Below are 144,179 nucleotides of genomic sequence, written 5' to 3'. Positions count from 1 at the left end.
ATCCAGCAAGCTTTATTGCATAATAATAGAACTGTTTGTTTTGTAACTAAAAGCATTTCCCAAAATATAAGAGAGCTGGAAACCTTTCATGGAGATGCTCCAAGCCCTGGGAATGGTCTACATTAGGAAGAGAAGGTGGGTGGAGCTGGGTGCCCTGTGCATCCCCTCCACTTTCCAGGGACAGTCCACCACCTGTCAGCCAAGAGGACTCAGTTTCACCGAATGCCAAGCATCCACTCTCCATTCACTAGTTCTGGGGGCGAGCATAGCTGGTGAGCCTCTAGGGAGTGGCTACAACCAGGGGAAGATGCTCTCCATCCCCTTTCAGGATCCAGTGCATGCAGGTGGCAAAGCGGTTCCAGAAGACCAGAGCTGGGACCCCTCCCATCACTCCTCTGGGACCCAAGCTAATACCACTCTGGTGGCAGTGCCAGGGAAGGTGACTCTTTTCTTCTATCTCACTTTGCTCCTGGCCCTACACCCTCATTCACCTGCCCTGGCCCTGGGTGCAGGCTTCCTGTGCTGGCTTTACCTCCCCCACCTTCTCTCCCATGCTCACCATCTCTGTCTGCCCAGCTCCCCCGACCCCCACCAGCCCCACTGGCCCATACACACACTGACCTTCCTCACTCACCCTGATGAGATGGAAAAAGCTCATCCTTTCAACAGCCTGACACTGAGGGTAGCTTTTCTTCTTTCTGCTAGTTTCCTCTGACTTTTTGTTTTGTTTTGTTTTCTGTTTTCTTAGATTTCTTCTCCCCTCCTGGGCTTTCTGCTGGTGTCCTTCTCTTTTGGTCACAGAGACACATCACTGTGTGTGTTTCTATTTTTTCCTCCCTTTTGCCCACACTTAAAGAAGGGAAGGGGGTATAAATCCTCTTCTGTAAATGAAAAGACTCTAAAGAACCAGCAGCCCCTCCCACCCCCACCTGCAAATGAGAAAAATAAAACCCACACTTGGACACTTACCATTTTGGGGGTGCAACTATAGTAAAGCTTTGTTGTCTGGGTCCACTTTAAATCTCTGAGGGATCTCCCAAGACTTTGCAGGGGAAGCACAGGCTTTGGCCTTGGACTGGGAAACCCAACTCATCTGGTATCTTGCACTAAGCTCCAAAAGCCATTGGAAATGAGCTCTTGTTGCAGCGGGTATAACCTGAGGGGATGAGCTCACCACCACCCCGTGGGGACCACGTTCTCCCAGCCAACCCACCCTTCATGACCTACACACACACCCCTGCCCCAATGAGTCAAAATGACAAGAAAATGCATTTTGTTTCATTTTGTTTTGTTTATAACATGGTACTCTCATTTCTAAGTTAGGCGTAAAATCTCTCCTATCTCTGGAGAGTGAGTTATCCTCCAGGCTGACGTGGGGAGAAGGAACCCACAGGCTCCCACCTGCAGTCAAATCTCAAGTGTTGAGAAGACAGGAAGCCTAGCATTTTTTGAGTGCATTCTCATCCATCTCCCTTGTGATCCTGCAACAGCACTAGAAATGGGAACCGGAAGCTGGGCCGCCTCAAGTCTCCCCAGAGAGGCCTCATATAGAGGGTTAAGTAGAGCAGAGATGGCCACCTTCTTCAGGGCCTGTGCTTGGCTTGAGGCTGCAGCCACCCACCAGCCCTAGAAGAGTGGCCAGTCCTGGAGGAAGCTGTGCTTTTACCCAGCAGGTGAAGCGCTCAAAGCTGTGCTGGCCATCCAGGGTCACAGATGTGGCGGAAGTTCCGCCATGGCCTGGTGCCACCCATTCCTTTGGCCCTTTTTTCTTCTCAAGTTCCTTTGCTCCTAATCAATCCCAAGGTGTTCTGATGGGGGAAAGATGCATTTACCTCTAAGAGAACAGATAACACAGAGAAAAGAAACATACATCTGATCCAGTGAGGTTGCCTTTTTGGAAAAACCTGACCTCTACCTAACTCTAGCAAAACCTCTGCCAAAATTCACAGCAGTAAGTAAAAATCATCTCCGCTTTACATAAGAGGAAACTGAGGCTCAGAGAGATAAAATGTCTTGCCCAAGGTCACACAGCTGCTGATAAGCACAGAGCCATGTTTAGAGCAGGTCAGCTCATTCCTCCTTAACCCTCCCCTCAGCTGACCCCACACCAACTGCTGTAATGACAGCATGATCCCACAGACACACGGCGCACAAATAAGTCCCTGGGATTGAACTTCGCGATTTAGGGCAGGGTTGATTCAGGAAATGATGATTTTCTTTCTTAATAAGGTTCAGTCTAGGCTTTTAGGGGGAAGGTTTTTTTTTTTTTTTTCCATGAATTTGGATGGAGGAACCGTGCTATAAAGGTAACACAGAAAATGATACTTAAATCTATGGAGCATCAACTAGACGCTGGTTACTAGAACATGCATTCACTGACGTTATCTTAGGAATCACAAGAACAATATAAAGGGCATGTATATCATAAGGAAATCATAAGGAAAACTAAGGTTCTGAGCATTTAATGCACTTGGCCAAGATCCAGCCACTCCGACCAATGCCCTGCCCAAGCCACAGCCACGCCCATCCACTACAGCACACAGCACACACAACACACACGTGTGAGGGCTTTTCACAGCTGCACATGGACTTTGGGTCCCCTGCAGAGCCACAGTGCAAACCAGGTGCTGGCAGGTCCCCAAGGACACACCTCCTCAGTCTGAATGAGCAGTTCCTGCCCTCACACTCCTACACACACAAAGCCCCCTCTGAGCTCACCAACACCAGAAAGCTCCACTGGCAGAAGCCACACAGGCAGGCCCTGTATATGTTTCAGTGCAATGCAGCCCACAACCAGCACAGGGCCTGCCCATAGGAGGCATTCAATGTGCATTTGATGGAGGAGTGAGCAGGATGTGGGCAGAATAGCAACCCTGCTCATCCCTTCTGTCTAGGCTTTGAGAGGTCAGGAGTTCTGGAAGGGGTAGACCAGTTGGCCAAATCTTAGTTCCATAAGTTCTTTCTTGGGATTGGTGAGAGAAGCCACCTAGGATTTTGGAACCTGATTTTAAAAACATTGTTTGCCCATCAAGAAGTGACTTCCTAGGACATTCTCCCTCAAGAGGTGAGCCAGGCTGAGCTGTCAGCAAACCCAGGAAAAGTCATGACCACCTGGTGAAGGGTTGAACTAAATGGTTGTTAATGGGAGCCGGAGAGTGTAGGGTTCACGACCCAGTTCGTGTCAACAGTGTCTTGTGTGACCTTGGTTGAGGCACCTATGTTGACTAGGAGGTTTGGGCTGCAAATAACAGAAAACTTATGATTCATGTGTCTGAAGAAGCCCAGAGTTAATTTGGACAGTTTGATCAGGGATACGGCCCTCTTCTCTGTGATTATCTGCTTCCTCTGGGTCAACTTTACTCCCAAGACCCCTTTGCTTATGAGAGCAAAGTGGCCGTAGCAATCCCTTTACTTACATATTGTCCATAGGAAGATAAAATAAATATATGTCCGAGAATTCATGGTTACAAATTGGGGATTCACTCTGATTGGACCACTGGGTCACATGTTCATGCCTGAACCAATCAGAGCAGCCCCTGAGATCCAATGTGCTGGTCAACCTTCCTGGGCCCTTGGTCCTGGGGAAGGGCCTGTTTTCACGGAAGCACAAGGAACTCCGATGGGAATTTGGAGCTCTTGGGATGGGAAAAAGGGAAAGATGATGGAGAAGCTACCCACAAGAGTCCAGAGTCCACCACGGTCCTGGGTCCCTAAGACCATTATTTCAACTGTCAAATGTGAATAATAATAATAACAGCTCAACTTATCAAGTGGGGCTCATGTGGGTTCAAGTGAGATAATGAGCAGTTACACTTTGTAAAGTCTAAAGCTCTACATTGATGGTTCTTTATCTTTTTCAGGTTACGGACTCTTCTGAGAGTCTGATAAATCTACGAAATCTTCATTCCACAAAAAGAGAACAAATACACTAACTCTTAAATGTAGTTTCAGAAGCCCACTTGTGGGCCCTGCCCATGGACCGTGAGCTGAGCCCCGCTTGTCCATGTGCTTTCTCTCCCACAGATTTACCATTTCCTAGGTGCTTCCTAGGTCCCAGGTCCTGGCTAGGATGCTTTATAAAGGCAATCTCATTTAATCCTAATGACAAGTGTGGCATTATCATGTCCATTGTACAGATAAAGAAACCAAGGCTCAGAGAGGTTAAGTGACTTGAGCAAGCTCACACAGCTAGTGAGCTGTGGAGCCAAGACTCGAACCAGATCTCCTGATTCCAAGTCCAGTGCATTTTCATGTCACTCACCTGGAATGCCTTTCCTCTTTGCTGCCTCCATAAAAATCCTACCTGTCCTTCGAGGCGAAGCTCAGGGCTTCCTCTTCTAAGAATCCCTAATTAGATATCATCTTATATGAATCCTCTTCACATGGCTGCATCCTGCTTCACCAGGATGATGGGAAGGCCTCTGGCCCAGCCCTCCACACACAGGTCTATGAGAGAATTGGTAGATCAGCACCAAGTAATGGGTGAGCTCCTCCCTGTCCAGGAAAGGCCAACCAAAGATTTATCTTCCTTTTGGCTTCACCATCACCAGCTGGGGGCACAAGGTCCATAGTTCCCAGAAATCCGTGGGAGCATAGCACCCACACCAACAAACACCCAAAGCTGGAGTGCAGAGCCTGCAACATGGTCTAGGGACTCACCTTGGCACTGGGTGCAGACCTTCTCCTCTTCCCCCGTGTCTCCCAGGGCCTTGAGCTGCATGCTCAGATGCACTGTGCATCTCTGTTGTCATGGTGACTGTGGCTATCCCACCCAAGATAACCGGCAATGACACATAGTCACTCTTGGGTGTGTTCAGCAAACCTCTACTGATGGCAACCACCATTACTGAGCACCTGCCCTGAGCCAGGCTCACACATGCTGTCACTGCTCTCAGAACAACTGGAGACAGAAGATGAGTTTCTCTCTGATAGTGAGGGCATGGAGAGCTGCCTAGGGTCATGGTCAGACCCCAGAGCCCATGCTGACCGTTACACCTCCTTGCTCCATTCACTGTCCCATGAGTATCCAGGTGCTCTCTTTAATCCATGACATCTGCCTTCATGAGTCTCCACTAGTATCATTGCTTATTGTTCTGGGCAGAGATCGGGGACCCCATGTGCACACCAGGGGCCTAGATGTGCTTCCCCACCCACAAGGCATGGGTGCACACCACAGCCTAACCGAGTCTTGCTCCTGGGGATGCCAATTATAACAGTGGTGCAGCCTCCCTCTCTGACCCCTTCCCACACAGCCCAGCCCTCTGGCAGGATGCGGCCTTGTCCTCTATTGACCACTCATAGATGGCCTGGCAGTGCTGCTTTACCCTTTCCTTGCAAATTTCTTGCAGACAAGGACTGTGCCATCCCCACCGTTTACCCCACAGCACCTATCTTGGAACATACAAAACACTTGAAAGTTCTTATTGTGAGGATCAAAGGAGAAAGTAACTGCAACATTGCAGCTCCAAACATGTTCCTGTGAGTGGGCACCTCCTCTGTCGGCATCCTCCTCCTCTGGCCAAGCTTCACTCCACACACAGGGCTGGGCAACGCTCACCAAGCAGGTGAGCTTGAGTCTGCCTTCCCCACTTGCTGCATGCAGGAAACTGCAGAGGCTCTTCCCAGTGAAGCATAGGAGTCCTGGCGCCCTGCAGCCCTTTCTAATCAGCTCCAAAGGCTTGAGGCTGATGAGCTGAGGGAGGGTGACACTGAGCCAGCTTAATTATCGTGGGCAGAGCAAACCCAGCAGGTCCTGGTTTCTCACTTCACAGAACCGGGGTGGAGGGAAGCCAGTCTGGGTTTGTTAATAAGAATGGAATCTCAGGCCCAGTGGGAGCTATACTGGCAGAGTTCAAAACTCTGGAGCATATTGTACAAAATGCCATTTTCCCTAGAAACTAAATTAGCATCTTCTTATTATTATTATTCTTTTTACTACTCTAAGGTTTTTATCCCCTCCCCTCAACTCTCCTTTCCCATCTAAACCACACAGGCACACTTGCTGATTCACAGCTGGCTTCTAGGTTTTATCCTAAAAAGACTTGTCTTCTTTAAGTTCATAAACATGTCATCAAGAAAGACCACGAAGCCAACTTGAGGGAGTTCCCACTAGCCAAAGATGGGGCAATCAGGGCCTCAAAAAGTGATGAACTCTGGAATGGATTAAAATACATGAAATACATAAAATCCAAGAGTTTTGAAACACCCATCACAGAATGTAAGGTGTATGAGAATTCTCTGTACTGTCTTTGCCACTTTTCTGTAAATTGAAAACTCTTCTCAAATAGTTTATTTAAAAAAGAAAAGTCAGACATGAAAGACCACATACTGTATGATTCTATATATGGGAACTGTCCAGAAAAGACAAATCACACAGACAGAAAACAGAGTTGTGGTCACTTGGGGCGGCAGGAGGGAGAGTAAAGAGTCATGGTTTAACCCGCATGGGGTTTCCATTTAAGACGACAAAAGAAACGCTGGAACTAAATAGTGACGATGGTTTCACAGCATCATGAGTGCACTAAATGTCACTGAATCGTATACTTTAAAATTGGAAATTTTATGTTATGCATATTTCCACACTTGTTTTTTGAAACTGCATTTGATGGCTCAGATCCCTGGAAGAGACCAATGCTGTAATGCTGGGTCTGTGCCAACTGTTTCCTTGTATCCTCTCCCTAATAATTAGTGAATTTTGGTGTTAAGATTTTTTTTAAATCTGAGTTCATCAGGATATTTACAAAAACAAAGATGCCTCATTGATCCCTGTAGGAGGTTGCTAGGAAATCAACTCATTTTTCTAAAAGTTGATAAAGGCTAAGAACCAAGAATTTTTCTGTCCTTACTGTACAAACTGCCTCTTTTTTTTCTTTTCTTTTTTTTTTTTTTTTTTTTTTTTGCGGTACACGGGCCTTTCACTGTTGTGGCCTCTCCCGTTGCAGAGCACAGGCTCTGGACGTGCAGGCTCAGTGGCCATGGCTCACGGGCCCAGCTGCTCCGCAGCATATGGGATCTTCCCGGACCGGGGCATGAACCCGTGTCCCCTGCATCGGCAGGTGGACTCTCAACCACTGCACCACCAGGGAAGCCCTAAACCGCATTTTAGAGTAACTAATATTTCATAAGGGAAATCTCTCTTTACTAAAGAACTCCAGCTAGTAAATGCAAAAGGCTTCAGAGAATTTTAAAAGCACCATTTTGCAACTCCTAATGATGTAATTGATCTCGGTAATGGCTATGAATGGAAGCTGAAATCATTAGGTAAAGATATGGTAGGGAACATTATAAAGGTGGTTCAGACTGATAACACAAATCCACCATCAGGAAAGACAGAACAACTGGACAGTATATGCCACCTGATGTGATACAATAGGAAGTCCCCCAAGACCCATCACCACCCTGCAAAGACAGAAACCCAAGCCCAGCGGAGCCCCTAGATCTGACTGCATGTTTACAAGAAATAAGAGAGATGGAGTAACATGTCAGAGAACATCAGGGCTGAAGCAGTGAGCCAAATCCTGAGTATGGACTTGCTCCAGGACAAATGATCAGGGTTCTTACACTCCACAGAGAGGAGGAGGTGCCCAGCTAAGCCAAACCAGTCCCCCACCCTACACCCCACACCCTCCCATGCACCAGGCATGTAAGTGAAGCTTTCCTGGGACCTTCAGCTGCTAGCTGAATCCCACCAGCCATGCCTCATGGAGCAGAAGAATCGCCCTGCTGAGCCCTTTCCAAGCTACTGACCCTCAGGTCAGAGTAAAATGCATGCTGCTTTAAGCCCCTAAGTTGGGATAGTTTCTATTACTATTACAGTAGTAGATCATTGGAACAGGGGGTGTTCTCTAAGCAGGTGACATAGAGATGGTGACTCCCCGCTCCCATCCTTGGGCAGTGGTGCTGTGTGCACAGAGCCTGCCTTGTTTCCCACCTGGCTCCACCGTGTGACCAGGTGGCTGGACCAGGTGAGGGGGAATCAGGGACAGGGCACAGAGCAAGGGCAACAGCCCACCTGGGCTACTGAACCACGGTCCTGATGTGAGAAGCCACAGGTGTCAGACAGGGTCTCTCTCACTTGCCTGCTTGCCAGGAGACTACAAGACAAAGGAAAACCCCAAAGAAAGGAAAACAGACAGATGAAAGGACACACATGCATCTCCCCCACACCCAGGGAGAAGGACAAGGAGCCCTGGGACTTTGGGGGCAGTGGGTGGGACATAGATACTATCCCTTATTCTGAAGACATCACATATTATTATCCCCACTTTACAGATGCAGAAAGAGAGGTTCAGAGACACTAAAGATTTCACGGGAGCCGGTATTGGCACACAGGCCTGTCTGACTCCAGAGCCCCTATCCTTTCTCTACGTTCAGAGGCTCAGTGCCCATCCGTACAACCACCACCATCATCATAACCATCCCCATCGCCCACATGGTCGTGATCACCAGCAATACCACCATCACCACCATCAAGAGCACCATCGCCATGGCCGTTACCACCAACGCCACTAACACTACCATGGTCACCACTAGTGACACCGTCATCACCGTTACTCCACCACCTGCGCCTGCACCAACACTGCTTCCCCCTCCACCACCACCACCGACAACGACACAAACATCAGCATTAATATCACTAGCAGCATCAGAGAGACGAGGACTCGCCTCACAGAGACACGCCACTTGGAAGCGTAGTGGAAAGGCTAAGGGAGCCTAAGAGAAAACTGAAAAGTGAGAGAAGAATGGGCAATTAAGCTGAAAAGGAGAGCATGATAACAAAATCCCAACCTCAAACCGAGGCCTCATTGTCAGGAGTATCCAAAGTGAGTCCAAGCCAAGTAGAGGTCAGGCGAAGGAATGCAATTCCCCTTGACCAGGAGGAGCCCCAGGTAGCCCTGGAGTGACCTGTGGGAAGGTCCTGAGCTTTCTTTCCCCTTCACTCACTCTTTTTGCTCTCCTAGCCCCTTCCCCATCTCTCCCTCCCAGGCCTGAACTCTCCCACCCCAGGCCCAGCTTAGCCCAGCCGGTTTGAAACCAAGTCGGTTTGGCACCACACCTGCCTCATGTCACACTGAGCCCCAGACAGGGACTCCAGAGACCCAGGTCCTAGCTACAAGGCTCTGCCATGAACCCAGGGGGACCCAAGTTTGATCCAACACTGTGCCGGACGATGATCACAGGTGAGACAGGTGAGACAGGTGAAGTGCAGCCCCACACACAGAGCCAGGAAGTGCCTGAGGACAGGCCAGAAAGTGAGTCCCAGGGGAGAGCGACCATGTCTCTTACCAGCTGAAGATAACTCATTGACCTAATGATGCTGCAGCAGAGGGAGGTTGACCAAGAAATATAAAGATGGTCTCAGAGAGGAACAGAACCGGTTTCTTCTTATTCCTTCACTGCTCCCTCAGGTGTTAGCTCAGGTGGGCCACTGACACCCAACGAGCCTCATTCAGCGTCTTCATCTGCAGTGAAGGATACAAGGAGAAGGCCCACCTGGAAGGGATATGAAACACACAGGAAGTCCAGCACCAGTGCGTGGTGTGGAATGAATGAATACGGGAACAAATGCATGACTCTGCCTTCAGGACGGGCTGTTCCCCACTCAAGTTGCCTGGGAACTGCTGAGGTGCCATTGCTCATGGCTGTCACAGCCCCGAGGCACACTTGGCTCCCCCCGCCTGCCTACAGAATCCATTGGACAGTATGGAAGCCAGATTTATGTCTCCAGCCACCCCAAGGATTCTCCTGAACATGGGAGCTTCTGTTCACTTCGGCCAGACACTGCCTTAAATTTATGCTGCCAGACTTCATTAAGGCCCAGGTCTGCCAGAACCATTAAAGGTGGGGAGCGAAAGAGAGGGTGCTTTGGAAATGGAGTGTGAAATAAGGTAAGAAAAAGCTTAATGGGGCCAGAATCAAGTCGGCAAAGCACCTTATTAATAGTTCTTTTATTCCTTATCACACCGTATATTAACTGCCTCCTGACTCCAATGTCTCTGAGTTGCTGCCTGCAGCCTAGTGGCTCCTATCCTGCAGCAGGGGCTCTGTTTGCAGATTGAGGCTGGTTCTGGGGTGCTCTCGTGCGTACTTCTACTTTGACCTGGGGCCTCTGATTCACCAGGAAGATATGGACGATGAGCTCTCGACCAGGTCCTCACCACAACGGGTAGAGGAGCCCCACTAAGCAGGCAGGACCTTGCGTGGAATATGGAGAGAAACTCAAAGAGCAAACTTCATCCCCAAAATAGCCAAACCTGGAGGTGAGGGTAAGGAATGGTGCATGAGCTGTCACTCAGGTGTCAGCAGAGGCGCTAGGATCCCAACAGAGTCTGTGAATTAAGGAGTACAAGAAGGAGATGCCTGGGTTTCCCTCCAGGAGGGAGGCATGGGGTGCCCAGCACACAACACATGTCTTTCTCAGCTGGCCAAGCCCATCTGGTGAGCGGGGTCATGGCCAGATGTGCTGCTGGGAGGAACACACCACTGGCCCATCCTCATGCAGCAAAGGCTTACTGAACCCTATCGTTCTGGGCTCCAGCTGGATTCAGACCCTCCCCAGCCCAGGGGGTGTTCACAGCCATCTATCCCAACTCTCCAGCCCACTTCCTGCTTATGATGCCAGTGTGAGGGTTGTGCTCCACAGTGGAGAGTTGGCAACTGGCTGAAATCTACAAACTGGGAAGATTGGTGAGTGGGGGTCAGCCTCCCTGAGTGCGGCCACTAAATGGAGGCTCAAAACCTGCAGGGTGAGGACCAGACAGGGCACCACTCACTCCAGGCTCTGTCCGCAGAGACAGCCAGTGGGGGTGGCAGCTCTCCTGGTTCTGGGCTGCACACACAAAAAACTGTCACAAGTAGACCGAGTTTCCAAAAAGCAGACCTGGGTGCATAGTCCTGGTTTATCACTCATCAACCAGTCGCCTCGGGCACTGAGGACTTTTGTGCCCTTCTGATGCCCACTATTAATGAATGTCCAGTTAGAGGGAGAGGGACCAGGCCCTATCACAGAATGGCGGGGCTGAAAGTCTCCTTAAAGATCCCAGGACCAGGAATGATGTTCTTCTAACAGCCTCATGCTACAGCGACAGTCATAATACCGAACACTTGCATATTGCTTCCCAGGTCACAGGCATCTTGCAACATTAACCCATGAGACAGGTGCTATTGCTGAGCCCACATTACAGGTAAGGAAACTGAGGCACAGCTATGAAGTGGCAGGCCTGTGATTTGAACCCAGCCTCAGAATCTAGTCTAGAACTTTGGCTGACAACTGGCTGCCCTTAGGCATTGCAAAACCGGCTACAGAGCAGCATTGAGATGGGTCAGATGTGGAGGGTGTGGGGATACCCAAGACAAATGCCCTTGAGGGTACTGCCTGCCTGGTGGCTTTGGCCTGATGCCTCTTAGCTCATAGGAGACTTTATGTGCCACCCTCCGCTGGAGGCGAGGTGGCTATTGGGGCACCACAGCATCCCTACATCCTCAGCCCACAGTCCTGACATTGACCCCCATGTGCTAAAGGGCACCCCAGGGTTCTCCATGTGACACACATTCCTTCTAAATGTAAGAGAGACTTAATATTGCTTCCAGCAGACCCATGTTCTTAGCCCAGTCTGATCCCTTGTTAGCTGTGTCATAAAACAGCAACAGTGTAGATGGAACACCCGCTGTATGAGGGGCTATGCTTGGCCTTTCCACACATCCCTCCTCTCTTTTATCTTCACAGCAGCCTGTAACTCAGCCTCACACTCTGGTTTTCACATGGGGTCCAGGAAACATCCATCATGTACCCAGTACAGGAGAAGCTGGGATTGACATTGAAGCCAGAATGACTCCAAAGCCTGTACCTTTTTGGCACCACAAAGCTGTATTAATAGTGAGTTATTTACTATTATACTTTGCTGATGAATTTCACCTTCCAGAATATTCTCGCATTCATATCCCACTTGGCTGTGTCACTCACTCTGAGTTCCTTGCCCTCTCCCAGTCACCATTCTCTCGAGAGTAAGACAGTGAGATCCAACCTCAGTGTCTGTTCATCTAAAACTTTATAATCAATAACCAGCCGAGAGGGAGGCAAGCCAGCAATAACAATCACCACTTCATGAAGGAAGAAGCTGAAGTGTGCAGAGCTCACTTGACTGATCAACCAACGTATTGTGGAGACCTACAAGGAACAGACAATAATAATAAAAATAACAGCAACAACAATAATAATAGCAACAGCTTGAATTATTGAACCGTTACCATTTGCCAAGCACGGTACCAAGCATATTATGTGTTATCTCATTTATTCCTCACAGCAGCTCTGTTTTTCAGAGAAGGAACCTAAGGTCAGGACTCAAACCAGATTCCTAATCACTATATATAAGATGGTATCTAGTTCATTCATTTATTCATTCACCCCCACACCTCTTTGAGGACCTATTATACCCTGAGCATGGCACTCAGCCCGGGGAATGTAGTGGAAAACAAGAGAGACAGCACCCTGCCCCAAAGCAGCTTTCAGACCAGCGTCTCAGGCAATAGCTGTAGCCCCTAAAATCCTGGCAATCCCTAGGTCAGGGGCTAGCCTGGGATGGGTGGAGACCCAAGTTCTCCAACACCTGGCTTTTTCCAGGTCTCCAGCAGGATGTGTTGCTTAGCAAGGCTCACCAAAGGATCCACTTGACCTTATAACAAGAACGTCTTGTTTCGTTGATATGTCATTCTTTTTTTTTAAACTCACAGCCAGCCTTATTTTAATCTATACCCCAAGGCACAAGGAAAATGGAACACTTTTAATGAAGAAGACAACGAGAAGGTGCAAAGTGGCTTACTAAATTTCAGGCTGGCATTTAAACTTACTCATGTGTTTCAAGCTCACTTACTTCTCTTGCAGTTGGGTGACAAGAACATATATTTCCCTAGAAATGTAGCACACTAAAGCCACTGTAAATAAGGGCCTGAAAAATTGCTCTTTTATCTACATGATGATTTCTAGGATTCCCCATTTTCTCTGGCTGACTGAATCCAAGGGTCTGGACAGGGCTAGTCATGTTGAAACTCCAAACTTTAACTGTATGATGTGAATTCCCAAATTCATCCCTCTGACATCCAGCCCAGTGAGTACATCTGTCCTCTGGGCTTCTTCAACTGGTTGGGCCCCAGCACCCAGTTCAACATGATGACAGTGGAAGCATCATTTCTTTCCTCCTAAACTTCTTACTTCTCCTGGATCTTAAAGAATGGCACTAAGATCCCCTGAGGCCCCACACAGAGGTCCAGGAATCTTCTGAGGCATCTTGTTCTCATGTACCTTTGTCCTCCTCTTGTCAGTCATGTGCTCCTTAAATTATACTTGCCCAGATTCCCTCAGATACATCCTTCTTTTCAGCCCAAGACCAGAGTCTCCCCACCCCAACATCCTCCTCACCTATCTCCCTGATTCCAGACTGGCCCCCACCAATTGTTTCTATTGTGTCTACATTGTTTCTTGAAAAAAACACAACCTGATTATAAAGGTCAGGTTTCTCTATACTCTTCTTCATCTCAAATGTCTCCACATTCCCCTCTCACACTTGTGCATGGTCCCCTAAACTCCTTTCTCCCTCTTGCTTCTATGCTATGCAGGTACCACTCTGTTTTTGTAGAACATACTTTCCCCATCTTCTCTGCCTAATAATACCTTGTTATGAGCTACACGTTTGTGTCTCCTCAAAATTCATATGTTGAAACACTAATCCCATAAGATGTGGGACATTTGGGAAGTAATTAGTTTTAGATGAGGTCATGAGGGTGGAGCCCCCATAATGGGATTAGTGCCCTTATAAGACTAGAAAGAGACTAGAGCTCACTGTCCTTAACATGTGAGGATACAACAAACCAGGAAGAGGGCCCTCACCAGACACAGGATCTGATGGCACCCTGATCTCAGACTTCAAAGCCTCCAGAACTGTGAGAAATAAATTCCTGTTGTTTAAGCCATCCACTCTATCGTATCTTGTTATAGCAGCCTAAATCGACTAAGACATACCAATTTAACCTTCAAGACTTACTGTAGGCACTACCACTTCCTGAAAGTCTTTCAAGACTCCCATCCAGGATTTCTTAGGCGCTTCTACAATGCCTGTACCATAGGATTCATCACACTATAATGCTAATGTCTCTCTACTTGGCTGTCTGCCATCTGAACTGTGAATCTCCTTAGGGAAGGTGTCATTTCTTCTTAGGGAATGTGGGGGAAGGAGATGCACATATACACACTACTATATATAAAATAGATAACTAATAAGGACCTACTGTATAGCATGGGGAACTATACTCAATACTCTGTAATGGCCTGTATGGAAAAAAAATCTAAAAAAGCGTGGATATATGTATATGTATAACTGATTCACTTTGCTGTACACCTGAAACTAACAGAACATTGTAAATCAACTATAGTCCAAAAAAATTAAAAAGAATAATAATAATAAAGTTTTTAAAAATAAAAATAAAAAAACATGAGAAATCATGTGCTTATTTATTGAGGAATGAAAAAAAGCAAGCCACACACCATGTACCATACAATCCCATGCTGGCAAAATATAACTTGTAAAAAAAACAAAGAAAAAGAAAAAAGAAACAAATGGAAATTTTAGAACAGAAATTTATTGGATGGACTTAAGAGATGATTGGAGACTGTCAATAAAGGAATAAGTAAATTTGAGGACAGATCAATAAAAATCATCCAATCTTAATAACAGAGAAAAATATCGAAAAATAATAATAAACATATCCTCAATGACCTGTGGGAAAATATCAAGCAATTTAACATATATGCAGTTAGAGAGATATGGGGCAGAAAAGAAGAATTTGAACATCAATCTGCGTATAGATACATCAGAGGTAAATTGAAAACTAAGAATTAGGAGAGAATGTTAAAAAGCTACCAAGGAAAATAAAATCCACATTACATACAAGGGAACAGTGATATGAATGACAACTGCCTTCTTTCCAGAAACAATGAAAAGAAACATAAGAAATGGGATGACATTTTAATAAAGTTGGGGGAAAAAAAGTGCAACCAGTGTTTTATACTCATTAAAATTATCCTTGTAAAGCTAAGAATTTTTTAACTTCAGATAAACAAAAGTTGAGAGACTACATTGCCATCAGAGAAATACTATAACTCTTTAGTATTTCATTTTTAGAAATACTTATACTCTTTAGGATGAAGGGAAAACAGATGGAAACTTGCATCTACAGGAAGAAATAAAGAGCACCAGAAGTGATGAGTGTTTTATTTTTTCTCTTTTTTCTTCAAAAGATTTATGACTATTTAAATAAAAAATAATATTTAGCTGTGGAGGTTAAAACCTGTAGAAATAAAATTCATAACAAAACTAGCACAAAAGATGGGGTAAGTAGAAATATATCATTGTAAATTTCATATTTTGGAAATAATATGTGATAAGTTAAGTAGATTGTGGTATATTAAAGATGCATATTATAATCACTAGGTTAACCACTAAAAAAATACAACATGGATATAGCAGAAATTCCAAAAGAGGAAATAAAGTGGAATGCTAAAATTATCTCCAGTTAATCCTTTAAAAGTTAGGGAAAAAGAAATATTGGTGAGGAAGAAAAAAATGAAAAACAAATAGAAAAATAGCAAACTAAAACTCAACCACACCAAAGACTGCATTAACCTTAAATGGCTGAATACTCCAATTAGATGGTAGAGATGATTAGACTGGATTAATAATATCAATACTCAACAACATTCTGTCTAAAGAAGGTGTAGTTTAACATAAGAAGCAGGTTAAAATAAGATGATGGAAAAATCGACTGTGCAAAGAATAAGAATAAGAAAACTGGTAAGGCTATAAAAATATCATACAAAATAGACCTCAAGATAAGTATCACTGCCAAAGATAAATAGTGACTTTTCATAAGTTCATTAAGGAGTTAATTAGACAGTTCATTAGGGAGACATGAAAATTTTAACTGTTGTAGGTTCCTAATAATAGAGTTTCAAAATACATAAAGCAAAATCTGACAGAACTAGTGAAAAAATAAAAAAATCTACAGTCATAGTTGTAAGTTGTAATACTGCTTTTCAGGAATTGATTTTTAAAAAACAGGAAAAAATAAGAATACAAAAAATTTAAACAACGTCGTCAACCAACTTCACCTAACTGACATTTAAAGAAGACTATACTCAATCACCATAGAGTCCACATTATTTTTCAGGGCACAAGAAACATTCACCAAGATGGACCACATCTTGGACAATAAAATGTATCTTAATAAATGTCAAAATATTCAAGTCTTACAGAATATGTCTTATGTCCACAGCCTGATTAATTTGGAAATCAATAGCAATAAAATACCTATAAATTCCAAAGATTTGAAAATAAACAGCCCATGTGTAAAAAAATCATGAGTGAAATTTAATTAAATGATAATAAAAACAACATATGAGCTAACATTTGTGGAATACAACTGAAGTGGTGCTTAGAGAGAAATTTATAGTTTTAAAAGCTTATATTAGAAAATAAGAAAAGTATCATTTCAGTGTTCTAAGTTTCAACCTTAAGAAACTCAAAACAGAGAAGCAAATTAAAAACAAAGTGAATAGAAAAAGATTTAAAGGTAAAAATGGAAATCAGTAAAATAGAAAATAGACAAAACAGAAAACTAATAATGAAACCAAAAGCTAGTTTTTAAAAAGATTAATAAAATTGAGAAAGGTCTAAATGCTATCAGAAAAAGAGAAAACACAAGTTTTTAAATGTCAAAAATGAAAGGAGGGATACCAATACAGATACTATAGACATTAAAAGGAAAACAACAAAATATTATGAACAATTTTTTGCCAAATTTGACAACTTTATGGAGATAGGCAAATTCCTTGAAAAACATGAATTATCAAAACTGACACAAAAAAATGAAAAAGCTGAATAGCTCTATTGTATTACTATCTATTTCTGCATAATAAAGGTTAACCCAAAATTTATGATATTAAAGCAAAAAACAAATTTATCTCACTAATTTCTGGGGGTGAAAAACTCACGTGTAACCTAACGGGGTGGTTCTCACTCAGGACCTCTCACAAGGTTACAGTCAAGTTGTCAAGCAGGGCTGCAGTCATCTGAAGGGTTGACTATGCTGGAGAATCTGCTTCTAAGCTCACTCACATGGTTGTTGGCAGGCCTGTTTTTCACTGGCTGTTGGCAAGAAACCTCTATTCCTTGCCACCTGGGCCTCTCCGCAACTGCTTGAGTGCCCTCACAACATAGTTCCTGGCTTTTCCCAGGGTGAATGATAGACAGAAACTATAGTGCTTTATAATCTCTTCATAAGTAACATACCATCAAATCTGCTGTATGCTATTGGTCACACAGACCCATTCTAGTAAAATGCTGGAGGGGACTACACAAAGCTTTATACACCAGGAGCTGAAGATCATTGATGACCATCTTGGAGGCTGGTAACCACACCTATATTTATTAAAGGAATTTAATTCATAATCAAAAAATTCCCAAAAGATAATTCCAAATCCATATAATTTTATGATGATTTTTCCAGTGCAATAAGGCAAGGAAAAGAAATTAAATACCATAAAAATTGAAAAGAAGAAACAAAACTCTGTATTTTCAGAAGGCATGATTGTTAGAAGGAAATCCTAAGCAATCTACAAAATACTTGAATAAGAAAACTTATCACTCACAAGGTATAAAGTCAATATCAGAATCAATGCATTTCTGTATATTGGCAGCAGACAATTGAAAAATAAAGTTTCAGAAAAATAACATTTATAAGAAAATCAAAAAATTAAAATATTTAGGAATAAATATAACAATGGACACCCAAGACCTCGACAATTAAAACTATAAAACATTGCTGGGAAAAATTAAAACTAAATATATGGTAAAATACATCATGTCATGATTTGGAAGAGTCAATATTGTTAAAATGTTAATTCCCCTTAACTGATCAATAGATTCAATGTAATTTAAATAAAAAATTCAACATGATTTTTTTGTAGAAATTGGCATCTTTATTTTAAAATTTATTTGGAAATGAAAAGGACCTGGAGTAACCAAATCAGTCTTGAAACAAAAGACCAAGATTGGATGACTCACATCACCTGATTTCAAGACTTACTCTAAAACTACAGTAATTAAGACAGTATAGTATTCATGTAAAGATAGATCGGTGGAACAGAATAGAGAGTATAGATACAGAATTACACGATGATAGTTGATTGACTTTTGACAGAGATGCCAAGAGAGCTTAATGGAAAATTCTTTTCAAAAGTTAGTGCTGGACAGGGAGATCAGCTCAGTGCTTTGTGACCACCTAGAGGGGTGGGATAGGGAGGGTGGGAGGCAGATACAAGAGGGAGGAGATATGGGGATATATGTATATGTATAGCTGACTCACTTTGTTATACAGCAGAAACTAACACACCATTGTAAAGCAATTATACTCTCATAAAGATGTTAAAAAATAAAAATAAATAAAAGTTAGTGCTGGAACTGGATAAATATATGGGAAAAATTAACCTCAGTCTCTACTTCACACCACACATACATACACCCACACACATTAATTCAAGATGGATTACAGACTTAACCAAATAGTTTAAACTACAACATGTTTAGGAAGAAAATAGGAAAATATCTTCCCAGCTTTGGGATATGCAAACATTTCTTAGAAAAGACACAAATTTTACTAAACAAAAAGAAGAAAAATAATAAGTTGAGACTTCATGAAAATTTTTAAATTCTTGTTTATCCAAAGACACTATTCAGAAAATGAAAAAGCAAGCCATAGACTGGGAAAAATATTCACAAGACATATATGACAAAGGGTTTGTGTTCAGAATACATTTTTAAAGCTCTACAAATCAATAATAAAAAGCTAACTAAAAAGGTAGCCAAAGACTTGAGCAGATAGTTCACAGAGGAAGATATTCAAATGGAAATAAACACATAAAAATATTAAGATCATTTATTCAAGGAAATGAAAGTTAAAGTCACAATGAGACACCACTTTATATCTATTACAATGGCTAAAATTAAAGAACTGACAACACTGTAAGTTGGTGAGATCGTAGACAATTGAAATTTTCACATGTTGTACGTGGGACTATACAGTGGTATAACCACTTTGTAGAACACGCTGGTTCCAAAATATCAGACTGTTGGAGTCTATGGACTACTACTTACTGCCTTCAGTGCTGTCTCCCCATGTCCTCCTCCACACGTACACAAACTTTGGTCCAGCTGGCCCATCTGAAGCAGAAAGGAAACGTCAGACAGCGTACTGAGAAGTCCTTTATGCTCACAGTAAATGATCCCAGATGGCTGAGAATCAGCTAATCATGTTCCTGGCAGGTTTGCAAAAGCCAGATCCTCCATCTAATTTAATGTTAGAAACACCAAAGGCAGGAGATAGAAAAGATCTGGGGATGAGGCTGGTTGAGACCAAGGAGAAGCCAGAGGACTGGGATAAGGCTGACTTCCGGGTCCCTTGCACCCACTTGAGCCTCTTCCCACTTCCCATCCTCACAATTTTTTTTTTAATTTTTGTTGGAGTATAGTTGATTTACAATTAATTTCAAGTGTACAGCAAAATGAATCAGTTATACGTATGCATATATCCACTCACTTTTTTTTAGATTCTGTTCCCATATAGACTGTTACAGAGTATTGAGTAGAGTTCTCTGTGCTATACAGCATGTTCTTATTAGCTATCTATTTTATATATAGTAGTGTGTATATGTCAATCCCAGTCTTCCAGTTTATCCTTCCCCCCACTCCCCCATATCCCCTGGTAACCATAAGTTTGTTTTCTACATCAGTGATTCTACTTCTATTTTGTAAATAAGTTAATTTGGACACTATTTTTTAGATTCCACATATAAGCGATATAATATGATATTTGTCTTTTTGTGTCTGACTTACTTCACTCAGTATGGTAATCTCTAGGTCCATCCATGTTGCTGCAAATAGCATTATCTTGTTCTTTTTATAGCTGAGTAATATTCCATTGTATATATGTACCACATCTTCTTTATCCATTCCTCAGACTGTACTCCCCATTTCTATTGACCCCTTTGTAGAGAACCAGCCAGAGGAGCAAGCCTAGGATCCAGAAGAGGGTCCATCTGGCACAGCATTGCCAAGATAGAAGCAATAATTTGGGGACCAAGGGGCTGGGCACGACAAAAGTACTAAGGCTGGATCCAGGATCAAGGACCATGGCTCAAGTTTCTCTGTGTTGATTACCAGGCCACTGTGCTTGCATAATGGCAGCCAATCAAAGTCATATAACAGGATCATATTGCCAAGGAGACCCCAGTTCCCTCAAACAGAAGCCTGTGATTACTCAAGCCTTGGGGCAAACTGGAGGTTGCTGGACACATAGCAGTGAGAATCAGGGGCCTAAGGCAATGCAGCACTTGACAGGGGAGTCCTCCCCAAGTCCTCTGCCCATGGGCTGAATGGTGACTCCCCAAAAGATATGTCCATGTTCTAATTCCCAGAACCTCTGAGTGTTACCTTATTTGGAGAAAAGCCTTTACAAATGCAGTTGAGTTAAGCATCTTGAGATAAAGACATATCTTGAATTATCTCGGAAAGCCCTAAATCCACTGACAAGTATCCTAATAAGAGACACACAAGGGAGACAGAAGAGGAGACAGACACAGAGGAGAAGGCAACAGGAAGACTGGTGCAGAGGCTGGAGTGATGCAGCCACAAACCAAGGAAGCTGAAGAATAGACAGCCACCAGGGGCCAGAGGATGCAAGGAAGGCTTCTGCCCTAGAGCTTCCAGAGGGAGTGAGGCCCTCCCACACCTTGAGTTTGGACTTCTGGGCTCCAATACTGTGAGAGACTAGATTTCTGTCCTTTTAAGCCTCTCATCTTATGGTCACTTTATTACAGCAGCCCTAGGAATCTAATCGGTTCTCCTGCAGAAATGGACAAGGAAGATTCTCCTACAGAGCAAGGTGAAGCAGCTAATGGCCAACGAAGGCACTCATTCCAGGGCCAAAGGCAGGAGGTCTTGCTGGGACTGTCCTGCTGGGACTGTCCTGCTGTGTTCTGTGTTCCCCTGCTGGGCCAAGAATGTCCAGGAATGCCAAGTGTGTCTCACTCCCAGCTCAGGCTCTTCCCTCCCTGGTGAGAGGCAAGCGCCACTCGGTGTGTCCATCTCCATCCCTCACCATCACCTGTAGCGCTTGCACAGAGCTTTGAAAGCAGAGCCATGGGCACTAGTGCCCTGTGATTAAGCACAGATTCCTGGGTAAATCATTTATTAAAATAATTTTTTAAGTCTACAAATAATAAATCCTGGAGAGAGTGTGGAGTAAAGGAACCCTCCTACACTATTTGTGGGAATATAAATTAGTACAACCACTATGGAAAACAGTATGGAGGTTCCTTACAAAACTTAAAACAGAGCTGCCATATGATCCAGCAATCCCACTCCTGGGCATATATCTAAAGAAAAGATACATGCACCCCTATGTTCATAGCAGCACTATTCACAATAGCCAAGACATGGAAACAACCTAAATGTCCACCAACAGATGAATGGATAAATAAATAAATAAATAAATATATATATATATATATACACACACACACACACATATATATATATACACACACATATCTATATACACACACATATATATATATATAATGGAATACTACTCAGCCATAAAAAGAATGAAATAATGTCACTTGCTGCAACATGGATGGGCCTAGAGATTATCACGCTAAGTGAAGTCAGAAAGAGAAAGACAAAAACCATATGATATCACTTATATGTGGAATCTAAAATATGACACAAATGAACTTATCTATGAAACAGAAACAGACTCAGAGACATGGAGAACAGACTTGTGGTTGCTAAGGGGGAGGGGGGGGAAAGATGGATTGGGAGTTTGGAACTAGCAGATACAAACTATTATATATAGAATGGATAAAGAATGTCCTATTGTATATAGCACAGGGAACTATATTCAACATCCAGTAATAAACCATAATGTAAAATAATATTAATAATAATAATAATAATAATTTTTTAAATGCAGAGAATATTCCAGAAATATATGCACCTAATCTTTGCAGACCCTGCCTTGATTCTGTTGTGAATACACTTTCTATGGCATCTGAGTTAAATTCTTCAGTCATAGAAAGAGCTCTGGAGAGAAAGCCAGGAGACCTGGGACTCAGTGCCCCTCTGCTGGCTCTCATTGTTCAACTACTGGCAATGCCCCTGCCCTCTGGGCCTCAGTCTCATCAAGTACAAAACGAAGGGTGCGGATTAGATGTTCTCCACGTGCTGGCTTCTGCTGCCTTCTGCAGTGGTGCATCTGGGTGATCTCTCCATGTCTCTGGACTCCAGCTCTGCATCTTCGCAAAAGTGGGAATGAAAACACAAGCTCCCAAGGGATGGAGGGAGAAGCTAGTAGAAAAATGCAAATAAAAAAGCTTGGGCAAACCGGAGGAGCTCTGATCAGAAGGCATCATTATTGCTAAGGAAAGGAGAAAGGAGGAGATAGTTTGGGGGTCTTCTCCCCTCTGTGTTTGAAAGTGGGGGAAGGGCTTCCCTGGTGGCGCAGTGGTTGCGAGTCCGCCTGCCGATGCAGGGGACACAGGTTCGTGCCCCGGTCTGGGAAGATCCCACATGCCGCGGAGTGACTGGGCCCGTGAGCCGTCGCCGCTGAGCCTGCGCGTCCGGAGCCTGTGCTCCTCAACGGGAGAGGCCACAACAGTGAGAGGCCCGCGTACTGCAAAAAAAAAAAAAAAAAAAAAAAAGAAAGTGGGGGAGAGAGAAGACAGGGAGGAAACCACCTTTGCTTTTGCTAGTCCCTGTAGAGGCACTGGGGACCGCAGCTGGCCTGGGGGCTGGTTACACTTAATAAGGGAGGAGGTACAGGTGAGGCTGTGTGTGTGGTCAGGTGATAGGTGGATAGGCTCTGGGTCTGCATCAGAGTTGCTTGAAGGGCTTTTAAACACACTTATGGCTGGCCTCACCCCTAGAGTTTCCGATCCACTAGGTCTGGGATGGGGCCCAAGAAACTGCATTTTCAACAGATTCCCAGGGGATGCCAATGTTGTTGGTCCAGTGACCACACGTTAAGAATCACTGCTCAGGATTGCCATTCAACCAACATCTATTAGGCACCAGTTAAACACGAGTTCTGTGAAAGTGAAGGGATCAGAGCTGAAGCATTTGTTCTGAGACCCAAGTCTGCTATTAATTCATTGTGGAAACTAGACTCCAGTTTTCTCATCTGTAAAATGGCTACATCTGAAGCTTTTATGAGAAAATCTCTGAAGAGACAAAGGCACCATGCAAGGGTAGTGTACAACTTTGTGTCCTTTCTACTCTTTCCCAATGAATTCTCCAGGACTGATATTTAAGAGAACATGTGAGGAAGACAGAGAATAAACATCTATGTGCCCCGTGCCAGGGATTTTACATACAGGTACCACCATACCGGGCATCGTCCACTGCGTCCTCCAACATTCTGTGAGCTCTGTACTATGGTCCCATCTAAGAGACAGGGAAATTGAGGCATGGAGAGGTTAATTTTCTTGCTTCCTAGCTAGGAAATGATAAGATTGTGGTTTCATTGGGCTCCAAACCCCAAATTCCTACAGCTTCTCCATACCCCATTTCATCTCTAAAATGTGGAGAGAGTGGTCATCAGATTTAAATAAAATATTGGTAGGATACAAAGTTCTCTGGGGCTTTGTGGGGGTTCTCTGGGAGCCCTCCCCACCCCATCTCCTCTCTCCAGCACTCTCTGGGCACTCAGGTGATCCCCACAGATGGCAACGCCACCATGGTGTCCAGAGCTGAGAGAGGCCCTTCTGCTCAACAGAAGATGACTCTGGGTCCTGAGTACCCAAGCCCAAGATGCATTCCAGTGTGGCGAGTGCCCAGTGGGCAGGGCAGACCATGAGGACGTGCTCCAGGCATTCATAAGGGACTGATTCCTGAAGAGTGAGTAGGGCTGGACCCTGCTGGAGAGGTAGAAGTTAAACAGTCCATCTTGCAGGGACCTGGGGAAAACAGAAAACAAAGGAAAGAACCAGAAGCTCATAAGCAGAGCCTGGGATGTAGGTGTGACAGGATGTAAAAAGTCACAACTTAGATGCAATATAGATTTCAGCTAACTTCTTCACAAATCTCAGGCTTAGACTTCATGACTGCCACTTCCTGATTTCTTTTGGTTTTGTCTGGTTTTTATTACCAGGGCAAGAGGTAGCAAAGCAGAGACCCCTCTGGCAGAGAAAGCCCCAGGGATACAGGAGCAGACGCTGGCCCCTGCAGACCCCAGGGTCAGACAGAGAGCAGCTTCCACCCCACAACCTCTCCGTAGGCTGAGTTAGTGTAATTGGTGATAGGGAATCAGGAACCATCTCTCGGTTGCACTCCACACCTTTAAAGATCCTCCCAAAGGGAGAAACCCTGTTTAGCATAAACAGAGTTCAAGTAACAGAAGCAAAGTAAGGCAGCAGCAGCACCGAGATGGGTGCACCAGGCTCAGACGGCACTGCACTGCAGTCTGCAGCCCTCCAGCCGGGTCCCTTGACGCTGATGCTGAGATAGAAGATATGCCCATGTCATGGTGGGAGGAGGGTGGGGAGATGTGTTCAAGCACTGGGCCCCTGCTGGAGCCCACAGGCAGGTCTAGCTGGTTCCCCTCTTTGCCTCATGAGCCCAAAGGACAGACCTGAGACGGATCCACCTCTGGGCCCCCTGAACCCCTCCCAAGTGCCTGTCTCAAGGTAGAGGAGAGAGAGATGGCAGAGGAAGATCAAGAAGAGGGGTGGTCTCTCAGTGACAAGAAAAAGATGGAACCATCTTCTCAGTTCTTGGCCTCATGCCATCTGTCTTGGTAGCTGAGCAGCTACAGCAAAAACACCACAGAATGGGTGGACTACACAACAAACATTGATTTCTCACAGTTCTGGAGGCTGGGAAGTCCAACATCAAGCCACCAGCAGATTCGGGGTCTGGTGAGGGCCCTCTTATCAGTTTACAGATGGCCGCCTTCTCACTGTGTCCCGACATGGTAGAAAGAGTGAGCTCTAAACTTTTTCTCTTCTTAAAAGGGCACTAATCTCCTCATGGGGGCTCCACCCTCATGGCCTCATCTATACGTAATTATCTGCCAAAGGACCCTCCTCCTAATAACCATCCCTCTGGGGGTTAGGGCTTCAACATATGAATTTGGGGGGGACACACATACATTCAGTCCATAGCACCATCTCCGACAGACTGTTCCCAAAGTAAGTGAGCCTGATTTCTGGAATCACTCACATCTCTCAGGAACTCCCAAACGAAAAGAGGATTTCCAGTTCAAAGGATCTATGCCATTTAATGCTGGTGCTCTGGAGCTTTGGAGACTGACCAGTCAGGGGATGCCAAGCCCGGGAATGGAAAGGTTACAGAGTCTGTTCTAGACATCAGTGGGCTTTGCAAAGCACTCTCAGAAGTGTTGGTCTCTCCCTGAAGTGGACAAGATGAAGCATGGGTCCCGCCCTCAAAGCAACCCATAGTCTGGTTGGAAGGACAAGTCCAGCTGGCCCGGAACTAAGAGAACCAGACAGGATGGTGACTCCAAGGAACTCAGAGGCCCAAGGGACCTCTTCCAAGAGCCAGAGCTCAGAAACCACAAGTAAGTGAAGGGAGAAGTTATTTTAATCTCCTGCCTTGCAGAGTATCAGACTCCAAAGTCAACACGTGTCACTCTATGACTCTCCCCCCCCGTCTCCACCAGCCACCAGAGCAACCCTCCCTCTCCCCCTACCTGCTGCCACTTCCCCATCTACTCCCCCCACCTCCAATATGGTTTTCACATAAATGAAGCCCACCAGCGTCCATGAGTCCACAGTTTGCTTATCTTCTCCCCATTCTCGTGACTCTGCATCACTGGAGCGAGAGTACATAACGGGGGAAGGGAAAGCCCTCCCCACAGGACAGGGGAGGGAGGGGCTGAGCAGGTGTCAGCCAAAGACCAGATTCTAAATTGTCCCCAAAGGGCGGGAAAGAGCTGTGAGCCTGGGAACAAGTGCGAGGCAATCAATTTTGTCCCAGCACAGATGGAGCTGTGGTTGTGCAGCTTGATGTCAAGGGCTCCAGACCTGGAACCACCTTGGAAGACAAGAAGGATGGAGTTTCAGACAGACAGAGAGAGAGAGAGAGAGAGAGAGAGAGAGAGAGAGAGAGAGAGAGAATTCCAGAATGGGGTGGTAAACGCAGCACACAGCCGTACACAGAACTGATGGAGCGTGACAGCCCATTTATACACCAAGGACAGGCAGCCTCCAGGGAAGGACTGTGTTTTGTGTGGTGATTGGTGCTTTGCTGAAGCAGCAGAGATCACGGCTGGCTCCCGGAGCAGTGTTGCTGGGGTCTCCCTGAGTGCAGAGCCGGCAGGTCTGCTGGGTGGGGCCGAGGTCACCTCAGGCCCTTCTGGGAGAATCAGCAGACGGCACAGGGCCCCCCGAGGCCTCATGTGCTGGGTCTTCTCACTGGACAGGAGGGAGTGGGTGGAGTTATTCAGAGCGAGCCCTGGGCATCTGGATCCTTCAGAGAGAGTCTCTTCTGCTTGGGAGTCTCTGAGGAAATGCACACGTTTGTCATGAACCCTGGTGAGAACATTACCCACTATGCAAGACAGGGCTCCACACACATGCTCCAAGCTGAAACATCAGCCCTCTGTTCCAGGCAGAAACACTACTGTCCCCATTTACAGGTCATCAGTGTTCTACTAAACAAGTACCATGACTCATTTCAAAATAGGTTACAGCACCTCTTTCTAATGACTTCCTTGAAGTTTGCTAATCCCAAGCCTGCAATTTTTCTTTGTTTAGGTTGGGGGCTGTGTTAGCCCTTGGGGTTAGGTGGTGGGCATCCTTTTCTCTTTCTTGCAATGCAGTTCTCATAATAGCATGAGTCTTAATTTTTTATAGGGCTCTTTTCCCCACAGTTCCCCATCTGGCTCTCAGATCCCATCTGGCCACCATGTCCATCCTCCAAGAAAGGATTCCTCCAGCTGGCTGCTCATGGTTTCACTGTAGGACCCTCTCATCATTCCCCGGCGATCCATTTCCCCATCCACCCTGATCTGTTGAACCCATCTTGCCCCTGAGCCTTAACCCAGCCAGCACATCCAGCCTTGCTGAGCTCCCATGCCATGAAGCAACACCCAGGAAGAAGAGCTCTCTGCCTACTTCCATCCTGCCCCAATCCTGACATGCCCTGAGCCTGTTCACATCCTCCATATTTGCTTTTGTGTTTTTCAAATGATCTTATTCTCCCAAGCTCTAGATCCTGGATTCAACTCCAGGCCATGGTCTGGCACTTGGTTCATCACTTGGCCCTTCCCCAAAGACAGCCAGGTCCTTGTCAACATTTATCCCTCTGGCTGCATCTGCTTGTGGCCACCCCAAGAAACACCCCAGACCCAGGTGCCCAGCCCAGCCCTGCTCTTGCAACACATGAGATCCCAGACACTGTGCCTTTTTGCTTGGAACTCCCTCCCTCACCCAGGTACCACCTGCACCCCCAGCCTTGGACCCCCGTTCCCAGAGTGGGAGGTGGGTAATATCAAAAGTCACATTTTGAGCATGTTAAGTTTGGAGCACCTATCAAACATTAAATGGAGAGAAAGTACAGATCCACATAGACTTATCTGCAATTCCGAAATTCAAAAAGCTCAAAAATCCAAAGGGTGCTTCATAATTCATTTACGAGCAAATTCTGATGTGATATGAAATGAGGAGATTTACAGATTTTTTATGCCACTTAGGATAAATATTCATGTTTCTCTGCAGAAATATCAATATGTTTGATTACAGGATGTTGCTATCGATCTTGCTGGAGACATTACCTTTCTACAATTTAGAGATTCTGGATTCTAAAATATACCCAGTGCCAAGTGAAGGATAAGGAATTATGAACCTGAATGTAGTTGGAAATATAAGTCTAAAGCTCGAGGACGAGGCCAGGGACTCAGGCTGAAGATACAAATTGGAGGACCATAAGTCAGAGCTTTGAGACCAGACTTCACCCTGGGAGAGACTATAAATAGAGAAATGGCCAAGGACGAGCTCTGGAATGCACCAACAGTTAGAGGTCATTCAGAAGAAGTACAGAGTTTTAACCCAAATTTACAGAAATGGACACTGAGACTCACAGAAGGCAAGTGGGTTGCAGAAGGCTGCATAGCTGTGATGCAACTAACAGGAAACAGCAAGCTGCAAGTTCCAGGCCCTCTCCCTGTATTATGAGATGTTAGGGGCTTGGCATGAGATACAGACTACGGCGCTGAAACGCAGCAGAGTCAGCCCCACCTCTGAGCTGAGCCCACTGTGTCTGAGCCCATCAGCTCTACATTCGCCCACTGTGTCTGAGCCCATCAGCTCTACATTCTAAATTCTGAAACACCCCAGACCCTGCATGACCCTGAGTGTGGTGGCCCCTGCTGCCCAAGCACTGTCACTCCCCCCGATGGACATTGTGCATCACATAGAATTGTAATTAGTTATTTGTGGTTTGTTACTCCTACCCGTTGTGAGGTCCTTGGTGGGATGACATTGTATCTTAATCATTGTTGCATTTCTTCATGCCAGGCACATAGTAGGAGCTTGGTAAATATGTGTTGAAGTGTCCTGAAATCCAACAAGTATTTTATGGTAACTTTAAATGGGGTAGAATCTATAAAAATATTGAATCACTGTGGGGTACCCCTGAAACTAATATAACGTGGTAAATCAACTATACTTCAATTAAAAAATAAATACATAGTAAATAAATGTAGGGATTCCCTGGACCACATCAAGGTAGCCTGCAGAACAATCAGGAACAGGAACAGAGGATGCAGACCCCCACTGAGCCCTTCCCTCCCCCAAGTGTTATCTAAATGAGCCAAAGATAGCTTCTGTATCTTGGCCCCTGTGTTATTTACTTCTTCGCAGCACTCTGAGACCCCTTAGCTCAAAAGCCCACCAGAGCCAAACTCCCATTTTTGTACATCCAACTGTTTTAAGCATGGTCCCAGTGAGCAGATTTTTAGCCATTTAGAGTCTGACTCCTTTGCACACTAGGTGAAACTGCACTCACCATCTGTTAGCCATGAATAAGATGAACCCCAAAGCTGTACCCACCCCCAAGATCCTGCCACCCTTTGGAGCACTCTGATTTCCAGACTGCTGAGCAACATCTCCTGGACATATAAACTCCCTCCCATCACCCTCTCAGGAATTCCCTTGCCCCCTTCCTCTTCTGGGTGGTGATCCCGAGCCATAGACACCAAGGGAGGGTAGGGAGTCTCCTGCTGTGAGAGACATCCTCAAGTGTCTTCCAAGTCAAGCTTGCGTGTGCCACTGCTACCTCGTGGTCATAACTGTTCCTTCGATCGGCCCTGAAATGTCTCGAACCCCCTACACTAAGGCTGCAGAAAGCCGTAGTGTAAACCCACCCTTCTTCCCTTTACAAAAGCTGTCAGCCAGGAACTCTGCTGGGACCAGAAACCAAGAGATTATTATACTCACTCTGTAGATGATCATTGTAAGGTCTGCCCAATACGCATGTTTTGAGTACCTACTACATGCCAAGCTCTGACTTAAGGCCTTGAGAAGCCCCAGCCCAACAGAGGAGACTGACATTGAAACAAATTCTTTGAGTGCATGATGCTTGAGTGAAATAGCCAGAAAATAAGATGTCTGAACAGAGTTTGGGAGTAGAAATAAGTATGTGACAGGCAGATATGAGAAGGAGGGACATCCCAATGCGTGCCCAGGTACAGCCTGGCAGGTTTGGGAAGCTCTGAGTGGTTTGGATAGAGTGGAGTCGGGCACAGCATGGGAGCATGTGGAGGTGAGGACACCAGGCATGAGAGCACCCAAGTCAAGGAGTGCATCACCAGCTGGCTCAGGATCTGGAGCTTCTGAAGTTTTCCAGCCCAGGAAATGAGGATCAGTTGTGTGCTTAAGTCTGGGGGATGGGGTGGCGCTCAGCTCCTCAGGAAGCTCACTCTGGGACCCCACTTACACAGTAACATCGCATTCACCATCTCTTCAAGGCCTGGGAGAGGGCCAGGCCAGACCCCTGCAGCTCTAGGGCACTCTGCACATGACCACCTTATGAGTCGGTTAAAAATAGTCCAGCCTTGGACACAGTCACTGCTGTTGAGGGGAGTTGGTGGGGGGGGGGGGCAGGACAGGGTAGATGAGCTTGGGGAGCCCTCAGGTCCCAACTGTGCAAGCATGACCCAATTTTCTAGGCATGTAATTTCTGTGGAAGGTGGCTTCCTGGCGTTTGGGGACCAACGCTTGACCTACTTCTCCTCCAACCCCTCCCACAAAATGGGGATGTTTCAGTTGGGAGAACTCCTCTTCCCACAATTTTATTAAAACAATTACTTGCACACCTTGCCACTGGTCTGTCTTCTCAGGTCTCTGGCCTTTGGGCCACACCTGTGCCCTGTCCTGGCCGAATACAGAGGCCAGGTCACCCAACCAATCATGGGTCACTTTTGTGGGCTGACCCTCCCCCGACTCTGTGTAAGGAGATAACTGCAGGAATGGAAGAAGGCAGTAGGGTATATTGTAGTAATCAAGATAAACAGGGGTCATGGAGGGACACAGTGCCCACAGCCACTGCCCACCTCCCCAGAAAAGATAAGAAGTGAAGGCGGGTTTCCAAGAGAACCCCTTCCAGACTGAAGTCACCCCTAGAGAGAGAGCCTGGCACCTGACTGCCTGGCTAGAAGCTGGGTGAGGCAGAAGCTTAGGGGCCCCTCTAGAGTGAGCCTTGAAAAGACAGGGTCCTAGGAAACAGTTCTGGGGGAGCTTGATGAGTGCCTTAGTGTTTGGGGTTGAATGTGGACATGGAAACTAAGGCTGACTTCTCACTTGAAGATTTTTTTTTTTTTTTTTTTTTTTTTTTTTGCGGTACGCGGGCCTCTCACTGCTGTGGCCTCTCCCATTGCAGAGCACAGGCTCCGGACGCGCAGGCTCAGCGGCCATGGCTCACGGGGCCCAGCCGCTCCGCAGCATGTGGGATCTTCCCGGACCGGGGCACGAACCCGTGTCCCCTGCATCAGCAGGCAGACTCTCAACCACTGCGCCACCAGGGAAGCCCTGAAGATTCTTTTATATATATGATTTAATTTAATTTTCTTTTTTGGCCGTGCCATATGGCTTACGGGACCTTAGTTCACCAACCAGCGATCAAACCCACGCCCCCTGCAGTGGAAGCACCTGAGTCTTAACCACTGGACCAACGGGGAGGTCCCCACTTGAAGATTTCTGAAGGGAAGATACTCACTGAAGCTTATAATGATGGGGGCTAAAGGGATCTGAAAAGAACACATTGGATCATTTGTATCATTTCTTTTTAGATTCTGCATATAAGCAATATCATAGGATATTTCTCTTTCTCTGACTTACTTCACTCAGTGTGAAAATCACTAGGTCCATCCATGTTGTTGCAAATGGCATTATTTCATTCTTTTTAGTGGCCGAGTATTATCCCATTGTATATATGTACCACATCTTCTTTATCCATTCCTCTGTTGATGGACATTTAGGCTGCTTCCATGTCTTGGCTATTGTAAACAGTGCTGCAGTGAACATTGGGATGCATGTATGATACAAATGAACTTATTTACAAAACAGAAACAGACTCATGGATTTAGAGAGTGAACTTACAGTTACCAGGTGGGAAGGGTGGGGGGAAGGGATAGTCAGGGAATTTGGGACTGACATGCTCACACTGTTATATTTTAAATGGATAACCAACAAGGACCTACTGTATAGTACCAGGAACTCTGCTCAATATTATGTAACAATCTAAATGGGAAAATGTATAACTGAATCACTTTGCTGTACACCTGAAACTATCACTACATTGTTAATCAACTATACTCCAATATAAAATCAAAAGTTTAAAAAAAAAAAAAGAACACGTTGAGAGTACAATTCCCGCCCACACCCCGTCCCAGGCCTCTGTGTTTCTTGGGAGGCAGAAAAGGAGATTCTGGCAGCTCCCAGACTTCATGCGGCGGGGAGCAGGGGTTAGAGGAGAGGAGGCCAGGGCTGTGCAGAATCCTAGGTGGACACTGGGCCAGGCAGGTGAAGCTCCATCCAGGGAGGGGTTGGGATGTGGACACTGGCTGTCCTCTCTCAGGGAGTCCCAGAGACGGAGAGGGCCAGGGCCAGGCAGATACATTCCCTAGGAAACCCCACACACCATGGATGTAAAGCCCACCGCAGCTGTGCAGCCCACAAGCAGAAGATGAAACCAGACCCAGCCAGAGCCAGGCGGCCCGTCCTGGGACATTTCTCTGGCCATCCCTCTGCTGCAATACAGGAGACCCACAGTGGATCATATTTCCACCTGTCTAGAAAGGGAATTGCTCTCTGGCTCTTTTGTTCTAGGCTATATTTTCAAGGATGTTTAGATGCAGAACAACCTTGAAAGATAAAGATAAAGATAGCAGTCCTCCAAAGCAAAGGCAGGCATTCTTATTGTCCAGTAAAATACAGAACGTCTCACTCTGGAGCAGGGGACAGGCATGCTTACTGCCCATTATAAGAGATTTAGGCGCCCTAAGCCCAGGGTTCCTCTCCTGTAATGCAACGCACTGTACACGCAGGGGCCACCTGGTCCTCTTCATCATGTCCTGTGAGAACTGGGGTTCAGGGAACAGGCACAAAAGTGCTGATTCTCTGGCTATTGCCATTGCTGTGAGTAATAACCTGTCCTTTATCTCTGACCCAGGAGTCTCATGTCTTTTACTGACATCCACTTAACTGACAAACTAACATGTTCGCTTGTGATCAGGACAAAAACTGAAATCCTTCACAATTCTTGACACTCTCCCCCTCCTCACCCCCAAAGGTGTTCCTGAGGGGAGGAACCATCCCAGAATCAGAATCCCGGTGCCTGATGGAGGGGGAAGATGAGCAAACAGACAGAACTGCCTGCCGCAGCGTCTCCCTCCGCCCGGGCACTCAGGCCTGGCTCCTGGGAGACGGCAGAGGAGGGGACCTCAGTCAGACTCAGACTGGAGCTTCAGCTGCTCTCACTGATTGTGAATCACTGAATTGACCAGAAATCTAAAGACCCACGTGAGATGTCATTAAGGGACAGAAAGGAGTCTGGGAGTGCACGGCTAAACGTGGTGATGGAAGGAGAAAGAAATCTTCTCTGAGCCGAAATGTTGCATCCACAGCCGGTCATCAGGCCCCAGTCCAAAGCTTTCACTTCTAAAGAGACCTCAGAGATCCAGGATGGCTCCATGGGCCCTTTCAGCCATGTTCTAGAAGAGCCCCTGCTGTTTTCTTTGCCCCTCTTCCTGCACCCCTTAAAACGCTCTGCGCTGTTTCTCCATGAAGCCCCCTGTGCAATGATGAAGCCCGCCCCCTCCCTCCCTCCTTCCAGGCCAGGGGTAGGCCCATCAGGTCAGGGTCGCCCCCCACAAGTGAAGAACAGTGACCCCACCCTGTGATGCTCACACAGCCTTCCCCTGCAGAACCTGCAGCCTGGCCCAAGCTGCCCACACCCAGCTCGCTTCCCCAGCCCTAGAGGGGGAACTAGCAGGAAGCCGACTCCTTTTCCTGCATTCTTCTCTCTGCTCCATCCTGGTCACAGGCCAGGCCTCAGGATGAGGTCACTGGGCTTCAATCTCCCAAAGTCACCACCATGTTCTTGAACGACAACAGGGAACACTTGAGGAAATTCTTCCCTATACCAAGCTCTCTTCTAAAGGCTTTACGGTTAACTCTTTTGTCCTCACAAAAACTCTCAAAAGTGCAGACTATCATTAGCCCCATATTGCAGATAAGGAAACAGAGACACCAGCAAGTGGAGTGATTTGACTGCGGCACACAACTTGGATGTGCCAGAGCACACTTAGGTATCTGAGGCATATCCTCTTAACCATAGCACCGCACTGGTTCCCCAGGATGCCTGAAATGCCTAGCTGTGGCTGGGCCGGTGATAGACTCCCACTCTTGACAATTTTTTCTGAGTCTAATTTCCCCAGTGAAGTGGACACACAAGTCATTGCTCACAGTATCTGGATTCCCTGCCATACACACTCTCATTCCTTACCAGTTGAACAGGAGGACATCATGGTCCCCAATCATGTGTCCTCTGGCCAGATAGCTACCCTGACCTCTGGGACAAATCTCTCAGGTGCCTGCCCTATGCCCACTCCGGTGTTGCAGACTCTACCAGTTCCCCCAACCCTGCCCGACACACACACATACACAGGTTCTCACTCTTGCCCCTTCAGGGCCTCCTGGCCAATCCCTGCTGCCAGCATCTGCATCCCTTTGTCTGGGGCCTTTCTCTCACTGCCAGAGCACAAGGGTGTTGGGGAATGAATGACCCCTGGAGGGCAGCTGTCAGCCTACTACCAACGACAGGAGTTGGTGTCTACACACTCCAGCTCCTTTGCCCCTGGCGCAGGGTAACTCTGAGGAGTGCATTCTGCACAGGGAACAGAGTTCTCCAGTAAGAACAAATCCAACCACCCACAGAGTTAACTTGTTTGATAACCAAGGCTCCCTCCCCTTCCTGGTCTCACTTCCCTACTTCCGACCAGTGTTGCTTGGACTCACCTCCCAAAGAAACAAAACTTTGTCTCAGGGTCTGCTTCTGTGGAACCCAAACAAAGGCAATCCGCCCTCCTGCTCCAGCCTGAACAGAAGACCTGTGGGTACCGCTTCCTCTGCCCTCTAGAGTTCCTTTCTCCCCTGCCTCCACCTCCATGGAGAGGTCCCACTGGCAGCCCATACTCGCCTTCCTTCCTGTCACACAGCCTTCGTTGGACAGATGAGAAAACTAAGACACAGAAAGATTTAACAGCCGTGTAAAGTCAGAACCAGGCTCTGTGTGTCAGCCAGAGCCATCCCTACTGCACGGTGATCCGCCCCTCTCCCCAGACCATGTAGGCAGAAAGATAAGTTGGGACTTCTGAAATCTGAATATATTTTCATTGCCTTGGACAAAACCTCCCCACCAGCACGCTTTAGTTCTTGGCTAACACGTGAAATCTTCCTCCCTGCCTGTTTCATCCGCCCAGGCTCAAGAGGGTACATGGGGGTCTCCAGGTGCCCATCCCTGAGAAAGCACAGAGCATGCCCAGGGCTGCCATGGGGTCTGTCCTTCCTGCCCACAATGTCACTCCATAATAATGCCTGGCTGGCATTTGTGGGCACAAATCAAGACTTGAATAAAATTCTCCCCCCGCTTCTATCACCTCTGGCACCTTGTAAGTCTCTCAACTCTTTGTTTTTAAGCTTGAATTTCACTTCATTGTTTTCAGCCCATTTTTATAACCTCTGAGAGTCCACTGAATTCTTTCCTTTATTCTCGCTGGTGTTTATGCTCCCTCCCAACTTAATATGCTCTCTGAATTTAATTAGCATGTTATTTATTCAAAGCATTAGAAAGATGGACAGCAAGAGCTCACAGTGGAGGCCACTCTCCCACAGTGGCTCCCACCTCTCCCCACCCACACCCCACACACATCACCCAGTGCCTCACTCACATCTCACTGCAGACACCTAAAGCCCAGGTAAGCAGAGTGTCTGCATTGTGTTCCTCTCCACCCCTGCACACACGGTTTAACCTTTGAACCTCCAGCTTCTCATCAGTGAAATAAGGGCAATGGTAGCTGCTTCTCAGCTGTGTGTGTGTGTGTGTGTGTGTGTGTGTGTGTGTGTGTGTGTGTAGGAAGAGGCAGGGATGGGATGAGAGAACAAGTAGCCTGGAGCCTGGTACAGAGTGGAGACTCAACAAAAGTTCACACTTTCTCTCTATTCCCCTGAATCAAGAGCAAAGAGGTCCTATGGGCTTGGGCATGTGTTTACACTTCTGCTATGGCAAATGCAGTGGAAGGGAGATTATTGGAAGGACATGATTTTGTCCCATCCTTTCCAAAACTGTAGCCTTGTGAATGTCCATTTCTGGGTACCAGGTAAGAAGCAGACGCTGACCAGGCCCACGTACAGGGACATGGAATTATTGGGGTAATTTGTAAAATGGATAGTTCTAATTGGTGCTCCAGGAAAGGACTCATCTGGTTTTGCTCAGTCAAGGATCTCCAGGAGCTGCACAAAGTCTGGCACATACTGAGTGTGGAACTGACTGGCATTAAATCAATATACATAATTCCCTTCTTCTTAAATAACAGAACCCCTACATTCTAGCTGGTCCCTTGCTTTTCTTGCAGTTAGCTGTGGTCATGTAAGCAAGGTCTAGCCAATGTAACAATGCAACTTTCAGGTTATGTCTTAAAAAGAAGGATATGTCCTACCCTTCCCCCTTCCCACCTTTCCCACTGGCCAGAATGTGGACCTGGGGGATGGAGCCGGACCAGTTATCTTGGACCATATGATGAAAGCTACAAGTTGAAGATATTAGAGCACAAAGAGAGGAGTCTAGATCCTGACATTGTTAAGCAGCGTACCAGCGCTGGACCATGGACATGAGACATATAGAATATAAAAAGTAAACTAGCAGACATAAATCCAACCACTTCAATAATAACTTCCATGTGCAATAATTAAATACTCTAATCAAAATTAAATACTCCATAACAAAATACCACAACTTCCTGGCTTAAACAATAGGCATTTATTCACAGTTCTGGAGGTTAGAAATCCATGATCAAGATGCTGACAGATTCAGTTTCTGGTCAGGGTGGGTTCTCTTCCTGGTTTCAGATGCCTGTCTTCTCACTGTGCCCTCACATGGCCTCTCCTCTGTGTGCAGAGAGAGAGAGAGACAGAGATCTTTGGTGTCCCTTTCTGTTCTTATAAGAACACCAATGCTGTTGGAGTATGGCCTTATTTAACTTTAATTACTTCCTTAAAGGCCCTATATCCAAATACAGTCACATGGCGGGGTGGGGTGGTGAGGACTTCAACACATGAATTGGGCAGAGGTGGAGGTGAGGACAATTCAGTTCATAACAATATTCATATGAAAATACCAACGGATCCACATTAAGCAAAACAATCTTGAAAAAGAAGAGCAAAGTTGAAATATTCACACTTCTTGATTTCAAAACTTACTAAAACGTTATAATAATCAAGACGGTGGGTTACTGACATAAGGACAGACATGTAGATCAATGGAATAGAAAGAGTTCATCAATAAACCCTCTGTTTATGGTATGGTGAAGTGATTTTCAACAAGGATGCCAAGACCGTTCAACTGGAAAAGTATAGTCTTTTCAACAGTGTACATGCAAAAGAATAAATTTGAACCCCTTCAGCATACATGAAAATTAAATCAAAATCTATCATAAACCTAAGTGTAAAAGTTAAAATTATAAAACCCTTTTAAAAAAACATATGTGCAAGTCTTCATAACCTTGGATTAGGCAATGGTTTTTTTCGATATGGCACAGGAAAACACAAGGGGCTAGTGCTGGGGTGCTGCTGGGCAGAGTCAGGGTCCCATAGACTCTGGGGCTATTGTCCACACACTGTTGCCAGATCCTGTGGTTAGTGCTGGACTACTGGCAGGCAGAGCTGGTTCCTGAGTGCGGCTGCAGGGCCCTGGGACCCCAGAACTCATTTCAGATTGTTTTGGGGGGGCTAGTTTCTGATACAGTTGAGTATGGGGTCTGAGGTGTCCTGAAGGTTGTTTGGCCTGCTACTGGTCAGGCCAGTGCCTACCTGGTCCCAGGGTAGGGTCTGGCCAGCATTGTGGGATCATAGTCTTCTTGCTTCTGGTGTCTGCTCCCTGGTGGGTGAGGCTGGTCTAGAGGCTTGTGCAGACTTCCTGGCAGGAGGGGCCTGGTGCTTGCCCACTGGTAGGTGGAGCTGGTTCTTGGCCCTCTGGTGGGCTTGGCCATGTCTAGGCATGTGTCCAGAGGAGGCTATGGGCTCTTCAGTCTTTAGGCAACCTGTCTACCAATGGGTGGGGCTGTGTCCCTGCCCAGTTAGTTGTTAGCTTGAGGCGTCCCAGCATTGGCACCTATAGTCTGCTGGGTTGTGCCATGTCTTGGCGTTAATGAGCCAAGACATCAGCCACCAGCAGCATCAGTGTTCACATGGCTGAATGTTCCCCAGTATGTCTGCCAACAGTGTCTATGCTCCCAGGGTGAGCCTCAGCCACCTCCAGCCTTCCTAGGAGACCCTCCAAGACCAGCAGGTCTGGCCCAGGCTCCTATCAAGTTACTACTTTTACCCTGGATCCTAGTGTGCATGAGATTTTGATGTGCCCTTTTAGAGCAAAGTCTCTATTTCCCCCAGTCCTGTGGGGCTCCTGCAATTAAGCCCCACTGCCCTTCAAAGCCAAATGCTCTGGGGGTTCATCTTCCCAGTGCTGGAGCCCCAGGCTGGGGATCCCGATATGGGGCTTAGAACTCTCACTCCTATGGGAGAAACTCTGCAATAGAATTATTCTACAGGTTGTGGAACACCCACCCGAGGGTTATGGGATTTGATTATATTGTGAGTCCGCCTCTCCTACCCATCTTGATGTGGTTCCTTCTTTATGTCTTTAGTAGTAGAAGATATTTTCTGGTAGGTTCCAGTCCTTTTCATCGATGGTTGTTCTGCAGACAGTTGTGATTTCGGTGTGCTCGTGAGAGGAGGTGAGCTCAGGGTCTCTCTACCCTGCCATCTTGGCTGCTCTGTCATGCAAACATCATGATAAATTTAAAAAGCCAGTCACCAAAAAGCACATATTGTGTAATTCCATTTATATGACAAGTTTAGAATAGAAAAATTTATGACAGTAAGTAGATTAGTGGCTGCCCAGGGCTGGGGAGGAGAGGGAAGAAAGAGGACTTCCTCCTACAGAGTGGCCCTGGAAAGATGATTCCCATGGCCTCCTTTGGTTGAACACATAGTATATTTCCAACTGTTTCCCATAACACTCTTACTGAAATCTTACAAAATCCCTGCCATGTAAGTATCATTACCACCCTCATTTATATATGGGAAATTGTTGCTTGGATATGTTAAGAAACCTGTCCTTGTCACACATCCCATAAGGGGTGCACCTTGGTTCAGACCCGCTTCTAAATCCACATTTTCCAACACAATTCCTCTCCATGGAACAAATCAGCCCTGCCTCTGGCCTCCCATGAGCCTTCACCTCCACAGCCAGAGCAAGGAACAGCATGCCCAGGGTCAGTGTGTGCCTCAAGTTTCAATAGGGTAGCCTTTGAGAAGAGTCTATAATTCTCACATATTCAAGATATGCTTGATGCTTTAAAAAACAACCATAATTAAGGTTGGAGGGGTTTCCTGGTGCTGATCTCAAGAGAACAAGGATATCAGTGCTCCCAGAAATTTCCCCACCCTCTCATTAAGGCAGGACAAAGATCACCTCTCTGCAAATCAGAACTCCATGGACACATCAGCCATGGGAAACTTTAAAAGAGGAAGCCAGGCTTGGTTGGATGAAATGGCCCAATGTTAAGCAGGAAAGCTCTCTGGTGGATGACATTCAGCCACCATCCCAATCATTATGTCGGCCTAGATATTTGTCAGGACCCCTGATACAACAGATCTTTCCATTCCACTGGTAATGCTAAGAAGGGGTTGCATTACCACCACCCTCAACCCCCTTGTGGGGGTGACAGAGAATAGGGCTTCGTTGGCAGAAAGAGGCATTTGGTGACTGTGCACTCTGGGCTAGTCTTGCGCTAGGTCCTAAGGGTACAGGGGGATAAAGGAAAAGTGATTTTGTCCTCAAGTAGTGCTCATTCTAAGGGAGGAAGCAGAGGATAAATCTACAGTGGTAGTTCATCGGGTTGAGTCTCACAACAGAAGTAGGAGCACAGGGGGTGAAAGCACTCACCTCAGCAGGTGTAGGGGGAAGAGGAGAACACCCAGAGGGCTTCCTGGAAGAGATGGTGCTGGAACAGAATTCAAGCACAAGGGTTAACCAGGTGGAGGGTGGAGTAAGGGAGGAGAGGTAAGGCCATTCCATAGAGAGGGACCAGCAGGAACAAGGGCACAGAGGTGATCACGGGATGAGCTGTGCAGAGAAGCATACCTGGCTCTCTGGATGTTGCCAGAGCATCCAGAGATGAGGACGGACAGGCAGTCAGGAGCTGGACCACCGTGCAGACACTTCACCTTGTGATCAAGCCAAGAGTTTGAAGCCAAGATCAGAATTGCCCAAAGAGGTTGGTGGGGGCAAGGGGGTGGGGCCAGGTCAGAAAACTAGTGTTTCAGGTAAAGTGAGAGACCCAAGACCGCTAGCTGGACAAGTGGGCACTGAGAGGAAAGAGAGATGTGCAGGAGTGTGGTTCAGAGGGCATCCAAGTCCAGTGGGCTGGGGGGAGAAGCACAGGAGAGAGGTGTGAGGTCATACCTCCACCTGGGGGGTCCTGGCACGTGATTCTGGGCCAGTCAGTAATTAACACTCATTCCAGGTGAGCACTCCATTGTGGCTGAAGCTGGTTCTCCTCCTGCCCTGCCATGGGGGCCACTTCACAGGGCAGGTCACAGGCGGGAGCCTCAGCACCAGCTGGCCCCCCTCCAGCAAAGAACGGAGCAAAGCAGGACTGGACTGAGCCTCCCGTGGGAGACTTGTCTCCACTACCATTGATGTGTTCCTTGGTGCATTCATCTGCTATACTTAACAAGACCCCTCCAACTCCTTCAACTGGCAAGGAATAGCTTGATCATATTAAGCATATAGGTTTTTGTCAGCAAGGCTCTGGAGCCCACCCAAGGTAGTAATCTCCTATGAGATGCCTGGGATCGGAAGACTCTACAAAGCCCTGGATCCACTGTGATTTTTCCACTGGGGTCATCACTGTGGAGAGTGGGCTTTTAATCTCCTTTCGGCTGTCCTTCCTTTCCTCCAGAACTTGATGCCAGAAGAAGGTCATTCCTCTGCTAAGAGCATCCAGACCAGCCAGTGCTGTGGAAATGCACAAATAGGACCCCCTGGTATGTGAATGGCTCTCTGCATTGGAGGAGGGGTGAGATCCGTACATCAGACTCTGCTGCCCTAAAGTGGAAGGAAACCTTCCATGATTCCAGCAGGCTTGCTCTCTCCCCAATGAGGTCTTGAGACCCTAGGCTGCAGCTCCCTTGATGACAGAGAGGTCAGGGATGCAGAGACAGGCACACGCCAATGGTCACTTCAGTCTTCAGCCATCAAACCAGCCTAAGAACTCTAGGTTCTGAAGGCATGAGCCCCACAATTTCCATGAGATGGCAGTGGGCTGTCCAGGTTGGTCACCATCCTCCAACAGGTGTCCTGAGGCAGCTTTGTCCAGGCCACACTAGCCACACGCTCTCCCAGGCTTCATCTTTCCTGCCCTCACACAGGACTCTGCACACTTGGGTTTGGATTCCATTCAGCTTGGAGATAGGGTAGGCATGGGGAGGGTAAGGGAGATAGAAAAGGAGAAGGTGTAGGCGAAGACAGAAATGGGGAGGGGGTGGAGCTGGGAGGTAGGGGAAGGCAGGCAGGTGTGGGAACGAGACAGTGAGGGAAGACCTGCCTGCTGGAATCATTTGGCAAAACTAGAGCCAGGACTACGGTGAGGTGAGTGAGCCACTTGTGCTGGGACCATAATTTAGGGGTGCCAAAAAACTCAGTAATCAAGATAAATGATATCTGAACACAATCATTTTTTATCTAAATTAATGCAAAAAAACCCCATGATGAACAAAATATCAAAATTTTGAACAAAGATGGGATCCATATTCCTAACCATACATGAGGCAAGTTTGGGCCTCCAGAAGATCATTTGATGTCCACTTACACAGTCCAAAGGAAACAAAGGAAGGTAGAAATGGCAACATTCTAATGAAGAACTCAGCCCCAGAAAGGACGAGGCCAGGATGTTTCCAAATACTCACATCCCCAGCTTATGCTCATAAGAGGGAAACTTCTTTGGGACACTGAGTCATCTCCATGTGGATCGGTGCGTGTAATCCTCATAACAACACCAGGCGTTTGGTGCTTTCAATGCTCCCATTTTACAGGTAAGAAAACTAAGGCCCTAAGAGTGAAGTAACATTCCCAGAGCCACACAGCCAGCAAGGGGTGGGCCAGGACTAAATCCTGACTCCTGCTATCAGCTTCCACACCACACAGCCCCCTCATCATGACCACAGTCCTGCATTCCATGGGACTACTCCATGGTCAGCCTCCACACCTGGGCACTGCCTGACATCATCAGCACCTGGGCCTCGGGTGCTGGGTTCCTTTCATCTACCTCCCAGACCTGGGCCTGATGCATGATCAGAACTGATTAGGATAGGGAGCAGTCATTGAAGGGATCTGAAAAGCAAGTGCCATCCCATTTGACCAAGGAACCAATGTTGGAATGAGATCTAATGGGTCTGAATAGCTACAGGGACACTGAAGATTAGGGAGTCCCCAAAACTCTTGAGCTGGATGCAGTTGTCTTCTGTGCTGAATAGTTCCTGGCCATCACTGGTACCCAATCAATGTTTGTTGACCCTTCAGTGAATTAATGCATTTTCCCAATCTCGACCCTGTTGACAATCTGGGCCAGATAATTCTTTGTTGGAGGGGCTGTTTGGATGTTTAGCAGCATCTCTGGCCTCTACTCATTAGATGTCAGTAGCACCTTCCAGCTGTGACAGTCAAAATTGTCTCCAGACATTGATAAATGTCCTCTGGAGGGCAAAATCACCCAGCTGGGAACCACTGTGCTAATAAATCAGACAATGAGATAATGACTGAACAGCTATTGGCCATCTTAAAAGAGAAGTGGGCCCACTGTGATGCTGATCTGACCCAGATGAGTCAGCTCTCAGCCAGAAGGCCCTGGGAACATCTTTGTTAGGAAGCCAAGATGAATGCACCATGACTGCTCTTCTCCACTTGTCAAATGGCCTGTCCATAGCATACTTGCAAAGTGTGACACTTTCAGCAGAAACAAATGACCAATGAGGGATCCAGCCCAGGGCTGCCTGCTCTGTCACTGTTCCAAGCGGCTGCCTAACTTAGATCCAGACCAGAAACGATTCACTACTTCTCCTTAAAAGAGCAATTTCCCCTCAGTGTGATGGATGGGCTGTCACTCAACAGCCACAAACCAACCCTACTTCTCACCCTTCACACAGCTGTGCCACTCCAGGGCTTTACAGTAAATTAAACAACAATCAAGAACAGATTGTGAAGGATGTAAGGTGCGGAGAACAAATATCCGAATTCAAAGAGACAAGGCCAATCAAATTTTGTTCCCAGCCTCTGCCCCCTCTCCCATGACCCAGTGCTTGCTGCTGTCCATTTAAGAAAGGTAGAGACAGAGGTGTAGCCAGATGGTAGAGTACGAAGACCCTGAGCTTGTTCTCCCATGGGCAGAGCAAATTTCAACTATTTGCAGAGCAACCATCCATACGAATGACGAGAAGACAAGCAGAAAAGATTTTCCACAATTAAAGATATAAAGAAGGAACCACAATGAGGCGGGAAGGAGGAGCAGACATTCAGTAGAGTCAAGAGCCACACCCCCAGGTGGACAACCCTCAAACTGGAGGATAATTACAATGGCAGAGATTCTCCCCAAGGAATGAGTGGTTTGAGCCCCACATTGGGCTCCCTAGCCAAAAGGTCCTGCACTGGGCAGATGAACCCCCAGAATATCTCCTTCGAAGGTCTTGGGGTTTGCATATGGGAGAGTGAGAGGGCTGTAGGAAACAGACTCTTAAATGCTGGACACAAAATCTCACATGCTCTGAGACCCAGCATAGAGGCAGTAGTTTGAAAGGAGCCTGTGTTAGACCCACTTGCTGATCTTAGAGAGTCTCCCATAGAGGCAGAATGTCACTGGGGCTCCCCCTGGGGACATGAAATCTGATGGCAAACATTTTGGGGAGTCCATTCTACCACAGGAAACTGGTACTTGCAAGCACCATTTTGGAGTCCTCCCTCTAGCCTATTAGGACCGAGGACTTACCTGCCCACCAGCAGGCCCCCACCAATCCCAGGAAACCCAGGATGTGCAGCCAACCAAGCAGGGACTTGGCCTCACCCACTAGTGAGCCAGTACCAGACCTGAACCTCCTGGCTGCCAAGGTCAGCTGTCCCAGGACTGGCCCTGCTGACCAAGAAGCCAGCAGACACCACATGACGCAGGGCATGAAAGCAAATGAGGCTAAGGACCAGCCCTCCCTACCAGTACACCCACAGTAGTTGGCCCTACCACAACAGAAGGACCAATGCAGCCCACACAGGGGGTGCCCCTAGAGTATATAGTGCTGTTGACCAGAGGAAGAGTGCTGCTATACCCCATAGGATGTCTTGTATGCAAGGACCTTCTCCAAGACCAGGAAATATAACCAACCTAATAATACATTCAAATAAATGCAGAGAATTAAGCAAAATGAGGAGACATAAGAGTATGTTCCAAACAAAGGACTAAGACATAACATCAAAAAAAAAAAAAAAGAGAGAGAGAACTCAATGAAGTGGAGATAAGCAATCTACCCAATAAAGACTTCAAGGAAATGATCATAAAGTTGTTCAGTGAACTCGGGAGAAGAATGGATGAACACAATTAGAATTTTAACAAAGAATTAAAAAATATAAAGAACGAAAAAGAGATAAAGAATACAATAACAAATAAAAAATACACTAGAAGGAATCAACAGTAAATGAGATGATTCAGAGGAATGGATTAGCAAACTGGAAGAGAGAGTATTGGAAATTACCCAAGCTGAGCAGAAATAAGAAATATCTGTACTTGGAAAACTATGAGACATTGATGAAAGAAACTGAAGATGACACAAAGAGATGGAAAAATACCCTGTTCTCATGGATTGGAAGAATTAATATTGTTAAAAATGACCATACGACCTAAGGCAATCTACAGATTCAACACAATCCCTATCAAAATACCAATGGCATTTTTTCACAAAACTAGAACAAATAATTCTAAAATTTATTGTCTAAAAACACAAAAGAGCCCAAATAGCAAAAACAATCTTGAGAAAGAACAAAGTTGGAGGTATCATGATTCCTGACTTCGAACTATACTACAGAATTACAGTAATCAAAACAGCATGGCACAGGAACAGATACATAGATCAATGGAACAGAATAGAGAGCCCAGAAATGAACCTACACTTATACAGTCAATTAATCTATGACAAAGGAGGCAAGAATATACAAGAGGAGGAAGACAGCTTCTTCAATAAGTGTTGTTGGGAAAACTGAACAGCTACGTGCAAAGAATCAAATTGGACTACTCCCTCAGACCCTATACAAAAATAAACTCAAAATGAATAAAAGACTTAAAAGACCTGAAATCATTAAACTTCTAGAAACCATAGGCCGTACTCTCTTTGACATCAGTCTTAGCAATTTATTTTGGATATGTCTCCTCTGGCAAAGGAAACAAAAGCAAAAATAAACAAATGCAACAGCACAGCAAAGGAAACTATCAACAAAACAAAAAGGCAGCCTACTGAAAAGGAGAAGATATTTGCAAACAATATATCCAATAAGAGTTAATATCCAAAATAAACAAAGAATTTATACCAAAAAAAACCCATACAACCCACTTAAAAATGGGCAGAGGACCTGAATAAACACTTTCCAAAGAAGACATATGGATGGCCAACAGACACATGAAAAGATGTGCACCATCATTAACCATTAGGGAAATGCAAATCAGAACCACAATGAGATACGACCTCACACCTGACAGAATGGCTATCATCCAAAAGAAAACAATAAGTGTTGGAAAGGATGTGGAGAAAAAAGGACCCCTGTGCACTGTTGGTGGAAATGTAAAATCATGCAGCCACTATGGAAAACAGTGTGGAGGCTCCAGCAATTTCACTTCTGGGTTTTTACCTGAAGAAAACAAAAGCATGAATTTGAAAAGATATAGACAATCCAATGTTCATTGCAGCATTATTTACAATAGCTAAGATAGGGAAGCAACCTAAGTGTCCATCAACAGATGAATGAATAAAGAAGATGTGGCATACACACACACACACACACACACACACACACACACAAACACGATGGTGTATTAGCCACAAAAAATGAAATCTTGCCATTTGCAACAACATGAATGGATCTAGAGAGTATTAGGCTATGTGAAATAAGTCAGAGAAAGACAAATATTGTATAATCTCACATGTGGAATTTAAAAAGAAAAATGAACAAACAAAGCAAAACAAAATCAGTCAGAGATACGGAGAAAAAATGGATGGTTGCCTGAAGGGAGGGGGTGGGAGATTAGCAAAACAGGTGAAGAGGATTAAGAGGTACAAACCTCCAGTTATATAATAAATAAGTACAGGGATGTAATATACAGCATAAAGAATATAGTCAATAACTTTGTATTGTAATAACTTTGTATGGGGACAGATGGTTACCAAACTTATGGTGATCATCTCATAATGTATACAAATGTCAAATCATTATGTAGTGCACCTCAAACTAACATAATATTGTAGATCAACTATACATTTGACCCTAGAACAACACCAGGGTTAGGGTACCTATCCCATGAAATTGAAAATCCACATATAACTTTACAGTCCACCCTTTATATCCATAGTTCCACATCCGTAGATTCAACCAAGCACAGATTGCATAGCACTATAGTATGAATTTATTGAAAAACATCCACATATAAGTGGACCCACGCAGTTCAAACCCATGCTGTTCAAGGGTAAACTGTATTTCAACAAAAAAATAAACAAATAATAAATTTAAAAGAAATGTAGAGACATACTGGCCTCATGAATTTAGGACTTGGAGTATTAGGGACATGTTCCCGAGTGGAGCTGGCCTTTATGCTGGTCCTTGAAGATTCCTGTAAGAAAAGAGTATGGAAATCCCAACAGGATATCAGATTGGCAATAATGAAGAAGTCTGACAATACAGAAGTTGAGAATATGGAGCAACATGAGTTTTTGTTCACTGTTGGGGGCTGGGGCAGGGAGAGGGGCAGATGTAGGCTGGTAGAAGGACTGTGGAAAACAGTTTGCTACTGTCCTGGACCTGAATGCCATGTGCTGTATGACACAGCCATTCCATTCCTAGATATGAAGTGTTAACCAACAGAAACATGTGCATAGGTGCACAGATCAGGAGACAAACAGAAAAATACAACAGCATTGTTCAAAAAGAGGAACAACCCAAATATACACCAAGGGTAGAATGAATAAGAAGAATATCATTTCAAATATAGATAAACTTCATAAAAGTAGTATTAAATGCAAAAAGCAGGCCAAAGGAAATATGTACAGAATCATTCCACTTAAGATAAAACTCAAAAACCTGCAAAACTAAATATCATAGTGTTTAGAGATATATTCACATGTGATAAAACTATTTTAAAAATGAGCAAAAGATAACATAATATTGTACATCAACTGTACTTTAATTTAAAAATAAAATAAAATAATAGTAAAAGAGTAAAGGATCAATAAACTCAATTTCAAAGTAGTAATTGCAGTTGAAAAAGAGGTACCCAGGAGGCTGCAGAGTTATTTGTAGTGTTCTATTTCTCAATAGATATACAGGTATCTATTGGTGAGTGATGGATACAAAGTTGTTCACTGTATTACTGGTACTACTTAAATTATATATGCAGATATTACCATATATTCACTCATAGGATTGAAATATATTTCCTAAGAAGAAAATTAATAGGTATGACTGAAGTGTCAGGAGGAATGTTTAACCTGTTCAGAGATGTCAGATGAGGTCAGAACCCCCCCAAAAGAGATGTGTCTTATAAAAGCCAGGCATGTCCTCCATACAACAAAGACACAATGACTGCTCTTGTACAGGATCATTGATTCAACCAGGGGAGCACCCTCAGAAGGCCAAAAAATATCTGAAGCTAAAGGAAATGAGCAGGGGGACACTTTGAGTCACTCTGCTGCTTCCAAACCTCCTTCATGGAGCGTTTAGGGCTTCATAGCCCCGTGGACCAGGAATTATGTGTCAAGCAGTTACCATGGGTTGTTTAATTCCTCACAACAACCATGCAAGAGAAGCTTAATTATTCCCATTTTACAGATGAGGAAACTGAGTCCTGAAAAGTTGAAGTTACTGGCTCAAGATTAGATACAACTACAAAGTGTAGACAAATTTCAAACTCAAGTCTGTCTGATGCCAGAGCTTGATTTCTCTTCAATATGCCAGGATGACTTGAGTGTCATCATTTATAAACTCTCTTCTCCATCCACCACAGATATGCCTTTGGAAAAACAAACAAAAATTCTTCTTCCCCTCAGGCTATTTCACATAAGCTCAAATTTAATAAGGAGAAATTTTAATTTGCCCAGCCCAGCTGCCAGGCCAATAACATAACTGGGCAGTAATCAGTGTTGTAATTAGCAAGAACTGATAACATAGGAAGGATGCAGGGGACTTGGACCCTGTTTCTACTCAGCAAAATGAAATGTTCTTTTTCCTTTTCAAGAAGAGGCATAAAAGGAGGAAAGCCTCCTAGGAGCTATGGCAACCACCCTGAGGCTGACACTATTGGGCACTTCTTATGGGACAGAGCACAGTCTCAACCACAATGTCGTAATCACAAGGTGACCTGAGAGCATCCAAATGAGATCCACCTCCAGAGACATTGCTCCAGTTGGCCTCCCTGACAATGCTCTCCACCTTTCCAACCATCACCAGTCCACATTGATAATCCCAGACACAGCCACTCACCACACTAGCCTTGCTAAATAGGAAACAAGGTCATGTTTGGCTCCCTAGGGTCTCCATTTGTGACTCCTTAATATGGCAGAGAAGGTCCTCCATGATCTCTCTCATCTCAGTTTCCGCCATATAGATGTCCAGGGGAAAGGATTGTAGGTAGAGGAAACAGTAGCTGCTCCCCAACACATGTGAGAAACAGAAAGAGGGGCACTGTGACTAGAGTGAGAGACCCGGAGAAGAGTAGTGGGAGCTGAGATCATGACAGGTAATACAGAGCCAGACTGTGGGGTTTTGCTTTTACTCTAAATAACATGGGAAAGCCATTGCATGGCTTAATCAGTAGAGTCCTATGGTCTGGTGTACATTTTATTTTTTTATATATTTTTTTAGATTGGGTTGTCATTTTATTTTTGGTTTATAGAAGTACGTTATATATTCTGGACATAAAACCCCTGTCAGATGTGTGTATTGTGTATTTCTCCCAACCTATGGCTTGCCTTTTCAATTTTATTTATTTATTTATTTATTTGTTTGTTTGTTTGTTTATTTTTGGCTGTGTTGAGTCTTCATTGCTTCATGCAAGCTTTCTCTAGTTGCAGCGAGTGGGGGCTACTCTTTGCTGCGGTGCACGGGCTTCTCCTTGTGGTGGCTTCTCTTGTTGCAGAACACGAGCTCTAGGTGCATGGGCTTCAGTAGTTGTGGCACGTAGGCTCAGTAGTTTTGGCTCGCAGGCCCTAGAGTGCAGGCTCAGTAGTTGTGGCGCACGGGCTTAGTTGTTCCAAGGCATGTGGGATCTTCCCAGACCAGGGATCTAACCTGTGTTCCCTGCATTGGCAGGCAGACTCTTAACCACTGTGTCACCAGGGAAGACCCTGGTGTATTTTAAAATATCACTCCGACTGCTGTGAGAAGATGGACTGCAGAGGGACAAAGGTGGAGGCAGAGACAAGTTGGAAGCTGTGCAGTAAGTGATATGAGAGCCATGGTGGGCAGGCCCAAGGGGTAACAGTGGATACTGGATTTATTTTGAAGGTAGAATCAATAAGACTTCTTCATAGATTTGAGGAGGAATGTAAAAGCAAGGATGGAGTCAAGGATGATTCCAAAATTCTGACCTAAGCAACTGGAAAAGGGGAGTTGCCACTGACTGAATGGGAGGGCTGTGAGTTAAGCAGGTCATCTGGAGTGTTGGGGGACAGGCGACAATTGGAGTTCAGTTTTAGACATATTGAATTTGAGATATCTATTAAACATCCAGGAAGAAATGTGGAGTACGCAGGGGTTGAAGATACAAAAATAGATCCAAGAGACAAGTCAAAGCTGAGTTATAAATTTGGGAGCTGTCAGCATGTGTATGGTATTTAAATTCATGAGACTGAATGCAATCACCAGGGAAGAATGCATAAATAGAGCAGAGAAGAGGTCCATGAGCTGAGCAGTGGGATCCTCTAACATTAAGAGTTCTGGAGCAAAGAGGAGGAAACAACACAGGATCAAGATGATCCAACAGTAATTCAATTATACATGCATACATCCATACATCCATACACATATATGTACACACATACATGCACACATGTGATACACATATGTGCATGTGAGCATGCATACACATATACACATATATCACACATACATAAAGTTCCACGACCTCTAGAGAAAGATAACATAATTCAGACTCTAAAGTATCATTCACGGTATTCATCACACAACAACAACAAAAAATACTACAGATTCGATGAAGCAGGAAAATGTACCCCAAATCAAGAGGAAACATGTCAATAATGTAGACCCACAGATGACCCAAATTTTGGAATTAGAAGACAATGATGTTTTTTGAAATTTATTTTAAGTATATTAAAGCATTGAGAGGAAAAAATGAATAGAATTGGTGAAGAGATGAAGAATTTCAGGAGATGAATTTAAACTATAAAAGGAGAATGAACTTGAAATTCTAGAACTGAAAAACAATATCTAAATGAAAAATGTATTAGATAAGTTAGGATCACACTAAAGAGAAAGAAAAACGGTCAGTGGGTTCAGGGCATGTTAAAAGAAATTATCCAAGCTAAAACCCCCAAAGATAATATTTTTAAAAAACACAGACTGGGACTTCCCTAATGGCAAAGTGGTTAAGGATCCACCTGCCAATGCAGGGGACATGGGTTCGAGCCCGGGTCCAGGAAGATCCCACATGCCACGGAGTAACTAAACCTGTGCGCTACAACTACAGAGCCTGCACTTTAGAGCCTGCAAGCCACAACTATTGAGCCCACATGCCACAACTACTGAAGCCCACATGCCTAGAGCCCGTGCTCTGCAACAAGAGAAGGCACCACAGTGAGAAGCCTGCACAGCACAACGAAGAGTAGCCCCCACTCACTGTAACTAGAGAAAGCCCGTGCACAGCAACGAAGACCCAATGCAGCCAAAAATAAATAAATAAATAATAAATAAATAAATTTATTTTTAAAAAAAACACAGAGTGTCTGACACACGTGAGAAAATATCAAATGGTCTAACATGGGGGTCCCAGAAAGAAAGAAGAAAGATAAATGGAGCAGAAAATATATTGAAGAGAAAATGGCTAAATTTTTTTCCAAAAATTGATTACAGACCTAAACCAGAGATCCAAGAATGCCAAATAGGAGAAATATAAAGAAGACCACAGCTGGACACATCATAGGCAAAGTGCTGAAAATAAAAACTAAAGAGAAAATCTTAAAAGACCCAGAGACAAACGAAATTTTACATTTAGGGGAACAACCACATTTCAAGAAGAAAAAAAAAATGGAAACAAGAAAACAAGAACATAATCTCTAAAGTGCCAAAAGGAAAAAAAAAGTAACAATGAAAAATACTTTTCTGTAACAATGAAAAAATGCTTTTAAAAATATCGAAGCTAAAATGATACAGTTTTCAGCCAAAAAAATAAAAGGAGAAAATGTTTTACTAGCAGACATAAACTACAAAAAATGCTAATGGAAGTCCATAAGACTAAATAGAAATGATGCCAGATGAAACCCAGATCTGCAGGAAAAATTAAAAAACACCAGAAATGGTAAATGTAAGTGTAAATATAAAATGATATCGTTCTTAATAAATTTTTTGAATTGTGAATGTTTATAGTAAAAATAATAGAAATAAATAATAAATATGTGGGACTTATATGTAGACATAAAATATAGGGCAGAAATAGCCAAAAAGACTGAAGGAAAGGAAAATTACTTTATACATTAAGTAGTATAATAATAATTTAAGGTAGATCATGATAGATCAAAAAAATTAATAGTAACACAAATAGGTATAGCTAAATAACCAAGAGGAAATAAAATGGAAAATTTTTAAATGCTTGATTACTCTAAAAGAAGGCAGGAAAATAGAAACAAAAGAAAAAACAAACAAAAAAGATGGAACCAATATAAAATAAAATAAAATAGCAAGATGATAGACTCAAACCTAAAAAATTCAAAAATTTCATTAAATATAAATTGACTAAGTACTCAACTTAAAAGGTAGAAATGATCAAACTGGATTTAAGAAAAAAAATTGTTTTTTTAGAGTAGAATTCTGTTCTATAAAAGACAAAGTTTACATCTAATAATCAATATAAGTTGAAAGCAAGAGGTTGGAGAAATATATACTTTGCAGACACTAATAACAAGAAAGCAGGTGTAGCTACAATGATAATAGAAAGAGTAAACTTCAAGACATTGCAGGAGATAGAGGGACATTTCAGAATGTTAAAAGGATTAATTGTCCAAGGGGACATAACAATCAGCTCCAAAATACATGAAGCAAAACTTAACAGATTACACAGAAGTAGACAAATTCGCACCTAGAGTTGGAGATCTAAGCATTCTTCTCTCAGTGATTTATAGAAAGAGCTGATTTTTAAAATCAACACAATATAAATGAACAGAACAACACAATTCACCAATTTGATCAAACTGGCATCTACAGAACACTATCCTCAGGAAGTTCAAATTCACATTCCTTTTAAGTGCACATTGAACATTCATCAAAATAGATCATGTGCTGGTATGTAAAATATGTCCCAAAGGACTGAAATTTTGGAGTATGTTCTTACACACTCTGGAATTAAATTATAAAGAAATAAATAAATAAGCAATTATTTCAAAAATTAACAAATCTCCCAAATCTCTTGGAACAAAGTAATTGATTTCTATATAACCCATGTTCCAAAGAAAAACTCAAAAGGAAATTATGAAATATTTTTACTTAAATGACAATGAAAATGCAACATTACAAAATGTGTGAAAAGTAGCTAAAGCAGTGCTTAGAGGGAAATTTATTATTTTAATTCTATATATTAGAAAACAAGAAAGTTTTAAATCAGCTACCACCTCAGAAGGTAGCAAAGAAAAGTAGTTTAAGTCCATAGCAAATAGAAAAATAAAGGAATAATAAAGATGAGAGTGTAAAAAAAAAAGTCAACAGATTAGAAAACAGACTAGCCATGAAGAAAATCAGCAAGGCAAAAAATTTAGTCTTTGAAAATATTAATAGAATGAATTATCAAGAAAACAAAGAAAATAAATCACAAATTATCAATATCAGGAATGAAATGAAATTGGATATGTCCTACAGATATTAAAAGGATACAAAAAGAATATTATGAACAACTTTATGTCAACAAATTCAATAACTTAGACGATGGAAAATTTCCTTTCAAAATACAACTTTCCAAAACTGTCACAAGAAGAAATAGAAAAAATTGAATAGCCTACTAATATTTAAATGGAAACCATCTTTAAAAATCTTCTCACTTAAAAAACAAAGAAACAAAACCAAAAGTGAGCAAACAAGACTCCAGACACAAATAGCTTTATTATTGAATTCTACCAAACATTTCAGAAAGAAATAATACAATATTTACACAAACTCTATAAAAGAAGCAAGAAGGAAACATCTTCAATTCATTTTATGAAACTAGCAAAACCCTAATACAAAACAATAGTATTACAAAAAAAAGAAAATAACAAACCAATACCCCTCACAGAGACATAAAAATCCTTAACAAGATATTAGTAAATTAAATCGAGCTATATTTAAAAAAATAAGATGCTGTGATCAAATGGTATATATCATAGTAATGCAAGGTTTGCTCAGCATTCAAAAATCAATCAATGTAATTCAACATATTAATAGAACAAAGGAGCAAAACCATGTGATATTCTCAATAGATTCAGAGAAAGGATTTGGTGAAATTTAACAGTTGTTCCTAATAAAAACTCTCAGCAAACAAGGAATAAAAGAAAATTTTCTCAGTCTAAAAAAGAGTACCCATAAAAAAAAACAGCTAACATCATACATATGATGAAATATTAAATATTTTGCTCCTTAATACTGTAACCAAGACAAAGCTATCCAGTCTCATCATTGCTATAAAATATTGTACTGAACATTTAATAGTCCTCTGAAGCAAGAAAAAGAAAAAAAATAAGGTTTGAAAGGAAGAAGTAAGGATATCTTTATTTGCAGATGACATGATTATAGAAAAATCCAAAGAAATCTACAAAATACTTGAATGTTTATTGGCTTTAACAAGGTTGTAGGATAAAAAGTCAATATAAAATAATCAACATTGTTTCTAAACACCAGCAACAAATGGAAAATAGTTTTTAAAAAATATACCATTTCAAATATCATTCTAAAAATCAAATACATGAGAATAAATTTAACCTAAAATTATGCATAACTTATATACAGAAAAGTATTTAGCATTTCTAAAAGAAATTAAAGATGACCTAAATAAATGGAAAGACATCTTGTGTTCATAAATTGAAAGACTACTGTACAGATGCCAATTGTCATACAAACTGATTGATAGATTCACTAAAATCCCAGTCAAAATCCCAGCAGGATTTGTTATAGAAACTGACAAGCTGATTCTAGAATTTACATGGAAATGCAAAGGACCCAGACTAGCCCAAGCAATCTAGAAGAAGAACAAAATTGGCAAACTTACAGTACCTGATTTCAAGACTTAATATAAAACTACAGTTATTAAGACTGTGCTTTTAGCTTAAGGATAGAAAGTAGATCAAAAGAACAGAATAAAGAATTCAGAAATAGACCTATACAAACTAACTGGAAAAAATTTACTGTGGCTTTTACTTCATACCATTCCCAAAACTTTATTCAAGATGAAACATAGACTAAAAAATAAAACTAAGAATATTCTAAAAGGAAAAATAGGATAATATTTTCTCAACCTTAGGATGTATAAGACAGGTCACAAAAGCATTCATCATAAAAGAAAAACAATGATAAATTGGATTTCATCAAAAGTTAAATATTTTGGGCTTCCCTGGTGGCGCAGTGGTTGAGAGTCCACCTGCCGATGCAGGGGACATGGGTTTGTGCCCCGGTCCAGGAAGATCCCACATGCCACAGAGCAGCTGGGCCCGTGAGCCATGGCCACTGAGCCTGCACGTCCGGAGTCTATCCTCTGCAAGGGGAGAGGCCACAACAGTGAGAGGCCCACATACCCCCCCCAAAAAAAAGTTAAATCTTCTAGCCATCAAAAGACACTAGTACAGAAAAAGAAAAGATAAGCCATAGACTGAGAGATACTAATTGGGCTACCTATATCAGACAAAAGTTTACCTCTAAAATGTATTTTAAAACTTATACAAATCAATAAGAAAAAGACAGACAAGCAATTATATTATTGCTATGAACGTCCCTCTAAGGACTGCTTTTGCTGCGTCCCATAGATTTCATATGGTTGTGTTTCCATTGTCTTTTCTCTCAAGGTATTTTTTAATTTCCTCTTTGATTTCATCGTTGACCCACTGGGTTTTTAGTAGCATGTTGTTTAGTCTCCATGTAATCAGTTTTTTCTTGTTTCTCTCAGACAAGCAGTTATTTTAAATGAGAAAAAGAACACATACAAACAGCCAATAAGCACATGAACAAGTGATCAACATCATCCTTAGGGAAATGCAATGATGCCTCCACACACCTGCCAAAAGGGCTAAAATTTAAAAGACTGACAAATCCAAGTGCCGATGAGGATGTGGAGCAACTGAAACTCTTTACTTTGTGATACGAGGATAAATGGCACCAAACACTTCGATAAGATTTTTGAACATAAACACATACCTACCTACACCTAAAAATTTAACCAAGAGAAATTAGGTTGTGGGTCCACAAGAAAACTTTCACAAGAATCTTCATAGCAGCTTTATTGATAATAGCCCAGAACTGAAAAGAAAAATGTTTGCCAACAGGAGAATGGATAAATAAATTGGATGTATTTAAAGAGGGAATTCCCAGGAAAATAAAAGGATCAACCACTAAAAGCATGAATCATATGGATGAATCCAGTCTCAAAAACATCATTTAAGCAAAAGAAACCAGACACATCTCTAAACAGGATGTTCAAGAGCATGCAAAACTAATCTACCCTAGCGATAGAAATCAAAACAGTTACCTTTGCTGATAAAGGTTAAAGGTAACTTTCAGGAATAATGGAAATAGTCTATATCCTGATTGGGTGGATGTTAGCAGGGGGACACATCTGTCAGAACTACTGAACTGTACACTGAAGATCTGTTTATTTTACTCCATGTGAAATCTGCCTCAATTTAAAGATAGACAGTAAAAACCATTTTAAAGAGAGAGAATGACAAGAAACACCAGAAGCAGGGTCTAGAGAAAAGTAAACCACCTCCTATGGCAGGAGTCAGTCAACAGTGGCCCTCAGGCCATAACCTGCCCACTGCCTGTGCTTATATGGCCCCAGGACTAAGAATGGCTTTTACACTTTTAAATGGTTAGGGATAAAAATCAAATGAAAAATAATATTTTGTAGTACATGAAAATTACATGAAACTTAAATTTCTGTTTCCTCCAATAAAGTTTTATTGGAATACAGCCACATTTGTTCATTCAGGCATTGTCTGTGGCTGCTTTCACAAGACTATGCAGAGTTGAGTGATTGCAGCAGAGCCCACACAGCCCACTAAACCTATAATAGTTACCATTTGAAACTTTATAGCAGAAAAAAATACGATTACTGGGCAGAAGTAAGCACTCCCCTGAGGACTGTGGTCCTGAATGTAAAATGAGACATATCCGTGTAGTTGTATGTTTTTCCATATCTGTAATGCAACAATTATCAGGCCCCTAATTAGGTCACAATTTGGTTGTTGGTTGAATTAAATGAGACCATATGTAGAGTGTCCAGCACAAAGTGAGTATTTGTCCAACATGAAAACCCCAGCCCCCCCCCCCACTAGCACTACCTCCTCCTGGGACTAAAAGGCATGGGTGATGTGAAGTACAGAAATTTAAAGTAGGATTCTGGGCAGAACAGGCTGCTTCCTGAACCACAGCTCTTGAAGAAATCTCTCTGCTATAAACTGGGTTTTTGCTTCACATACCCCAAGAGCAGTTCTGAACAAATGTTCCTACTCCGTGATGAGAGGCAAAGCTGTGATCCAGCATCTGTGGGCTCCAGAGCCAAAGGGTCACGACCCCACGCAGTAGGAGCATTTTGAAGGAACTCCCTCCACCCCACTGCTGCCCTAACCCCAACACAGATATTCTTTCACTAATACAGCTTCGTCAAACAAACATGAGAAAGAGCTTAGGGAGATTGTTGTATAACTGTGATTTCCCATAAATGAAGATTGCCATTGTCTTTTAAAGACATTTTAGAAATTTTAATCCAATGGCAAAAAATTCGTTATTTTCTTAAATTTAATTAATTTATTAAACTCCTCATGGTTCATTGACTTCAGTGCAGTATCTGTGATCTTTCTGGGTCCATTACACTCATGGGATTCAACTTCATCTCTTCTAACTCATAAAAATCTCATCAAAATGGAAATAAAATGCAATTTTGAACTTTCTAATGAAGGCGCCCGTCTTGGCTCCCCAGCACTCTAAAATTAATGCCCTCTCTCCCCCACCCTCTTTGGTGAGCACACTTCAGTTCTGTGCCTACGGGACAGAAAATGAAGATGGCTTTGTTGTGAGCCTTTGTTGTGAACAGTCGCTAGGTTGGCCCAGCAAAAGCATCACCCAGGAGGGACCCTGAGGAGAGAGGTGTGCCATCCACAAAGCTGCTGCCAGCACCAACCAGCTCCCCGATGGGATTTTGTTTTTAATGAAAGGAAAGGAAATTAAAGAATTAATTTCCAATTAAGAAAAAGTGTAAAACCGATTTTGCCTTGGCTCTGACACACCCCCAGGGCTGCCCCACACCCACCCCTTCTTGTGTTCCTCCCATACACCATGCACCTTCCCTGGACCACTGAGCATCTACCCACACAGGCCTTGTAAACCTACCACAACTCTGGAATGAAGGTATAATTCTCTCCATTTTTCAAATGAGAAAATTGAGGACTGAAAGAAGAATGTAGCAACTGTCCACACTGGCACAGCTGGCAAAAGACAGAGCAGGGCTATTTATGACCTAACATGGTGTGATGGTCGGAGCACAGTTTGATGCAGAGCAGCTAACGTCATGGTGAACATCTGTTTTGGCCAGGCCTGGTACTCAGGGCAGGCCAGGCACAATCTCATGCAGTCTTCACAGCTCCTCGAATGCTGGGGATGGTCATCAGCCCCAGTTAACAGATGGGCAAATAAGGTGGAGAGGTGACGTAGCTTCCCAAAGCCACAGGGCTAGACAGTGGCTGACCTGTCCAGGAGCCCCAAGAACTGTGGGATCTCAACCCTCGCAACCCACACTGCCCCCCCTTATCACACTTATGCCTGCCCTGTGCGGACATCCACAGAACTAAAGTGAAAAAGGGACTCTCTCCACTTAGAATATGCAAAAAAGATTGGTATTTTTCATATTGACATTTTTTTAATCCAGGTGCCTCAAAGCATATCTAAACTTCCATCCAGTGAACAGAGATAGACAGCATATGCAAGACTAGTGGGATATTCAGCCTTTCCAAACTGTGCTTCCCAACCTGATCCCTCGCTCATGGACCTGCCCCAGTTCCCAGAGGTTGAGAGGAAATGAGATCCCTCTAACTGTTCCAGTGACTCACATCCCCAGGGGTCGGTCATCCATCAGGCCATTCACAGTATTCGCTCCCCACTGCCTATGAAAGGACTGTGCTACCCAAACACTCTGAATTAGGTGAGGCTACCTCATTTGTTCTGAAGAATAAAAAGTGAGATAATATCATGGGTGTCCCTTCTGGGTAGAAGTGCATAATTTACCACATTTCTCTCCATGTCTCGATGATAAAGGAACTCATGCCAAGATGGGGCTTCCATTAGCCTGGGGTCCTGGGTGAATATGAAGAGTGGAGACCCTGTCAACCTTCATGAAATGAGCACTGAACTCCTGTGGAGTGAAGAAAGCCACTGATAGATGGGAGGTTGTTAATGCAGCATAACCTAGCCACACACATACAACACACACTCCTACTACCCCACACACACTCCTGTAACCCCACAGACACACGCTCTCACTCTCGCAAGCCCCACAGACATACACTCCTACAAGCCCCCCACGCACACTCCTATAACCACACACACTCCTATAACCATACACAGGTCCTGCACACACTCCTATAACCCCTCACCCACTCCTATAACCCACTCTACGATCTGTTTCTTTACTCACAACACTTCCTAACACCAAATATCTAGGTTTTCCACACCAATAAGTTCTCTAATTCTCTGCAGACACCAACTAGATGCCCTACGATTTAATTCACCTCTGACACTAACTCCCTGGAATTAGCACAGACCCTGCAGGTTAAGGGCTCAGTCTCACAAGACTACTCCCACTCCAGGCACCAATCACAAGCAGTGGGTCCCCAGTTTACTCACACATCTGACTTGGCTACATAGCATGGGTTTCCATGGCCCCCTCCTCAGGTTTGATAATTTCCTATAGCAGCTCATAGAACTCAAGGAAACATTTTCTTTACTATTAACTGTTTATTATAAAGGGTACAAATGAACTGCCAGATGAAGAGGTACATAGAATGAGGACCAGAAGGGTCCTAAGCACAGGAGCTTCTGCCCCTGTGGAGTTTGGGGTGGGCCACCCTCCCAGCATGTGGATTCATTCACCAACCTGGAAGTGCTCCAAACCCCATTGTTTTAGGGGTTTATGGAGGTTCCATTACACAGGTATGATTGATTAGGTCATTGGCCATTGGTGTCTATATTGATCCCCAGTCCCTCCCCTCTCCCTACAAGTCAGGGGGTAAGGCTGAAAATTCCAACCTTCTAATCACATGGTTGGTTCCTCTGGCCATCAGCTTCCACCCTCCAAGTGTCATCTTATTCGCATAAACTCAGGTAAGGTTGAAAGGGGCTTTTTTAAATTGAAGTATAATTGATTGATAATATTGTGTTAGTTTCAGCTATAAAGCAAAATAATTCAGTCATCTATTTTTCCAGATTATATTCCATTATAGGTTATTATAAGATATTGAATATAGTTCCCCATGCTATACAGTCAGTCTTGGTTATTTATATATTTTATATATAGTAGTTTGTATCTCTTAGTCCCATACTCCTAAATTGTCCCTCTTTTCCTCCCTCTCCCCTCTGATAAGCATAAGTTTGTTTTCTATGTCTATGAGTCTGTTTCTCTTTTGTATATAGGTTCATTTGTATTATTTTTTAGACTCCACATATAAGTGATATAATATTTGTCTTCTCTATCTGACTTACTTCACTAAGTATAATATTCTCTAGGTCCATCCATGTTGTTGCAAATGGCAATATTTCATTCTTTCCATGGCTGAGTAATATTCCATTGTGTGTGTGTGTGTGTGTGTGTGTGTGTGTATATCTTCTTAAGCCAAACATCGTTTGGGTTGTTTCCATGTCTTGGCTACTGTAAACAGTGCTGCTATGAACATTGGGGTGTATGTACCTTTTCAAATTAGATTTTTTGGGTTTTTTTGCATGTATACCCAGGAATGGGTTTGCTGGATCATATGGTAGCTCTATTTTTAGTTTTTTATGCAAACTCCATATTGTTTTCCACAGTGGCTCACCAATTTACATTCCTACCAAAAATGTAGAAGGGAACTTTTTCTCTAAGCCCTCTCCAGCATTTATTGTTTACAGACTTTTTGATGATGGCCATTCTGGCCAGTGTGAGGTGCTACCTAACTGTGGTTTTGATTTGCATTTCTCTAATAATTAGAGATGTTGCGAATCTTTTCATGTGCCTGTTGATACACTCAAAATAGTTTAAAGACCTAGTATAAGACATGATGTCATAATACTCCTAGAAGAGAACATGGCAAAACATTCTCTGACATAAATCGTAGCAATATTTTCTTAGCTCAGTCTCCCAAGGCAAAAGAAACAAAAGCAAAAATAAACAAATGGAACCTAATCAAACTTAAAAGCATTTGCCCAGCAAAGGAAACCATCAACAAAATGGAAAGACAACCTACGAAATGGGAGAATATATTTGCAAATGCTGCAACCGACAAGGGGTTAATATCCAAAATATACAAACAGATCATACACCTCAATATTGAAAAAACAAACAACCCCATCAAAACATGGACAGAAGATCTAAATAGACAGTTTTCCAAAGAAGACATACTGATGGCCAACAGGCATGTGAAAAGAGTTTTTTATGAATAACAAAAGAGCTCCTATCACCCCTGATAACCTCTACCACTCTGGAAATTACAAGGGTTTTAGGAGCTCTTATGCCAGGATACCACCTCACACCCATTAGAATGGCTACTGTTAAAAAAAGAGAGCGAGCAGAAGACTAGAAGATTAAATGGAACCCTACCTGTGCTCTCATGGAGTACACGTACTTAATGGATTACAGTAGACCATAGGGTAAGGACCAAAACAGACGTTAAAAATGCTCCTTGAACAGATGATGACACAATTAATTCTGGGTTTTGACATTTTTACTTATATAATTATAAAAAATATGAGTATTTCTTGGTGTCTAGAGATTATAAGGGCATGTGCATCAAAATCCACTGTGCAGGGCTTCCCTGGTGGCGCAGTGGTTGAGAGTCCGCCTGCCGATGCAGGGGACGCGGGTTCGTGCCCCAGTCCGGGAAGATCCCACATGCCGCGGAACGGCTAGGCCCATGAGCTGTGGCTGCTGAGCCTGCGCGTCTGGAGCCTGTGCTCCGCAACGGGAGAGGCCACAACAGTGAGAGGCCCGCGTACCGTGAAAAAAAAAAAATATCCACTGTGAAGTTTTAAGTAGTTTATTATGAAATACTACAGACATAAAGAAAGCTACAAATATAAAGAGCACCCATGTACCCCCTACTCAGCTTAAGAAATAAAATATTAAAACCCTCTGAGAGTTCTTCCCTATTCTTAATCCCTCTCACTCACTCTACCAAAGGCAGCCTCTATCCTGAAGTGAATGATTATCATTCCCATGTACATCTTTATATTTTTATAACATGCATATATGCCTCTAAAGAATAATTGCCATTGTTTTAAGTTGTAAATGATTTATATAAATAAAATAATTTTCTTGTATTTTTCTAAAAAAAAGAGAGAGAGAAAATAATAACTATTAGTGAGGATGTGGAGAAATTAGAACCCTCATGCACCATAACTGGGAATGTAAAATGGTACAGCCTCTATGGAAAACAGTGTGGAGGTTCCTCAAAAACTTAAAAATAGAATTACCATTTGACCCAGCAATTCCACTTCTGGGTATATATCCAAAAGAATTGAAAGCAGTCTTGAAGAGATATTTGCACACCCATGTTCATAGCAGCATTGTTGACAACAGCCAAAGGGAAGCAACGCAAGTGTTCACTGACAGATAAATAAACAAAATTTGATACATATATACAATGAAATATTATTCAGCCTTAAAAGGATGGAAATGCTGACACACAGTGCAACATGGGTGACCTTTGAGGACATTATGCCGAGTGAAATAAGCAAGTCACCACAGTTCAAACGAATGCCAGAATGGTCTGCATGCCACAGGCCAACCAGGGGAAACGTGAAGGCAAAGCATGCTGAGTGGACACCCAGGCCAGTGCAGAGCAGCCCGGATTCCTGACCAGTGACACATAGGATGGCATCGATTGGATTGATACCTACATCTGAGAAACAGAACTCATCAGGGCAGCTTTGCCTGCATTACCCCAAACCCTCCTCCAGGGGAGCCCCAGAGCCTCTCAATTCCCAGGGGAGACCCCTCTCTCGACACAGGAAGTTGGGATCCTGAAGAAGCCTTCAGTTGGCAGCAGGGCAGATATGGGAGCCTCCACCTCAGCAGGCTGCCCTCCTCCAGATCTCATGTGGAAGGAGACTGGTCTGGGAAGCTCTCCCCAGCCTGCGAGCCAGAGTCCAAATGCATGGCCTCCCTGGGTTTATTCCCCTGCGTTGTCTCCAGCTTCTTCCACTTTGAAGGTTTGAAAACCTTCCTCCCCTGGCATGGCTTTGCACTCACTGGAAGCCCCAGGACCCCAAGTTCTGTACTGCCCTGGCCCTGCCGTGGCACCAAGGTGTGGGGTGTGGAGCTCCCATTTTACTTGAAGGTAAATTGAGCACCACAGCAGGAAAGGGATCTGGCCCAAATTTCTCAGCATCTCCCACCCAGCCCAGATCTACCTGACTTTTACCTGACCTCTGCCTTTCTGAGATACAGAACAAAGGATCCCCAGTGCCAGACAAGCCCTAGAGGAGAGAGCCTACACCCCACAGGAGGAAAATTCCTCTGCAAAGCTCCCTCCACCCATACTGACGTGGTTCCCCTCCATCACTCTCCCTCCCATCCTCTCCCCACCCACTTGCCAGCTCATCCATCCATCTATCCCCCCACCCACTCTCCCATCCATCCATCATCCCATCTAATCAGTCAGCAAATGTTCCTTCCCATCTATCCTGTGCCAGGTTCTGTGCTGGGTGCCGGGGGCCCAGAGAAAAAGCAAGACCAACAGGTAGCACAGAGACTATGCCTTGAAGTAGATAAATACGGCACAGGATGTCCCAGAGCTGCCTACAAAACTGGCCTCTTGCTGCCTGTGGTTGGAATTGTGCTCTGTGCACGTGGACCTGTCCAGAGTTGCCTCCTATGTGCATGTCAGGACTGCCCAACCAGACTGTGCACTTGGAGACAGAAATGTGGCTTTTACAGGTATATGCCTCACCTGATGGGCGCACTGCGGTCTGGAGATGGCTGTGTGCACAAGAAGCCTCTTTTTTCAGGATGACAGAGTCCAGTACATTCCCTTGGACCCTGGAACTCATGTCATTCCTCTTGATGACACAGGGATACAGATGAAATCTGCTCCCAATTAGTTGTTTCTTTTGCTAATTTGACATCTGTTCCCCTCTGACAGCTTCATGTAGTGATTTTCTAATCACTTTAAATCTTGCCACGTAATTAAGGAGAGGCCCGGTGTTCTCCCACTTGATTTGGTTTGAGGAGCACATCAGGGCAGGAGATACAGGGCTAGCATCCCACAGTAATCACCCTCCCCTACAGCTCAGAAGCCTGTGAGCCAGACCCTGAGCCCAGCCTGAGACACATCAAAATAAAGGGGAGGGAAGCGCCTCCCAGCCCTCTCTCCATGAAGCAAATGTGGTGGTGTTTCAAGCCCTGCTTGTCACTCTCACTGGCTCCCCTGTCCTCTGGGGGATTGACACTGGCAGTCATGGTGACCTCACAGCATCCACAGAATCATGGCTCTGTGGTCCCACAGACACCAGCTAGGGGGGTGTGCAGTAACTGTGGCCAAGGAGAAGAGGGTGAGTGATTAAAAATATTAATCCTGGGCTTCCCTGGTGGCGCAGTGGTTGAGAGTCCGCCTGCCGATGCAGGGGACACAGGTTCGTGCCTCGGTCCAGGAAGATCCCACATGCTGCGGAGTGGCTGGGCCCGTGAGCCATGGCCGCTGGGCCTGTGCGTCCGGAGCCTGTGCTCCGCAACAGGAGAGGCCACAGCAGTGAGAGGCCCGTGTACCACAAAAAAAAAATTAATCCCACAACCCGTGTGGGTTCCTTCTGGGAGGACGGCTGAGACCAACCAGCATGAGTCTGAAAGGAGATGTCACAGGCTAAGCACCTCACAGGGGCTTCAGTGGCACCAATCTGTTAACTCCTCTCCTGCTCACAACACCCCCTTTACAGATGAGAAAACTGAGGCTCAGCAAGGCAGGGCTTCACGCCCAGGCACCTGCAGGGGTTATACAACCAACACCCCCTGTGATGGTTAATTTGATGTGTCAACTTGGCTGGCCCACAAGGTGCCTGGATAGTTGGTCAAACATTACTCTGGGTATTTCTTTCAGGGTGTTTCTGGATGAGATTAACCTTTAATCAATAGACTGAGTAAAACAGATTGCCCTCCCTGATGTGGGGGGGTCTCATCTGACCAGTTGAAGACATAAGTAAAACAAAAGGCTGACCTCCCCACAGGTAGGAGAGAAGTCTTCCCGCCTGAGGATTTTCAACTGCAACATCCACTCTTCATCAGCTCTTCAGCAGCTTCTGTAGAAGCTGCAGTTCTATAGCAGCTTTCAGCCTTCAGACCTGAACTGAGACTTCAGCTGCAGATTTTGGACTTGCCAGCCTCCATAATCACAGGAGCCAATTCTTTGCAGTAAAAATAAAACAAACAACAACAACAAAAAGGCATATGTGTATACATGTCCTATTGGTTCTGTTCCTCTAGAGAAAACCTTAATGGACCCTAATACACTGTCTCTCTCGGAAGCCTCCAGACCACACACCTCCAGCTTCCAAATTGGGAAGAGGCTGAAAAGAGGAGGCGGGAAGGGGCTGAGGAGACAGTGGGCACCGGCTAAAGGGCAGACCCGGGCTGGCAGGTCCATCCCACCTCCCCTGAGGGCTGTCATGGGTTTCCGCTGAGTCTCGGATTCCTGATTTGGGAGCCAGGATGTTAAAACCCAGAGCTGACGGGGGCTGAGTTCCAGATGCCTGGAGGGCCCTCTACGAATGATTGCAACTTCCCATGAAGCACAGGCTTGCCCAGCTGCTGATTTTCCAGCCAGCTCTGGGCTGGGACAGGGTTGGCTTGTAAGCGGCAGGCCCCTCCTGGGTCCTGTGCCAGGTGGGGTGTGGGGTTCAGGGCCTCCCTTATATCTGGTTCCTTAACCATGTCCCGTACTCTCAGTTTGGGCCGTGAGACTCACACGTTATTTTTCTACTCTTAGAAGAGTTTCTTCCCAGGCAGCTCTCCCTGTGCTGAGTCAGCAGGGAAGGGGCTGCCTGGGCTCCGAGCAGAAGCTCATTCATCAGCCCACAGTCCCCGGTGCTCTTCCAAGGGTGGTTGGGGGCTGGGAGAGGGAGTGAAGTTTCTCCTGCTGAGTGTCTGGATGCAGTGGGCAAGCAGGGACGTCAGGGTCTGTGCCAGAAGGGACGTCTGTGCCTTTGCCATTGGCGCACCCCTCACACTGGACCAAGGAGCCAGGCCAGGTCCAGAGAGGCTGAGTGACCTCCGATGCTGCAGAGTAGCCTGCCCTGCCTTAGCCCACTGACAACCAGGCTGCCCTGCCCCTGGCTCCACAGTAGGTGGCTGGGCACCAGCAAAAGGCCTGCACAGCCAGGCTCCACAGGCTGGGTCCTCCATGAGTCTCTGACCCTCCCAGGCCCCCATCCCATGAGCTGCCCGACCCATGACCCAGATTCCCTTGGGCCCCTCCCAACTCCTCAGCCTGATGGTCATGAGCTGGCAGACTGCGCCCAGCTCCCGCAGGCACCTGCCTGGATGGGTCTGGACCCCAGGGTGCAGCGGTCTCCAGCTGGCCCCATCACAGCAGAGACCGGGTCCTGCCCACGCCTCTCCCCTGAGCTCCCCTTTGGGGGACACTCTCACCGGCAGTAGATGGTGCCTGAGCTCCGATGTCTGACTGCGGCTGGCTTCTCCTCTCTCACCTCCTCCCCTGCCCCCCTTACCCTCAAGAACACCCAGCCCCTGCTGATCCCTGCAGGCAGGCCCCAATCCTCCTCCCTCCCCCGCCCTCCCTCCATTGCCTGAGTCCTCCAGGGCTCAGCACCCTGGGCACAGCTGGCGGACACCAAAAGGGTATTATTTCCTGACTCTTGGTATTTGGCCCTTGGCTTCTACTTTAGGTCCCTAGTAGTCCCAGGTCTGTAGGAGAGGTCCCCTCAGGCTGGAACACTCAGCAGCCATGTACCGCCCTCCAGACCTGAGCACCCACACGTGTGCTGGAGGAGGCCTCCAGCTCCTTCTCATGGGGGAGGCCCACCTCCAAAGCACATTTTCTTCCTGATTAGCACGCAGCCCAACTGAGTGTTATCTTCGGGGTCCCTGCCATGTGCACAAGGAGTGGGGGGCCCAGCTTTACCCTGCACGATGAGGCTCCAATGGAGAGAGCCAGGCCTGTACAAGATGGGGAGGGGCTACATGTGTGTGGTGTGTGCATATGCACGTGGGGTGTATGTGTGTGCACATATGCATGTGTGTACGTGGTGTATGTGCATATGCACGTGCGTTGGGTGTGTGTGCGCATATGCATGTGTGTATGTGGTGTGTGTGCATATGCACGTGGGGTGTATGTGTGTGCACATACGCACGTGTGTACATGGTGTATGTGCATATGCACGTGTGTTGGGGCGTGTGCACATACACATGTGCATACGTGGTGTATGTGCATATGCACGTGTGTTGGGTGTGTGTGCACATATGCATTGTGTACGTGATGTATGTGCATATGCATGTGTGTGTTGGGTGTGTGTATGCATATCCATGTGTGTGGTGGTGTGTGTGCATATGCACATGTAGGGGAGTGTATGTATGCGTATGCATGTGTGTGGTGGTGTGTGTGTGCATATGCACATGTAGGGGAGTGTGTGTGTGCATATGCGTGTGTGGGGTGTGTGCTGTGGGGGTGTGTGTATGTGTGTGTATGCTTTCTGGGGCTATATAGGGTGGGCTGCCTTAGATGAGGAGATAATTTCTTCTCATCACTGCTTCCTGGAAACCACAGAATCAAAACTGGGAAGGAGGGGTTAAAGGGGAGCAAGACGGCATCTGCAGACACACCTGTGAATGGCAGGAGGAGCTTTTCTTCTTGGAGCCACCATGTCTTAGCTGAGTTGCTTTGGGCAAGTTACCTAGCCTCTCAGAGCCTCTTCTCATCTGTAAAATGTGTTAAGCACACAGACCTCACAGGGTGATGCTGCGGACTAATAAGATACTGGGTGTGAATCATCTGGGAAGTGCCCTGAGCCTGTAACCCACTAGGAAAGGGGGAGTTAAAGAAACACCCCACCATCTTCCCACCCAGGGAGGGGGAACAAGAAATGTGACCTGAAGGAAACGCTCCACCAGAGAGTGAGAGGGCCTGCCAGGCTCTCCTCAGGACCTGGAAATTGTAAATGCAGTGTTATTATGTAAAGCACATAAGTGATTTTCAGCATAATTAAGATGGATGGCTCTAATAATCCTTCAGGGCCCAATTCCGGGCCACATTACCAGGCATTTACAGCGAGTTTTTGTGCACTTTGCTTAAGTGAGCACCGGGACCCATTAAAGGAATGCATGGAAGGCGGGGTTCTCAAGCCAACTGCCGTGCACTGAAGCCAGCAGAGGGGCCTTAGCGCAAAGCCCCAAAGGAAATCTGTCCCGCGAAGTCATCCTCACCCCTTACCTTTGCAGAAGCCATTTTTCATTCTCCTTCTCAGACTTGGTGCTTCATCACTGACATGACTTTTTGTTGGATTGAATGTCATCCTATCCCCCTGGTAAGAGAGGAAAGCTTACAGAAGAAGAAACTGAGGTCCCAAGAGGTCACATATCCTGTCCAAGGTCACCCAGCTCTCGTCAAAACCAGCATCAAAGTCAGGTAAAGGGACCTAAACACGATGAGGTTTAATCTTCTTCCAGTGCAGAAGTCTCTTGCACAGCACCCTGCCAGACCCCCAACCAATCACAGCTTGATGAGTGGTGACGCTAGGGTACTCACTGCAGTAATATTACTAATGCCAGCAGCTGGCTTTATTGTTATCCTCATTGTTGTTACATGCAGTGCTTACTATGTTCCAGGCACTGTGCTTAATTCTTTTTTTTTTTTTTTTTTTTTTTGCGGTACACGGGCCTCTCACTGTTGTGGCCTCTCCCGTTGCAGAGTACAGGCTCCGGACGTGCAGGCTCAGCGGCCATGGCTCACGGGCCCAGCCACTCCGCGGCATGTGGGATCTTCCCGGACCGGGGCACGAACCCGTGTCCCCTGCATTGGCAGGCAGGCTCTCAACCACTGTGCCACCAGGGAAGCCCTGTGCTTAATTCTTAATTAACTATTTTAAATAATTCCCACTACAACTCTATGAGCTAGGCATTATTACTATCCCCAGAGGTAAATGACTTGCCCAAGGCCACATGGCTGGTTAAGGACTGCACTGAGATCCTGTCTGACTCTCTCTGACCCTGGAGCCCACCCAGAGCAGGAGACTCCGGGCATCAGAAAGTCGTTCCTTGTAGAGCTGAGAGTGTTGTGAAATCCTATCAGAGAACCATGTTCCCTCAAGGCCAGGGACCGCCCCCTCCTCCCCACTGCAGCTCTCCTCACTGTCCACTTTGGGGGCCCCCACCCCCACTGCAGGGTCAAGTTCCCCCAAAAGGCAGGTTCACAGCTCTTCCAACCCTTCTCAAGAAGTCACTGGTCCCTCACTGAGCCTCTCTCTCCTCAAGGCTGCACAGCAGGAGGGCCATCCAGGATCTGGGCAGGAAGCTGCCCTGCACCGCACCAGCCCCCTTTCCTCCAGGCTTTCCCTCTTCTCCTAGCAGTGCAGGCAGAACTGACCTTGAGGTCAGAAACCTGGGTCAATGCCTTGCTCTGCCCATCACTAACAGGGCAACCTTGGACAAACCGTTCTATCTCCCTACACCTCAGTTTCTTCACACTTAAAATGCACATAGACCTGCCTGCCATGTGTGCACCTACCAGGAAGACCGAGAGCCACAGGGGCTAAAGCTTGATCACTGCCCACTGCCAACCTTCGCCTCCCCCTTGCAGGGTGTGCAAGAGGCTGGAGCGGGGGGAGTGCGTGAGGAAAGGTCCTTGCTCCAAGGAGCTGTGCTCTTTGCCCCTACAAAGCTCACCTGGGGCTCAAGATTTAGATGAAAGGCCAGAGGAGGGGAAAAACAGTAAGGAAAGAAAACGTAAGCTGCCGATGTTTCATTCCTTGGAGCCTGATTGGATTGATGGGGCCTCCTGGCTGCAGAAGGAGCCTTCCAAGATGGCTGCTGTGTCCCGAATGGGGTCTGGAGGTCGGAGCCCCCAGCTCCAGGGACGTGGCACAGCCCATGGGGTGGGACCAGGTTTCCATGCCACCTCTTACCCCCCGCCGGTGACCCCCACAGCGCCTCAGGGAACCTACAGAGTCTTCCTCCTGGTCCTGGCCTCTGCCCGACAGGACCCCAGTGATACCGAGCAGAGCCCTTTGGGCTCCTGGACACAAAGCCTTTCCGTGTCTCCCATTTCTTCAATTATAGGAAACAGCCTTCATTCAGCCTCCATGACCTTCCCTGAGTTCCAACGGTCAGATTCAAGCAATTGTTAACTAGGGAAGGGAGGGGATATGAGACAAGGGAGAAACAAAGTCAAGAGAAACAATAGTTCAGCCTTGGGTCAAGGCCCTGGTGTCCCATCAGTGGATACACACAACAATATCTTGGAGCTGTTTTTCAGATGCAAAACAGGTGGGAGAAATTAACGATTAATGATGGTATGCTGCCCACAAGCATGTAGACCCCAGACCAGTTGGAACCAGAAGGCTGATGATGTTGACTCCCAATTACCTCACCACCAACCAATCAGAAAAATGTCCACGAGCTGATCACTCCCTCTTTGAACACTTACTATAAAACTTCTCACTACCCTCTTGAAGAGGGGCACAGTTTTGGGGGCACTAGCCTGCTGTGTTCCCTCGTTGCCTGGCAAAGAAATAAAGCTACTTTCTCTCTTTCCTCCTAAATTCTCTCTGTATTTCTATTTGACACTGGTGTACAGAAGCCTAGATTTCAGCAACACCAGGACACACCAAGCTGCAGGCCAGCTGAACTCACCCCACGGTGCATGGACCAGAAACTTCCAGACACAGCCAGCAGTTCTTATATACCCTGAAATGTGCCCAGCCAAAGTCTCCTGCTCAGCCTAACACTCTGGGCAAGTAAGGTCTCTTAAAGGATAGTGCCGGGCTATGTGCAGAACCTGGCTCGGGGTGGGGCTCATACAGCCTCGCCTCATAGATGCTCACTGTGGCTCCAACAGGTCTCTCACCCTCTCTGAGCCCTGCCTTCTGCACATATGAAATCAGGACAGTCACAGCCCCTGGCACATCCTTGCCCGTGGAGCGGGCTCCGCGTATGGGGTACACACACAGACCCCCTTCTTCCTCCTGTCTCAGCTGCCCTCCACCTGAGCCAGAGACCCCTTCAGGATGGACGACAGGGGACAGGACAGTGACCAATGTCATTGGTTGCTCCCAAACGTTTCCTCTTTTGGTTTCCTGAGGACAGGACAATTTTCTTTCTTTTTTTTTTTAACATCTTTATTGCAGTATAATTGCTTTACAATGGTGTGTTAGGTTCTGCTTTATAACAAAGTGAATCAGTTATACATATACATACGTTCCCATATCTCTTCCCTCTTGCGTCTCCTTCCCTCCCACCCTCCCTATCCCACCCCTCTTGGTGGACACAAAGCACTGAGCTGATCTCCCTGTGCTACGTGGCTGCTTCCCACTAGCTATCTATTTTACTTTTGGTAGTGTGTATATGTCCATGCCACTCTCACTTCGTCCCAGCTTACCTTTCCCCCTCCCCATATCCTCAAGTCCATTCTCTAGTAGGTCTGTGTCTTTATTAGTCTGGAGCTTTGGGTGGGTTTAAAATCCTCTTTCAATCCTGTAAATCTCTTTGGATAATCAAGACTAACAAAATGGAAAGATAAAAGTGCTCCCCCAGAGCATGGATCTGGGAGTCAGAGAGAGCTGGGTTTTCATCTGCTGTTCCATCACACTGCCCACAGGTGTGACTCAGAGCCAGCGCTCGGCACCTGGGGACGCTCACGCCGCCTTGCCGGCCAGTGTGATGAGCATCCTCGCCCATCTCCAAGCATTGCCGCTCCTCCCCTGAGCCCGTCTTTGGCAGGAGCACTCTTTCCGGCCACTTTATAAAGTCACATCTTTGTAAGGTGACCACATGTTTGAGGTTGGGAGAGGCCATGTGACTAGATGTGCCCATGATTCATGAGTGGAGGTGATGTCGACTGCTTCCCTGCTGGAGCCTTTTTTTTTTTTTTGGCTGCTTTGGGTCTTCATTGCTACGTGCCGGCTTTCTCTAGTTGCGGCGAGCAGGGGCTACTCTTCCTTGCATTGTGAGGGCCTCTCATTGCGGTGGCTTCTCTTGTTGTGGAGCACAGGCTCTAGGCACGCAGGCTCAGTAGTTGTGGCGCACGGACTTAGTTGCTCCGTGACACCCGTGTCCCCTGCATTGGTAGGCAGATTCTTAACCACTGTGCCACCAGGGAATCCCCCTGCTGGGGCTAATAAGTGCCCACCAAAGACCCTGCCAACACTCTCCTCTCCCTTTGGTGCCCAGGTCCACAAAGTCCAGGAGAGCGGCTCCCCAGTTGCCCAGGCCTCTGAGTGGCTCTGAATAGCAGAGACTGTGGCCAGCCCATCTGGATATGTAACTTAAAGGACAAATAAGTCTTTGGGGCTTTTTTAGGCCACCAAGAAATGGGAGTATGTGACCAGGGCCTGACCTTGCCTACCTGGACTCATATAATTACTGTAAGAATTAAATGTGATCTTTTGCCTAAAGCACCTGGCTCACAGCAGATTCTGAAATGATAGTTGTGTCTCCTTGAAGTTTAAAATTCAAAAGACAAGGCCTCTCCTTCCATGGCAGGAAAGTCGGATGTCCCCAGCAGAAAGGACACACACTCATGCTACTGAGATAAAAACGAGGGGGAGCAGATTTTTCCCCAAAAAGCCTCTGTGGCTAGGAAGGCTGTGAGAACATACAGGCTGCAGGTGCAGCGCGGAGGAGGATGGGAAGAGTCAGAGAGATCGTGCAGTGTCACAGCGCCCACCATGGGACACCCAGAGCACTGCGGTCTTGCTCACCACTTCACAAGACTTTGCATCAGAAAACAGACCCCAGAGCTCTGCAGAATCCCGGGATGCAGCTGCAGAGAGAAGCTGAAGAGTGAGGAGTGAGAGTTGACCCAGAAGCATAGAGGGAGCACAGGACCTGGTAGGTATCCAACAGCATCCCCCAGCGCCCAGCGCCCAGCACCCAGCAAGGGCAGGACGAACCGTCCAGGCAGCCCCTAGTGTGCCCTCAGCCTGGCGGCCAAGCCAATGAACCAGACTTCACAAAAACGTCCTGTCCTATAGAGCATCCTCTAGAGGCTAGACCCCATGCTCCACATTCCACATCTGCTACTGTCCACTCTTTACCTCCCCAGCGAGGCAAAAAGTCCCACGGAACTGATCAGCCCCTCCCAGGCATGGAGGAAGGCTCTTGATTCTATCACCTCTGTGGAGGCACCTAGCAGGGCCCTGAGCAAGCCACAGGCACACAATAAATGACATTTTGCAGACTTGTGGGAAAGGTCACACGCTGCTCATGACACAGGAGGAGACTAGGAAAGCTGCTCACCCAGCAGCCAGGAGCTCAGGCTTCTCCTCTGTCGTGAGGCCTCCCCTTGGGCACCAGCGAAGTCTTCACCAGCCCCACCCACAGCAGCCCCACCACTCACGGCCTGCAGTGCTAAGTAGGTTGCCATTGGCTCTGACCCTGCTGGCATGAGTGCTTGAATGACTGATTCCCAGATGCACATGTCAACGGCAGTCAGCTATTGATCTGTGCTGGCTAGCCCTCGGGTAAGTAGTACAAGTAGACACAGTATGTACACACATTTGTATATAGGTGTGTGTGTTTGTGCCCTGGGTGCCAGCCACATGGCTATGCAGCTCCCAACAGAAGGAAGCCCAGAAGCCTTAATGTCTGGTAGCTCATGTTTTCTGGTGATGCTAAGAGGCTCCCTTGAGGAGCCATCTCCTGGGACCCTGGCACACCAGTCTCCAGCAAGAGGATTCCCATGGATCATAGTATCTAAAGGGATCTATGCCTTGAGCACCATGCCTCGTACACAGTACACACTTCACAACGCTTAGCTATCATTATTTGGCAACTGGGTCGCACTGCATCCAGGTCCTTCCAAAGAGAAGGGAAAGGACATAAGAGAAATCGAGTACCTATATTATGTTAAGCACTTGACACTTTTATATTCACAAAACTCCCAGGAAATGGCGCTCTAATTATCACCATTTTAAAGATGAGGAAACAGGCTCAAAGACAGGAGGAAACCGGCCTGAGACCATACAATAAAGAAATGTCGGAGCAAGATTGCAAACCCAGATCCAGCTCAGCAGAGACTGCATGCACATTTATTCCTCCGCTCCTCATTTCCACAAGGAGGGTGTGTCATAGTGAATCCAGGCTGCCCTCCACCTCATCTCCACCACTTCTCGCATGGTGGTGGTAGATGACAGTGGCCAAAGCGTCATGCACCTAGGGGTCTAAGTCTGTGACCCTTTGTGTGGCTGATGGGGGGGGGTGTAATCAGAGCCCACTTGGAGACCCAAAACTTCATGCACAAGTCCCCAGGACTGGGAGCTCACAGGCAGGAGCAGGCCACTACCGCCTGGGTTTCCTGCCCTGACTGAGGCTTCTAATCCCACTTTACAGAGCCCTCAACCATGTACACCGTTGGGCCATAGGGTGGAGTGCCTCCCGATTGATCAACAAGTCTGTGCTTTGTGTTCTTTGCATAGAGCCCATGTTCCCAGTATCTCAGTGCATAAAAGGGCACAGGCCAGGGGATGGCTTTCCTCTGCCCCAGGAGCCTTAACTGGGAAGGCTCAAGTGGCCAGAGTCCAGCATCATCCAGGGACATCTTCACTCACACGTTGGTAGCAGCTGGGACTTTCCACCAGAGCGCCCACAGGTGGCTTCTTCATATGGCGTGGGATTCTCCCAGTATGGTGGCTGAGTTCCAAGAAGGACCATCCCAAGAGTAAGAGTGAGCTTTCCAAAAGAACCACTGAATGCTGCATGGCCCTTTGTGAGGGAAGTCACAAAGAGCCACCTCTACTGCGTTCCATTCATGACAAGCAAGTCACTAAGTCCAGTCCAGATCAAAGGAAGGGGGAGCCTCACCAATGGTCTTGGTGAGGGGGTGGCCAGTTCCTGTTGCCCAAGAGTCTGTGGGTAGGAGATATGGTCCTACCTTCTTTGGAGAAGTACCCTGGAAAAGAAGAAGTGTGATAAGTAAGATTCAGGGACTGAACACATTATGGCAGAGAAGTGGGGGAGCCAATCTGGGCAGGGAGCCCCCTTTGTCCTTCAAAGATGTCCAAAGCTCCCAGCAGCAGCAAGTGCTCCCAACTTCAGGTGTACATCACAACAGCCCCAGTAGACAGCTCATCAGAGAAAAGATGCTCTAGTCCCCAGCCTAGCCAAGGGCCCTAGTCTGCCCCAAGAAAACACCAAAAACTGAGGGACATACCAGTATAGGGTGAATGCATCCCATGCCTGAAGGTCTTCCATCTCTTTTCCTGCTTCTCCAGGGAAAATAAACACCCCATTTGGGAGCTGGAGCCTTGTTTCATCAAGACAACCTTTGGTCTTCCCTGCTGGTCCAGGGTTAAGACTCTGCGCTTCCATTGCAGGGGGCACAGTTTCGATCCCTGGTTGGGGAACTAAGGTCCCGCATGCCACACCACACAGCCAAGAAAAAAAAAAAAACACAACCTTTGACCAGCGTAAATGCAGCCATTCTCTCTCTCTGTCACATGGAGCTCAGAGTTTAGACCTGTCTCCAAGAATTCTGGGAAGGCCCCATCCATTTGTACAAAGAACATCATGAGAAGGAAAGTAGTGTAAGGAGCCAAGAGGGGAGATGAGCAGACTTGCTTCAAGGGCTGCTGCACATCTCCATCAGGAGGGAGCGAGTGATCAGAACCACCCCAGAGCCTTAGAACATTGTGCTTTGGACTTGAGGCTGAATGAGAGGAGCCATTCTCCCTTCTTCTGCAGGGCAATGGCTGGGGTCCATGGTCTCATAAGGGCAATTAGAGCATCCAAAACAGGGAAGAAGAAGCTGAGACCATGGTGTGTGGGGAGTGGCAGAGGAGGGGCTGTCACCTCCACAGAGGGGAGCAGACATCCCCAGCCAGCTGCATGAACTGTGCTCACAGCCACGTGGGGGACATGCCTTGAGGACCGCCTGAACCTCTGACAGCAGGAGAGCGAAGAGAGCTGAGACCTTACAAAAAGGAGATGACCTGAAAAAATGTTATTATGATTACGACCCTATATTTCAAAGCAGGCTGGTAAGATCTAGGAGGAGCACAGGCTACAGTGGATTTAAAGGACATTTAAAATCAACAACAGAAAAATGTCACAATTTGGCATGCAACTACTTACCTAATGAAAAACACAAACATGGCCGTCAGAGGGATCAGAAGATGTGGAAATCACTGTGGGAGGGAGAAACCTGAGTAGGCTTCATGGATGCAGGGGCTGAGTTCAATGACTATTAAATGAAAACTTCAAGAGGTGGGGGTGTGCGGTGTGGGGTGGTGGACACTGGTCTGGAAGGCACAGGTCTAAACTTGAACCCTCACTGGGTCCCACTTGGGCTCATCTCACTCCTCCTGGGAGGAACAAACAGATTACACTGAGCCCTGTTTAGGGCCATGCCCATGCTAGCCCTGCATGATTCTCTAAGCACAATAAGGAGATGGCCAGGAGCTCTTTGTCCTGCAGACCTTCTGGCCATAGCCCCTGACTAATGGAGAATGTCTCTGCCCAGCAGCAGGGGTGAATGGGAGAGTGACCTAGAGATGTGTGACCTTGCCTCCTTGAATACCAAAGGCACATGGCCTCAACCTTTCCCAGAAGAAGCATTTCACTTTAAATTCCTCCCAATTTCAGTCAAAATTATTTTGATGATGATTACAATTACATGAGTGGCTTCATACAATTTTAATGTTCTCCACCAACAAATTCTGCAAGAGAAATCCCCCCAGGCATCCCCTTTGATCATTCTAAGTAGACACAACAAAGCATTTAAAGACAAGAGTTTTAACCAGGAAGAAAATGAAATAAATATTTCATTTATGGTGGGTCATCTGGTGAGAAAATTTTTCTAATTTTTTCATTAAAAAATCAAACAACTAAATCCAACCTCTTGTAAAGTCATTGACCAAGCAGATACTAACCTCTCGGATCAATTGAACATTCTTTCAACCAAGGTTCCTTGTAACAATTGGACAGGATTTACAGGTCAATAACCTCTAAGACCGTTTTGCCAACCAAGTGAGTTAATTCGGTTGTATACATTGCAAAGATAGATGCCCTCGAAATGTTCTACTTGTCCCTAGATCTCTCACTGCTACTATCCTAATATCCCCACAACTCAGCATCTGGGAATCAAGTTTCTGTCTGGAATTTGAGAACCTCTCAGAAGATTCCAAGAGACCCCAGAAGCATTACACAAAGCCTGGATCCAGGTAAATTCAGGTGAAATATTAATGAGTAATAAAGACTTTATGTGCTATTGTTAGACTATAAAGAATCTGGCTGGCCTTTGTCCCTGGTTCCTGGGAGGTAACCTCTAAATCCTTGGAATTTCTGAGAGATCGGAGTGTCTTTGCTATTTAGGTGGGCTTATTGCTAGCTTTATGCTAATGAGATGACTCAGGATGGGGGCTGGCCAGCCAGAGAGACCAACCATGTGGTTAGAGGGTTGAGACTTTGAGGCACGTGAGATCAGCCCAACCTCTGGGGAGGGGAGGGAGATGGAGATTGAGTTCAATCATATGGCCAATGATTCAATCAATCATGCCCACATAAGGAAACCCCAATAAAAATCCTAGCTCTTGAAGCTGGGGTGAGCTTCCTGTTTAGTGATTCATATCAATCAATGTACCAGGAGGATGACCCACCTGAGGACATGAAAGATTTGAGGTTAGGGACCCTCCCAGGCCTTTCCTTAAGGCCTTTCCAGGCCTTTCCTTTGGCTGCTCTTGACTTGTATCCTTTATAATGAAACTGTAATCATAAGTATAGTACTTTGAGTTTTGTGAGCTTTTCTAGTGAGTTATCAAAGCTGAGGAGGTAGTGGAAACCCCCATATTTGTAGCTAATTGGTCAGATGTGAAGGTGACCTGGCAGGCCCCCTCCCCCATCTGAAGCAAGGGCAGCCTTGTGAAGGATGGTGCCCTAACCTGTGGGGTGTGAACTAACTCTGAGTAGTTACTGTCAGGATTGCATTGCAGCTGTGCCTCCAACTAACTTATATTCATACTAAGGGGCTCTGGGGAGACACAATTTCCTAACCCAAATCGGTGACTAATTGTTCAGAGAGAGGTGTTGGTGACACCAATACAGGTCCAAAGCGTAGATTGTTGGGTTTGGGGGTGTGGTAGTGATGTTGAAAACTGGGCCTCTGCACTGGTGCTGAATCAAATCTCAGAGACAGGGTTTCGGGTGAAGTAGAAAAGAATATCTTTACTGCTTTTCCAGGCAAAGGGGGATGCAGTGGGTTTGTGCCTCAAAAACTGTGTCCCAACCAGAGGAGATTTGATGAGAAGTTTTATAGCCATGGTTCAAGGGTGGGGTTGCTGATAAAGATCAGGGTGTCCTTTAATCTGTCCTCAGGTGCTCTCCTGATGAGCTTCTCAATGTTATCAAACTGTGATCTTCTCTGGAATGAAGAATGCTAACATCTTCCATTTGTTGGGGATTTTAGTCCTGTAGAAGAGCTCAAAGATATTGCTGTGTGTCCCTTGAGAAGGAACCAGGACCCTGCCCCGAGGCTGCACTACTGTTTCTTTACTGCCCTCCCCTTGTCTATGCACCCCTCCCATTCCTGATTACCCACTGTTTGAACCTGCCCTTTGGAACTCAGGGAAGTTTATGGAGGCTGGAGTCTAATCCCTACAAATAAGAAATAAGGGACACAGAAAGACTTCCATGCCCAGGAGCCCCACAGGGTCCTGCTCCGTTTTAGTAGAAAGAATTCTGAGATGGTTTCCAAGATTTCTGTTCCCTGGTGTCCACACCCAATAATAATCCTCCCCCACTTGAGCAGGGCACAGCACTGTGACTATGGAGGATTTCACTCCTGTGATTAGGTAATGATATATAACATCACGATTTCAGCCTTGTAAAAACCTGGCTTAACTGAGTCCAAACTTCTACCATGAGATGATAGATGATGGTAGTTTTAGGCCACTAAGCTTGGGGCCATTAGTGTGCAATACAAAATGAACATGTGGGGAAATCTGTACTAGTAGGGAAAGTAGGAGGACACAAACACAAACCTCCCAAAGGTCAAAGAATATTCAGTTGCACATCCTGTCCAGTCAAAGGCAAATGCAGGTGGTTCAAAAGGAAAGCAATCAGAATGGGGGGAGGCAAGAAACCAGATTCTAAGATGGGCTCAAGGAGCTCTTGGGCTGGAGAAAAGATGTTTGGTCTCAAAAGAAGAGGCTTAATTTCTGTCTTCAAACACTGAATGAGCTGTCCTACGTCAGAGGTATTAGACATCCCCAAATGACCAGAAGAACAAGATGGATGGGATCTCAACATAAGCAAGAAAGTTCTAGAGTAACATTGACATATATACACTACCAAACGTAAAATAGACAGCTAGTGGGAAGCAGCTGAATCGCACAGGGAGATCAGCTCGGTGCTTTGTGACTACCTAGAGGGGTGGGATGGGGGGATGGGAGGGAGATGCAAGAGGGAGGGGATATGGGATATAGGCATACATATAGCTGGCTCACTTTGTTATACAGCAGAAAGTAACACAACATTGTAAAGCAATTATACTCCAATAAAGATATTAAAAAAAAAGGAAGAAAGTTATAACACCCAGGATGCCTAGAAATGGAAAGGACTGCATTTATTATTTAGACTCCTAATTCATTCCAAATTCTTAATTAATTCCAAGTACACAACATAGAGTTGAATTAAATGGGAAACTAGGAGAGAAATCAGGGTAAACAACTGGAGACTAGAAAACGAACCATAGTCATGAGTTGCGTTAAAAGCTGTTCCAGCCCACAGTCTCTATGATTCTACATTTAAATGTCCCTTCAAAGGGTCAGTACCACTTTCACAGATTGAAGCTAAGAATGTGGGGGGGAATGGAAATGATATTGTGCCAGGGACAGAGTGACTCCTGAATCCTGCCCTGCTCGAAAGCTGCCCAAAGGAAGAGCATAAACCAAGGAAAAGGGAGGCTCTTGAACACTTTGGAGCTTTAGCCCAAACATCAGTGTAGAATTCTACCAAGTGTGACTGCATCTTGTAGAATACTCCTTGGACTTTTGGGAGGGTTTTCTGATGTTCTAATGCCAAAGCACTCTAAATACCTACCCTATCATTTCACTTCCAAAACAAAAGCCTGAGTCTTGGACCTTACCACTTCTAACTTGAGAAAAGACAATTCCTGCCAGAGAAAAGCAGAAGAGAGTAAAGGAGACCAAAGCAAGCCAGGAAAGGAACCCAATGCTCAGAGGGAGCTGAGCTAGGCCACCCACTCCAGGCCTTTCTCTACCCAGGGAGAGCCAAACAGTTTGGACTGTGTTTGTCATCCTGGGGTGCCTTGACTGTTACCATAGACATTCTCTTCACCCCTCTGTAGGATTACAGTCTCCATTTTCTGAATTCCATGTCATCTTTCTTGCTTGATGTGCTTGTTTAGTTGGAGCACATCCTCCAACAGCTTTCTAAGAAAAGGTAATAGAGGTCAATTTTAACCCTTGCCTGCCTGAAATACCATTAGTCTTTCTTCTCCTTGACTGTTGTTTTATTGAGCATAGAATTCTAAGATGCAAATATTTCTCTCAGACTGTGAAAGCATTGTTCCATTCTCTACCACTTTCCTACATTGCTCTTGAGAAGCCTGAAAACATTCTGATTACTAGTCCATTGTACATGGTCTGTTTTTTCTCTGTGCTTTGGTGTGGTTTTTCTTTCTTTTCTTTTAATTGAATTATAGTTCATTTACAATACCTTGTTAGTTTCAAGTTTACAGCAAAGTGACTCAGTTCTCTATATATAAATACATATATATTTTTTTCAGATTATTTTCCATTATAGGTTATTACAAGATATTGCATATAATTCCCTGTGCTATACAGTAGATCCTTGTCATTCAACTATTGATATTTGATATATAATAGTGTGTATCTCTTAATCCCATACTCCTAATTTATCCCTCCCCCCCATTTCCATTTGGTAACCATAAGTTTGTTTTCTATGTCTGTGAGTCTGTTTCTGTTTTGTAAATAAGTTCATTGGTATTATTTTTTAGATTCCAAGTGATAGCATACAATATTTGTCTTTCTCTGTCTGACTTACTTCACTTAGTATGATAATCTCTAGGTCCAGCCATGTTGCTGCAAATGGCAATATTTCATTCTTTTTTATGGCTGAGTAGTATTCCATTGTGTGTATATGTATATATATATATATATATATATATATATATATATATATATATATATATATATATATCACATCTTCTTTATCCTTTCATCTGTTGATGGACATTTAGGTTGCTTCCACATCTTGCCTATTGTAAATAGCACTGCTATGAACACTGGGGTGCATGTATCTTTTTTAATTAGAGTTTTTGTCTTTTCTGGATATATGCCCAGGAGTGGGGATTACTGGATCATATGGTAGCTCTATTTTTCGTTTTTTAAGGAAGCTCCATCCTGTTTTCCATATTGGCTGCCCCGATTTACATTCCCACCAGCAGCGTAGGAGGGTTCCCTTTTCTCCTGGTGTGGTTTTTCTTATTCCTAACCACTGGATGCCTTCTCAGTGGGCCCTCTCAATCTGGAAATTCATGTATTTCAATTCTAAAATTTCCTTCTTGTATCATTTCTGTCAGTTCCCTATTCTCTCCTCCCCCACATGCAAGCTGGGTGGGGCAACCTCAGAGGTGCCAAGGAACACTGTAAGCAGCAGGCTTGCATGTTTGTGCAGCTCTGAGCCCCAGCCAGGGTATCAGGGGAAGTAGTTCCCGCATTTCCCAGCTTTGGTTCTAGGGAATCAGGGCCTTCCTTTCCAGAAGTATTGCCTAAGTAGAAAAAAGCAAGCTAATTCTCTAACCCCAAAAATGTCCAAAGCCAGTGAAAAAGCAACAGCTCTGCAGTACTCAGAATCACCCTGTCATCTCAGAGCCCATCTGACTAGTGTGGCCTGAATTTACCAATTCAGCTGCTATTTCTTCTAGCGAACCTTGATGCCCGCCCTCTGCATCTCTCTCCCTATAAGACAGAATTCCTCCCTGTATATACTTCCCACACTACTTTTTTTAATTTAATTTTTATGTTATATTGGAGTATAGTTGATTTACAATACTGTGTTCATTTCAGGTGTACAGCAAAGGGATTCAGATGTATATATATATATATATATATATATATATATATATATATCCATTCTTTTTCAGATTCTTTCCTCATATAGGTTATTACAGAATACTGAGTAGAGTTCCCTGTGCTATACAGTAGGTCCTTGTTGATTACCTGTTCTATGTGTGGTAGTGTGTATATGTTAATCCCTTCCACCCAACTTCTACTGCAAATAACTTTCTCCCCTCCATTTTCTCCGTCTTTTCCTTCTGAAACTTACATTAGCTCAATGTTAGACCTGGACTTCATGGATTATCTAATTTTGTCTTTTCTTCCCTATTTCTCATCTCTATTTTTTTGTACTTCTGTCTGAGAGACCTCTGAAAGTTTATCTCCCAACATATCTATGGAATTCTTAAATTCCTGTTATTATATTTTTAATCTCTAATAACTCTTTCTTATTTTCAGATATTTTCTTTTACACAGCAGCTTCTTGTCGTCTGGGGAAGGCAATATTTTGTCTCTTTAATTATGGTGGGGTTCTAAGTTTTCTTCTGCTTCCCACCCATCATATCTTTTGTACCCTTCTTTTTTCCTGTGGTTTTTGTTTGCTTCTGTTTTGAATTCTTGACATTGTTTTGCCTCTTGTTCACACTAAAAGCATTCTTCAAATGTCTGGTGGCTTTCAGCTACCCATAGTTCAGCCTGAGGAACTCAAGCTGGTTCTGAAAGCACGGCATGGAAGGGGAAAGCTTATCAGCTGAGGAGTGACAAGGATCCCACTGGCTTTTTCTTTACTGAACAGTAAGGAAATTTGCTTTTCTTCAAGGCCCACTGCACATAAGAACTGCTGTCCCAGAGACAGCTTCTCTCTCTGTACTCTCATGCACACTCTGTCTACATTCTGTCTACACTGTCTGCCTACACTGTGATGGGAATAGCTATTGAAGTCCCTCTGGCTTGACCAGGCACAAGACAGCAGCCAGTTTATATGCGCCATGAAAAAGACATATGTTCCATAAACTTCCCGTGGCTGACCACTTCTCTGTGGAAAAGTGATGCAGACTCTTTAAACAATTAACCTTCTCTCTATGCTGCTCTCTCCTAGCCTTTGAACTATTCCATACATAGTAAATGCCATCAGGGGGGCTGAGGACCAGCCACAGGCAGCACAGCCATCTCTCTGATCCTCACAAGATCCTTCCTCAATGAGATTCGGTGACCCCACCTTCAGAGGAGGATATTAAGGTCCTCACTTGGCTCTGATGTCAAAGCCCAGGTTTGTGCCATGGCTGGCCTTCACCTTACCCTGTGGAATTTACTTTTGTTCTGCAAAGAGAATGTGGTTCCCAGGGGAACAGGGTGCCAGCGTTCTATGTAGAACTTCCAGGCAGTGTGGTAAGGGCCAGAGGGAAGATACCAGAAGATGCTGCTTCTCCTGCTCAGCTGTCTCTTGCCCACTGCCAATGGGAAGAGCTGCCTCCACTGCTGGCCAGAGCTGCCTGCACTGATAGACTATGACCTGCAGATTCTATGGGGCATCCCAGGGCCACCTGCGGAGCTCTCTCACAGCCTCCACTCCCTATTTCTGGACAGTCATGTTTTCCTCAAATCCTGGTATCTTGGTGAGGCGCAGACAGGAGACCAGGGGTCAGGGCTGACCCCTTTACCTGGCCCAGGATCTTAGTCCCCTGACTTCCCTTTGTCCCAAATCCCATTCTCAGGTCAAGACCATTTGGAGGAAACAGCAGGAACATTATTCACTCACATAGATAAAGCCATTAAGAAGTTTCGAGATGGTGAGGAAGCCTAGTGTCTTAGGGCCCCAGGGCTTGGATTGACAAAGCCTGGCCCTCCAAGGCATTCCCAGAAGACCACTAGCTGGGGGTGCGGAGGTGTTGTGAAGGGTGGGGTCAGAGACAACAACTATCTGTGTGCACTACAGAGTTTCTCTCTGAAAAACCTGGTTTGAATTCCTGACCTTGAGAAAGTTATTGATTCCACCTATGAAATGTAGACGGCTTCTTCCTTCCTGCTCCCCCCAGATAAACCAGCACTTCTGGAAGAGGTTCAAGTCTTGAAGCAGCAGTTTTCCAAGCATCTGGAGGGCCTATCTGAAGAGCTGAAGGAGAAGGGTGAGAGGTGGGGCTGGCCCCCGCCTGCCCCCCAGCCCTTCACCTCCCGGAGACCTAAGAAGGCAGAGTCCAGTCTGCAGACCCCCGCCCCCAGGCCCCTCCCCAGGAGACCTCACCGGTCCCTCGCCCAGGGCGCCTGACCACACCTTCTCCCCGCTTCGTTTCCTGCTCACACCCCGCCCTCTCCCAGCTCTGTCTGCCCAGAACCTCAGTCTCTCTACCATCTCACCCTCCCGGGCAGCCTGCAACAAGTCCTGTGGTGAGTATTTTGGGGACCAGACCTGGGTGAGGGCTGAGGGGCACCTGGCCCTCGCTAAGGCTCCTGCCCCTTCTCTCTCTCAGACATCCGCTCCACACTGGAGGTCATCAGCTGTGCCAACTGCAAGACCCACTTCCTCACCTGCCAAGACCCCACTCTCTGCCCAGGTCAGTGGCCAGCCAGCCATCTTGGCCGGCAGCCTCCCCACCTCCACCCCCAAGTCCATTGTTGTCTCTGTCTGGACTGTCTTTCTCGTCTATACCGATACCCCTTCTTGCTCTCCATCCTCCCTGGGGAAGGTAGCACCTCCCAAGATGTCTGGATTCCACGTGTCCAGCTTCAGAGCCACCTGCCTCTAGGACATGCCCCCTGGGGGTCCGTCAGGTCCTCAAAACCAGCATGCCTGGGGACATGTCCAAACCCATCTCCACCCCCAAATCTGCTCTTCCCTCAGGACTCCTCTCAGCAAATGTCCCACTCAAGCTCTCCACCTCCTAAACCAGGAGACCCCTCCCCCTTACTCAGTGCATGTAGTCACCAGGTCTTGTTAGACAATTCTTCAGTGTATTGCCACATGGTCCTTCCAGCATCTACCACTCCTCAGGCAGCCTCACCTCTCACCTGGATTATAGCAGCATCTCCTAACTGGCCTCCGAGACCCTGTTGACCCCATCTTACTCAGCAATCAAAGAACCCTTTCCCAAGGAGCCAGTCTACCTCCGACCCTTCCTGTTATAACTTTCCCAGGGGCCCCCAGATAAAGTCCACCCCCCTCCTCGGGAGGCCCTGCTCACCGCCCCCACCTCCCCAGCCACATGGAGCTGCTGACACGCTGGACAAACGGCTTCATGCTTCTGTCTTTGAACACTCTGTGTCCTCTGCCTGGAGCACAGTTTGGCCCCTTGACCATCTGAACTGAACTCCTACTGGTCTTTCAAAGTCCAGCTAAGAAGTCCTGTTTCCCGAGAAGCTTCCCCTGACCAGCTCCCTCTCCCCAGGCTCATGGGCGCTCCCCCAGATCTCCCCTCCTCCCTGCCCTGACCCGCTTCCCTGGGACACCACAGCAGAATCGTTTGCTTGTCTCCTTCCTAGAGAGCAGGGATCCTGTCTCACTCACCCTTAGATGTAGGTGGGCACACAGTAGGTGCTCAGTGTCTGCAAACAAGTGACCGAGTGGGTGAATTAAAGAAGGAGAGAATGCAGTCTCCCCTCAGAGCTGAGATGGCCCTGCCTGCTGCCCAAACACTGACTCCCCCTTTCCCACCCCCCACAGGGACCAGGAGGAACTTCGTGTGGGCTGTGAACCTCAGCATTGCTCCGCCCCTGGCGGCCCTAGCTGGAGGCAGGTGAGTGCCTGCTCCAAGCCCCAGCCTCCCCAAGGAAGACACGCCTATTCCTAGACTGACCCACCTCCACCCTGTTTCCTGGCCCAGATGTTACATTTTCTGGCTCGAGAAGAAGAAAAAGAAGAAGGAGAAGGAAGCAGAAAAGGAGGTCCTGGGGCATCCAGGACTCCCATGGACGGGAAGCTGTATCGTTCTGGGGGCAGCAAGGCTAGCGACCCCAAGTCTGGCTCCCTGGGCCTCACAACCAAAGGAGTTTAGGATCAAGGGCCGGGACTCAGGAGGGCCACCATCAGCCCCCAGTGTGAGCAGACCCACCCAGGGCCAGGGACCCGGGACAGAGCAGCAACCTTGCCCCAAGTCTCCACCTGATCCACAAAGTTTCCCCTACCCATAGCTGTCATCATCCCTCTGCAGCGACCCCTCCACCCTTTGCCACCCTGCTCCCTGACTGCACAGACTACGAACACGCCCCCCTTGCCCTCTGCTCCTGGTGGGGTTTGGCCTGCAGGAGGTCAGAGGCAGAGGCAGGCCTGCTTCTCCTTTCTAGCAGGGACCCAGCAGGCCGCTTGTCACCTTCAACTGAACAAAGGTCTCAGGTGCTGTCAGGAAGCTCTCTTATCTCTGGGTTCTGGTAACTCTCCCTCCCCCGACCCTTCCAACCTGGGGTGGCACAGTTCCGAAGTTCTGAGGCCCGGGAGACCACACTTGGGGTTTCCCTACGCCCATGCTTTGTAAGTAGCCTCTATTAAAACACCCTCCTCGTATTCTGATGGACTGTGTCATCCGCTTCCTGCAGGGTCCTGCACAGTGGCAGTGGACACTGCGATCCTCCCCATGCGGGCCCGTGAGGACTGTCTCATGTCCTCACCCTTTCCTTCCAGGCCACCACCCTTTCCTTCCAGAAAGATGCCTCTCCTGTTCCCAGCAGTGGCAGCTCTGCAGGATCACACTAGCCTCACCTGGTTCCAGCACCAGAGATGAGGGCAGCAACGGCCTGGCTCCCTCAAGGCGTCCCCATGTCTAGGTGTGGAACAGAGGTGGTAAGGGGCCAGCCGGAGGCCCCAGCAAGAGCAGGGACTAGCAGAAGAAACCAGAAAACAGGCTCCAAGTCACATCAGTAGGAGACCTCACCCACATCCTGGCCAGGATGTCCACCCTGGTGCCTCCCAGGTCGCCGGTGGATCACTGGTGCTGCTGACCATGAAATATACTGGCTCAGGGCTTCCCTGGTGGCTCAGTGGTTGAGAGTCTGCCTGCCGATACAGGGGACACGGGTTGGTGCCCCAGTCCGGGAAGATCCCACATGCCGCGGAGTGGCTGGGCCCGTGAGCCATGGCCGCTGAGCCTGCGCGTCCGGAGCCTGTGCTCCGCAATGGGAGAGGCCACAACAGTGAGAAGCCCATGTACCGCAAAAAAAAAAAAAAAAAGAAAAAGAAATATACCGGTTCTGCCTGCGGGAGAATGTTGCCTTGTCCTGCTCCATCTCCCTCCAGATCCCTTTCCTTCTCAGCCCCCAATGTTGCCGAGTTAAATGGAACCCCCGGGACCCCCAGGCATGACTCTGCCCTTTTGCCTCAACCCTGTGCCCCTCCTCACTGATTCCCCAGGCTCTGAGCTTTGGCCCAGGCTCTCCCCAGAGACTGAATGGGAGGCCACGCCCAGATCCAGGGCCCTGGTCTGCAGGTCAGCTCCTGGGGGCTGAAAGGAAGCAGGTCTGAGGCCAGAGCTGTGGACGGGCAGCCCAGACCCTGGACTCGAATCCTGCCTCTGACACTGAGGTTCTAGGTTCTCCCCTCTGCATCTATTTCCCCATCTGAGCACAGAGAATGGGATGAGATGTTCTAGCCAGGTTGGTATGCCCACTGGGTTCATATTTGCCGTCCTATATTTGCTCATGCTGTGGGTCCAAATTCAGTGCCTTGTTCCCTTCGCCTCCTGCAGTCCACTGAAATCCTGCTGGGGCCCATGGCCCAGTTCCTCAAACAGGGTTTCCTGTCACCTTTGGCCCTGCCGGTGCTCCCTCCTTGGAGCTGGTGGCCAGGCTGGAAGCAGGCTGACTTCAGCATCACTGTCTAGCAGTGAGGGCCACTCCCTGTGGAGTGGGGGTGGGGGGGCTACAGAGACCAGGGCAAGACATAAACAGAACATAAACAGCAGCCTGGGCAGAGAGTACCATGGCCAAGGGCAGCTGTGGGTACCCAGCTGCAGGCATCTCCAGCTCACCCAGCAAGAATCCAGGAAGGCCTCCCAGAGGTGGTGTCTTCAACTGTGAGAGGCCAGAGAAGTCAGAAGGGAGGGAGGAGTGTTTTCATCGAGGATTCAGCATTGCAGAGGAGGTACAAGAGACCTTGATAGGGTCAGGAACTCCAAGAAATATGGCTGGAGGGAGAGGCCCAGGTAAGAGGCCAATGAGAGGCTCCCAAGCCCATGTGGATCCAAAGCAAGCCTGAGAAAAGAACCCACCAACAGACTCCAGGGAAAGCAGGTGGACAGGACAGGCTGGGGGAGAGGCAGTGGAGGGTTTTGTCAGCAGCAGGCCATGTCCCAAGGCGAGGAGTCCATAGATATAAGGTGTTTGGAGAGAGCATGTGGTGAGGACCTACAGCCATTCTGAATGAGTGAGCAGAGCTCCTAGGCAGCGGTCTTGGCCGTCCAGGGGGCTGTGGTTCTCTGCATGTCTGTGAAAGCTGGTTACCACCCAGGACATAGAAAAAGTCAAGCTCCTTTGGCCGTGATGTTGTCTTCCTATTTTTATTCAAATTGGGACTTAAACCACTACCTCAAAGGTATCCAAGGCAACTATTTTCTGGTGCCTGCGGTAAAAGCAAAAGACCCTGAGTATAATTTATATGAAGTATGTTTGTGTGTTTGTATGCATGTATCTCTTATCAACAGATTTTTCATTATTTGTGGGCATATTTGCATGAAAACTAGATATTGCATTCTGCTAGAGAAGAAAGATTAAGGATTTTTGAGTCAGGCAAAGCATTGGCTCTGAAGGACTTCTGGCCGTGACAGGCAGCTCAGAGCAGACCAACACTCCCACTTAGGGCAGCTAAAAATAAAGCACATCAAAAGAGCAAGACAAGACAGGAAGTCTGTTTAGGGCACCAGACGAATAGGTCCCCTGCGCCCAAGGTCTCCAAGTAAAGAGATCTCTCTGCAGTGAACCCCGGTCCTGCCATGCGCTTCCCCAAGCTTGGCCAGCTCAGCAGATGAGGTTGAGAGGCAGGCATGAGGGGCTGTGCCAAGCATGACCGCCAAGTTTGGAGAAACCGAGAGAGCTTTGGCAACATCATGGAACTGTGGATTCAGAAGTTGGAGTTCTAGCTTGCCCACACAGAACCTGAGGGGTCCACGTCCCTGAAAGGAGGGAGGTGCAGAAAAATTAAACAAACGCACTGTATCTGTTTCCTCCCCCTCCTCCAAGGTGCCTACCTATACTTAAGCAGCATAGGCTTCAGATTTCCAAAGACAGAAATCAAACAGAAAGGATCTGAAATGCAATTTAGCAGAGATTTGTATGCTAGGGAAATAAAAGTTGGCCTCCACGGCCCACATAGGAAGATAAACTTTGATAAATACCCCCAGGGTATTGGTTGGAAAGGTTATAGCTTAAAAGAGGGGGTGTACAAGCAGCAGACTGATCCCTACAGAGGACGGAGCTCAGACTGAAGGCCCCACTGTCGCTGACAAAATTGAAGAGGCCTGTTCTTACTCCATATCACTGCTGAAGGAGAGAGTAAATACTTTCAGAAGGAAAATAATATCATCTAGAGCCACTACTATGTTTCATTTACAGTGTCCAGTATTCAAACAGTTATTATCAGGCACACAAAAACAAGATCAAGGGAAACAGCAGACAACAGAAACAAATCTACAAGGTATCCAGATGTCAGAGCTGAGATAAATTTTAAAATAACTGTGATGAATGCATCTAAAAGTATTCTTTCCAGCTTTCCAGATAAAATTGACATATGACATTGTGTTAGTTTAAGGAGAACAACATGTCTATTTTATATACTTATATATTGCCAAGTGGTTCCCACCATAGCATTAACAATCATCTCCATGAAGTCACACAACTACTTTTTTGTGTGGTGAGAACATTTAAGATCTACTCTCTTAGCAAGTTTCAAGTATATAATACAGTATTATAAACTATAATAACCATGCTGTACTGCTGTACCTTAGATCTCTAGAATTGATGCATCTTTAAACTAGAAGTTTGTATCCTTTGACCAAAATCTGCCCATTTCTCCCACACCCTAGCCCCTCGCAACCACCATTCTACTCTATGATTTTGGTTTTTTAAGATTCCACATATAAGTGATATCATGTAGTATTTGTCTTTGACTTATTTCACTTAGCATAAAGCCTTCATGATCCATCCATGTTGTTGCAAATGGCAAGATTTCCTTCTTTCTCATGACTCAATCATATTCCATTATCCATTCATCTGTTGACAGACCTGTGGGTTGGTTCCTTATCTTGGCTATTGTGAATAATGCTGCAATGAACATGTGAGTGCAGATATGTCTTCAAGGGGTTGTTTTCACTTCCTTTGGAAATATAACCAGAAGTGGGATTGATGGATCATCTGGTAGTTCCATTGATAGTTTTCATTTTTTAGGAGACTCCATGCTGTTTTCCACAGTGGTTACACAAATTCACACTTCCACTAAAAGTGCACAAGCGTTCCCTTTTTTCCACATCCTCACCAGCACTTGTTATTTCTTGTCTTTTTGATAACAGCCATTCTAACAGGTGTGAGGTGATATCTCATTGCTTGGATTTGCATTTCCCTAATGGTTAGTGATGTTGAGCACCTTTTCCATGTACTTACTGGCCATTTGTATGTCTTCTTTAGAAAAGGTCTATTCATATCTTCTGCCCATTTTTTAACTGAATTGTTTGTTTGTTTGTTTTTCTATTGAGTTGTATGAATTTTTTTTTATATTTTGGATATTGACCCCTTACTAGATATATGTCTTGCAAGTATTTTCTCCCATTGCATAGGTTGCCTTTTCATTTTATTGATGGTTTCTTTTGCTGTGGAGACGCTTTTTAGTGTGACACAGTGCCACTTGTTTATTTTTGTTTTTGTTGCCTTTGCTTTTGGTGTCAGATCCAAAAAAAAAAAAAAATCATTGCTAAGACCGACATCAAGGGTTTTTTTTTCCTGTTTTCTTTTCGAGGAGTTTTAGAGTTTCAGGTCTTATTTTTAAGTCTTTAATCCATTTCAAGTTAATTTTTGTGAGTGGTGTAAGACTGGGGCCAGTATCATTCTTCTGCATGCAGCTATCTAGTTTTCCCAACATCATTTATTGAAGAGACTATCTTTTCCCCTTGAGTACACTTGGCTTCCTTGTCAAATATTAATTGACCATATATGCAAAGGCTTATTTCTGGGCTGTCAATCTGCTCCATTAATATGTGTGGTTTTATGCCAGCACCATACTGTTTTGATTACTATAGCTTTGTAGTGCAGTTTGAAATCAACAAGTGTGATGCCTCCAGCTTTGTTTTTTTCTCAAGATTGCTCTGACTATTCCAGGTCATTTGTGGTTCCATACAAACTTTAGGATTGTCCATTCTATTTCTGTGGAAAATGTCATTGGAATTGATTCTATAGATGCCTTTGAGTAGTTTGGACATTTTAATGATATTAATTCTTCCAATTCATAAACATGAGATCTCTTTGCATTGGTTTGTGTCTTCTTCAATCTCTGTCATTAAAGTATTATAGTACTCACTGAAGAGATCTTTCACCTCCTTAGTTAAATTTATTCCTAAGTATTTTATTGTTTTTGATGCTATTGTGAATGGGATTTTTTTCATATCTTTTTCATATATAATGTTGTTAGTGTATAGAAATGAAATATTTCTGTATGTTAAATTTGTATGCTGCAACTTTACTGAATTCATTGATAAATTTTTAAAGTTTTTGGTGGAATCTTGGGGTTTTCTATGTACAAGATCATATCATCTTCAGGGGCTTCCCTGGTGGCGCAGTGGTTGAGAGTCCGCCTGCCGATGCAGAAGACGCGAGTTCGTGCCCCAGTCTGGGAAGATCCCACATGCCACGGAGCGGCTGGGCCCGTGAGCCATGGCCGCTGAGCCTGTGCATCCGGAGCCTGTGCTCCGCAACGGGAGAGGTCACAACAGTGAGAGGCCCGCATACCGCAAAAAAAAAAAAAAAAAAAAGATCATATCATCTTCAAACAAAAACAATTTTACTTTTTCTTTCCTTATATGGATAACTTTTATTTCTTTTCTGCCAGATTTCTCCGGCTAGGACTTCCAGTACTATGCTGAATAAAAGTGGTAGGTGGACATCCTTGTCTTGTACTGATCTTAGAGGAAAAGTTTTCAGTCTTTCACCTTTTAGTACAGTGTTATCTGTGGGTTTGTCATATATGGTCTTTATTTTGTTAGGGTATGTTTCTTCTCTACACAATTTGTTAAATGTTTTTTATCATGGAAGGATGTAATATTTTGTCAAATGCTTATTCTGCATCTATTGAGATAATCTTATGATTTGTATCTTTCATTCTATTAATGTGGTGTACACATTGATTGATTTTCATATGTTGAACTGTCTTTGCATCGCAGAGATAAATCCCACTTGATCATGGTGTATGGTCCTTTTGATGTGATGTTGAATTTGATTTGCTAATATTTTGTTGAGAATTGTTGCATCTATAGTTTATCAGAGATGTTGGCCTGTAGTTTTCTTTTCTTGTAGTGTCCTTATCTGGCTTTGTATTAGGGTGATGATGGCCTCATAAAATGAGTTTAGGAGTGTTCCCTCCTCTTCAATTTTTTAGAAAATTTTGATATGGATTGGTGTTAATTCTTCTTTAAATGTTTGGTAGAATTCACCAATGAAACTATCTTTCCCTGGGCTTTTCTTTGTTGCAATGTTTTTGATTACTGATTCAATCTCCTTATTCATTATTGGTCTGTTCAGATTTTCTATTTCTTCTTGATTCAGTCTTGGTAGGTAGTGTGTTTCTAGAAATTTATCCATTTCTTCTAGGTTATCCAACTTGTTGGCATATAATTGTTCATAGCTGTCACTTATAATCCTTTGTATTTCTGTGATATCAGTTGGAATGTCTTCGCTTTAATTTCTGATTTTATTTACTTGAGTTCTCTCACTTTTTTTCTTGGTAAGTCTAGCTAAAGGTTTGTCAATTTTGTTCTATTTTTCTCCTCCCTATTCCATTTATTTCTGCTCTGGTCTTTGTCATTTCCTTCCTTCTTCTAACTTTGGGCTTCATTTGTTCTTTTTCTAGTTCTTTGAGGTGTAAAATCAGGTTGTTTATTTGAGATCTTTCTTTTTTCTTAATATACACATTTACTGTTATAAATGTCCCCCTTAAAACTGCTTTTCCAGTTTCCCACCCATTTCGGTATGTCCTGTTTCCACTTTCATTTATTTCAAGATATTTTTTCACTTGTCTTTTCATTTCTCCTTTGATCTATTGGTTGTTCAAGAGTGTGTTGTTTAATTTCCACGTATTTGTGAATTTTCCAACTTTCCTCCTGTTGTTGATTTCTACTTTCATTCCACTGTGTTCAGAAAAGGTATTTGGTAAGACTTCAGTCTTCCTAAATTTGCTAAGACTTGTTTTGTGACTGTCATAAGACCCACCCTGGAGAATGTATACTTGAGAAGCATGTATTCTGCTGATGTTGGGTGAAATGTTCTGTATATGTCTGCTAGGTCCATTGCTCTAAAGTTTGGTTCAAATCCAATACACTTAGATGTCTTATATTGAGTGCATATATATTTACAATGGTTAATTCTTGATGAATTGATCTCTTTATTATATATAATGACCTTCTTTGTCTCTTGTTACCATTTTTGTCTTAAAGTCTATTTTGTCTGATATTAGTATAGCTACCCCTTTTCTCTTTGGGTTTCCACTTTCATGGGATATATTTTCCACCCCATCACTTTGAACCTGTGTGTGTGTATCCTTAAAGCTTAAGTGAATCTCTTGTAGTCAGCATATAGTTGGATCTTGGTTTTTAACCTATCCAGACACTCTATGTCTTTTGATTGGAGAATTCAACTGATTTACATTTAGAGTAATTATTGATAGGTAAGACTCTACTAATGCCAGCTTATTAATTACTTTCTGGCTGTTTTGTAGTTCCCTTGTTCCTTTATACCTTGCATGCTGCCTTCCTTTGTGAATTGATATTGTGTAGTGATATGGTTTGATTCCCTTATCTTCACCTTTTGTGAATTTACTGTAAGTTCTTGCTTTGTAGTTACCATATTACATAAAACATCTTATAGATATAACAATCCATTTAACACTGATAACAATTTAACTTTTTTTTTTTTTTTTTTTTTGTGGTATGCGGGCTTCTCACTGCTGTGGCCTCTCCCGTTGTAGAGCACAGGCTCCGGACGCGCAGGCTCAGCGGCCATGGCTCACGGGCCCAGCCGCTCCGCGGCATGTGGGATCTTCCCGGACCGGGGCACGAACCCGTGTCCCCTGCATCAGCAGGCGGACTCTCAACCACTGTGCCACCAGGGAAGCCCGATAACAATTTAACTTTAATCACATACAAAAACTTTACCTTTTTACTCCACCCTCATTTATGTTTTTGATGTAACAATTTACATATTTTATATTATGTATTCATTATCAAATTATTGTAGCTAAAGCTATTTTAAATAATTTTGGCCTTTAACCTTTACACTAGAGCTATGGTTAACCCATCCTCATATTAAATTAGAGTATTCTGAACTTGACTATATATTTACCTTTACCAGTGTGTTGTATATTTTCAAATGTTTTTGTATTACTTAATAGCATCCTTTCATTTCAGGTTGAAGAACTCCTTTCAGCATTTTTGTAAGGCAGGAATAGTGGTGAAGATCTCCATCAGCTTTTGTTTGTTAGGGAAAGTCTTTATCTCGCCTTCATTTATGAAGGACAACTTTGTTGGGTAAAGTATTCTTGTTTGGCAGCTTTTTTTGAAATAATACACCTTGAGTGTATCATTTCATTCTATTCCATCCTGCAGGGTTTCTGCTGAGAAATCTGTTATAGTCTTATGTCAGTTCCCTCGTATAAAAGAAATTTTTTCTCTTGCTGCTTTTAAAATTATTTCTTTTTATTTGGTCTTTGATGGTTTTATTACAATGTGTCTCAGGGAAGATTGTTTTGGACTGAAATTTTGGGGTGACCTGTTAGCTTCATGAACTTGAATGTCCAAATCTCTCCCCAGGTTTGAGAAGTTCTCAACCACTATCTCTTCAAATAGACTTTCTATCCCTCTTCCTCAGTACTCCATTGGTGTGTGAATTTTTCTCTTAAACGTTTTTCATAGGCCTTATTTCTTTTTTAATTCTTTTTCTTTTTCTAAATTTTTTTTACCCTTCTGATTGGGTAATTTTAATTGATCTGTCTTCAAGCTCACTGATTTTTCTGCTTGGTCAAGTCTGCTGTTAAAGTTCTCTATTGAATTTTTCAGCTCAGTCATTTTACTCTTCAGTTCCAAAATTTGTGTTTAGTGGGTTTTTGTTTGTTTTGATTTTTTGGTTTTTTTTCCTCTATCTCCTTGTTAACTTCTCCTTTTGCTCTTGTATTGTTTTCTTGATTCCATTAAATTATTTACCTATGTTCTCTTGTAGCTCTCTGAGCATCTTTAGAAGAATTATTTTGAATTCTGTCAGGTAATTCATAGATAGCTGTTTCTTTGGGGTCAGTTACTGGAAGTTTACTTTGTTCCTTTAGTGGTGTCATGTTTCCCTGATTCTTCATGATCCCTGTAAACTTGCATATGTATCTGCTCATTTGAAGAAGGTAGTTTACCTTTTCTAGATTTACAGACTGACTTCAGTAAGGAAAAACCTTCACCTGCAGATGGGGGCATGCTGGAGTGTGCTGTGACCCAAGTATAATGGTTCAGGGCACCTAGCTTCGGGGCAGAGTAGTAGGACTGAGTCCAGGGGTGGGGAGGTAGGTGTGATGACTCATTGGCTCAGGCCATTGAGATCCACAACATCAACAACTGTGTGGTTCTTAGAAAGCTCAGTGGGGGAGTTCACAGAGGCTGCAAGGGCTGTTGGGGTGCTTAACAGCACCTCCACATCCAGCACCTCCAGGTCTAGGTGATTTTACCCATTAAAAACTACTTAAGATGCCTTTTCAACAAATGACACTGGAGCAGTTGGTCATCCATAGGCTTAGGACCTTGACTTAAGTCTCACACATTATTTTAAAAATTAACTCAATGGATCATGGGATTAAATGTAAAACATAAAACTATAAAATCTTTAGTGTAAAACATGAGAGAAAAGCTTCAGAATCTAGGATGAGGCAAAGAATACTTAGATGACACCAAAAGCACAATTCATGAAAAGAAAAATTAAGTTTTATTCAAAGGAAAACGTTTGTCCTGTGAAAGATCCTGTTAAGAGGATGAAAATACAGGCTACAGAAAAGAGGTGTGCAAACCACATATCTGACAAAAGGCTAGTATCTAGAATATATAATGAATTCTCAAAACTCAGCAATAAAAGTCAAATAGTCCAATTAGAAAGTGGCCAAAAGACATGAAGAGACATTTCACAGAGGAAATATACAAGTGGCAAATAAGCACCTGAAAAGATAATCAACATCATTTGGCATTAGGGAAATTCCAGCGAAAGCCACAGTGGGATAGCAGCACACACCTATCCGCACTGTAACGTCCACAGCTGACCTCATGTGGTGCTGGAGAAAAGGGAAGGTGGAAAGCCACTCCATGTGGGGTGTGAGGGGGCAGGGTGTGTACACACACACCCTCAGAATTCACCGGTTTCTGAGCAGTTTCACTGGCAGGACCCCAGGGTGGCCCTCCTTTTGGCCAATAGACAAAGGCCAAAAACATTCCTGCTGATGAGTATGGGAGCCACGGTAATGGCCCTTTTTCAGGATCTGACAGTGTTCTTATGTACTTCCAAGCCTGACTGGTCAGTATGGAGCAGCCTTTGGAGTCCCAAAGCTCCCAGCATGGTTGTCCTCCACCCTCCCCTCCCAGTCATCAGCAGCATCTGCCACAGGCCTGGCTGAATCTCCCAGTCTTTATTCTCCAAATCTGCCACATGCCCCCCTACCTTCTATCTGTGGTCACAGCAAGCCTCTCCCTCAAAGAAACACATCTCATTTACTCATCCTGGCTCTACCACACACCCACCAGAGACTCTGCTAGGTAAGAGGAAAGCATCTGACATTTTTCTAATTTCTATTATATGCATATGCTTTTCACTTTATCTCATTTAACTGTAACAACATGAAATAAGCATTATAATATTTTTGCAAATGAAAATATTGAGACCTAGTGAGGTTGTTACTTGGTACATTTCTTTTCAAAGAGATTCCAGAGTTTTCTATGGAGTCTGGAAGCTGCAAAATAGATCTGGAACCTGGGAACTGAGGCAAAATCTTACCCTCCACTCCCACATTCCCAACCCAGCAGTCATACTGTATTGTCTGCAGGTGGTCATTTTTATCGACGGAAAGGATGAAATCTATCCCTATCCCATTTGCTTCCTTTCTTCTGCTTTTGCCTGTTCTGCAAGGACAATGCCATTTGAGTGTGTCCATTGCTCTTCTAAATCAATGTTTCCATTTCTCTTTTTTTTATTATTATTTAATTTGGCTGAGCCAGGTCCTAGTTGTAGCACGTGATATCTTTGATCTTCCTTGTGGCATGTGGGATCTTATTTGCAGCATGCAGGATCTAGTTCCCTGACCAGGGATCGAACCTGGGCCCCCTGCATTGGGAGCGTGGAGTCTTAGCCACTGGACCACCAGGGAAGTCCCCCATTTCTCTTTTTAATCTCTCATTTATTGAGCACCTTCAATTGCCAAGCACTGTGCTGGCTACATTATATAAATCATCCCTGGTCTTCAACCCCATGAAGAAGCTTATTTTCCCCTTAGATGCCAGACCCCAGTTTTGCTCCCATCAGCTAGCACCCTATAACATATGGGCATGTGTGGGTGGTGTGCACTGGCATACACATGCTCAGAATACACAAGATTCATAGATGTCATATCTCAAGCCAATGTTCAGAGAGGTTAAGGAGTCAAAGGCTTCCCCCCAGCTGGTTCATGAATCAAGATTTGAACCCAGAACCATCTGCCTCCAAAGAACCTATAACAAACTTTCCTCTTTCTATCCTGACTTCCTGGCAAAACTGCTACATGCAGGGAGGTCAGGAAGGGGCAACACAAAGACACAGAGACCATTTGAGGGAATAGAACCTTAGCAGAAATGAGGCAGATCATTGAGATGAAAAGGTAAAGCCCATCCTGTCAGAGGAAAGCCATTCTCAATCTATGGTCTTAACTGATGGAAATTGTTTGACTAGGACCCCATCTCCTTGATGAAAGAGATATCTAAACAGAGATAGGGGCACATCCTCACATTTGTTTGCAGTTAAGGATCAGTATTTTTCTCTGCCTCAGGAAATACAGAAGTCTTTCACTTCATTTGGGGCTGGGGAGTAGGAGCACTATCTTTGTCAAAATACCCATGTGGAGGTGCAGACCGCCAGGTACTTCTGGAGGCTGAGCCCATGCTCTGCAAATGCATAACGTCTCCTGCCAAAGGAAGTGAGCCGTCTGGGTAGCTCCCCAGAAGGAGTGGCTACGGAACACAGGAGAGATCGTGTACTTCCTCCCAGCCCTGCTGCTGGCCACAAGAATGGCATCCTGCATGCTGCCCACCTGCCTTACATCATAAACATCCTCACAACCATATTTTATGTGCGCATGTGCATCACTCCCTCCCCTTTACCTCCCAGCTCTGCCTTCTTCCTGGGACCCCTGGTTTCTTGGGTTCAGTGTGATGCGTCAAATCTCCTTCTTGCTGAACAAAGAGAATAAGACCTCTGTATGTAGGGGTTGAGCCTGGGTGGCTGGCTAGAAGCAATAGGAGAGTCTGTCCAAGAGCAAGTTGATTCTGTTCCCAATATCCCCCCAAAAGAAATGTGGGGAGGTCAAGACACAGACGACTGGTAACAAACAGGATAAGGCCCCTGGATCTTTGTCCAGTGCCCTTCTCACTGAGCCATGAGCCCTCCTTCAGGAGTGATGGAGTGTCCATTTCCATCCCCAAGCTATAGAAGCAACGAACCCTAGGTCTGGAAAAACACAGGGTGGTGGTGGGGGGATGTCTCTCTGGAGTTACTGTTCCAACTCCACTGATTTGAAGACAAAAGTGAAAGGGATGAAATGGCTCTGGGAAAAGGGATTTACTTAAAGTTCTAGAACCTTCTAAGTTCTGGTGACTAGTCCATGCTTGTTGAAACAGCAAGTTGAATGATGGGGGAGGGAAGAGGCAATCAGGGAAACATGTTAATTCCATCCAAGCAAGCAGGATTGACTATATCATTTATTGGGCAACTACCATGTGCCAGGCACTTGATCAACATTAGCTCTTTTTCATCTTCACCATGATCATGTGAGCTGTGGCCCATACCATTTTGATGATGGGAAATTCAAAGTTCAGAGAGATTGAGTCACCTGCTGAAAGTCACACAGCTGGTTAATGAATGAGCTTGGTCTGTGTCAACACAGAGCCCTTGTTCCTTCTTCTGTACCACATTGCCTCCAATGGCTCCCCAGCAATGGGAGCTGCCCACTTGGGAAGAGTCAGGCAGAGGTGGGATGGACTTGGAGACTGTAAGTTCCCTCTGATTCTGACCCTCAGACCCCCCAGTTTGAAGCACAGAAGCTGCAGCCAGATTATGTGGGTCCCATCCTGGCTCCATCACTCACTAGCTGCATGATGCAGGACAAGTTGCTTAACCTCTGCTGACTGCCAGCTCCCCAAAAAGAGAACCAAAGTAACCAGCTAATCAAGCAAAGCCAGATTCTACTGCTTCCTGTGGTGAGGAGAGCTATAGCCTTTGTAGACTCCTGTCAGAAGGGGAAAAGCAAAGGTGGGATATTTATAAGGTTAGGGTGGTCTGATTTAAGGTAGATCTTTCAATGCTGGTGGCCTAATTAGCCTTGGGCAAAATTCACAATGCCATAGGATTGGTGGACACAGCAAGGAGGTGATAGGGATAGAGTAAGATAATCAAAGAGCTAGTTTAGAAATCCCACGAGGGGATTAAAGATAGAAAAATAATTTTTAGAGCATTTGGGAGACTGTTGTAAGCTAACGACCACTCAAGAAAAGAATCCAGTAACCAAGCAACAATCTACGTATGTCTTGTTAAAGTACAAGACAATAGATATGGGGTCTGAATCTTGTTACATGAAGTCGGGGAGTTAATGGTCCTTGAAGAGTAGCATTTTTGCGTACAACCAAGACAGGATTATAGCTGAAAGGGGAAAGAAACTAGGTGAAAAGGGACATTATACAGAAAGCTGAGATGAATTACCTTTTTTTTTTTGCGGTACACGGGCCTCTCACTGTTGTGGCCTCTCCGGTTGCAGAGCACAGGCTCCGGATGCACAGGCTCAGCGTCCATGGCTCACGGGCCCAGCCGCTCCGTGCCATGTGGGATCTTCCCGGACCGGGGCACGAACCCGTGTCCCCTGCATCGGCAGGCAGACTCTCAACCACTGTGCCACCAGGGAAGCCCGAATTACCATATTTTAATACATATTACCACCCTTTTTCTAACATACATATGATTTAAATAGCACCATGACAGTCCCAGTTAAACCATATAGGTCAAAGAAGGAACTAATGACGTAAGCCTTGCTGTCTACCCAAGAATGAGGAAGAAGCTGGTCTTCTCTCTTCCCCACTTTTTCTTTGGTTATAAAAACGTAGCCCTCTTTGTTCCCAGGGCTGCGCTCCCCTGTCTGCCCACATGTATCTCTTACAAATGATCTATGCTAATAAACTCACTCTTTGTATATCACTTTGCCTCATACCAAATTATTTCTGTGTCAAGAGAAAAGAACATGAGCTTCAGTAAGTCCTGAGACCAGGTGAGCAGTCTCAATTAAAAGACAGTGAGCTCGAGTCCCCTCCCAAGTCAGGGATTGTGGGTTCAAGTCCCAATCTGAGGTGCAGCTGGGTTGGAGTCCTATCCAAAGGAATGCAGTTTTAGAGGGGGGCTGTGAAACAAGTCCTTGCAGTATATGTGGCCCCTCGATGAGTCCAGTTGATCAATCCATTTTTCTTAGAAAGGGCTACTTACCCTTTTGAGAGAAAGTTGAGTAGTCCCTTACCCAGATAAATGGATTTTTAGGAAGTTTCTGAAATAAACCCTAAAGTTATTTGCAATTTTGTCTTCTTGGGCAAGAATGTCCTGCAGTAGGAGTCATGCTCGTGCTGACCGTCCAATGGTAAGGTCACTTGAATGCAGACAGTAAATTCTGGGTGTGTGTGGTTTCACTTCTCACCCCTGTCCCTCGATGTCCTCAGCAGCAAAATGGAGAGAGTGGTGGCGCCCACTTCTTAGAGTTGACATGAGAAATAAGGTCATAGGTATAAAGGGCTTTGTTAGAACACATGGCACTTAGCAAGTGTATTAGTCTGCCCTGGCTGCCGTAACAAAGAACCACAGATTGGGGGTCTTAAAACACAGACATTTATTTTCTCACAGTTCTGGAACTTAGATGTCCAAGAGCAAGGTGTCATCATAGTTGGTTCCTTCTGAGGCCTTTCTCCTTGAGTTGTAGATGGTCATCTTCTCCCTGTGTCTTCACATGGTCTTCCCTCTGTGTGGGTCTGTGTCCTAACCTCTTTTTACAAGGATACCAGTCATATTTGATTAGGGTCCATGCTAGTGATCTCATTTTACTGAATTACATTTTTAAGACCCCATCTCTGAATACAGTTGCATTCTGAGATACTGGGGAACAAGGGCTTCAACAAATGGGTTGGGGGAGAGGACTGGATTCAGCCCGTAAGAGTAAGAATTTGGTAATAGTATCATTATCGTTACTGGATACCTCAGCTATCATGTTTCCAAAGAGCTAGACTAAGCTCTGGCTCTGCTGGGCTATCTTTAACTCCTCAGATGTGCCATTTGCCTCACCACATGTTTCCTCTCTGCCTCCCCTAGTTGGGTAATTCCTACTCAGTGTGGATATCTCCCCTCAACCCTTCTTTTCTCTAGGAACCCCAGACCAGGGAGGACCCGTGCTCTACACAGCCTCTTCAGCCCCCTTCTGCTTCGGCATCTGCCACCACTGAAATGCAATAGGCATGGGTCTCCTGGGTGTCGTCTGTCTGCCAGGCAGGCTCTGTGCAGTGGGGACCTTCCTGCCCATCTCCCCTTTATGTCCCCAGCCCCAGCACCACACCTGACAGATGCTCAATTAATACTTTCTGAGCAAATGAATAATGTGAATAAGTCTCACTGACTGTTTTTCACTGACGAGTTGATTCCTTGTTCAATTCATCCAGACGGGTCAGAAGAGGAACAGCGGGGAAGATACCTGATGCAGAAACTTGAAACCCTGGTTTTAGGCGGGTCAGGAGCTCTTGCACATCAGTGCCTTCCTGGGGTGGAGGGGGTGTCAGCTGTGAGCAAAGTCTGGGTGTTAGGGGCCAAGCCTATAGCTCATGGTCAAGTGGGGGTGAAGCCTGGGAAAGACACCCATCCTTCCCTGTGCAAATTGGCCCTCAGCCTCAGACCTCGTTAACGTATGGCTTTGCGCTTTCTGTGCATCACAGGCATTTTGTCCTTTTTCCTGCTCTCTACCCAGCTTCCGGCATGGCAGCGGCATGACCCTGAGTCCTCTCATCAGTTCCTGCTGCCCCTCCCCCAACCCCAGACCCCTAAGGGAACAGAGCCAGTGCTCATGGCAGGAGGTGTCAGCTCCTCCCTCCAGCTCAGCTCCTGGGATGCAATTAACCTAGGTCTGCTAAACTTGACTGCCCTGCAGGGGGCTTCCTGGAGAGAGCCAGTCCCTCCTCCACCCTGGCTTCACACCCATCTCAGTTCACTTCCTCTTCCTGCCCAGGCCCCCTAAATGCGCCAAAACGCTTGAGCTGTCCACATTTTAGCCTCACACAGGATGAACTCAGGTCCACACTCTGCATGTGTCAGTTTGCTTTCAAACTGCCTTAGTCAGCTCAGGTGGCTACAACAAATTACCCTAGTCTGGGTGGCTTAAATGAAAAACACTTATGTCTCACAGTTCCAGAGGCTGGAAGTCCAAGATGAAGACACTGGCAGATCCTGTGTCTGGTGAGAGGTGTCGTCCTGGTTGCAGATGGTTGTCTTCTCCTTGTATCCTCACCCAGCAGAGAGAAAGCCAGTTCTCTCCTGTCTCTTCTCAGAAGGGCACTAATCACCTCCCCAAAGCCCCACTTCCTAAGACCATTACACTGGGCGTTAGATTTCGGCAGCACGTGGATTTGGTGGGGGAGGATACAAATATCCAGTCCTTAACATTCACCCTCTGAAAGTCAGAGTGGCGTTGGCCCCTCCCTGCCCCATGGTATCTCTCCTGTGCTCCTGGTCACTGCAGTGGCTCAAGCTGTCACTGGCCAAGCACTGGGTGCTGGGTGCTGACTACCAGCATGCCCACAGAGGACAGCCTCCTGTGTCTCATGCGGTCTTCACACCTGACCCCCACCTTGATAGGTTGCAACATACCACTGTATCAACATGCACCTGAAGGGCCGCTTCACACTGAGCGTGGTGACCGTCAGCTTGGCTGGGCTGACCTCTGCCCCCCAGAGCTCCCACCCCAGGGCTTCTGGTTAGAAGGGGCTACAGGAGATGCTCTGGCTGAGACTAGAGATTAGGAGGGCAGAATCCCAGCTGCTGAGCCCTTTCTGTCGTTCACACTCAGAAGGCTGGGGCAGGCACTCTGGCAGGTCACCCGTGTCGTCCCCGATTCTCTGACTCATATGGTGGGCATCAGTGGCCAGGCCTGGACAGCTCCACCTCCCTGGATCTGCCTCCCATCCAGGTGTGCCTGAGGCCACCAGCTTCTCTGGCAGGACGCTGGCATCACCAAGCTTGAGACAGTGGAATCCACGCAGGTTCCAGCCTGTCCACGTGAGCTCCCCCACCTCACATCCTTCTCCCCTTGCCCAAGCCCATGCTGAGCACGTTGCTTCCAGCATCAGAGCCTTGGGAGGGCCTCCCAGGTGGTCCCCAGCCAGCTCCCACAGCCACTGATGCTCTGACAAACAGCAGTTTTGATGGACACGCAACTGCTCTGATTGAGTCCCACTGACAGACACACAAAACAAACCTCTCTGGCCACAAGTGTTCACATGCTGTGGGCAGGACAAGGGGGCTGTTTGTGTGTCCCGATGGCCAGTGGCCTCCTGAGCCCATCTTCTCGGGAAACCAGAGCTCAACTCTGTTTCCTAGCTCTCATCCCTCAGACGTTCCATACCTGCCCCCAAGCCCCATCCCCACATCAGAACTTCACACATCTGTGCTGACCCGCTGTGCCCGCCTGGAAACTTTGGGGCCGGGGGTGGGCAAAGACCACTGGTGTATTGGGATTAGAATGTACCAGAAACAGCCACAGAGTCTTCACCAGCATCGGCACCTAATCCCTGCTGCGATGGCCCAATGAGATGCTTGCTCTTTTTACCCCCGTTTCACAGGTGAGGAAACTGAGGCTGATAGAAGTTAAATGGCTTAAGAAAAGGAAATAAAAGGAATCCAAATTGGAAAAGAAGAAGTAAAGCTGTCACTGTTTGCAGATGACATGATACTATACATAGAGAATCCTAAAGATGCTACCAGAAAACTACTAGAGTTAATCAATGAATTTGGTAAAGTTGCAGGATACAAAATTAATGCACAGAAATCTCTGGCATTCCTATATACTGATGATGAAAAATCTGAAAGTGAAATCAAGGAAACACTCCCATTTACCATTGCAACAAAAAGAATAAAATATCTAGGAATAAACCTACCTAAGGAGACAAAAGACCTGTATGCAGAAAATTATAAGACACTGATGAAAGAAATTAAAGATGATACAAATAGATGGAGAGATATACCATGTTCTTGGATTGGAAGAATCAACATTGTGAAAATGACTCTACTACCCAAAGCAATCTACAGGTTCGGTGCGGTCCCTGTCAAACTACCACTGGCATTTTTCACAGAACTGGAACAAAAACTTTCACAATTTGTATGGAAACACAAAAGACCCCGAATAGCCAAAGCAATCTTGAGAACGAAAAATGGAGCTGGAGGAATCAGGCTCCCTGACTTCAGACTATACTACAAAGCTACAGTAATCAAGACAGTATGGTACTGGCACAAAAACAGAAAGATAGATCAATGGAACAGGATAGAAAGCCCAGAGTTAAACCCACGGACATATGGTCACCTTATCTTTGATAAAGGAGGCAGGAATGTACAGTGGAGAAAGGACAGTCTCTTCAATAAGTGGTGCTGGGAAAACTGGATAGGGACATGTAAAAGTATGAGATTAGATCATTCCCTAACACCATACACAAAAATAAGCTCAAAATGGATTAAAGACCTAAATGTAAGGCCAGACACTATCAAACTCTTAGAGGAAAACATAGGCAGAACACTCTATGACATAAATCACAGCAAGATCCTTGTGGACCCACCTCCTAGAGAAATGGAAATAAAGACAAAAATAAACACATGGGACCTAATGAAACTTAAAAGCTTTTGCACAGCAAAGGAAACCATAAACAAGACCAAAAGACAACCCTCAGAATGGGAGAAAATATTTGCAAATGAAGCAACTGACAAAGGATTAATCTCCAAAATTTATAAGCAGCTCATGCAGCTCAAGAACAAAAAAACAAACAACCCAATCCAAAAATGGGCAGAAGACCTAAATAGACATTTCTCCACAGAAGATATACAGACTGCCAACAAACACATGAAAGGATGCTCAACATCTTTACTCATTAGAGAAATGCAAATCAAAACTACAATGAGATATCATCTCACACCAGTCAGAATGGCCATCATCAAAAAATCTAGAAACAATAAATGCTGGAGAGGGTGTGGAAAAAAGGGAACACTCTTGCACTGCTGGTGGGAATGTGAATTGGTACAGCCGCTATGGAGAACGGTATGGAGGTTCCTTAAAAAACTACAAATAGACCTACCATATGACCCAGCAATCCCACTACTGGGCATATACCCTGAGAAAACCATAATTCAAAAAGAGACATGTACCAAAATGTTCATAGCAGCCCTATTTACAATAGCCCGGAGATGGAAACAACCTAAGTGTCCATCATTGGATGAATGGATAAAGAAGATGTGGCACATATATACAATGGAATATTACTCAGCCATAAAAAGAAATGAAATTGAGCTATTTGTAATGAGGTGGATAGACCTAGAGTCTGTCATACAGAGTGAAGTAAGTCAGAAAGAGAAAGACAAATACTGTATGCTAACACATATATATGGAATTTAAGAAAAAAAAATGTCATGAAGAACATAGGGGTAAGACAGGAATAAAGACACAGACCTACTAGAGAATAGACTTGAGGATATGGGGAGGGGGAAGGGTAAGCTGTGACAAAGTGAAAGAGCGGCATGGACATATATACACTACCAAACGTGAGGTAGATAGCTAGTGGGAAGCAGCCGCATAGCACAGGGAGATCAGCTCGGTACTTTGTGACCGCCTGGAGGGGTGGGATAGGGAGGGTGGGAGGGAGACGCAAAAGGGAGGGGATATGGAAACATATGTATATGTATAACTGATTATATTTGTTATAAAGCAAAAAAATAAAATTAAATTAAAAAAAAAAAAAAAAAAAAAAAAGAAGTTAAATGGCTTGATCCCTGTCACACGACAAGGAAGCAGCAGATCTTGGGTTCTAGCCCAGGACTGTCTGCCCTCCTGAACAACTTCACTAGACACCCTTCTGGAGCTACACCCGGGCCTTTGACTGGTCTCCCCACTGTTTCCAGCCTCATATTTCTAGGCCCATACATGGATCCTTTGTGAGGATCTCGTTAGCATCCCCTCACACTCGATGGGAATGTCTGCAATCTGGATGTAGCTTCCTTTCCCAGTTGAGCAGCTGTTACCTGGGAGAGCATCACGCAGACCAGGCTTGGACTCATGTGGAGCCCCCAGAGGGACAGAGAAGTGGTCAGGGAAGGCCTTCAACCTGAGACCAGAGGGTGGGATGCCAGCAGAAAGAAGGAGCCAGAGCAGAGCCCTCCAGGCCAGGGGCGCAGCAGAGCAGGAGCCCCGAGACAGGAGGGACCTTCGCCTATGGGAGAAACAGGTACAGCAGGTGCATCCTGGGTGAGAAGAGGGAGGAGGGAGGACCGGGGAGCCAGAGCCCAAGTCTTGCAAAGCTATGGGGTTCATGGGGGAACACTGGATTGTTTGGGTGAGATGACGAGGTACTGGAGCATTTTAACAGGGGAACGATATGCCCTGACTTATGCCTTAGATGGTAGGTGGTAGAGAACGGAAACAGGGCTAAGCATGGTGGGGCTCCCTGAGGCCCAGGAAAGATGGACCACCACCCTTTTCTCCCAGACATGCAATGAAAATGTTCTGAGCACACGGCCTGTGTCCCAGGACATCCCTCTCTCATGCAAGCCAGCTCACCACCTCTCGGGTTGTCTAGTGAGCAAGTCCCTCAGGAACCAAGCCATGGATGGGTGGTTTTGTTAAGGAACCATTGAGTGAAACCACCCGCCCTGGCCAGGCACAATGATAACCACTTGCCTGAGTTGTCACATAACAGGAGGTCCCGATAAGAAACATGGTGCCGCAACCAAAACCTAACCAGGAAAATTCGGGAGGGGCCAAAAGAGGGAGGAGACACCAGCCCATAATATGTCCCACCAACCTCCCAGAAACCCTCACGCTGGAATCCACCTTGGCTGAGCAATGTGCACGCCACCAGGAAGGGCCCTGAGTCAGACTATGGGCCAAGCAGGATGACTGTCCCGAGACAACCCAGAAACTAACCCCATCACCGTAAAGCCCAAGCCTGCGAGCCACATGGCAAAGCAGTTTTCCTGGGTTTCCCTTACCCTCTTGCTCTCCACCTGGGCACCCCTTCCCAAGAAAATCTCTTGCTTTGTCCTCACGTGTGTCTCCTCAGACAATTCATTTCTGAGTGTTAGACAAGGGCCCACTCTTGGGCCCTGAAAGGGGTCCCCTTCCTGAAACAATTTCAGTTGCTGTAAATTAAAGATATTCGTGTACTACATTCCTTGTGACTTAGGTTCTGTGGCTCCAGAATGCTCCAGAGAAGAATTAGACGTATGAGGGTATTTACAAAACATACTTCCTAAAGATTCCTCCGGTTTCTGAGGGAGGATTGAATACCTTCATCTAACTTGGCTCCTCCTGAAGAATTTTTTTTTATCATAAACCTGTGGGATTGGGGTGAATAGGAGAGAAAAGGAAATCTATGTTCTTTTCTATGTTCTTCCTTACCTGTGTAGCAGTTACACTTGGGGAGATGGACAGCAGAAATAAGAGGGGACTGGGACTTCCCTGGTGGCCCAGTCATTAAGAATCTACCTGCTGATGCAGGGGACATGGGTTCAAGCCCTGGTCCGGGAAGATCCCACATGCCGCGGAGCAACTAAGCCCGTGCACCACAACTACTGTCTGAAAGGCCAGATCAGACCTGGGGGTCTCTGACACAGGAAAGGCAGCCAGGATCTGGCTTCTTTGGGCACACTTAGGTGCTGTGTATGATGAAAGGCCCTTTTACTTTAACAAAAAGTCACTGCCCTCTGAGATCGGGAAGTTTAACTGGGACTATGGCTTCGAAGGGGAGGCCAACTGCTTCTCCCTGAGCCAGAGCTCAGGCAGGGAGGACTCTGGTTTGACTTCCTAATTCAGTAGCGGGGGTTCAGGGTGAACGTGAGGCGGGAAGACTTGGGCTCCACAGTGAAGGCGGAGCACTGCACGATCGAGGTTACTGGAAAGACTGGAGGGAAGGGACCCCCCTGAAGACAGAAGGAAATGGGACAAGGTCTGGAGAGGTTAACAGCTCAGGACCCTGTGACAGACCCCTCCGGCCACTAGGCACACGTGTCAGATTCAGACCTACAAGGTGCAGCCTTGCTTCTTTGGGTGGGAGCAGTCTGGACCCTTCAGCAAGACCCTGGGGTCTCCTGGAAGGACACCGGCTGTCTGGGCAAAGGTCCGGCATCTTCATCCCTCCTTCAGTGTGTCTGTCCTCCCTGTGCTGTCCACCCATGCCCGCATTCGGCCCCGTTGCCCGCCTTCCTCCCCAGACGGCTTCCAAACCCACCCATCAGGTTTCTGGTCAGGGGCTGGCCTGGACTAAGTCAGAGGGGGCAGGTGGTGGTGGAAATATAGTAATACTGTTTTGTGCTAAGGTACTGATGACTAATGATGGTTTCATAAATTAGGCCTTCATTTTACTATAGACTATTTCTTCAACCTCAGAGAATGAATCTCTTCCTAATGCAATCGACAGCAAAACCTGGGTCTGAGAGGGAAGATCTTTTGAGGTGGCCAGGACCCCTGAGGTCCCGGCAGGTAGGAGGCCTCAGTTTGCTGAGCCATTCTGGATGCACTCAGAAGACAGTTTCCACCTACCTGCATACTTTGGCAGAGAACAGGGCGTGCAGTCTAACGGTGGATTTGGTCACCTAGTGTTAAAAGCATATTAAAGTGCGTGCTTTACTTAAGGCGCAAGTGTTAGAAAAGCTGAAGCTCTGAGAAGATTTGGTAAGGAATAGGAACAGTGAAAGATTAGACTGCCTCACAGCAAAGCAGATTCATTCACTCATGCATTCATTCACTCATTCACGTGTGCATTCGACGCATGTTTCTGCATCACCTGCCCAGCGCCAGGCACTTGTTAGGTGCTAGGGGTTCGATGATGACTAAAGCACAGTCCCTGCCCTCAAGGAGCTTACGGTCTAGTGGGGTTACATGAACCACCCTCATTCCACAGAGCAACAGCTTCCCTTTGCTGCTGCGCAGCTGCTGGGTGGGCCCGATCCAGACCTCCAGCCACTCCCTCCAGCTGGTCTGTAGAGAGGGAAGCCTGTATGGTCTGGAACTTGTCTGGAGGACTTCGTGTGTCTCTGAGATACCTGCAGCCCCCTTTCTCTCTTCCCCAGCCTCCAAGAAGAAACACTGTTCTCTTCAGGCTCATCTATTACCAGGGGATTTTTTTTTTCAGTGACTGAATAAAATAGTTTTCCTTTTCCTCTTGTCCATAGGAAAAGGGGTTCTGAAGCAGCAGAAAAGAGATTACAAACTGGGGGGGGGAACAAATTAGAATTCAGTTTACTTAACTCAAATCTGTTCTTGGACTTGTGGTAAACAGCCTTCTTCATGCTAGAATTGAGGCCTCTGAGAGAGCCCTGGCCCTCCGCTCTGCCCTGGCACATCCTGCCGCCGCTGAGGCACGATGGCCAGATCAGAGAAGGCATCGTGGGGCTGTGGTACCGTTACTGGATGCTGAGCCAACTTCTGAAGGCCCCTAACCGGCCCCCATTCCGGGTCCTTTCTTCAGTGTTGACTGAGATCAGTGGTTCTGAGCACTACACAAGGCTACTGAGGCCTCTCGTTATATTTTTACACACGGACCGATCAGATGGCCAGTAAAAGATGTAACGGTTGCGGTGACGACCAATTCAGCGGAAGCCCCAGAGCAGCCTGCCCGCCGCAACAGGACCTGTGCTGCAGGCCTGAGGGGTGGCGCCCAGCTCTGTGGTCTAGAATGAGCCACGGCGTCTGAGATGGGACCTCGTCTGAGAGCTGGGAGCCAAGGAATTGGTTCCTTCTGTGTCAGAAGCCCGGGATCACTAATGCCCAGGGGGGTAGCTGGCTCCTTTCTATTCCGTTCTGTTTTAGCTGTTTCAGAAATAAGTCCTCCTGGGACTTCCCTGGTGGCACAGTCGTTGAGAGTCCGCCTGCCGATGCAGGGGACACGGGTTCGTGCCCCAGTCTGGGAAGATCCCACATGCCACAGAGCGGCTGGGCCCGTGAGCCATGGCCGCTGAGCCTGAGCGTCCGGAGCCTGTGCCCCGCAACGGGAGAGGCCACAACACTGAGAGGCCCGCGTACCACAAAAAAAAAAAAAAAGAAAGAAAGAAAGAAAGAAAGAATTAAGTCCTCCTGTCCCGTTCCCTTCTGCACAGTCGGTCAGCTCGAAATGTCTCTTCAATAGAGGTCGAGCAGGCCCAGGCTGGAATCACTTAACATGCTGAGTCCAGCCAGGCTCAGGGGTTCGATCTGGAGCTCTTCTTCCTATGGAAACGGAGCGTCCACGTTTAGGCTGACCTCAGGCATGCCTGCCAGAGCATTGCTGAGGTCTTTGAAAAGGCTGGTGCTCGAGTCTTCTGGAAAGAGCAGCGGGAGGGGACAACAATGCGGATTAGAAGGCGAGAGGGCCCAGGTCACTAAGAGGACACAACTGATGACAACCCCCAAAACGCCGTTCTTGTCATCTTCCCAACCAGGACAGCCTGTGTCCCAACCACTCCTGGGCCTACGGTCTTGCTCTGGAATCTATGTTCTTTTCAGTCAGTCCCACACCTCCCAGTTTTGCAGGTTTTCTCCCTTGGAACAGTTGTCAATCACGGGAAGTTAAGTAGTTTGGAAAAGGCTTGGGTCACCAGGCCCCTTCCTCACTGCCTCACAGGCTCTGGGGCTGGACACCTGCATCTCAGAAAGGTCCAGTTGAGCTGCAGGACTTTCGTTTTCTGCTTTATATAATGTTATGTTGTTTAAACTATCTTACAGTGGTATCTGTAGAAACACAGTGAAATAAAAGAAGCAGTGCTCCCCTGTCAGGATGGTGTTTGGGAAATTCCAGCAGTTGGAATACAGGTTTGGTCTCAAATGAAAGGAGTCCTGTGGTTCTCGGGGGCTTGTTGCACCAGGGGCACCTGGAAGCATCAAAGATCACGTTGTAAGGGACGGTCTCTGTTTCCAAGGATAGAACAGTGCATGCTCCCGGAGCAAAACCAGACGTGAACGCTCCCTTACAGTCCCTTCTCTCTAGGATCCCAGAGTGCCCGGCCGCTGCGACAGCCTACACAGAACATTCTGCTCAGGCAGGGGGATGCTGCGGTAGAGGAGGGGTCCCTGAGGGCCACACTTGTCCCTGTTTGCACACTGCCTGGCCCTCTATCCCATCCCAGGAGACACCACTGGCCATGGTTTCTGCGGGCCCTCTGGTCTCAGCCACCTCCCCTCCTCAGCACACAAAGGCGTCTGGAAACTACCACCTGTGGAGCCCTTCAAAGGCCCTGTCTGTAACCAAGGAAGTGATGGGCACTTTTCCTCTTTGGTTTCTAGAAAAACGAGAAAGCAGAAACATCTCCTTCTCTCACTCAGAGGGAGGAACCACAGGCAAGCCCCTCTCTGCGAGAAAGCCTCTGTGAGGATGGGTCAGGACTGGGGCCTACTTTATTTATCTTTTTTATTTTTATTTTTTTGTTAATGAAAATTTATCAACTATATAACCTTTGAGTACCAGAGAAACTTCAATATGTACAGATCACCATGAAGTTCCCAGTTTCTGGGGCCTACTTTAGGTGCCGTTCCTGAAATTAATTTTTAAACCATTTTAAAAAAATCTTTCAAAAGTAGGAGTTTCCATCATTTGTTCAGAAACACACTGACTCACCTAGACTCAAATGGCTTCTTTAAAAATTGGGAAAGCAAGGACGATTGGTTCTCACCACGAGGCTTCCCCGTGGCCTATTCAGGAAACATCTGTCTTTATTTATTTTACTGTTCTTATTATTAAGTTCTGGAAAGTGCTCTTCCTTCTCTCCATAATATATCCTGGAGCCCAAACCATAATTATTGAATGCTATAAAATCTAGGGATATTTGGGCTTCCCTGGTGGCGCAGTGGTTGGGAGTCCACCTGCCAATGCAGGGGACGCGGGTTCGCGCCCCGGTCCGAGAGGATCCCACATGCCGTGGAGCGGCTGGGCCCGTGAGCCATGGCTGCTGAGCCTGTGCGTCCAGAGCCTGTGCTCCGCAACAGGAGAGGCCACAGCAGTGAGAGGCCCGCGTACCGCAAAAAAAAATCCAGGGATATTAAGAAATGGTCTGTGTTAGGGAGAAACTAAAAAGCAAAGAAAAAGGCTGAATGAAAGTACCTTCGGGATTGACCCCTGCCCCAGGCTGGACGAGCTCCCAGGAGGCCACACACTGTGCAGGGCACAGCAACTCAGGCCAAGGCAAAGCCCCTCCCTGGGTCTGAGTCTCCTCAACATGATAGATAGATCTGTGAATTGCTACGGTTCCGTCCAGCATCAATGACTCCACAATTCTATGGCTAGAGTGTCATCACAAGTCTTCTACCACTTGTTCAAACAGGTCTTCTGCTGAGGCCTGACAATTAACTAAGGCAGCCAGCACCAGCCTCTAGGGCCTGGGGCGGTGCCAGGCTCTCCTAGCCGCTGAGCACACCTGAGGTCAGAGAAGTGCAGTACCGAGTCTGTTTGGTGTGGGTTCCACGCACGGAAGAGGCCTGACTGTGGCAGTTCCTGCTCCGAGGAAGAGGCAGTCCCGGCGACCACTCACCTGCTGAGTAAAGGCTGGGCCTGGCCTCATGGACTGCTGCTCAAAGCTCACATCTGGGAAGAAGCTGGTCAAAGATGAGCCCTTCAGGAAAGAAGGAGGGGACCATTTAGCTTGGAACTCGGGGTGACGTAAGCGTTCCCTCCTCCTGGTGTTCCCGGTGGGACTCACCTGGGCCGTGAAGAGCTGGAAGTCTGACTGGGGCAGCGATGGGGCTGCCTGGGGCTGCTGAGCAGCGGGCTCCTGGGCGTGGGGTAAGGGGGTGGGGGGGACACTTGGGCTTGAGCTTCTGTGGTCAGAAAGGAGAGCGGGCTTCGATCTGAGGACACCATCTGAAAAACAAAGCCACCAACTACTTAGCTTCTGAGTTTCTAGTAGTAAGTCCTTTATGATTAGGAAATGTCAAAGTGAGGAAAAACCGTGAGATTTTCCTCACCCTGATAGTCTATACTATGCTCTGAGAAGCCCAGTTCTGTATCCTTCAAAGTGTATATCAAATCTCACTTCCCCACAAAACATTTTCCATTCAACGACAATTTCTGTTGTCTTAAAAAACAAAACAAAACCCAGCCGAGTTAACTAGTTTCATCTCAGTTTTCTCAGTGAAAATCATGTTTGTTTTTTCACAGCCAAAACTTCTGGTTAAAAATGGGAGACTGAAAAAAGCATTGAGCTCTGTTGTCTCCCAAAACTCTCCTAAAACCCCTAAAACAACATTAAACAACAATACATTTTAGACAAAGAAACAATAAATTTGTGAGCAATTGACAGGACAAAGAAACTAAGTTTTGGGGTGTCCAATTAGTGAAGAATCTAAACAGAGTTCGGGCTTGAGGTAATAAATTAAAGAAATAACAGGTTTTGTTAATGCAGGCTTCTCACCCAGAATTCCCTTCTCTGGTGATAAGGGTTTCCTTCTACCTCCAGATCTGGGTTGGGGGGACACCCTTCACACAAGAGACATATTTCCTGTTTTCAGGAAGACAGAAAGGAGGGTCAGAGTGTCCCTCTTGCATCAGCCGTTTCTTAAGTAACTTTAATTCAAAATAATCAATATGCCATTGAGGCCCATTTTGGGGTAGCCTACCCTGGGCCCCAACATAATCATGAACCACTTCAAGGGAGCCTGAGAATTGAGTTGGGTGGCAAAGGGTGGAAAAGTAACCAGGCCAGTGGATAGCATGAGGGTATTCTGGATGCAGGAAAAGCATCTTCTTACTCTTCCATCCTTGCCCTGGTGTTGTAGCCCTGACAACGTGGTCTTTCTGTCCATGGTTCTGATCTTCACCAGTCAGGTGAAGTATCAACCACAGCAGGAAAAATATCCAAGTTCATGAGCTAGGGCTTTGCTTGCATTTCTATTGCCAGGGTTTACCACGAATTTGTTTTACTCTCATGCTCACCCTTGATTGCAGCAAATGAGAATCAATAATAATTGCCCCTGAATTTGCACACGTGTAATTGAATCGTTCATCAGGCTTCCTCCGTAGATTAACCACTGCGATTCTATTCTACTCAGCAACCATCGAGTGCCTCTCATTCTGAACAACACCTGAGTCTCTAGGGACACAGACACTGTGACGTTCGTACATGGAAGAGTTCACAGTTTAGAGGGGACACACTTGAGAACAAATTACACCGCAATGTGATCAATGACAGCGAAAAAGTTCTCACTTCTAAAACTCAGTTTATCTGAGCAAACTCTTTACTATGAGGACCTCGTCAAGAAACCACAGGCACAGAGGGACAGACAGATTGGAAAAAGAATGAAGAATATGTATTTTCTTCTCTTTTTTCTTTTTTTTTCTTTTTTTACATCTTTATTGGAGTATAATTGCTTTACAATGGTGTGTTAGTTTCTGCTTTATAACAAAGTGAATCAGTTATACATATACATATGTTCCCATATCTCTTCCCTCTTGCTTCTCCCTCCCTCCCACCCTCCCCATCCCACCCCTCCAGGCGGCCACAAAGCACCAAGCTGATCTCCCTGTGCTATGTGGCTGCTTCCCACTAGCTATCTGCCTTACATTTGGTAGTGTATATATGTCCTTGCCTCTCTCTCGCTTTGTCACAGCTTACCCTTCCCCCTCCCCATATCCTCAAGTCCATTCTCTAGGAATAAAGATTCCTGTCTTACCCCTAGGTTCTTCATGACATTTTTTTTCTTAAATTCCATATATATGTGTTAGCATACGGTATTTGTCTTTCTCTTTCTGACTTACTTCACTCTGTATGACAGACTCTAGGTCTATCCACCTCATTACAAATAGCTCAATTTCGTTTCTTTTTATGGCTGAGTAATATTCCATTGTATATATGTGCCACATCTTCTTTATCCATTCATCCGATGATGGACACTTAGGTTGTTTCCATCTCCGGGCTATTGTAAATAGAGCTGCAATGAACATTTTGGTACATGTCTCTTTTCGAATTATGGTTTTCTCAGGGTATATGCCTAGGAATATGTATTTTCCAAGGCAATTGCTAATTCCATTTTAAAGATCAGTTTTCATGAAAAGAGAAGACAATGAGCCCACTTAACTTGAATTTTCTTTAAATACATGATCTGGTATAAGAGTTAATGAGGGCACTTTTTAAAGAGTATTTAAAATTATGATTTTTGTTAAAAGAACATTTGTTGAGGTCCAATAAATCCATTGTGTGTGTGTGTGTGTGTGTGTGTGTGTGATTTTTTTTAAATAAATCTAATATCCCTTCAGTCGCTAAAAGCTAACACTGGCAATAACTGTCTGATTGCATCTTTTATGGTACAGTAATGGGGACAGTACACAGAGTCCGTGTGAGGCATTTTATAGTTAACAACACTGCCTGTAGTTAAGAAAACTGATCAATAGTAGAAAGTGTTTATTATTCCTGTAATTGAAGAGAACAACTCGCAGTCCATCTTCATTTCAGGAAAATGATCCTGTTAGGATATTTATGTGAACCCATGGCCCCATTATCATTTTCCTTTTTTACCAGCTCTGTCTTCTAAATATGTTGGTGAGATCCTTGGGCTGGGGCAGTCCTGCCCTGGAAGGCCTGGCCTCTCACCCTAGGCATCCAGGTGTCCTCCACCCACCATGTTGGCTCGATGGAGAGAAAGGGTCCTGGCCTCATCGATCCAGGAGGAAAGCAGATTTCTTCAGAATAATTCTGGAGGCCCCTCTCATCTGACACATGAGCATGTGTCCTGATAGGACCACACACACACACACACACACACACACCACCTCTTTCTCCTTTACTCTCTGGGGCGCAGATCACAGCAGGTATCCTTAACACCTATTACAGTGAGGAGCCCTCCGACAAGTGGAACAGACTTCACTCTGAGCTTTAGTGTAAGGAAGAAAGAAAATCATTAATGTGAAAAGTTCTTAATGAAGCAGCACATACATTTTCCAGCCGGTCCCAGCCACCCTCACTAACACCCTGATGAACGTTTATACGAATAAATACTCTCCTTCCTGCATCATCTTGAATACACTTCAGCAGGACTGATGGGCCTAGGTTTAGGGAGCTCTGGTCTGGCATTGGGCTGAGGCCCTGAGTAGGTAAGGATTTACTGGATTCCTGACTACGTGCTCCAGGCCCTCATCCCCAACCTCACTGAATCCCCACAATAAAACTACTGAAGATTTCATATACTTTTGTAGATAAGTTACCAAGCTCACGGAGACTAAGAATGTTACCCAAAGTTACCAATTGGGATTCCAAAGCACATCTGTCTGGTCTCCCCACCCCCTCTGTCACTCCCTACCACCCTGCTGTAGAGGAATACATACATACTGCTGATCTGTTTTGATGGAGTTTCACAATGGCCAATTTCAGGGAATCTGTCCAGGTTTGCCCAAGACTGAGGGGGTTCCCAGGATGCAGGACTTTCAGTGCTAAAACCAGGAAGGTGCCAGGGAAATTGGGAGAGGTTGGTCCCCCTACCAGCATCTGCTCCCCCTTTGCCCTTCCCAACAGCACCCAGAGTTCACTGGGTACCTGCCCCTCCCACACGCAGGTCCTGGGGTGTGCCCTGTTGGGCTTCAGTCATTAGTTCAGAGGTGGACATGGGACCTAATCTGGTTCAAGTGATGGGAGTGTGAGTGGAGGGAATGAGGACTCAGGCCTGGAATACTGGGACGACAGTGCTCTCTCCTCAGTGACTTTGTGGAGTAAGGGTGCGATGTCTGAAGCAGATGCAGCCATATTGCTACCATGAAGCCAAGGCCACAAAGAGCTGGCGAGGAGAGATTAAAAGGAATTGGGTCCCAGAGGACCTGGAGGCTCACTCAACCCTGAACCTGCCCTACCTCCAGGCTCCTTTCTTGTAAGGATCACAAATCCTCTTTACTTCGAAGCCTGTTTGGCTTAGGCTTCTGTTTTCTGGCAGCCAGAAGCATCCTAAGTTGTGAGCCTCAACATGTAGCCCATGACTAACAACACTACTGCACCCAGAATTGAGTAAGAAACCCTGAGGGTGGGACCCAGCCACCTGCTTTTAACAGGCCCTCTTCATGATTCTGATGGAGGTTCGTTCTCCAAGGACCTTGTGATGTGCTTCCAAAGAGCCCTGGAACCATGTGAAACTGGGTCAAGTGACACCAACAGCTGCCTCATAAATGTCACCTTCCTGAGACAAAACTTCTCAAAGAAGAAACTGCCTCAGAATCAAAACTGCAAGAGCAGCTCCTGCATGAGTTTTCAGCCTGCCATCCTGTCCAATGGATTTTGGACTGGCTCATTCCCAAAATTATATAGGCCCATGTAAACTATATACCCTATCTAGCCTTACTGTCCTTGGAATTTATCATGCTCATGTGAATTTCCCATGCGTATGTATTAAATTTGAGTTTCTCTTGTTAATCTGCCTTATGTCATTTTAATTATGCAACCAGCCAAAAGAACCAATATTCCCCTCCCCCACGTTGTCTTTGTGAAATGAAAAAGGAGAGGATGTCCTTCTGCCCTCTTTGTAGCTGGATGTTATCTCCATCGTCCCTGAAAATTTCCTTTGAAATCATTTCAAATCTGAAATGCTGTCCATGGTGTAGGTGGTGGTAGAGATGGAACAGGTGGATCGCAGGTTGGAGCACCAGGGCAGTCTCACCTTTTCCTGTACTCAGCCTCCCAGACTGAGGAAAGTGTCTCAATCAGACTTTTTCCTCTGCTCCCACGAGCCCTTCTCTTTGTGCTCCCACTGTCCTGGAGTCAGAGATGGTTGGAGCTGGAGAGACACTGGAGCTGCATTTGACCCCTCCTGGCCGTCCAGTGTTGCTCAGACTCTTCTCTTGTCCCAAATGCAGCACAAAGGCCTCTGCATCAGTCAGGCTTCTCCAGAGAAACAGAACCACACCACCAGCTCTGGCTTCCCAATCTGACCTTCCTTCTTATACTTGCTTTGTTCTAACTGAGCTCTCCGGAGGTGGGTGATGGAGAAAACTGGGTAACTCCCCACACCTGGTTCCACTCTGTGGGATGTACAATCTCTGAAATTTCCTGCTGATGGAAAATCAGCCAGGTTTCTTAAATCCTCCATGTCTACCCATCAGCCCTGTGAGGAGTGCCACCCATGCCCAGGCAGAGGGTCTTAGTCAGCTGTGGCTGCCCTCACAAAACGCCACAGACGGGGAGACTTAAACAACAGGAAGTCATTACTCACAGTTCTGGAAGCTGGAAGTCCAAGATCAAGGTGTCCCGGAGGTTTGGTTTCTCTCCTTGACTTGCAGACGGCCACATTCTCACTGTGTCCTCACTTGGCCTTTCCACTGTGGGTGCATGTCCCTGGTGTCTCTGTGTGTCCCTATTTCCTCTTCTTATGAGGACACCCATCAGATTGGATGAGGACCCATTTTAACCTAATAACCACCTTAAAGGTTTTATCTCCAAACACAGTCATATTCTGAGGCACTGGGGGTAAGGAATCCAACATAGGAATTTGGGGACACAATTCCACCCATAACAGAAAATGTGGATTTATCCCAGAAAAGGGAGGGCAAAGAGGAATGACCCCTGGGGAGAAACACCTTGGAGGAGGAGTCTGCAGAAAGACAATTGACTGGAAATCTGGCCCCTCCCCTCTCTGGGACAGGCAAAGTTGACCCCTTCCGTGACACATGCCTGGAATTCGTGTGTATTTATATGAGAAAATTCTCTAAAATCTCATATTATAATGCTAACAGGCACCATCACTATAGATTAGAATTTCATGTAATTTTCTTTCTGGCGGTGCATGTTTTTTTCTACAGTGGCCATAAAAATGCAAACTTTACAGTCAAACTTTCTGACTTGGGGAGGTGGTTGGCACCCTGAGCTTTGGTTTCCTCCTCTGAAAATGAAGCTGTAACAGCCTCTATGATGTCATAAAGCTACGATGAGATCCACTTCAAGCCCTCAGCCCAGGGCCTGGGGTACAGAAGTGCTCCGTAGTTGTTATTTCTGTAAGTAGCACTCAAGCCTGGAGGCAAATAGTCTTATCCTCTTTGTATCCCCCCCACTCATAATTGCAAGAATGATGCCTAGCTACCCCAGGCATACAATACATATACTAAAAAAAGAAGAAATGAATAAATGACTGACCAAGCCATCCAGCTGGGAAAGCTGCCCCAAGCAGGCTCAGAGCTCACACCCACTGCCGGCCAAGGTCCCTCTAGCCTGTATTTGGATCATGCTGGGCACCACCAGGCCCAAAACTGGCGCCACACGGTGCCTCCCCCAGAGCTGACATCTGGGCCCCGACTGTGGCCCAGCGTGGCCCCGATGCCCACCCCCAGGCACGTCCTGCTCTGCCTGCTCTCACCTCTAACTCCCCCACTTCCCAGCCAGCCTCAGGGTCCCTCATCTGACTGTGGGTTTCTGTTACAAATTAACCCTGTTATTTACTGAGCACCTGCCCTGTGCCAGCCCAGGGCTGGATTCTTTACATACATTATTGAATTCCAGGGCACACAAGAAACCTGTGAAGTAAACATGAGACTTAAACTGGACATTATGTGTTACATGTCAACCCAAACCCCATTTCCTAAAACATACCAGAACCAGTAATGTAGCCAAAATAATATGTTAGGATGTGACATGCTTAAGATATTGCTTCCTCATCACTAAACATTGTGATTATGAGCAAATAATTGCCTTTTGTCAGGAATAAGACCACTCAGCATCAGCGAAACCTAAGATACACATTTGGGTTTTGGACATCCAGAGAGCTTCAAGAGTCTACAAGACATACCGGTAATGAATTATTTGTATTTGGAATGTAACTTAAGACTTTTTTCTCACATGCCTTTGTTTTAATCAAGGTGTGATTTACATACAAGGAAGAGCACAAACCTTAGGCTTTTTATACTGTATACACCCTGGATACTGTTCCACCCGTTAGAAGTCGATTATATTAGTTTTTTGAGACAGAGGGCTGTACATTAAATGACTCATTATTGACAGTTTAAACAATCCAGATCTAAGCGCCATCATGTCCCCTTACAAGATCAAGAAGGAATGTTATATTTTAAGGAGTTGTCCTGTTGATGCTAGGAGAATGTTGCTCTTTACGGTTGAGCAGGTATTTTTGTCGATGGGGGACATTTGGTCGATGCAAAATGTAGATACACAATACACAGTAGTGAGGGAGAGAGGAAGCCAATGGACAGAAATATATTTCATGTTTAAATTTTTCTTGTCTTGCCATAAAATGTGAATTTTATTTCACATCAGGGTGGGGCCTTATGAGGGTTTAGTGCCCTTATAAGAGACACCAGAGGCCTTACTCCCTCTCTCCCTCTCTGTCTTTGCCACGTGAGGACACAGTAAGAAAGCAACCCTCCACAAGCCAGGAAGAAAGCCTTCATCAGAACCTGACCGCATTGGCACCCTGATCTCAGACTTCCAGCCTCCAGAACTGTGAGGAATAAATTTCTGTTGTTTAAACTACTCAGGCTATAGTATATCATGATGGCATCCCAAACTAAGACAGAACCTCTATCCTGACATCAGTTACCATAGGCTGGTTGGGAAACTCCCCACCCATGAAGAGATGTGGCCTTAGCTGATGAGGTGGAGGAAAGATCAGAGATGTGGTATCTCTTCAGATTATCTCTTCCCTGTTGGGCTTGGGCCTGTGACCCTTGAAGATAGGAGCCTGGAGTCAAGTGGAGAAGCCAGATGGCTTTGGAGGACAGTCGTGGGAGATCTACTCTCCTCTACATCCCTCAGAAGCTTCTGCCTCTGCATTCTTTCTGTCCCACTCAAGTCCAAAGGGAAACCTACAACTTTCTTGAGGACGGGCTTGCAGATATGCTTTATTTTTAGACAGTTTCTCACTTGCTTTCTCCCGGGGCCAGTCCTGTCAGTACAAGAGAGGTGGGTGGGAGCAGGGCAGCTATAATACATCCTTAATTCATGGCGAAATCAGTCCCAGAAATATGATGGGATTTATCAGGCCAGGAAATGGGCTTCTAGGTCCCCACACTAGAGGTCTGTTATTTTTAATGTGAAGTCAAAAGAAGAAACTGTCTCAAGGTAAGGACCCCAGTAAATTCATATTACTTTCTTCCTCAATTTCATAGCAGTTGAAGCTTGGGAAATTCAGAGAAAGCCAATTGAAATGGAAAAAAATAGACCACAGAAACCTGATAAAGTACTTTTACTGAGTATTTCCACTTCCTCGTGAGCTGTGAATCAACAGCAAGACCCACCCTGCAGGGTGCAGAGCCCTGGGCTCTCATGAGGGAGAGTCTAACTCAGGCTCCTCGCCAGCCAGCTGTGTGGTCTTGGGATCCTCCCCAACAGCATGGGAGGTTAGGGGTCACTTGCTTCATTCAGTTGACATTGGCTGAGTCCCATCTGGTGTCCAGCACAGTGTTGGGCTCTGAAGACTCAGAGATGACCCAACCGTGCGTCCTGCACTCCAGAGCTTCCCAGGGGTGGCAAGCTGAAAATGACCCACGGAGTGACCAGTGCTATGCAGAGCCATGTGGCAGGGGGCCCTGTAGGGGCACGTGAAAGGGGGCACAAACCCCAGAATGGAGGTCGGGAAGGACCCACAGAGGTGTGGCCCCTGAGCTGAGTGTTTAAAGGCAAGCCGGAACGGCCCAGGTTGGGAGTGGATGGGAACTCAAGCAGGCATAGAAAACAAGCATAGGGATACTGGGAAAGAAGGAAGGGTGGGATGAAATGGCAGATTGGGATTGACATATATACACTACTATGTATAAAATAGATAACTAGTGAGAACCTACTGTATAGCACAGCAAACTCTACTCAGTGCTCTGTGGTGACCTAAATGAGAAGGAAATTTTAAAAAGATGGGATATACGTATACCTATAGCTGATCCACTTTGCTGTACAGCAGAAAGTAACACAACATTGTAAAACAGCTATACTCCAATAAAAATTAATTTTTAAAAAGATAGAAAAAATAAAAGTTTAAAGAAAAAAAAGCAGAAGAAGTGAAGCGAAGCATGGAGGGGCAGGTGTTGGAGATGGGGTGAGAGAGACAGGTGAGGCCAGGCCGCAGGGACTTGCAAAAAATGCTAAGGGGCTTGGAATTTGTCCCACAGGCAATACAGCTCCAGAATAGCTCGAGGCAGAGGTGTGACTTGCAGTTTAGAAAAATATAGGAGAGGTGATGGAAAAGGGTGTCAGGAATGACACTTCGGTTTCTGGCCATTACCAAGACAGACTGGGAGCTGAGGGGGTGGGGGGGGTGAAGTAGGGGAGAGGATAAGTTTAGTTCAGGGCACGTTGATGACGTGGCTTCTGTGATGCGTCCACACAAGGGCATCGTAGACACAAGTGGATGTACACTGTAAAGCTCAGAAGAGAGAGCTCTGGTTGCAAATACAGCTCTGGTAGCCACTGGCATGAAGTGTGTACATGTTGTTCCAAACTACTAACAGCCAAATCAGCAAGAGGTCCAGTTTCACACCCTTGGGCCACCTTCGCCCACACTTCCTCAATCATCCAGGAGCCCCAGTGGCTCACTCAGACCAAAAGGGGGAGAGTCCACTTTCTGGGCAAGGCAGGAGGAGCCCTGCGGGCAGGGTCTGCTGCAGAGAGGACTGATCCCCCTGAGGTGCACTGGGCAGACTCAGTTCTGGGCTGTTGAGCTGGCATAGCAGCTGCATGACAACAAAGCTGTGTGTCTAGGTCAGCACGATCCTCTGAGGGAGGGGTGTGCACCTGACAATCCTTTGCTTCCATGCCAAGTTCAGTCCCAGCAGATCTGGGTCTAGACCCCTCACCTACTCTCCCAGCCATTCTCCTCCAGAGCTCCACTGTGTCAGAGCTCACTCAGATATCCGCCATCCACAAAATGCATGCCAGCATCCCTCCTAGCATCCCCAAGCAACTAAAAGCATTCATTCCCTGCCATTCTCCAAAAAAATGTATAATTGCCTCTATGGCTTATTATGGATGTGTTAAACTTATTTCTTGAACAAGCTGATAAACCACATAGAAGAAATCCACATAATACAAAGAGGAAACCATGAAAAAATCTTCCTTCCCACCACTGTCCTCCAGGTTTCCCAGCTCCCTGCCCCACAGGTAACCAGTTGTCAGTTTCTTGTTCATAGGCCCAGATGCATTTTCTAGCTACACAGCATATACTTAAACATATTCTCGCATAAATGGCAGTAGACTGCACACTCTGGTCTGTACCTTGATTTTTTTCTTTAACAATATTTATTGGAGATCATTTCAAATCAGAAAGAGAGAGCATTCTCATTCTTTTTAGAGGTGTGCTGTGATCATGTATTAATATCGTTTGTGTAGACACGTCCCTTTTGGTGAACATTCAGCCTGTATCCCTTGCTTTGCTGTGGCCAACTGTGTTCTGGCAATAACCATGCTCCGATGTCATCTCACACATGTAAAAAAAATCTGTCAGCTAACACCCTAGAAGCAAAAAGACTGGCTTTGTGTTACCATCTCTCAGAAACCACCCAAGAGACTTGCAAGCACTTTTTCCTAATAACAGAAAAAATAAATAAAATATAAGATAAGTGTCATCAGAGAAGGTAAGACAAGTGGCAGGAAAACAAGATTGCACTTGTGTTCAGATTCTCTAAAATAAACAGGGTTGAGATAAAGGAGTGAGGGAGGTCCAAGTAATTGATGAACATGGCAGTTTGGGTTCCCCAGGAAGCCAACTCTGAGATGGAGTCTGGACAGGCTGTTCACCAGGGGATTGCCTTTGGAATCCACACCAGTGGAAGGAAGGAAATGAAAGCAGGAGTGGGCAGGGGAGATGTCAGGCAGTCATGCAGCCAACACTGTGGGGCACTCACAGGTGAATCCTGACACCTCTGCCTCAATCAGCCACTGGCTGCTTGTTAGCCCAGCCAAGGTGTCCCTGCAGCTGAGGGAATCCCCGAAGACATCTGAAGGCTTTATGCCAAAAGCACTCAGAAGTTTGGGCAACAAATCCTTTCCTGAAGGAAGATCTGGGCAGTGCATCTTCATGTCCATCTCAACAGAGGATGGGGCCTCAGGAAATAGCAACAGTTAATAGAAAGGCAGATTAGAAAGAGCCCAAAAATATATAGATAAACAACAAGGTCCTATTGTATAGCACAGGGAACTAGATTTAATATCCTGTAATAAGCCATGATGGAAAAGAATATATAGATATATGTATACCTGAATCACTTTCCTGTACACCTGAAACTAACACAACATTGTAAATCAACTATGCTTCCATTTAAATTTAAAAAAAAAAAAAGGAAGAGCCCAAGAAACATTCTTCTGTAGGTAGAGATGAAGGATATCATGGGAGCCTACAGCTTGTGAAACGAGAAGTGGGGTCCTCGGCTGAGACAGAAATGATACTAAACTATAAAACAAAAAAAAACCTACAACAACAAAAACAGCTGAGTGGTAAGGAGAGCATGGCTGAGTGATCAAGGGTGTGAACTGCAGGCTCTGAACTGAAGGACTCTAATCCTGACCAAACCAGGTGTGGTATGAACAAGTAGCTCTGCATGAGCTTGTCTTGCCCACCACTTCCAGGCAACTACCTCGCACTCCACCTCATGGTTCAGAGCTGCTGTCCATGGTGCTGCTTGGCAATCCTCACCCTCCCTCTGGACCTAGTGTCCTGCAAGTGAGGGTGAGACAGGAGGGAAAGTGCACAGGGCGGGGAGCAGCTAATCCAGAGCTTAACCTCTCTGAGCTTCAGTTTCCCCATCATTAAAATGCAGGCAATAAAACCTACCTTCCCAGCAATCCCACTACTGGGCATATACCCTGAGAAAACCATAATTCAAAAAGAGTCATGTACCAAAATGTTCACAGCAGCCCTATTTACAATAGCCCGGAGATGGAAACAACCTAAGTGTCCATCATTGGATGAATGGATAAAGAAGATGTGGCACATATATACAATGGAATATTACTCAGCCATAAAAAGAAACGAAATTGAGCTATTTGTAATGAGGTGGATGGACCTCGAGTCTGTCATACAGAGTGAAGTAAGTCAGAAGGAGAAAGACAAATACTGTATGCTGACACATATATATGGAATTTAAGAAAAAAATGTCATGAAGAACATAGGGGTAAGACAGGAATAAAAACACAGACCTACTAGAGAATGGACTTGAGGATATGGGGAGGGGGAAGGGTAAGCTGTGACAAAGCGAAAGAGCGGCATGGACATATATACACTACCAAATGTAAGGTAGATAGATAGTGGGAAGCAGCCGCATAGCACAGGGAGATCAGCTCGGTGCTTTGTGACCACCTGGAGGGGTGGGATAGGGAGGGTGGGAGGGAGACGCAAGAGGGAGGGGATATGGGAACATATGTATATGTATAACTGATTAAATTTGTTATAAAGCAGAAACTAACACACCATTGTTAAGAAATTATACTCCAATAAAAAAAAAAAACCTACCTTGCAGGGTTGTATAAGATTTTGATGAAGAAAAGATATAAAGTCCCCAGTGCACAGCAAGAAATAGTAACCACCCTTGTTTTAATATTGTTGTGGTTATGGAGAGAAGTGACTCTAGAATTTGAAAATTCAAACTTTGTGCAAACAAGGCTACAGCCAGTCAAGACCTCAGCTTTCTCTTTCCCTTTCATCTCTCTCTGACTTTCTCCTTTTCCTTTCTTCATCCTCATGCTCCCCTTCTTCTTAGTTTCCTCTTCTTGCTGAATCCATTCCTTCTTTATCCTCATTCCTCCCTACTCCCCTCCCCCTCCTCCTCACCCCACCCATCACTCCACAGGGCTTGAATCTTAGGAGCTTGTAACAAATCAGCAAAAGCAGTCCTTAATACCACCATTTCTCCCCATTAACAACCTCTCTCCTCATGCTGTCACTATTTCTTCAGCCCCTGGCCATGTCCCCTTCTCAGAGGCTCTGCTACCTACTGATTCTGAGCCAGTACAAAGGCAGGTCAGTTACCTTTTTGTGGAGACTGAATTGAAAAGCCTGGGAGACCCAGAGGAATGGGACACCATTTTAGGAGCTACAGGCTTCCATTCAGGCCACTTTGCCATGTGACCACACCTGAGTAGACAAATGTGCATGTGTGCAAAGAACTAAGCTTGGTACTGCATCTCTGTGAGACTATTCAGGTTCTCAGCAAAGCTGATCTGTTTCCCAGTGCTTCTCAAAATGTGCCCCAGACCAACAACCCAGCATTCCCTGGGAACCTGATATAAATATAAGCTCTCAGCCCCGACCCCAGATCTTCTGAATCAGAAACTCTTGGGTAGGATCCAGAAATCTGAGTTTAACAACCCTCCAGATGGTTCAGATACACACTCAAGACTGAGAACCACTGCCCTACACTAAGAGTCTTTGGTGGTGGGGTTGTGTGGTGTGCTGCAGAGAAAGAGCTGGTCCTGGGTCTGGCATTTAGCTTCTTGGCCTCATTCCACCTACTGTGCCAACTAGTGCAACTTCCCATTGTCTCACTGGACCACTGCCACACTCGCATCACTGTTTTGCTCAAATCCAGGTCCCTCAACTGCTAGATTATGCTTCTCAGGGCATAGCTCTGGTCATTCACTCTACTGCTCAAACACCTTCAGTGGCTCCCACTGTCCACAGAGCCAAGTCCAAACTCCTTGACAAGGCCATCATATGATCTCCCTGACCAAGAGGTATCTCCTGTTTCTTCCAACCCAGACCTCATTGCTGGATACACTGTGCCCACTTAGCAGAGTCCCTCTGACAGGAATGACCCACCATTCCTATTTCAAATGTGACCCCCTCCATGAAACCTCATTTTCTCAGGTTCTTTCTCTATTTCTGCATCTCAGACCCTGTTTCACATTCATCATACAATCTCCACAGGAAGGCTAATTGCATTTCAGCCCTTTATCCCAAACCCCTAAACTCATATCCCTTTGTCCTGGCAGGAAAACATCAACACCAAGAGAGAAGGATAATTTGCTAAATAGAGAGACTGATAAGTAAGACATCCCACAATGAGGACACAAGCCTAGTAAGAACAAGTGCTCCGAAGATAAAATGGCTTCTCCCATAAACCATAGAGAATTTTGCAGGAAAAAAAAATTTCAGCACTTAGTAAGATGTCCCATTGTTAGCAAAATTTATTAACTTTCATGGCCTCAAAGAGTGACATAAATAAGCATGTCAATGGATCTCTACTTGCAAATTTGCTACACATCAATTAAAAGGCCAGGATCTCTTTCTGACTGACTAAGAATATCATCACTGATTCAGAGCTTCCCAAATGTTTAAGGGAGCACCTCCTCTACACTGAGAAAATACCAATTATCACTAAAAACTCCAGAATTTGGTTAAGGAGGAACAGAAAGAACAGACCAGAGCCAGTGAAGATTGGAGGTGTCTCACTGAAGACCACCAGGGGAAACCCATTGGTGAGTCATTATAACAGCTAACACATATAAGTTACTATATGCCCATTACTGTTCCCAGACCTCTACTCTCATTAACTCACACTTTCACTCTGATTTAAATAAACCAACGTTAACTTGAATGGCTCCACTGAATCCAGCTTTGATTTTCTGGGGTTTTTATAACTAGCTTGTTGTTACTGTGGGGTTGAGCCATCATTCATTCATGCATTCTTCCATTCATATATTGAGTCTGAAGATACATATTAAAGTGCCTGCTCTATGTGCAACATGGTGTCTTATTGAGCATAAATAATGAAAAAATTCACCATATATGTGTTCCCAAAAATCTTATTTTTCCCTTGGGAACACAGTTTAACTACATTTCTGAGCCCCCTGGGAATTAGTCTGGAGCCATATGACTGAACTAAGATGACGGGAATGAGGGTAGAAGTGGTGTGCCCCACCTCTAGCCTCGCCCATATAAATCTCCACTTTATTCTATTTCCTTCTGGGGTGACATTGGTGGCCACATTTTGAAGATGGTAGCAGCATGAAATAGAAGGAAAACAGCCCTTGAAGGACCGCATGGAGCAGATTATTCAGCAACCACCCAACAACCACAGACTTGTTGCTCAGAGCTGAACAATTAATACTGTTTTAGGTATTAAGCCATTGAGATTTGGGACTTTTTGTTACAACAGCTACCATTACTTCCTTAATAAATATGAAAGGTCTCTGAGACTTGAGACAACTAATGTTCAGTTTCTCATGTCAACATTCCTGCTGTACTACTTATAAGCTCTGTGCCTTTGAAGGAAATTATTTAACCTAAGTCAACTGTGATTTACACATTGCAAAATGGGTCTGTTGACCTAAAACAAGTAGACGACCAGATATTTCTCCAGGAAAGATGGGTTTATTCAGGATCACCAGGGAATTGCAATTTGGGGTCTGCAACTGTGGTGAGCCAGTGCAAGTTTCCACATGACAAGGGAAGGAGAACAATTTTATAGAGGGGAAAAGGAAGTTGGGAAGACTAGGGCAAACAAACAGTCCATGGTTTTCATTGGCTGAGTCCTTGCCAGGAAAGGAGTGTTTCTTCTTCCTGTTGTGCTTTGTTATTATCAGAGGGTGTGAAAGCACACCCTCTGGTCTCCCAACTCTATTTAATAGAGGTTTCTGTTTGTTAACTGTTTACATTTCCCCCTTTGATCAAGATCTACCTCTGAAAATGTTGCTGATCAAGAGTGAGATTTTCCAGTTTCAGGACATTTTTGTACCTCAATGGACCAAAAAAAAAATTTTTTTACTGGGTGTTGTGTCTCACAGCACACAGATTAAAAGCCTATTGAGGTCATACTCAAGTAACATGGAGGGGTAGGAGGGAGAACTCTCAGGCACTTCTAATCTAAAGTCCATATATATTTAAGATCATAGACATTGGTTATCATCAGAAGCATTATATCATTATTAAAGGCTGTTGACAAATTTACAACAGTCCGGGTCCAGATATCTTGGGAAAGCTGTCTCACCAGATGCCATCTGCTTCATTTCCAGGGAATCCTTACTTTCAAGCCACCAGATGATGTGCAGGTCCAGTAAGGGTTTGGTGGTTTCCTTATGTGTGTCAAGTGAATCCAAGAGTCTATGCCTTGGAGTTTGGTGGTACAAGGGTTGATTAGCAGTATCTGATGGGAGCCTTTCCAGCAAGGTTGAAGAGAGTTCTTCTGGAGGTGTCTTTTTCCAATAGACAAAATCTCTGGGTTGCAAGATATGATGCTTAAGGTCTTTGTCTTTTGAGAGCACACTGTGAAAAGATTGGTCTACCAAAACATGGTTATTTTTAGTAGAAGCAATTAGGCCTTTGCAAAATTGGATTCTCTTTTTTTATCAGTTGTGGGACAAAAGAGAAGGAACCAAGTGAATTGGACATCCTGTGATTATCTCAAAGGGAGAGAGATTATGAGTTCCAAAAGGGGTGGAGCTGAGATTTCAAAGGACCAATCTCAGTGCTTTTGGTCAAGGTATTTGGAGGGCCACTACAAATTTTACTAATTGAGTCTTAATAATGCTGTTAGTGCATTCAACTAAACCAGAGGATTGAGGCTGGTAAGCACAGTGAAAGTGCAGTAAAACCAGCCAAACAGCACAGACTTGTCAAAGCACCTGGCCATTAAATGAGTTCCTCAGTCACTGTGAAGTTTGAGAGGAGGATAATCTTTTCCAAAAGGACTTTAGCCACAGAAGAAGCAGTAGCCTGTCTGCAAGGAAAGGCATCAGTCCAATGTGAAAACATACAGACCATGATTATAGCATATTTATATCCATTAGACAGAAGAAGTTGTATGAAATCCATTTGCTAGACCTCAAATTGTCCACTAGGCAATTTAAAATGTCCAGAAGCAGGATGAACAAGCTTCCCTGGGTTGTACCTCAAACAAGTGAGCAAGTGAAGTAGGTACATTCTGCAGCCTTGTTAATGTTTCGCCACCAATATCAATTCATGAGGGATATCATTTTGTCAGTAGACAAATGGTTTAATGCATATACAGCGGTGAGGAGTGGAAATTTTAGAGTCTCAGGTGGGACTGGGTAGTTATTTGGTCCAAACCAGAGACTTCTCTTTTTATCAAACCAACAATTGTTGAATTTCCAATCTTGTTTTCTTTTTCTGAGGCCAATTGTTAGGCTTTTCCAGCCAGTTTTTCTTTCTTTTTTTTTTTTAACATCTTTATTGGAGTAGAATTGCTTTACATTGTTGTGTTAGTTTCTGCTTTATAACAAAGTGAATCAGCTATACATATACATATATCCCCATATCTCCTCCCTCTTGTGTCTCCCTCCCAACCTCCTTATCCCACCCCTCTAGGTGGTCACAAAGCACCGAGCTGGTCTCCCTGTGCTATGCGGCTGCTTCCCACTAGCTATCTATTTTACATTTGGTAGTGTATATATGTCCATGTCAGTCTCTCACTTCGTCCCAGCTTACCCTTCCCCCTCCCCATGTCAAGTCCATTCTCTATGTCTGCATCTTTATTCCTGTTCTCCAGCCAGTTTTGCTAAGTTATCATTTGGGGAAATACCACTTTGGACCATGACAGAGGTTATGCTGCTGTTGGTCCCTTTAAGGATCGCATCCCCTGAGGAAATGTCAGCAAGGTGTTTTCCCTTAGCTTTCAGAGAGTCAAGTTTAGAATGCCCTGGAATCTTAATAATAGTTAAAGCAGCAGGTAAAAGTATTGCATCCAATAATTCCTGAACAGAGGGGCCATTTTTAAGTTTATTTCTGCTAGAAGTAAGAAGGCCATATTGCTTCCACAACATTCCAAAATCATGAGCCACTCCAAAAACATATCTGCTATCAGTATAAGTACTGGCAGTTTTCTCCTTGAGTAAAGTACAAGCCTGTGTTAGAGTGTAAAATTCAGCCTGTCGGGCCAAAGTAGCCATGGTTAAAAATTCTGCCTCAACAGTTCAAAAGTATTGTAGTTGCAATAGCATACTGAACACAAGATTCGCCATTGTCACCTTTTAAATAAGAAGCATCAGTCAACCAACAGAAATCAGTGTCACCCAGAGAAGCTTCCTGTAGATCCTCACAAGGAGACAGGAGGTGATCCACCAACATTAAGAGGTCATGAGGGGCTTCATCAGTGACAGAAGGGAGGAGAATAGCAGGGTTAAGGTTACTACAGTGTAAAAGAGCTATACGAGGGGCAGTTAACAAAATGACTTCACAGAAGGTGAGGTGCTGGACTGATTAATGTTGAGCCTGATGAGAAATTCAGGAGAGCTTCTACTGCATGAGGAACGAAAGTGGTTAAAGGAATCCCATGATTTTCTTAGTGGCCTTAACCAGAAGAGCAGTGGCTAAAATGGCTCAAGACAAGGGAGGCATCCTCGTGCCCCAGGGTCCAGTTGCTGGCTATAATACCCTGTGGGTCAATGGTGCTCCATATATTTTGGGATGAGTTCCCTTCTTTTTCCACAAAAAAAGGGAAAAGGGAAGCTGCTAATTGGGATGCCCAAGGGCAAGTGAGTTCATCAAACTTGCCTTTAAGGTCTTGAAGGCTGGGTCATAACGGCTTTTCCCACAAAATTGGACTGGAGTTGTTATTGTTGATTAAAACATATAGAGGTTTGGCTATAAGAGAGAATTTTGGAGTCCAATTTCTGCAATAATCAACTAGTTTGAGAAAAACCTCACAGTTGGCACTTAGTTTTCGGTTTGGGGAAATTTAGGATAACCTAAGTTTATCTGGATCTTCGTGTAGCCCTATCTGATATCAGATGCCTTAAATATCAAACCTGGGTTTGGCCAAACTGCAGTTTTTCTTTGGTGACCCTATGCCCCTTTAAGACTAAAAGTATTAGCAAGGGGATGTTGTCTTCCTGTGAAGAGGCTTGAGAAGGAGAACAAAGAAGCAAATCATCCACATACTGCAACAAAGTAGAACCTCTAGGGAACTTTATATCATCTGGATCAGCCTTCAGGATTGTGAGAAATAAGAAGGACTCTCAGTAAAACCTTGAGGCATTGCTGCTCAAGTGAACTGTTTTTCTTCCCAAGTGAAGGCGAAAAGGTATTGGATAGCTTCATCAACTGGAATACTAAAGAATGCACTGAATAAATCAATTACAGTAAAGAACTTACTTCCATTGGGAATGGATGTTGGTAACATATGAAGGTTAGGAACAACAGGGTGTTGAGAGATGACAATGTTGTTTATTGTTGTTTATTGTACAATGTTGTTTATTATTGTTGTTTATTGTATGGAGGTCCTGGACAAACCTCCACCCTCAGCCCTTAAGTTTTCTCACCAGTAAAAGACAGGAGTGTTACAGGGACTGGTACAAGGGATAATGAGGCCTGAGCCTTGCAGTCTTCTTTAAGGGCTTTATGCCTAGAAAGGATTCTGGAAAGAGATTTTAAAGGTTCTATTAGAATCTTGATGGCAGGTGAGCTGTGAAATTTACCAATATCAGTTGGAGATTTAGCCCATAGGGAAAGTGGTCGCTGTTTCAATAGGGACAAATGATCAGTGTTTCCAGAATCAGCTCTAGTACCATCAGAGACAGAAGAAATAAAAGATGTCAAAGGGTCATTTAATTCACCTGATTGGTTACTTTGATGACTACTTGTTAATATCTAGAATTATTTCCCCCTTTGGGGAGAAAGAAATTTTGGCATGATACTTCTCTAGGAAGCCTCCACCTAAGAAATAGATAGAGGCAGAGGAACTGAGGAGAAAAGAATGTCTATCTCTCAAAGGGCCTAAACAAAATGGAATAGGTTCAGAGAGAGGAACCTCTTGAAGTTCATTAAAGATCCCCACTAGTTGAACGGTTTTAGTACTCTGAGACAGTGGCTGTTTTATAGTATTGGGACTGAGCACCAAGAGTGTGGCCCAGGTGTCAGTTAGGCCTGGAAGATATTTATCCCTAATGTGGAGAAACATTTTCCAAGCTGATTAAGAGGGACAATTGGGAAGAGCCCCATCCTTGGAGCTCCATCACTGAGAATTGGGAGGATGTTGAAAAGGCTGGTTCAAGTACTGAAGGCACCTAAAGTGCTTACATTCATAACAATCTCTTTTCTAATGTTCTGGCTCTTTGCAATAATATCAGAAACTAAGAGGGTTTTGGTCTCATTCTGGGTCTTTCATTTGCTAGAGTCGAAGATTAAGAATGTTGTCGGTCTTCCTTTTAGGTGACTCATCTAGAGTACAAGAGAGCTGGTTTGCCAGATTAACTAAATCTGGAGTGAACATAGTTTCCCATTCCATTCTGGTCCTTTTTACTAGAAGGGAAAAGTCCCAGTTCAGCCCATTAATAAACACAGAGTTAAAAGCTACCTGATGGAATCAACATCTAAAGGAAGATCAGAATTTTCTTTAAAAACCATCTGAAGTCAATAGTAAGAGTCATGAACAGAGTCATCAGATTTTTGTGTGCAAGACTGAATTTTGTTTGAATCAAGAGACTTTGGGGCTTCCCTGGTGCCGCAGTGGTTGAGAGTCCACCTGTCAATGCAGGGGACACGGGTTCGGGCCCTGGTCCGGGAGGATTCCCACGTGCTGTGGAGCAGCTGGGCCTGTGAGCCACAGCTGCTGAGCCTGAGCTCTAGAGCCTTTGAGCCACGGCTGCTGAAGCCCGTGTGCCTGGAGACCGTGCTCTGCAGCAGGAGAGGCCACCGCAATAAGAAGTCCACACACAGCAACAAAGAACCAACGCAGCCATAAATAAATAAATAAATAAATAAATAAAATTAAAAAATAAAAAGGGAAATCTCTTTTTTTAAAAAAAAGAGGCTTTGGAGGACTTCCCCGGTGGCGCAGTGGTTAGGAATCCTCCTGCCAATGCAGGGGACACGGTTTCGATCCCTGGTCTGGGAAGAGCCCACATGTTGTGGAGCAACTAAGCCCATGCTCCTCAACTACTGAGCCCATGCTCTAGAGCCCGTGCACCACAACTACTGAGCCTGCACGCCTAGAGCCCGCGAGCCACAGCTACTGAAGCCCGTATGCCTAGAGCCCATGCTCTGCAACAAGAGAAGCCACCGCAATGAGAAGCCCATGCACTGCAAAGAAGAGTAACCCCCACTTGCCTCAACTAGAGAAAGCCCACATGCAAAACGAAGACCAAATGCAGCCAAAAATAAATAAATTAAATAAATAAATTTATGAAAAAAAAAAAAAGAGGCTTTGGAAAAGCCCTAGGAATTGCTTAATGAAGTGACCTAGTGATTGTCCAAGCCTGAGCGTGTAAGCTAGCAGGTGGTTCTCCTGGTTTTAATTCTAGAGACCTTTTAAGATTTTCCCAATCAGCAATTTTCATCCAATGCTGGGCAGGGCCTTCCACAACAAGCATATAAACTAGCTGATATAAGTCAGGGAAACGGGCTGATAAGTTTGAATGACTCTATTAAATTCATCAGCAAATCTATGAGGATCTTTGGTTACTTTGGAAAAATCTTTGACTAAGGCTCACAATTCAGCTTTAGTCCAGGGAATGTAAGAAATTAAAGGTTTAGCCTCTGGATCATTAGAAGGTTTAATTTTTTTGTTGTTGGTGGGTTTTTTTGTTGTTGTTGTTGTTTTGCAGTACACGGGCCTCTCACTGTTGTGGCCTCTCCCGTTGCAGAGCACAGGCTCCAGACGCGCAGGCTCAGCAGCCATGGATCACGGGCCCAGCCGCTCCATGGCATGTGGGATCTTCCCGGACCGGGGCACGAACCCGTGTCCCCTGCATCGGCAGGCGGACTCTCAACCACTACGCCACCAGGGAAGCCTGAAGGCTTAATTTTAAAGAAGCAGGTCCTGATAAGTTCGGAGGAAAAGGGAGCAGGGAGAGTTTCAGAGAAAAAGGGAAGTTTGGCAAGATAATTAGTATGGGGGAACTACAGGTATAGAGGAATCATAGGTGGCATAGAAAGGAAGAATGATAATGGTGCCAGAGGCAGAATCTGACCAGGAGGAGCTGAGGGAGAGAGGCAAGATGGGGCCAGAGGTGGAGGTGGAGCCTGAGACAAAGAAGCCAAAGAGGAAGGGCCTGAGGCTTCAGGACCCATTTTATCTTTTCTTAAGGGCTTGTTTGCCTCAGTTAGTCTTAAAATATTATTTTTCAGAGATGCAATTTTAGACCCCTGATAACATTGGGAAACCTCAAAATACCAAATAAAATAGGATTCCACTCAGTTTTAGAAATTTTTGAGCTATTGTAATTCAATTCAGTTTCAAGAAAATCAAGTTTGGGGATTTCAAAATTTCCCCATAATGGCCATTGATATTCTAAGTTGCCTTTGGTTAGGTGAGTCCATTTAATTAGAAATGTGCATGAGGAAGGACCACAGTTTTTAAACCTAAAATCAGCCAGAGTCCCTGTTGGGGTTAGGGAGAGGACTCAAAATATTTAGATAACTGGAATCCCATTTCTCAGAGGTTTTTTCCTAGAGTAAAAGTACAATTTTCAAACAGCTCAATACAAACAGCTTGAACTTCAAACAGCCTGCAAGCTAATATCAGCCAGTTCTAAGGAAACAGCTTGGTCCCAGATGTGCCAGGCCAAAGACTTTTTAGCCAGTTTCCATAGAACAGCCCTATTCCAAAGGAATGGGCCAAAGGCTGAAAAACCAGGACAGTTTCAGTGAAGTAGCCCTTGTTCCCAAAGGAATGGTCTGAAAGCATCTCAGCCAGCTTCAGTTGAAACAGTATGATCTCAAAATTGATCGAAGTGTGAAATGAGTACTCGCATAAAGAACAACACCTTATCCTTTAAACACCTTAAAATAGATCCCCTGTGAGCCTGGAGAGTTTCAGATATAAAGAGGGCATGAACTGGGGTCCAGGAGAAAGATGTACCTTCAAACTTCAGGGTCAGGGAGAAAATCAGTGAGCATCAATGGGCTAAATTGTGGGTACTGCACCTGTTTGTTCACCAGTCCTAGAGCCACAGGGAGTTTACTCTGGTGCCCATACAGACTACCAAAATGTTAACCTGAAACAAATAGACTGCCAGATATTTCTTCTGCAAAGATGGGTTTATTCGAGATCAGCAGAGAATTGCAATTCAGGTCCGCAAACATGGTGAGCCATATGCAAGTCCCCACATGGCAAGGGAAGGAGAATGATTTTATAGAGAGGATAAAGAATTTGAGAGAGCTATAGTAAATAAGGAGTCCATGGCTTTTCATTGGCTGACTCCTTGCCAGGAAGGAAGGGGAGACTTTCTTCTTCCTGTTGGACTCTGCTATTGTCACAGGATGTGAGAGCTCCCCTTCTAGTCTCACAACTCTATTTAACTGAGGTTCTGTTTGTTTACATTTTGGGGGGCCTAATAAAACTTAAAATACAGGGTTGTGGGGATATATAAATATAAATACCCCCAACATAACCCTGGCTTGTAGTAGGTGCTCAGTTAATGCTAGTTAGTTATTTCCCCTGCAGCCCTTCAAGCTCAAATTTTTCACAAATAAATGGTACTGGATGAAGAAGAAAGACAACTTTATTTTCCTTCCTCCTTAGGATGGATTGAGACCAGAATTTTCAGTTTGCCTCAGTTTGACTTCACACTTCTGTGTTCACAGGGGATGTTTATTTACCTGGATGTGGAATTGAATAGGTGTGAATTCCAAGGTAACAGCTTTGTAGCACTGACATTAACATTTCAAAAAAAAAAGCCGTCAAGTGGCTGATGGGAAGTGTTTTCACACACTGCCTAATCTATTTTCACACATCTTTGCTCCAAGATGGATGATTTTTATCACCTGTAGAAGGAATTGAATAGCTGTGAGTTCCAAAGCCAAGAAGTTTACAACATATTTTAGCATTTCAAAGAGAATTCAGAGGAGCCTTTAGAAAGCACTTTCATATTTCTCAGTGTTACACCTGAGTTTTTTCAGGCTTCTAGGAAGTAAGTTTTTTTAAGTCCAAAAAGAACTGAACTGAGAAATATTGACAAGCCACCATTTCACAGAAGGGAAGGACCTCAGAGTCCAGCTGGGCCACTACAGCCACATGCTGTTGTGGTGGTCGCTCAGCCTCTGCTACATCTCTTGGGTGATGGGGAACTCTTCCTTCAGGAGGCAGCTGCCCCACTGTTGGACCACTCTGACTATGAGGATTTTCTTTCTTGTTAGCAAATATATGCTTCCCTAAACATCTGCCCATCCATCCTGCTTATATGCTTTACAGTAAGATAGAATGAGCTAAGCTCCCTGTTATGGGACAACTCTTTAGACATCTCAGGGCAGCTGTCACAGATTCCCTTCACCCTCACCTCTATCTATCCAGCATCCTCATTTCTTTTCTCTGTCCCTGACATGCCTTGATTGGGTTACCTCCCGGATATCCTGGCCACTCTTCTTCCCATGGATTTTTGCATGTCACAGCTCCTCACAAAAGGAGACATCCGTAACGGACTCCACAATGCCACTCACAACCTCCTCTACAGATCTGATCACTAAAATTATTCACGTGACCTCCACCAGTTCCTCTCAAACCTGAAGTTGTGCCTCTGGTTTCTAGAACCTAAACGGCACACCTTTTACTCATTACTATTGAAGCCAAACCGGGCCTCTTACCCCAACACCAAATTAAATCTCAGAGACAGGGTTTTGGGTGAAGTAGGAAAGGATAGCTTTATTGCTTTGTAAGGCAAAGGGGGCCACAGTAGGGTAATGCCCTCAAAACTGTGTGCCCTGACCTGGAAGGGGTAGTGAGGAGTTTTATAGTAATGGTCCAAGAGGGCATGATCAGCACGTGGACATTCTTCTGATTGGTTGGTAGTGAGGTAAGTGGGAGTCAGCATCATCAACCTTCTGCTTCCAACCGGTCTGGGGTCTATGTGCTTGTAGGCAGCATACAGTTAACTTCTCCCACCTGGTGGAGGTTTCAGTATCTGCAAAATAGCTCAAAGATATTGCTATGTATATCCCTTGATGGGAAACCAGGACCCTGCCCCAAGGCTGCACTATTGTTTCTTGCCTGCTCCTCCCTTGTCTCTGCATCCCCTCCCTTCCCTAACTAGCAACAGTTTGAACCTGCTCATTGGAACTCAGGGAAGGTCATGGAGCCTGAAGTTTATTTCCTGTAATCGAGAAATGAGGGACACAGAAAGGCTTTTGTGCCCTGGAGCCCCAGAGGGTCCTGCTAGGTATCACTATTGAATTTTAGTTGAGGTCCTTATTCCATATTGATTGAAATCTGATTCTATAGGGGAAGAAAAATAATTTTTTCTCTACCCTTCTGAGTTCTTGGCTGAGACCTCCTGTAATAAAACATAGACTAATAAGATAAAAACAGAAGTTTATTAATATGTATACCTCATGTATACATGGGAGATGCCAAGGACAACTGAGTAACCCTCTGAGATGGCCCAAGCCACCACCTTAAATACCATCTTCAGCTAAAGACCAGAGAAAGATGTTTGGGAATGGGAGAAGCCAGTTATGGACAGTAACCAGGAAAAGCATGTAAACAAGGGTACAGTTTGTTATACAGATTTAAGTCAGTGCCTTCTCCATTGATAAGAGTTTCTTGTGATTTAGAGTCATCCTTCCCTTCCCCAGTATGGAGAAGGAGACACTCTTACAAATGGAGATTCATAAGTATAAACTTACAAACACACATTAACTACCACACCCAGATTTTAGTTTTCCTGCATTGGATCAACATCATTTATGTGGTGAGAGTCAAAACATTCACACAGCTTACTGTCCACATTAACATGCCTTTACTATTCCATCTCTTCATCACCATAACTTTACTATTCCAGGAAACTCTTTCCCAGGAAGATAAAAGTTGCAAATAACTTTATTGTTCACTCCAGGAACTTCCTGAAAGACCATCAACTCTTCAAAAGACATCAGCAGTGACAAATTACACCCTAACACTCTTTGAAGCCTTTGCCCAAAACTCCTCTCCTTGCAATGCCCACCAATTCTAAATTATTGTATCATGACCCTGACCCAAACCTAACCAAGTCCCTGATGAAGACACTCCTTAAACCAGACTTCAAATCACAATAAGTAACCCAACTTTACCCTTTCTCTTCTGAGACACTGAGACTCAACTGTCAAAGTAGGATTTTCCCTTAACACAATAAGTAATAAGCTCATTTGTCTTACAAACAAGTTGTGTTGGGGACATTTCAGGGAGCCATTATTCAATAGTAGAATGGGAAAAATGCTGCCCATCTCACAGGACCATTGGAAGGATTAATTTTTTTTAAAAAGAGAGAATGTTCAGCGCTCCATTTGCACTATGGTCTCAATAAACACAGTACTTGCCACACGGTAGGTACTATCAATATAAGTAATTGATAAAACTGATTAATAACAAGCAAGGTATGAAGACTTTCCCTTCCCCGAGCATCAGATCTGAGAAGGAAAGGAGGAAGTTGGAGGGGTAGCTGCAAGGGGAGAGAGATGAAGAGAGAAAGTGAGAAACAGAGCTTTCACACCTTTCAGCAATGTGTCAGTGTGTAAATACATCACCAGAAGGCAAGGGTGTCTGAGGAAGGAAAAGGAAGCTGCCCATCTAAAGTTCATGCTCCCCCTTCCACAGATTCTGAGATATGGCTAGAGAAAATCGCCCAGCCAGGACTACATAACTCAGACTCATGCATCTAGGTGGGACATTTGTCTCCTTCCAGTTGTAAGGGTGGAAGCATAATTTCCCTCTCCCCTTCTAAGTTCTCAGCTGTATATGCCACAGCCACTGGGACATCTTTGCTGCATGGTCCACAGGCACACCCAAGCCTGAGTCACCACCTTTCCTGCTGTTGCAAACCCAACTCCAGGGAAAGTCATCGTCATCCACTTGGGCCCAGAAGCCAGCCATGTTGGGGGTCTCCTCTCCCTCATCACCAGAACTGGGTTCTGTCACCGATCATGTTGACTACCCACCCCCAGGTCTGGATCGTTCCTGCCCCACTTCTTATCTTCATGACTCCTCCTCTGACCAGGAGCCCACTTCCTCCCTCCAAAGCTCCATTGTATGCAATTCTGTTACTGCACATCCCCTTTCACCACAACTACCTGCTCATAGGCAGCATGAGCAGTCACCAGCAATGTCCAGTCCAAAGATCCAACACACAAAAGCACCACTGGGGCTGTGTCAAGGGTGCTCACACAAACTGGCCTAAGGAAGAAGAAGAGAAATAAAGACCAGGCACAGTCCAGTGGTTCCACTTGACCAGGAACTTCCTATCAGAGGGAGGAAGAATTCAAAGTCCCCCAAAGCCATGCATAGCCTGTAGTATAAAATCATACCTATATACATACATAACTGTGCAGAGAGCTGAATTCTCATTCTGAGTGAATCCATTTACTGTGTGTTTAAAGTCCTGAGCTAACCAAAATCCTTAGAAAACAGTGCAGGCAAATCCACCTGCCTACCAGGGTGGGATTCTGAGGCCCAACTGAGCTACCCAGGATGTGGGAAACTGACTGAACAAGAAGGGTTTGTTTTCTTTCTCCTCTTAGCTTTATCGGTTTGTTTGGGTTTTGTTTTTTTTTTTAACTGTATTTGTATAAATAGCATAAGCTAACTCTAAAAAAAAAAAAAAAAGAGCCAAATAGGACAGAAAAGCATAAGAGGAAGAAGTAAGAATTGCCTGAAATCCATCCACCCTTTCATACATTTTCTACGCAAGTTTTGTGTTTAAACATAGTACTCAGATATTCGTGTTTAAGTTTACAGTAAATGGAGATTTTTACTGAGTTGAGTCAGTGAAGTGAAGAGGTTAAGAGTACGGTCTCTGGGCCAGACGGCCTGGGTTCCAGCCCTCACTCAGCCACTTACTAGATTTGCCGCCGTAAGCAGGTTGTTTGAGTTATCTGTGCCTGTTTCCTCATCTACAAGATAGAGTTAATAGTGTGTACCTACCTCATAGCGTTGTTGAGAGGATTAAATGAGTGCCCATGGAGACAGATACCATCATCCCATTTTACATTTACATTTTCCTTTTAAATACATCTGCTACCTGGGCGAGCTCATCTGCACATGCAGGCCAGTGCTGGTGTGCTGATCCTGTTGTGTGTTGTTTTCTGTAACAGCAGGGAAACTGAGCAGAGCCCTGTGGTGCTCCTGGGAATGGAAGCCTTTCTGTCTGCCATTTCTTGTTTGTAGGGAACAGACTCCAGGCTCCAAGACCTTCCCTGAGTTCCAAAGGGCAGATTCGAACAGTTGCTCATCAGAGAAGGGAAGGGAACAACTCTATGAGACTAGATATCAATTACAGGAAAAAATCTGTAAAAAACACAAACACATGGAAGGTAAACAATACACTATTAAATAACCAAGAGATCACTGAAGAAATCAAAGAGGAAATCAAAAAAATACCTAGAAACAAATGGCAATGAAAACATGACAACCCAAAACCTATGGGAGAAATTGAGCTATTTGTAATGAGGTGGATAGACATAGAGTCTGTCATACAGAGTGAAGTAAGTCAGAAAGAGAAAGACAAATACTGTATGCTAACACATATATATGGAATTTAAGAAAAAAAAATGTCATGAAGAACTGAGGGGTAAAACAGGAATAAAGACACAGACCTACTTGAGAATGGACTTGAGGATATGGGGAGGGGGAAGGGTAAGCTGTGACAAAACGAGAGAGAGGCATGGACATATATACACTACCAAATGTAAGGTAGATAGCTAGTGGGAAACAGCTGCATAGCAGAGGGAGATCAGCTCGGTGTTTCGTGACCACCTGGAGGGGTGGGATAGGGAGGGTGGGAGGGCGGGAGACGCAAGAGGGAAGGGATATGGGAACAGATGTATATGTATAACTGATTCACTTTGTTATAAAGCAGAAACTAATACACCATTGTGAAGCAATTATACTCCAAAAAGAAAAAAAAAACTGTAGGATGCAGCAAAAGCAGTTCTAACAGGGAAATTTATAGCAATACAATCCTACATCAGGAAACAAGAAACATCTCAAATAAAAAAACCTAACCTTACAACCTAAAGCAATTAGAGAAAGAAGAACAACAACAACAAAAAAAAAAAAAAAAACGAAGTTAGCAGAAAGGAAGAAATCATAAAGATCAGATCAGAAATAAATGAAAAAGAAATGAAGGAAACAATAGCAAAGATCAATAAAACTAAAATCTGGTTCTTTGAGAAGTTAAACAAAATTGGTAAACCATTAGCCAGACTCACCAAGAAGAAAAGGGAGAAGACTCTAATCAATAGAATTAGAAATGAAAAAGGAGAAGAAACAATTGACACTGCAGAAATACAAAGGATCATGAGAGATTACTACAAACAAATATATGCCAATAAAATGGACAACATGGAAGAAATGGACACATTCTTAGAAAAGCACAATGTCCCGAGACTGAACCAGGAAGAAATAGAAAATATGAACAGACCAATCACTAGCACTGAAATTGAAACTGTAATTAAAGATCTTCCAACAAACCGAAGCTCAGGACAAGGTGGCTTCACAGGCGAATTCTATCAAACATTTAGAGAGGAGCTAACACCTATCTTTCTCAAACTCTTGCAAAATATAGCAGAGGGAGGAACACTCCCAAACTCATTCAATGAAGCCACCATCACCCTGATACCAAAACCAGACAAAGATGCCACAAAAGAAGACAACTACAGGCCAATATCACTAATGAACATAGATGCAAAAATCCTCAACAAAATACTAGCCAACAGAATCCAACAGCACATTAAAAGTATCATACACCATGATCAAGTGGGGTTTATCCCAGGAATGCAAGGATTTTTCAATCATACAAATCAATCAATGTGATAAACCATATTAACAAATTGAAGGAGAAAAACCATATGATAATCTCAATAGATGCAGAAAAAGCTTTCAACAAAATTCAAAACCCATTTATGATAAAAACTCTCCAGAAAGTAGGCATACAGGGAATCTACCTCAACATAATAAAGGCTATATATGGCAAACCCACAGCCAACATCATTCTCAATGGTGAAAAACTGAAACCATTTCCACTAAGATCAGGAGCACGACAAGGTTGCCCACTCTCACCACTATTATTCAACATAGTTTTGGAAGTTTTACCCACAGAAATCAGAGAAGAAAAAGAAATAAAAGGAATCCAAATCAGAAAAGAAAAAGTAAAGCGGTCACTGTTTGCAAATGACATGATAATATACATAGAGAATCCTAAAGATGCTACCAGAAAACTACTAGAACTAATCAATGAATCTGGTAAGGTAGGAGGATACAAAATTAATGCACATAACTCTCTTGCATTCCTATACATTAACAATGAAAATTCTGAAAGAGAAATTAAGGAAACACTCCCATTTACCATTGCAACAAAAAGAATAAAATACTTAGGGATAAACCTAAGTAAGGAGACAAAAGACCTGTATGCAGAAAACTATAAGACACTGATGAGAGAAATCAAAGATGACACCAACAGATGGAGAGATACACCATGTTCTTGGATGGGAAGAATCAACATTGTGAAAATGACTATACTACCCAAAGCAACCTACAGATTCAATGCAATACTTATCAAACTACCAATGGCATT

This window comes from Mesoplodon mirus (genome assembly GCF_964341445.2).
Source record: "Mesoplodon mirus genome assembly, chromosome: 8".
Lineage (NCBI taxonomy): Eukaryota > Metazoa > Chordata > Mammalia > Artiodactyla > Ziphiidae > Mesoplodon > Mesoplodon mirus.
Note: the sequence above shows the minus strand (reverse complement) of the source record.